Source organism: Stenella coeruleoalba, assembly GCF_951394435.1.
Source record: "Stenella coeruleoalba genome assembly, chromosome: 20".
Classification (NCBI taxonomy): domain Eukaryota; kingdom Metazoa; phylum Chordata; class Mammalia; order Artiodactyla; family Delphinidae; genus Stenella; species Stenella coeruleoalba.
The window spans coordinates 53299222-53443400 of NC_137166.1; the positions used below are offsets into that span (position 1 = coordinate 53299222).

General features: G+C 40.4%; 3 protein-coding genes and 3 long non-coding RNA genes across 12 annotated transcripts in view; 3 read left to right on the forward strand and 3 right to left on the reverse strand.

The window, feature by feature from the left end:
* Window positions 1-11152: 11152 nt before the first annotated feature.
* On the reverse strand, window positions 11153-19274 carry LOC307178548. The gene is made up of 3 exons (XR_013825223.1): window positions 19066-19274; window positions 14465-14622; window positions 11153-12504 (listed from the first exon to the last, which is right to left on the reverse strand). It is a non-coding gene; the product is annotated as an uncharacterized lncRNA (long non-coding RNA).
* Window positions 19275-25769: 6495 nt separating this feature from the next.
* Window positions 25770-47436, reverse strand: ZNF577 (zinc finger protein 577). 3 transcript variants are annotated; one of them, XM_079906756.1, is made up of 5 exons: window positions 47317-47436; window positions 38362-38717; window positions 35292-35418; window positions 34464-34559; window positions 25770-28859 (listed from the first exon to the last, which is right to left on the reverse strand). In XM_079906756.1, exons 2-5 carry the CDS (start codon window positions 38374-38376, stop codon window positions 27502-27504), a joined length of 1596 nt encoding a protein of 531 aa, XP_079762882.1. In that variant the 5' UTR covers window positions 38377-38717; window positions 47317-47436; the 3' UTR covers window positions 25770-27501. The 3 variants fall into 3 exon arrangements, 2 of the variants coding, with proteins under 2 accessions (XP_079762882.1, XP_079762881.1); XM_079906755.1 differs by having other exon boundaries at window positions 38362-41315; window positions 47317-47427; XR_013825216.1 differs by lacking the exons at window positions 25770-28859; window positions 34464-34559; window positions 35292-35418; window positions 38362-38717 and adding an exon at window positions 43399-46704 and having other exon boundaries at window positions 47317-47423.
* A 4514-nt stretch (window positions 47437-51950) lies between these two features.
* On the reverse strand, window positions 51951-72510 carry LOC307178546. 3 transcript variants are annotated; one of them, XR_013825219.1, is made up of 5 exons: window positions 72386-72510; window positions 63579-63777; window positions 61204-61354; window positions 60833-60928; window positions 51951-56075 (listed from the first exon to the last, which is right to left on the reverse strand). It is a non-coding gene; the product is annotated as an uncharacterized lncRNA (long non-coding RNA). The 3 variants fall into 3 exon arrangements; XR_013825220.1 differs by lacking the exon at window positions 51951-56075 and having other exon boundaries at window positions 58102-60928; window positions 61204-61330; XR_013825221.1 differs by lacking the exon at window positions 51951-56075 and having other exon boundaries at window positions 58102-60928.
* Window positions 72511-92536: 20026 nt separating this feature from the next.
* On the forward strand, window positions 92537-108384 carry LOC307178545. 2 transcript variants are annotated; one of them, XR_013825217.1, is made up of 6 exons: window positions 92537-92677; window positions 93699-93811; window positions 95335-95535; window positions 98161-98287; window positions 98567-98659; window positions 105541-108384. It is a non-coding gene; the product is annotated as an uncharacterized lncRNA (long non-coding RNA). The 2 variants fall into 2 exon arrangements; XR_013825218.1 differs by lacking the exon at window positions 92537-92677 and adding an exon at window positions 93043-93233.
* A 12408-nt stretch (window positions 108385-120792) lies between these two features.
* On the forward strand, window positions 120793-135888 carry LOC307178758 (uncharacterized protein). The gene is made up of 5 exons (XM_079907265.1): window positions 120793-121017; window positions 122484-122671; window positions 127689-127815; window positions 129525-129620; window positions 133963-135888. Exons 2-5 carry the CDS (start codon window positions 122657-122659, stop codon window positions 135681-135683), a joined length of 1959 nt encoding a protein of 652 aa, XP_079763391.1. The 5' UTR covers window positions 120793-121017; window positions 122484-122656; the 3' UTR covers window positions 135684-135888.
* Window positions 135889-140873: 4985 nt separating this feature from the next.
* LOC307178792 (uncharacterized protein) overlaps window positions 140874-144179 on the forward strand; it is a 21554-nt gene continuing 18248 nt past the window's right edge. For both annotated transcript variants that reach the window (XM_079907321.1, XM_079907322.1), the window contains exon 1: window positions 140874-141129. The gene's annotated coding sequence lies outside the window, so the exon portion shown is untranslated. The remainder of the gene's footprint in view (window positions 141130-144179) is intronic.

Sequence of the window (144179 nt, forward strand, 5' to 3'; positions counted from 1 at the left end):
GACCTGACCCGGGAGGTAAACCAGTCACAGGCCAGGCCTAAGCAGAATGGCCGCGCCCACTCTCTTTCGGATCCCTTTTTATGCCGCAGGAAAGACGTGGCCGTGTTGGGAAAGTTGGGGCTTCGGGACAGAGAAATGGGGAACGTTTGCAGACAGGATGCCGGTTAAACGTTGGAGAGAATGGGGATTAGGAGGCTGTAGCTGTAGCTGAAGGAGCAGAGGTGTTACGAGGAGAGCACTCGTGGATGTACGTCGTGAGGCGAGACCGTGAGGGGGTGAGGACCGGGGCAGATATGTTTTGTGGAGCAGACACTGGCGACCACAATCCCCGCCAAAAGAGTATCACTTCTGTCTCACGGTACAAGGTGACTCTGTAATAGAGGCGGCGCGGGCGCGCAGCACTTAGCTCCAGGGGTTAGAGGTCCCGCTCTCTCGCAGTGGACCACCCGGAAGAGAGTGCGGTGAGAGGCAGATGAGGACCTCTTCCGAGGGACCCTCGAGGACCCCTGGCCTTGGGCCTGGCGGGTGAGGTGGGGGGCCTGGGGACAGTCTGAGGACTGTGTGCTGCAGAGCTGGAGAGCCCTCGCCACTGCCGCCCACTGGCTGGGCCCGGGCCTTGAAACAGACGGGAACCTCTCCCCCATCCCTGCCTCTGGGACCTAATGGCGGCAGTGGTCTCCATGGGTCGGAGTCTGCAGGACCCTGCCCCTGTTTGCGCTGCCAGAGGAGCCTGACTGGGGCCTGGACACCCGGCTCCCTCAGTGATGACAGCTGGGCAGGGTCTGGAGACCTGGCCCTGAGGGCACCGCCAGCTGAGATCCACGTCTTCAGCCAGGCCTGGGCACTGGCGGGAGCGTCTAGTCTGGGTGCTGGACCAACGCTCCTGGGCAGGGCAACCGGCCTGCGCAGGGAAACCCTCCTCTTAGCCGGGGCCTGGACTTCTGAAAGCTGAGCCTCGGGACCATGCCCTTTCTTGTCAGAACAGAGAATAACATTTGTTTTGGTGGAGGTTTCCAGGAACGTTGTGACCTGACCTCAAGAACAAGGGATCAGACAGCAAGAAGTGTGCAAAAACTAACCACACCCCTCCCTCACCTTTCCTGTAAAGGGGCTTTGCTGAAAGCTTTCTGGGAGTTCAGGGTTTTTATGGCATGAACCACCGGTCTCTTTGCACGGCCCTGCGATAAACCTTTCTCTGCTCCAAACTCCGACGTTTTGGTATTGTTTCGCCTCACTGTGCATGGGGCACATGGACTTGCACTCAGTAACAAATACATTCAAGAAGGATTCTGTGTATCTTGAATAGTCACAACCCGCCCAGTCATTTGTTTTTGTGAATACTGTGATACAGGGATCAACTTTCTTTTTTCCTCTGTATAGATAATTGTCCCAGCAGCTTTATTTAAAGTGAGGCTCTTCTGCACTGTTCAGCAGTTTCGTCTCCATCATAAATCAAGCGTCCATATCTGTATGGCCCTGATTTAGGACGTTGTTCTGTTCCATTGCTCTCTCGTTTATTCCTGGGCCAATACTACTCTGATTTAGCTACGGGATCATTTCTAAGTCTTAGGTCTGATAAAGCAAGGCCGCCTACTGTATTCTTTTTCTACAAGAGTGTCCTTGTTTTCTTGGCCCTTTATATTTTCCCATAAAATTTTACCTCAACTTGTCAACTTCCACAGAAGTTCGAAGTGTCATACTTCCCTTCAGTTCTTCAGAGATGGTTTCTTTTAGGTCCTCAAACATATTTATAATAGCTGATTTAATGTCTTCGTGTAGTAATGACATATGAGACCCCTCAGATAGTGTCTATGGATTGCTTTTTCTCCTGTGTAAAGGCCGTACTTTCCTGTTCTTTGTGTATCACTTTTTTGCCGAAGCTAGACGTTTTAGAAAATACAGTGTTGTTACTTTCGGTATCAGATGCCCCTTCTCCTCAGAATTCGTTGCTATTGCTGCTACTGTTGTTGCAGTTAGTTCAGTGACATTCCTGGTCTGTTTCCCTTGCAGGGTGCAGTCACTGAAGTCTCTGCCTGGTTAGCTTCCTTAGTTGTCCTGAGTCAGTGAGTTCTTCACCTTTTGCCAAGGGTAGTTTGTGCCTTAATGCTCCACTACTTTATTTTTTATTATTATTATTATTATTTTTTTTTTTGCGGTACGCTGGCCTCTCACTGCTGTGGCCTCTCCCGTTGCGGAGCACAGGCTCTGGACGCGCAGGCTCAGAGGCCACGGCTCACGGGCCCAGCCGCTCCGCGGCATGTGGGATCTTCCCGGACCGAGGCACGAACCCGTGTCCCCTGCATCAGCAGGCGGACTCCCAACCACTGTGCCACCAGGGAAGCCCTTTTTTATTATTTTTAAAATTTTAACTATTGTTGATTTACAATATTGTGTTAGTGTCAGGTGTACAGCTTCAGATTCTTTTCCATTATGTTATTACAAGAGATGGAATATAGTTCCCTGTGCTCTACAGTAAATCCTTGTGTTTATCTACTTTCTATATGGTCATGTATATCTGTTAGTCCCATACTCCTAATGTATTCCCCAACCCCTCCCTCTACTACTACTTCGATGCTTAGGCAGTTTACAAGTCTGCCCTAGCCTTCTCTTCCTGCTGCAGGATTTCAAGGTCAGCCAGAGGTGAATTATCAGTGACCTTCAGGTCTTTTCTGGGCATGTACATTTCCCTGTGTAGGTGCGTGGCCTTTTAGATCCTCAGGAATGTGTCATAGTGCTTAACAGCTCCTTGTGAGTATCTCATTCTTGACATTCCTTTTAAAATTTTTGGCCAAGCTAATGTTTTCCCCAACTGGTTTTGCGGCCTTAAGCTACCACAGTGTTAAACAATTGAGACTGTTTTTTGCCAAATGGTTTTCATGGCTACTGTAGCTGTGAGGTTGCTGTTTTTCTAAAGCTAGTACAGAACTGCGGAGGGGGGATGGGAGTAAACAAGGTTAGAACTCCACAAACCCCACTGTTTTTACTGAGGTTCAAAATTTTTTCTTGACTAAAAATGCTCTTCAGGTTGTTTGTACGCCTTTGGTTAATTTCTAGAGTCGTAATAAAGTTGACTTTAATCATTTTTCCAGTATTTTTAAATTTTTTAAAATATCTTTATTGGAGTATAATTGCTTTACAGTGTTGTGTTAGTTTTTGCTGTGCAACAAAGTGAATCAGCTATACATATACATATATCCCCATATCTCCTCCCTCTTGCGTCTCCCTCCCACCCTCCCTATCCCACCCCTCTAGGTGGTCACAAAGCACCGAGCTGATCTCCCTGTGCTATGCAGCTGCTTCCCAGTAGCCATCCATTTTACATTTGGTAGTGTATATACGTCCATGATACTCTCTCACTTCGTCCCAGCTTCCCCTTCCCCCTCTGTGTCCGCGAGTCCGTTCTCTATGTCTGTGTCTTTATTCCTGCCCTGCCACTAGGTTCATCAGTACCGTATTTTTTAGATTTCATATATATGCGTTAGCATTAGCATACGGTATTTGTTTTTCTCTTTCTGACTTACTTCACTCTGTATGACAGAATCTAGGTCCATCCACCTCACTACAAATAACTCAATTTCGTTTCTTTTTATGGCTGAGTAATATTCCATTGTATATATGTGCCACATCTTCTTTATCTATTCATCTGTCGATGGACACTTAGGTTACTTCCATGTCTTGGCTACTGTACATAGAGCTGCATTTTTCCAGTATTTATGTTGCTTTCATGAAACAGTGGGTTTACACAGGTCCTCTGCTATTTTGGAAGTCCTGCCTCCTCACCATTTAGTTTTGCACAATAATCTAATAAGATACAATTTATTAATTTTATAGGTAAATACCCTAAATCTTATAATAAGCTGCTTCCCGTGAGTTATAATTATTGTTGGCACACAAAGCCAGCACTGCTTATCAATATACAATATTGCATCCGATTTAATAATTGCCCTAATAAACCATTAAACTTATGATATATCCCAAAATTATTTCTGTCCAACTTCACTTCCGTCCTTCCATCAATGACTTCAAAGGAAAAACAATCACAAAGCATCAAGATAACACTAACACTTATGCACTATTGTATTTATTTGATTGTTTGTCTGCCTTCTGAGTGAAGCTGGAAGCCTCCACATGGCTTAGTCAGTGTCGTCCAAATCTTTCCATCATCAGTATCTTGGGTGTATGTCTGTCACGTGCTGGACATCCATATATCCTTGTGTGAATGTGTATATACATATATAGACACACAAAAATATATACATATACATTTTTGGGGGGGACTTCCCTGGCGGTTCAGTGGTTAAGACTCCATACTTCCACTGCAGGGGGCAAGGGTTTGATCCCTGGTTGGGAAATTAATATTCTGCATGCTGCATGGTGCAGCCATTTTTTTTTTTTTTTTTTTGGCTGCTTTGGGTCTTTGTTGCTGCGCACGGGCTTTCTCTAGTTGTGGCGAGCAGGCTTCTCATTGCGGTGGCTTCTCTTGTTGCAGAGCACGGGCTCTAGGCACGGGGGCTTCAGTAGTTGCAGCATGCAGGCCCTAGAGTGAGCGGGCTTCAGTATTTGTGGCTCGCAGGCTCTAGAGCGCAGGCTCAGTAGTTGTGACGCACGGGTTTAGTTGCTCCGCAGCATGTGGGATCTTCCCAGACCCGGGATTGAACCTGTGTCCCCTGCATTGACAGGTGGATTCTTAACTACTGCACCACCAGGGAAGTTCAGTGGCCATTTTTTTTTAATGACCACCTACAGAGTTAGTTCATTAAAGAGTGAACAACAGCACCCCATAGCCCTATTGGTCTAAAGAACCAAAGGACAAAGTTCAGGATAACCACAGAGGCTGCAAAGGAAATCTGAAAAAAAAGAGAGCCACAAAGGCAGTACCACAAATTTTAGATACAACATCTATCTTAAGACTCTGGCTGACCCTGAATGTGCATGCATGGGGTAGATACCAAGCAGTCCCCCATAGCCTAAAATAACTGAGATTTCAGAATATGGAGTTTAAGTTTAGGCAAATTGTCTGTTGAAGAAAAAACAATCTATACTCTTTGGGAAAACACAACCAAAATTCAACCTCTACGATGTATCAGTATACAATCCAAAATTACTAAACATACAAAGAAACAAGAAAATGTAACCCAAACTCAAGACAAAAAATCATCAATGGAGACTAAACCCAAGATAACTCAGATGTTGGAATTGGCAAACAATGATTTTAAAGCAGATTTTATAACTATGATCGAGGGAATAAAGAAAAATAGTAACTATATAAGGAACCAAATGAAAATTCCAAACATCCAAAATTTAAAAATCACTGAATATGACAGAAGAGTCATTGGACTTGGAAAGAGATCAATAGAAATGAACCACTTGAAAGAGAGAAGAAAGATGGGGAGGAAAATAGAGTGGAAAGTACCTGTGAGAAAATATTTTTAAAGTATAAAACAAATAAATGGATTTTCCCACAGATAAAGAATTATAAAAAACGGATAAAATATTCAAAAACAACTATTTAGAGGAACCAGAAAGCATCCCCCAACATACAGAAGTTGAAGGACAGTTTACATGTACTTGATAAAGTGCAACCACAAGGATTTATGGCCTGAAGCTAGGGTAGCAGAACCTATATTGATGACAGTGGAACCTACGTCAATGGCAATGGAAAATAGCAGCCCTTACCATCTCAAAGTGCCAGAGAACAGAACTTAGGGACTTTTTTCTTTTTTTTTTTTTTGGCCGCACCCAGCAGCTTGAGGGTCTTAGTTTCCCCACCAGGGATTGAACTCTCACCCCCAGCAGTGAAAGTGCAGAGTCCTAACCACTGGACTACCAGGAATTCCCAGGGATTTTTTTAAAAACCTGGAAATTTATAGGGGAAATCCTGGAAGAGAGAGAATTGAAGAAGGAATAAACACTCAAATCTAAATATGAATTCTTCCCAAACCCCTGACACCAAAACTGCACAGAGGCGGGGGCGATCCCAGAAGGCCTGGGGAACTTCTCTGCAACTTCTAAATAAAAAGGATTTTAAAAAGTGCTTAAAGTTAAATGATACAGAAAATATTCTAAGTCTTAGAATTTCTATTAGAGCTACTCTTAGAGGTAAATTTATATCCTAAATGTTGATATAAGAAGAAAATTAAAACTGAAGAGGGGACTTCTCTGGTGGCTCAGTAGTTAAGAATCCGCCTGCTAATGCAGGAGACACGGGTTCGAGCCCTTGTGCGGAAAGATTCCACATGCTGTGCAGCAACTAAGCCCGAGTGCCACAACTGCTGAGCCTGTGCTCTAGAGCCCACGAGCCACAACTACTGAACCTGCTTGCCACAACTACTGAAGCCCATGCGCCTAGAGCCTGTGCTCCACAATAAGAGAAACCACCACAATGAGAAGCCCACGTACTGCAACTAAGAGTAGCCCCTGCTCGCCGCAACTACAGAAAGCCCACGCACAGCAACAAAGACCCAACACAGCCAAAAATAAATAAATAAAATTAAAAACAAAACAAACCTGAACAGAAAATACCAAACATTTATGTAGTAAAACAAATATTCCCCTCAAAAAAAAAGAAGCAGAAAGAACTTAAAATGGCGCTTTTAATTACTACCATAACTGACCTAGGATAGGCATACCTGGCAGGTCTCTTTTAAGTATTGTTTTCTTTTCAAATTATTTGTGACTTTCTCCTCTAAATGAATTATAGGATCAGTTTAAGTTTTGGTTGAAATTTCTCTAGATTCACAGATAAAGACAGAGCAACTAACATCCATATAATATTGTGAGATATATTTCTTAATTATTTCCCCTTCTTTACTGCTTTTAAGGCAATGATTTTTACTTATTTTCAGCTTGCACTTTTCTTCTTAACCTGTTTTTTTGGGGGGGAGGCTGCATATTGATTTGCTTCTTTTTCTTTTTTGCGGTATGCGGGCCTCTCACTGCTGTGGCCTCTCCCATTGCGGAGTACAGGCTCCGGACGCGCAGGCTCAGCGGCCATGGCTCACGGGCCTAGCCTCTCCGCAGCATGTGGGATCTTCCCGGACCGGGGCACGAACCCGTGTCCTCTGCATCAGCAAGCGGACTTTCAACCACTGCGCCACCAGGGAAGCCCTGATTTGCTTCTTATTTTCTAATTTTTCTTGCTTGTGTACAAGAAAGTTATTGATTATCATCTCTTATCCCTCTAACAGAACAATCCCATTGCTATTCATATTCTTTCCATTGATTCTCTCGGACTGTCCGGCAAGGCTGTTATCAGCAACTAGTGACGATGTTGAATCTTTTCTCCCATTTAAACCTGACTGCACCCTTGCTTCCCTCCCATGCATTCTCCAAAGCAGGCAGACTGGTACATTTCAAACCTGGTTTGTAGCACATCACTCCCCTCGATAAGCTTTGACAGACTTCCCAGTCTATTTAGGATAAAAGACAAAATCCTTCATCCTGTCCCAGCTTTATCTTCCACTGTTCCTCTCCTCACCCAGGACACTTCAGTTACACAGGTGTCTTTTTGATGACTTGAGTTTTCAGGCTCATTCCTACATCAGGGACATCTGACATTCTCTTCTTTCTGCCTGCAGCATTTCCCACAATCTACTGTATATACCGGCATAGTCATTATTTTGGTCTCAGCGAACATCACTCTATCTGAGAGGCCACCTCTAATCCTTCATTCTAAATTAGGTACCACCAGTTATTTTCTCTTAGAGCAAAAATTCTTTAGCTTTCATCCAGGTCTCTTTCTGCTATTTACCTAAGATTTTGTACTTAATTTGCATTTCACCCCTTGAGCTTAAATTTAGTATCAGCAGGAGGCATGTTTGTCCTGGTACCTCTACCCAGCCAGCACTCAGCGGACTATGTGGCCCGCAGGACATGGTCAGCAAATTTTTGTGAAACGATAGTAATAATTGAATTTCATCGGAACCATGCTCAACCACTCTCCCATGTGGCCGTCCATCACATTTCTGGAGGCATCACAGTTACTCATGGCCCCATAGGAGGCAAGGTATATGACTGACTTTTTGACATTTTTTTCCTAGTTAAAATACACACACACACACACAAAGGATTTAAAATAACCCAATAGATGAATTTAATACCATCTTTACCAACAAACAAGAATGGTTTTCAAAAATAGTTAATAAGCAGCAAATTTCTCCAGGATTCTGCTTTTTCCATTTTAATGTCAATACGGTATACCAGGGAACAAAGAAAGGTATATATAAGACTAAGCTCTTACAACAATAAAAAATGATAGTTTTGTTTGAATATCATGAGGGACTCCACATACTAAGGAGAAAGTGTGTCCCCAAAAGCAGCTGGGCCTGAAGAATAAAGGTTGAAGATCTGGGTTAGAGTCTGGGACTATTATATTAGATCTACGTACAAATCAGTTTGATTGCCACCATATCTCTGCCTTTTGTGATCTATTTATGTCTTTTTTCTAATGTTTCTCCTGCAGCACAAATTGTAACAGGACCCACTTGCATGTCTGTCCTGAGGAGACTTTTCTACATATAAAGTAACAATGTTGGCTCCAAAAGAGACCTAAAGACAGTACTGCTGAGCTCCTCCACAGTTCCCTCCCCACTGACCTTAGTCAACATGACCACCCTCGTTTACTCCAGTAATGAGGGGTCCTGCCAGGGTCAAAGGCTCTAAAACATGATAGAGAATGACAGCCTTGTTATGGATCAAATCAGGCCTGGGTGAATTAGTGTTTCCTTCCAAATTAACTCTTAAAATGACACGTGGGCCTGATACATCATATCCTACCATATCCCAGCCCTGCTCTAGGCTCACGATGAAATGTGCACTGTAATCCACGTTTTGTGAGACCAGAAAAATAAGCATACAAAGAGTGACAATGTACTGAGTATTGACCCTGCGCCAGGCACTGCTCTCACAGTTTTTAAATTTTATTTATTTATTGAGGCTGCATTGGGTCTTCGTTGCCGTGCACAGGCTTTCTTTAGTTGCGGCTGGCGGGAGCTACTCTTCATTGTGGTGCGCGGGCTTCTCATTGCGGTGGCTTCTCTTGTTGCTCTAGGCGTACGGGCTCAGTAGTTGTGGCTCCTGGGCTCTAGAGTGCAGGCTCAGTAGTTGTGGTGCATGGGCTTAGTTTACTATAGATGAAAAGTTTCTGCAATAGGACTCAAGATGTCTGCTGAGTTTGCTTTTTCCACCTGGTGCTTGGTGCTTCATGGGTTTCTCTTTATGGAAAAAAAAAAAATTGACAGCAGGGACAAGTGGGAAAACCTTGAGTACTGCAAGTGCCGTAGAGGCAAGCATCAGGCAGAAATAAATATGAAAATGAAAATGGAATTGTAAAGAACAGATCAAGAACTGGTGAGTCAGGCACAGTCAGACTTGCTACTTGGAGCTGGGGGCAGTGATGTTTGAGAGAGTTCCCGGCTGCCAGAGTGCTGGAAACAAACCCTGTATCTTCAAGGAGACTGACTTGAAGACAGTAGAAGAAAAGGCAGGTTGGATTTGGAAGAGACTTATTCACATAAGGGGGAAGTATAAAGACAGATATGACAAGTGGAAGTGATTAGGAAGATAGAAACACAGATAAAGGGGTGAAATTAGAACAGAGCTACCCATTTCTGTATTTCTAATCCATTTTCCAGTAAGCGGCTCACAGTCCGTTCAGAGAAAATACCAGGAGATACAATTTATTGATGAGCTTTCGCATGTAGGGCTACGAACAGGCCCTTCATATAAGTTAATACTGAATGCTCAGTGTAAAAGAATATTCTTGTTCTATATTACATGGATGGAAAATGAGGCAGAGAGATTTTTTTTAACTTTCTCAAGGTCACTAAATTCCAGTAAATGGCAGGCTAGGTCTGATCTGACCCAAGGTATGTAAATACTGTCTGAGTATTAGTTTTAAAATAAATTTAAATCAGACTGGTTTCTCTTTTGTTACTAGATTAAAGGTGACTCAGTATGGAAGTTTCTAATTCAAAGTCAGTCAGTGGATAATTCAAATCCTACTAGCCAATTTTAAGAAAGCAGATTTTTGATAAACAACAAAATCCTACTGTATAGCACAGGGAACTATGTTCAATATCCTGTGATAAACCATAATGGAAAAGAATATGAAAAAGAATGTATACATATATGTATATATACCCACACACACATATGTGTATATATATGTATATGTATAACTGAATAACTTTGCTGTACAGCAGAAATTAACACAACATTGTAAATCACCTACAATAAATAGGAATGCAAGAGATTTCTGTGCATTAATTTTGTATCCTGCTACTTTACCAAATCCATTGATTAGCGCTGGTAGTTTTCTAGTAGCATCTTTAGGATTCTCTATGTATAGTATCATGTCATCTGCAAACAGTGGCAGCTTTACTTCTTCTTTTCCGATTTGGATTCCTTTTATTTCTTTTTCTTCTCTGATTGCTATGGCTAAAACTTCCAAAACTATGTTGAATAAAATTAAAAAAAGAGAGAAAGCAGATTTTTTTCCCCTTTTAAGGTTTAAGGGGCACTGCATCACAAAGCCAAAGCAAAAAAAGAAAAACACGGATCTGTTTAAAGGGGTTATCCTCTGCTATGGAAATCTTTGCTGAGAAGAAATTCCTAAGTACATCTTCGATAGCCTTCTTTGCTGAATAAGAGATAATGTTTGGATGTAATGTCTCATTATTCATAAGTTTTCTTGGGATTAATTCACTGGTATACTGGTAAATGTGGGTGTGGTCTAGATACAGTCTCTCTCTCTGTCTCTCTCTCTCACACACACACACACAAACACACAGAGAGAAGTCATTCAGATTCTTCCCACAAAATGTCCAAACAACACAAGATGGAATTGGGGAATCAATATAGAATTACAGAGAGATAGGGTGAAGTTTGATGATAGTGTGACCAGCTGTGTGTCTGGCTGCAAAATACTCGCTCTAGAATCATGCGGGAGAGACCGTCATGACTACCATTTGCTAGAGACTTGCTGTGGGCCGGCATATCACCCTCTTTAATGTTCATTCACTCTATTCAGTATTCAGAGTGACACTGTTCCTATTCCTGGCTCACAGGTTGGGAAGCTGAGACTCAGGAGCTCCCAATCCCCCAGACTGTAGGAGGCAGAGCCAGGAATTGAAGATAAGCCGCTCTGGCCTCCAGAGGCTGGACTCTTATGCAGGATTGCTTTTAAACTGTGCCTTTCAGTGACAAAGAAAAGCATACAATATTGTAACCCTCTACGTCCCATGCCCATGCGTTTCTCCAGGTCCATCCAGATTCTGGAATCTGTCTGTGAGGGCAATAGTGGAGCAGTGTGAGTCTGAGTGCAAATGTGTGTGCAGAGAACAGGGACCACAGCTGAACAGTCTGAACATTAACCCTGAACTCTAGACATCAAAATTTCTCAACTCTGAGTCTAGTTCTCAGTGGTTTGAGTTGATGGAAAACCTAGTCTCCAATCTTAAAGGGAAAGAGCAGTAGGAAGAAAAGCAACCCTTATCCTCAGGCTGGACTCAGCCTCAGCAATGTCCATTCCCCTTCCAGCGGAGTACCCACGACCATCTACTGCTGCTGTGTGGTCTCCGGTGTTACACCTTCCCCATCCCTCTCTCAGTCCAGGAAAGAGTCCAGCTGAGAAAAAACTGTCCTGAGACCCAAGGGGAAACCTCTGTCCTGTCCATTCCTCAGCTGCTCTCTCCTCTTAGGCACTGTCTCCCAAACCTTGTTCAAGTCCGAGCCATAAGCAAACACTCACCAGGGTTTATCTCTGCTTTGGAAACGGGCAGCAGGACTGTGGCCGTCAGTAAATACGTGCCATGTAAGCCAAAGCGGTTATGTGTCTTGAGATCACGAGTCCATCTCCCCCCAAATCTCTGCAATTACCCTGTCACCTGTGAGGCACCGACATTATCTGCAAAGGGATTGTGGTGTATCTGCAAAGAAGCGGTAAACGTTAGTCCCAAGCCAGCATCTGCAGGTCCTGGGGATTAAGACAGAATTAATTAAGAGCAGGTGCAGCTGAGGGGGAAACTTTCCTGAGTCCACTGCTGTGAACTGTGTGTGTGTGAGGGAGCGTGGGATAGACAGGGCACTCAGCGCTGTGCTGAGACAGCAAAGTGGATCCTCATCTCCAATTCCTGCCCCAAACCCACCCCCAGGGTCATGGGGATGAGATCTGTCATGTTCATACTGGACTCTGAGCTTCAGTGTTATAATAGGGAAGAATAACTGACTCCATATTACATCTGTTTTTTACTTTAACTTTTGTGCTCTGTTGCCTGTGCTTAGTCATGATGGCTCTGAACCTTTTGTTAAAAAAAAAAAAAAAAGAGGGCTTCCCTGGTGGCGCAGTGGTTGAGAGTCCGCCTGCCGATGCAGGGGACACGGGTTCGTGCCCCGGTCCGGGAAGATCCAACATGCCGTGGAGTGGCTGGGCCTGAGCCATGGCCGCTGGGCCTACGCGTCCGGAGCCTGTGCTCCGCAACAGGGGAGGCCACAACAGTGAGAGGCCTGCATACCGCAAAAAAAAAAAAAAAAAAAAGTTCATGCATGTTCTTGGATGTTCAACAATGTTTATTTGCATCTTGGTACTTAAAAGACTTATTTATTGGAGGCGAACCATTATCTTTGTTATACTGAGCCTTCTCATTTAATAGACAATCTACTTCCTTTATTTTGGTCATCTTAAAGGTCTTTCAATAAAGTGATATAAATCTTTCAAATTCTCTCATAATTTTTATTGTGAATAGAGAACTTTTCAAAAGTGTTCTGATTATCGCTAGTGCCTGAAGTTGCAAGCAAGCATCTAGAGAATTCTACTAGATTCCTTTTATTTTTTTTTCTTGAAGTATAGTTGATTTACAATGTTGACTTAATTTCTGCTGTACAGCAAATTGATTCAGTTTTATATATATATATATATATATATATACACATATATATCTACATACATACATATATATACACATTCTTTTTTTATGTTCTTTTCCATTATGGTTTATGACAGGATATTGAATATAGTTCCCTGTGCTATACGGTAGACTCTCATTATTTTACATGGTTGTCTGTGGGTTCTCCTCTTTCCACATAGGCAATCACATCATCTGCAAATAATGACAAGTTTATTTCCTATTTTAAACCCTTTAGTTGTTATTACTGTCATGCTGTGCTGGTTAAGACCTCCAGCAGAGTGTTAAGCAGGAATAGAGGCAGCAGACTTGTACCTCAATGGTGAACAACTAGGGAACGTCTTCAAACTTTCATCATTAAATATGATGTTAGCTATAAAGTTCTGGTAGCTAATATCTATTAAGTTAAAGAAGATATATTTGGGCTTCCCTGGTGGCGCAGTGGTTGAGAGTCTGCCTGCCAATGCAGGGGACACGGGTTCGTGCCCGGGTCCGGGAAGATCCCACATGCCGCGGAGCGGCTGTACCCTTGAGGCATGGCCGCTGAGCCTGCGCGTCTGGAGCCTGTGCTCCGCAATGGGAGAGGCCACAGCAGTGAGAGGTCCGCGTACCGCAAAAAAAAAGAGATATATTTACACCGGTTTTGCTGAGCAGGTTTTTTTTTTGTAAGCAACTTGATTTTTATCTGCATTTTGAGTGCAAAGTTTCTTGCAATGTTATTCTTTTCAAATATACTTTTATTGATGTAAAAATTCACAAAATATAAAATTAACCATTTCAAAGTATACAATTCTGTGACCACTTACTCTATTGACAATGTTATGCAACCACCACCTCTATCTAGTTTCAAAACATTTTCATTATTCTAAAAGAAAACTACATATCCATTAATCATTCAGTCTCAATTTTTCCTTCCCCCCAGGTCCTGGTAACCACCAATTTGCTTTATGTCTCTATAGATTTACCTATTCTGCACATTTCATATAAATAGAAATACAATATGTGATCTCTTGTGTCTGGCTTCTTTCACTCAGTGTACTGTTTTTGAGGCTTATTCATGTTATAATGTATATCGATACTTCACTTGTATAGGTGATTAATATTCCATTATACATATATGTGTATGTATAGGTACATGTATATACACATACCACATTTTGTTTTTCCAATAACCCACTGCTGGGCATCTGAGTTGTTTCCACCTTCTGGCTATTGTGAATAGTGCTGCTATGAATAACGTTATGCAAGTATTTAAGTACCTGTTTTCAATTTCATTGGGTATATACCCAAGAGTGGAATTCCTGGGTCATATAGTAATTCTATATTTAACTTTTTAGAGAGACCACCAACTTTTTTTTCCATAGCAATGGAACCATTTTATATGCCAGCAATGTGCAAGAGTTCCAATTTCTGCAATTATTCTTAATATTAGAATAATACCAGGCATTTTAGGAAATGCTAAGAGGAAAGGAAATGTTTGTAGTGCCCAAGGACATGTTATAATAATGATTCCAAAGTTCCTGTTTGACACAGCAGTGGAAATACAATGCACTTGAACTCACCACACATAACCCTGTCTTCTTCCCTCCTTCAGTCTCATGTGCTGCTTGTTTTTTAGTATTTTATGTACATCTTTTATCATCTTTGGATATTTCAAAAATAAGGCTCTAGAAAAATGTAGGCTTTAAGAAGTGATGTATCATCACAGTTGGCAGAAATACTAAAAAAGACAGTAAAAATAAGGACAACAAACTTATGTGATGTAATTCTTTAGACTTATTAATGAGTCAAATTACATATTAAATTTTGATTTATAAGGAAATAGAACATTTCTATTTATATTAGATTATATTACTCAACATTCTATGCCTATGCTGGAAATTTATTAAACTCTAAAAATTACATTCTTCATGTAATTCCAAAAATAAAAATAAAATTAGATACATAAAGCCCATTTTATGTAGTATATAGTCTACAACATAACTCTTACAAACCTTGGTTGAAATCCAACTGATCCTTATGTTCTATTTTTTTTTTTATATTCAAACAGCATTGTATTTGCAGTGAAAATACCTAATATTTGTAGTAGAATATTCTCTGGAATCCTTTCTAAAACAATTATATTAAACCCTTAGAAAATTATTTCATTCTATAGTTTCCAGATTTTACTTAATTACTCAAATCTAGAATGCCACCAAATGTAGAAAAGCCCTAACAATGAAATGATGACATTCCATCAACTATAACATGCATCACAGTTTAAGATACAGTCAGATGTGAAGAAATAAAACCATGAAATGCAAAAATAAAATATAATTTATCACTGATGCTTTTGCCACATTCATAAAGTCTCTGTGTGGAGCAAATTGTTTCTGTTTTCAAGAGCTCATGGTGCTTAATGATAGCCAATCCTCCATAGGAAGCATTTTCAGTGACTGTAATCACAGTTTTTCTGTAATGTATGAGTTTACTGAAGTAGAAGTTTACTGGAGTAGTATAGAAATATCATTCCTTAAGGATTTTATAACTTCATTGAATCTAGAAATTATCCCCCTGAGAATGGAGTCTTTCTGCTATATGAGTTAGTGGGCAATTAAGGAGCTCTGAATTGTAAATAAAGCATTTTGACAATCACTGCAATTCGCACCCTTTTGTGGCGAAAGGCAGACTTTAACTATATCCACTGGACTCTCTCCTGAATTAAGTAACTGGTGTTTAATATGTCACTTTCAAAAGCTTTCCACATTCCTTGTTTCAAAAAGATTTATCTCTTATATGAATCTGTGGATGATTAGCGAGCTTTGACATCTATATGAAGGATGTACTACATTAACAAGGCTTTCCTCCTATCTGGGTTTGTTGATGTAAGGAAGACATGCATTATCGGAAGATATGCATTAAGACTACCACATTCACTGCACCTACAGGATCTCTCTCCTGTACAAGATGTTCAAAGAGTTTTGAGTTTCTAGGGAATACTGTCATTATCACAACATTCCTGAAATTTCTATTTTTATGTACAATGAGATGTAATTTTTCTTAGCTTGGCTGCATTCACTGCAACTGTAGGGTCCCTCTCCTGAATGAATACCATAATGTCTAACAAATATGACTTGAAAAAGAATAATTTCCCACTTTCCCTGCATCCATAGGTTTTTACCTCCTAAATGCATAGGCTGTGGCTTTCAAATAAAGTCTTTTGACAATTGCTGCCTTTATAATGTTTCTTTTTTGGTGAGATTCCCTATGGTATAATGAGGAGATGTCTTCAGGTGGAAGATGTACAACTTTCATTCCATATATAAGGTTTCTTTCCTACAGGAGTTCCAAAAGGGTCTATATAATCAGAGCGTTCATAGGCATTTCTATTCTGTATGAGTTCTCTGAGTAGATAAGATTAATCAAAAGAGATTTCTCACATTCCCACAGTCATTGCATAGAGGATTTTCCTCTATGCTGAGTTTGCTGATGATTAGCCAGGGCTGATTTCCGAAAGAAGGCTTTCTGACATTCATTGCACCTATAGGGTCTCTCTCCTGTGTGAGTTCTCCGGTGACCAATGAGAGTTGACAAAGTAGCAAACGTTTTCTTACAATTGCAGCATTCATATGGTCTCTCTCCTGTATGAATTCTCTGATGTACAGTAAGATAGGATTTAGCTGCGAAAGCTTTGTCACATACACTACATTTGAATGGTTTCTCACCTGTATGGGTTCTCTGATGTATAATGAGAGTTGACTTACAGGACAGAACCTTCCCACATTCACTGCATCCATACGACTTTACCCCAGAATGACAATTTTGTAGATGGTTAGTGAGACCTGACTTCTGGATGAAAGCTTGTTGACATTCATTACATCCATAAGGCCTCTCTCCTGTGTGAATTCGCTGATGAATCATGAGATGTGCCTTAGTGGAGAAGGCTTTCTCACAATTTACGCATTCATACGGTCTCTCTCCTGTATGAATTCTCTCATGTACAATGAGATGTGCCTTTGATGTGAAGGCTTTATCACATGCACTGCATTTGAAGGGTTTCTCACCTGTATGGCTTCTCCGATGTATAATGAGAGTTGACTTAGAGGACAAAACCTTCCCACATTCACTGCATTCATGGGATTTCCTTACTGCATGATGAGTTTTCTTATGATTACTGAGATCTGACTTCTGGATGAAGGCTTGTGGACATTCACTGCATCCATATGGTCTCTCTCCTGTGTGAATTCGCTGATGAATCAGGAGCTGAGCCTTTTTTGAGAAGGCTTTCTCACAATCTGAGCATTCATATGGTTTCTCTCCTGTGTGAGTTCTCTGATGTACAGTGAGATGTGTCCTAACCATGAAGGCTTTATCACATACTCTGCATCTGAAAGGTCTCTCTCCTGAATGAGTCCTCTGATGTAAAATGAGTTTTGACCTCCAAGGAAAAGCTTTCCCACATTTGTTGCATCCATAGGATTTCCCTTCTCTGTGACGGGTTTTCTGATGATAGATTAGTGCTGACTTTGTAATGAAAGATTTCTGACATTGACTACATCCAAATGGTCTCTCTCCTGTGTGAATTCGCTGATGAATCAGGAGCTGAGCCTTTTTTGAGAAGCCTTTCTCACAATCTGAGCATTCATATTGTTTCTCTCCTGTGTGAGTTCTCTGATGTACAGTGAGATATGTCTTAACCATGAAGGCTTTATCACATACTCTGCATCTGAAAGGTCTCTCTCCTGAATGAGTCCTCTGATGTAAAGTGAGTTGTTTTGACTTCCAAGGGAAAGTTTTCCCACATTTGCTGCATCCATAGGATTTCCCTTCTCTGTGATGGGTCTTCTGATGATAGGTGAGCACTGACTTTGTAATGAAGACTTTCTGACGTTGTTTGCATCCATATGTTTTCTCTCCTGTGTGAGTTTCCTGATGAGTGATTAGCTTTAACTTACTGGGAAAGGCTCTCTTACAATCACAGCGTTCATGGGGTTTCTTTCCTGCATGAGTTCTCCAAGGCATGGTCATGAGTGGTTTACAAGTATTCACTGCACTTTTGTTGCATCCATATAGTTTCTTGCCTAAAGAAGTTGAGTCATAATTAGCAAGCTCTGACGTCTAGATTAAAGCCAGAGTACCCACGGAAGAATGAGCAAGACAGCAAAAGAAGGTTTTTTTTATCATTTACTATAAAAAATATTAGTGAGACAATCAGTAGAATCTGAATAAACTCTGTAGATTGGATAATAGTTCTGTAACAATATTAATATTCTGATTTTGATAACTGTATTGTTTATGTTTTTAAAATGACCTTGTTTCTAGGAAATACACACTTAGGTATTTAGGGGTAAAGAGTTCAGGAAAACAATATGTACCTCTGTGTGTGTGTGTGTGTGTGTGTGTGTGTAATGACAGATAGATAGACTATGATAAAGCAAATGTGGTTAAATTACCACTTAAGGATATCTGCAAAAACAATGTGCATAATATTTGTGTATAATCTTGGGATTTCACATTAAGTCTAAACCATTTAGAAATAAATATTTTCAAAAAAAAATAAAGGAAGACATTTACATAAAACTATATAGAAGGGTTACTCATAAAGGCCTGAATGCAGAATGAGTAAATTATTTTATATTCACACAATGGCATCCGGCACAGTACTCTGGTATTCTTGATCTAAATGCTCATTATACAGTGTGCTGATTGTAAAAATTAACTATGTTATACTTCAAATATTTTTATACAAAGAAGTAAACAAAAATATAGTCAGTAGTCAGGAAATGCTCACGTATAGGAGGACCCTGGAAGGAATTTGGATATTATACTAATAGTAACAGGATGCCATTCAAGGTAATAGTAGGAGACAGATGTACTAGTTTTCACTTTAAAAATGTCATCCATCCTGGACTTCCTTGGTGGTGCAGTGGTTAAGAATCTACCTGCCAATGCAGGGGACACGGGTTTGATCACTGATCCAGGAAGATCCCACATGTGGCGAGCAACTAAGCCTGTGAGCCACAACTACTGAAGCCTGCACACCTAGAGCCTGTTCTCCACAACAAGAGAAGCCACAACAATGAGAAGCCCATAGGCCTCGCTCACCGTAACTAGAGAAAGCCTGTGCACAGCAACAAAGAACCAATGCAGCCAAAATAAATAAATAAATAAAATTAAAATTCACCTTTTAAAAAAAATGTCATCCTTGGGCTTCCATGGTGGTACAGTGGTTGAGAGTCCACCTGCTGATGCAGGGGACACGGGTTCGTGCCCCGGTCCGGGAAGATCCCACATGCCGCGGAGTGGCTGGACCCGTGAGCCATGGCCGCTGAGCCTGCGCGTCCGGAGCCTGTGCTCCTTAACGGGAGAGGCCACAACAGTGAGAGGCCCGTGTACCGCAAAAAAAAAAAAAAAGTCATCCTTTGCGTATCTGTATCACAAGGTTTTAAATCTTGTGACATAAATACTTTTTTAGGTTTGTGGACTGTGGTTGTGAAAATTGGTAATGATCTGCTATGTCATATAGCATTTTTCTTAGATTATACGTTAGATATTTCTCTCTACCCTTCCACTTGAAGACTGTTCTTTCTGTATGATGGTTTATCTTCCCATACCCCTTTTTTTCTTTCCAAGTAACTGTCAAAACCTTATGTCTTTAAAAATCCAGATGTTTCTGAAGTTTATGTTCATGACCTTTGGGGGAGAGTAGCCCGAAACACTGACTTTCCTTACTTACTATTTATAAATAAATAAAAATAGTAAAATTTAAAAAATCATCTGGTTATTACGTGGAGAATAGAGAGAAATAAGATTAAAGAAGTGAGAGTATCTTCAAGTAAACTATAAAAATTTTGGCAAAAAATACTGGATATTGAGGCTTGAGTGAAAACAATAGTTACAGGAAAGAGTGGAGGCCCTCAGGATATAATAAGGAGACAGGAAGGTCAGACTTGGTAATGGATTAAATTTGTGGTGTGAGTGAAAAGAGGAACAAAAAGTGACATGAATTTGAGATAGATATTAGGTCTCCAAGTGCAGAAAGGAAGTATCCAGGTGACTATATGAGGATAAGGGAAGGTTTGGCCTGTAGACAGAAATTTGGGGGTCATCAGCATATAAATAGTATTGTTAAGGCCATGAAATTTAATGAAATTACACTGCTAACAAATAATAGAAATAGACAAAGATGAGGCTTTATGCTTTCCAACTCTGAAGACTTTAGAAGATGCCCAGAGCATGGAGAAAGTCCATCCATCAGACACAACCAATGACTACAAAGGAAAGATGCCAACTAAAGTCTTGAAAAAATATCTGGGGGAAGCAGGTTAAAATAAAGGACCCTCAGCTTCTCACCTCAAGTGTAGTTATCCTATCCTACTGATTCTTTCTTCTCTAATTAATTCTGAAAGCAATAGCCAATGAACCTTCCCAAAGATTCAATATCATACTTAGAGACCACCACTGTGGTCAACATTCCCACCTTCTAGCTTGCTCTGATACATTCTCACATGGCCCACAGAAAGCCACCTGCACAGTGGACCAAATCTCCTTACCCCAGGATAAAAGGTGTTGCTGTATTAACTGGAAGAATTGTTACATTTGACCAGGTAAAAGAAGTGAAAACAAGAGATGTGGAGAAAACAGGAACTGACATTGCCAAAGAGGAAGCAGAAGAAAAGGAGGAAGTCTGGATGCTGCAAAGAAAATAATGTTCTACTGAACACTGAAACAAACCAAAAGAGAGAAAAAGAGGCACATCTTCCTTGAAACAGCAAGCAAGAGAGCCTTGCCAATGATTTAGGTATTTGTAATGACCTTCAGAGTTTTAGCCTTGTTAAACACATATGGAAGGGTCAACACTTCATGGCTAAGCACTTTACTTTCAAGGTCTCCCATCTTGCTGCTCTCTCAGTTGCTCACTCACTTGAAAAGTACTGACACTGCATTTCATCTTCTACTCTCCATGGCTCTTTTCCAGGTTTGAAATTAAGGATTATATGTGCTTTGGTAGCCTGATAGCCTGTTCATGGGCAATGACAAAGACTTGGACACTTACAATTGGACTTGGTGGGGGACGTCTAGGAAGAGTACAGAATGTTTCAGGAATGGACGCACTTTGACCTTGGCATATTAAAAATCTAATGAAGGTGAAAACACGTTAATTTCCACCTGGGAACAGAAGAGGGTCTGAGAATCTATTGTCTATAAACTCAAATTCAGTATCTTGAGGCCCTTTGAAATCTAGGGCAACTGAAAAAGGAAGGGCTATTATTGGCTGTGTGCTCCAAATGATAGGGCAATCATCTTTAACTAGTGTCACAGGTTACTAGAATTCTCCAACAACACATCCTGGTACAGGTTCTTCTGAGCAGAACCTAGTGGCTATCACTCCTCCCAGGTAAAGTCCACAGAAATATACTCAAATGATATTAATTCCTGTAGTTATTACACATTCTTCTTCCAATGTGTGGTGACAATTACTGATGAGAAAAAGACCTACAGGTATATGTTCTGGCTGTTTTCACCGTAAGTTACAAAGGCTATATCTCTGTGTCATAGTTCTCACCAGTCATTATGGAAAGAAGTAAAATGCCATTTTATCTATCTTGCAATTGAACACTTAATTATCAACTAATCCAGTAAATCAGAAGTTTTTGAAAGGCATATTCACTATATCCTGCAGGTAAAATATCCCTAAAACAGTAATCTCTGTAAAATATTTTTAACATATATTTAAAAGGTGGAGAAGAACTAAGTGCTCATATAAACACAGCAAAAATCTGTCCTCAAGGAGCTTTTATCCTGAACACTTTTCAACAGATAGAACAATAGAATCAGGTATGAAATGACTACACATGCAGGAATTATCAGCTCAGAATATTATGAATATTTATTTATTTATTTAGTGGTACACGGGCCTCTCACTGTTGTGGCCTCTCCTGCTGCGGAGCACAGGCTCCGGACGCACAGGCTCAGCGGCCATGGCTCACGGGCCCAGCCATTCCGCGGCACGTGGGATCCTCCCAGACTGGGGCACAAACCCGTGTCCCCTGCATCAGCAGGCAGACTCTCAACCACTGCGCCACCAGGGAAGCCCATGAATGTTTAATATAAAGCTTTAATATATTAAGAAATAAGATATCTAAAATATGGGGAAGGAATAAGATATTATTAAAATGACCATTTAGATATATATAAACCAGCAGAAAAATTTAAAAATAAAATAGTTGATCCTCATTATTCGTGGATTTATTGTGAGTTCACCTACCTGCTAAAATTTCTTTCTGACTCAAAATCAATAATCATGGCACTTTCATGAACATTTGCAGACATGCATAGAATAGTTTGAGCAATGAATAATTTGAGTTGTCCAATGTGTATGTTCCCATTTAAGTCTGAACAAGATGATGTTCTGCCTTCTTATTTCAGCTCTGCTATTGTAAACAAGTGTCCTTTTCGTTGTCTACTTAGTGTCACGTTTTTCACATTTTTAAACTTTTTTTTTGGTAATTTTGTTGTTTAAAATGGCCCCCAGGCACAGTTCTCAAGTACTGTCTAGTGTTTTTAAGTGCAAGAAGGCAGTGATGTACCTTATTGAGCAAATATGTTAGATAAGCTTTGTTCAGGCAAGAGTTATAGTGAGTTTAATGTTAATAAATGAATGATACATATTAAATAAGGTGTCTTTAAGCAGAAACACACATAAAACAAGGTTATCCATTGATTGACTGACACAAATGTAACCAGCGGCTTGCAGAAACCTAGTCCATAATCCCCCTAGGAGCAATGTTCAATATTTGCTAATTCAGTGTTCACAGTGATTTTATAGAATGTAAGTACAGTGAATAACAAGAATCAACTGGATACGGTAACTAAAATTAGAGACCAATTGACAAACTAATAGCCATATAGATACGGCTGAAGAATTAGTATACTCGAATAAAGAATGCAAAGAGATAAAGTATATGAAAGAGAGGGTGAGAAATAATGGAGGTGAGTTCTAAAATTTAAATGGATGTACAAAAGACTTGAATAGCCAGGGCAACCTTGAAGAAGAAAAAAACTGGAGGCCATAACACTACCAGATTTCAGGGACTTATTTCAGTAAAAACCTACTGTAATTAGACAGTGTTGTATTATTAGTACAAGGATAGTAAATACAAGAATGGAACAAAATACAAAGATCCTGGAAAAAGATTCAGTATACACTACCATCTAGTTTATGACACAATGCCAACGTAATTCAGTGGGAATAAAGAACAGTCTTTTCAATAAACTGTACTGTTATCCAGTTCAACTGGATAACAATATGGAGAGAAAAAGAAGGAACTTTCATCCCATGCCTCACACACAGGGAAAAATAAATTCAAAATGGATCACAGATCTAAATATAAATAGTAAAATATTTAAATTTCTAGGGGAAAATTTACATGACTATCATGAGATATGCAAAGATTTCATAAACAAGATGCAAAAAACACTAACTAGGCAGGGAAATATTGACAATATTGGGTTATTAGCGGGCAAGACAGATCTTTACCAATTCTTGCAACCATGGTCCACTTTAAAAACATCATTCTGTGTGTGCTTGTCAGTTATACTGGTAAGATCTTATGTAACATAAATGTAGCCTACCACTGGCTGTAGGCAAAGTTTATCACTTTAATTGCTCGTATTAGAAAAAAGGGAAAGGTGTAAAATCAATAATCTAATTCTCACTTTACAAGGCTGGGGGAAAAAAACAGCTTGAACCTTAAGTAGAATAAAAAAACTTAAACTGCTATATAAGGTTACTAAATTTGGTACATCCATAGCAAGACTGATTAAGAAAAAAGAGAGAAGACAAATTAAAACAAAGTGATGAAAAACTAATCAACACTACAATTCCTAAAGGCATTACAAGGACAACTTGGTTTCTATTTTTTAATGACAAAGCATATTTACACACATCATAGTGAAATTGCTGAAAACCAAAGACAAAAAGTAAATCTTGAAAACAGCTAGAGAAAAAAAAGACACATTAGATACAAGGAAAGAGTAATATGATTGTTGACTTCTAACCAGAAACAATTCTGGGAGGCCAGAAGGTACTAGATTCACACTTTTTAAATGATAGAGAAGCATTGTCAATTTAGAATTCTATCTCCAGGGAAAATATTATCTAAAAATGATTGTGAAATAAAGACATTTTAAAATAAACAAAATCTGAGAGAATTCACTACCAAAAGACCTGCAGAATCCCAGTGAATTATAATTTCTATAATCCACTTGATGCAACCTTCTTGAGCATATGTAATATTTATAATAGCTGTTTTAACATCATTTTCTGCTAATTCTATCACCCGTGTCATTTCTGGGTCTCATTTGTTTCTTATTTATACTTTATTCCTCTTTTAAAATTTTTTTTATTTTTTCATTTTTTATTGGTTTTAAATTTTTTGGTTTTTTTCTTTAAATTTTTTTCCTTTTTTTTTCTGGGTCTCTTTCTATCAACTTTCCTTCAGGTTTGTGGGTGCTATTTTCCTGCTTCTTGGCATACCAGAGTAGGTTCTAATTAGATTTCAGACTTTGTGAATTTTACATTACTGGTTGATGGACTGCTTCCTATTCCTTTTGAATACTATTGGGCTTTGTCCTGAGAAGCAGTAAATTACTTAGAAACAGTTTATTTTTTTTAGTGGTTTGCATTATGCTTTGGTAAGAGAGTTCAGAGGAGCCTTTACTCTAGATCCAATTTGAGCCACCCACTGAGACAATGCTCTTCTGAAGTTCCACTGTGAGTCTCCAAATGTTAAGGAGGTGTTTCCATTCCAGTTGGTGGAAACACAAATTATTCCCAACTTTGTGCAAGCTCCAAGGATGGTTCGGCCTGTTCATTTCCAGTGGTTCTTTCTACAGCCTAGGGAGTTTCTTCACATATATATGCCGATTACAACTTAAAAACTTGTGGAGGAACTCTAGAATTCTGACCTAGAAATTGCCCTCCTACTGCCCCTCCCCTGAGCTACTCAAACAAATAACCTAAAAACAATACTCACCATAGCCGTGCTTCTAATCTCATTATTGGCAATTAGCCTGGCCTATGAACGAACACAAAAAGGACTAGAACGAGGGCTTCCCTGATGGTGCAGTGGTTGAGAGTCCGCCTGCCGATGCAGGGGACATGGGCTTGTGCCCCAGTCTGGGAAGATCCCACATGCCATGGAGCGGCTGGGCCCGTGAGCCATAGCTGCTGAGCCTGTGCGTCCGGAGCCTGTGGTCCACAACGGGAGAGTCCACAACAGTGAGAGGCCCGTGTACCACAAAAAAAAAAAAAAAAAAAAAAAAAGGACTAGAATGAACTGAATATGGTATTTAGTTTAAAACAAATGATTTTGACTCATTAGACTATGACTAAATTCATAATTACCAAGTGCCTTTAGCATATATAATTATTATAGCTTTCACAGTATCTCTTGTAGGACTGCTAGAACTCTGGAACTCTCTCACTCTCTGGGCACAGCTCTCTCCTCTCCTGTCATCTGCCCCATGGATTGATTTCAGCCACACTGAATTCCACTAACTCTAAACTCTGTCTCAATTCAAGGAGACTGAGATCTTTTGGGGCTCCTCCTCCCTATGCTGTAGAATGGAAACTCTCTCCAGGCAGTAGGCTGGGGGGCAATCATAAGGCTTACCTCATTTGTTTTCTTTCTCTCAGAGATAGCTGTTCTGAGCTCCCTATTATCCAACATCTGAAGAAGTCCATTCACGTATTTTGTCTTTTCTTGTTATTTAAGGTGGGACGATATATACATCATACTGTTGAAGAAAAAGGTGTTGTTGGAGTTGGCTGTGAAAAATACTGGTCAGGATTTAGGTTCACTATGATATATGTGGATATATTAATTTGTGCAATTTCAGAATAGATACAAATGTATGTTTGGTAGTATTTCTAGCAGCATAAATCTCATATTCCTTTAGGACATTTAAGAGTTCTTTTCCAGTGCTGAGAATTTGATTTATACATTTCAAGAGCATTCCACAGTGTTCACATCTAACAATCAGTGTAAGATTCTATGATTAAAGAAAAAATGTTAATGTACTTAGATCATAATTACTTTAGATAATTATTTCTCTGGAAACATGTTTTTCCAAATTTACTTAAGGGCTAGGTAGGAATTTATCAAAGTGTAAATTCTCTGAAATCTAATGTTTTTGTGGTAGGCAAAATAATGGTAAATCCCACAGGTGTTCATGTCCTAATTCCTAGAAACTGTAAATATGTTACATTGCATGGTAAAGGGGAATTAAGGTAGAAGATGGAATTAAGTTATTTTAGGACCATATAAATTGTTTCTAGAGTTTTAAAGGTTCACATAGAGAAACCTCAGAATGGATTGTACCCAGAGCCTATCAACACTAGATTTAGAAGATGAAATTTGGCACTCCTGAGCTGATCAGTTTTAGGTTAGGTTTTGGATTCTGGGTTGGTCCTGTAATGGGCTGAGACATCTGGAGATGCTGGGATAGGATGAATCCATTTGCATGCAGGATAGACACGAATCACTGGGCACCAAAGGGTGGCCTCTGGTAGGTAGAATGATGGCCTCCCAAAGATGTCTGCATCCTTATGTCTAGGACCTGTGAACATGTTATATTATAAGGCAAAGGGGACACAAGGTAGTAGATGGAGTTAAAGCTGCTAATTAGCTGACTTTAAGATAGGAGATTATCCTGGATTATCTGGGTGGGCCCAATGTAATCACAAGCATCCTTAAACGTGGAAGGAGGAGACAGAAGAATGAGTGTTGGAGGGATGAAAGAGTTGACCAGCCATTGCTGGCTCTGAGGAAGGAAAGGGGCCGCAAGCCATGGAATTTGGGCAGCTTCTAGAAGCTGGAAAAGCAAAGAAACAGATTCTCCTCTAGAGTCTCCAAGAAGAAATACAACCCTGTGAACAACCTTGCTTTTGGCCCAGAGATGTATTCTGGACTTCAGAGCTCCAGGATAATAAATTGTGCTGTTATGAGACGCTGAGTTTGTGACAACTGGTTACAGCAGCCATAAGAAACTAATATAGCTGTCCTTCTACATTCATTATATTCTTAGGTTTTCACCGCACAATGCAATTCCTGGTGTTCAAGAAGATTTCCTTTATTTACAAAAGTCTTTCCCACTTTCCAAGGTAAAACTGTGATACATGACTTAGTTTGGTGATAGAATTTCCATTTTTTATTGCCTTTGGGGGATTTTTCTTCTCTATGAGTGCTCCCACATTTTACTAAACATGTCTTCCACTTTCAGTGCCTCTAGAGTTGTCTTTCTATGCTCCTCTGACAAGTGATAAGGTACAATTTATCATAAAAAACCATCACACTCTAAGGTTTTGGTCCTGTGGGAATTCTTTGATATCAACTGCAATATCACCTCTAGGAAAAGACTTCCCCACAAGAGCTGCATTTCTGCCCAATGTGATCTCACTGATACTTACTAAGCCTAACTTCTCACAGAGGTGTTCTCCACAACCACCCCATCCACAGCATTTCTGTCCTAAGCAAGCTCTGACACATAATGAATGTGGGGAGAATTCTTGCTCAAGACTTTTTCCCATCTCAGGTATCTGAGGATTTTTTTTTTCCTACACAATATCTGTAACATATAAGACATAATTTATTACTGAAGGGGTTGTCACATTCACTGTATTTGCAAGGCTTAATCCCTGTGTAAATTCCCGATTTTCTACTGAGGCTTGACTTCTTGAAAAAGGCTGGTCCACAATCACTACATTTCTGTCCCCTAGGAACTCGCTGATGTTTAATAAGGGCTGGGTTCCCGTAAAAGACATTTCCACAGGCACTGCATTCATAGGGTTTTGCTCCTGTATGAGTTCACTTATGAATAAAGAGCTATGACTCACTGAGGAAGATTTCTCCAGCTTTGGGGAATCCACAGCTTTCTTTCTTTTATGAGTTTTCTTATGTTTGGTGAGGACTGACATGTGGGCAAAGGCTTTGCCACATTCACTGCAGGCATATGGTCTCTCTCCGGTGTGAGTCCGCTGGTGCTGAATGAGCTCTGACTTGCTTCTGAAGGCTTTTCCACAATCACTGCATTCATATGGTTTCTCTCCTGTATGAATTCTCTGATGCTTGGTAAGGTCTGACTTAAAAAAGAACGTTTTTCCACATTCCCTGCATTCGTAAGGCTTCTCTCCTGTGTGAAGTCTCTGATGTGCAACGGCATATGACTTCTGGGAAAAGGCTTTCCCACACACATTGCAACCGTATAATTTCTCTCCAGTATGAGAGCGCTGATGTCTGTTGAGCCGGCACTTCCGGCTGAAGGCTTTTCCACATTCACTGCATCCGTAGGGTTTCTCTCCTGTATGAGTTCGCTGATGGACCATGAGCTGTGACTTCCTGGAAAAGGCTTTCTCACATTCATTACATTCATGGGGTTTCTCTCCTGTATGAGTTCTCTGATGTTCAGTGAGCTGAATCTTCCTCAAGAATTTTTTCCCACATTCATTGCATCCATGGGGTTTCTCTCCTCTTTCAGTTCTCTGATGTCTAACGAGCTCTGCCTTCCTGGAGAAGGCTTTCCCGCACTCACTGCATATATGTGGTTTCTTTCCTGGATAAATTTTTTGATGGTCATCGAGCTGTGACTTAGTGCTACTGGGTTTCACACAGCCATGGTATTTAATTCTGGTAAGAGTTCTATTATGCTGGAGGTAGAGAGATGATTTCCCATATCCACTGAACTCATCAGAATCCTTTCCTGCATATCTTCTATTCTCAATAACAAAACCTAAAGGTGATTTCAAACTTTTACAATGTGGGCCAAAATTATTGTAACTTTGTGTTAAAGGAACAAGACTTTTGCATAAATCGAAATTATTTCCAAGTGCATAACTTTGCTGACATCTTTCCAAAGTTTTAATCCCGTTTTGGTTTTCTGTGTGCCATTGTATAGGGTGAATCTCCCATACTTCTTCTAGGAAAAAGAACAATGAAAACATCCATGATAATTTTAGGGGGTAAAAAAAGGTACAAAAATGCCATGGTTTGGGCTAGCTCTGATAAGATCCCAGTCTAAGAGAAATGTCCACTATGGAAATGTATCCTATGCTCTGTGAAAAATGACAATATTGCATGCTGCAACTAAGGAGCTGGTGAGCTGCAACTAAGGAACCCGCCTGTTGCATCTAAGATCTGGCGTAACTAACTAACTAACTAACTAAATAAACATATATATATATATATATATATATATACACACATATATATATATTGTGTGTGTGTGTGTGTGTGTGTGTGTGGTCTGCGGGCCTCTCACTGTTGTGGGCTCTCCCGTTGTGGAACACAGGCTCTGGACACACAGGCTCAGCGGCCATGGCTCACGGGCCCAGCCGCTCCACGGCATGTGGGATCTTCCTGGACCAGAGCATGAACCTGTGTCCCCTGCATCGGCAGGCGGACTCTCAACCACTGCACCACCAGGGAAGCCCATAAATAAATATTTTTAAAAAAGAGACAATATTATAAAACAGTAAAAGGAAAAACAGCTATTTTAGAAACAAAGTTGGGCAGTCTACAATGAATAAATATAATGTGGGCTGCTTTCCAAATAGAACCTCGCAAAATGGGGACAGAAGTAGAAATAGAACCACACTGTGACTGGAATACAAAAAAAGAAGATGGAAGGGATGGATCCATCCATCCAACAAACACTGAATGGGTTGGTGTTTGGGAATATACTAGAATATTAGAATAATATATTAGAATATTAGAATTAGTATGTTACTACAGTTTGACTAATATATTCTGTCTCCATGGAGCTGTCATTCTAGTAACAAAAGAGAAAGAGAGCAAGAATCATGAGGTAATCAAAGTAGTAAGAAAATTATAGAACATGAAAAATGGTATGAAGGAGGTGATAGAGTAGTGGAAGGTCAATCTTAGACAAAGTAGTCATCCTCGAGAGAAAAAAAAGTTAAGCTGACATCACAGGACTAGAATGAGCAATGTTATGCAAATAACTACATGAAGACTATTCCAAGAGGAAACAGGCAATGCAAAAACTCAAAGGCAAAAAAAACTTAAGCATGATAGAGAAACATAAGGGAGGCTGGCATACTTGGACTATCCTGAGCTTGAGGGAAGTAGAAATAGATAAGTTTGGAAAGGTCTGTAGAATTGAGAGTGTATAGATCTTGTAAACTGTTAAAAATTGGATTTTATGCTAAGAACAATAGCAGGAAGCAACCAAAAAATTTTTGACAGAAGTACAACAGGTTTTGAATTGATATTTCCAAAAGGTCACATGACTCATAGGAAGAATGAATTGGAGAAATAAAATTGTTGAGAAAACACACAGGAGGCTATGGTAGAGTTCCAGCAAGAGATAACAGTAGCCTCAGCATGGATGACTATCAAGGAGATGAAAAAATGTACAAAAACAAATTATGCATGATGGAAGAGGAAAAGATAAGTATAGAGGAAGGAAAGCTAAGACTCACCATCACAATGAACTCTGGAGGTAGGAAAGGGAAGAATCAAGGACAGGGCCTCAAGATGCGGCTGAAGCATCTGTTTAGGAGCTGGTGCCATTTAATAAGACGAGGAAGAATAAAGACATAGGTTAGGCATCTGTGGGATATCAAGTGCTCCATTTTGAGGTACACATCAGGTTTGAGATGACTAATACACACTCAAGAGAAAATATGATGTACTTGGCTGGATCTATGAGTGTGTAGAAAGTTTTAGACTTAAGATAAGAATTTTAAGTCATGAGTATACAAATATTATTTAAATATCTGGACTGCACAAAACTAAATGAGATAATTTAAGAAGAACGAGTAGAGAAAGGGGAGGGCCCAGGACAAGGGCATTCCTAGTTTTAGAGTTTGGGGAGAGGAATACGCAGAGAACATGAAAAGTCCATCCAGAGACATCAAACCGTATCTATGCTGATCAAACAAATAAGCAACATGGGTTTTAGTAACAAAGGGTTACAACTGGAAAATCAGAAAGTAGGACCTACAGAGTGTGATTCCAAGAGTACTGAGGTAAAATATTCAATAATCGCCTTGTTACTAAATCGTTCCCCTCTCATTCTGACTGCACACCAAAATGAAACTTTTCTAAGATACCAATCACTTATTTAATAGGAATATTGTAGATAATACTCCAATTTTCTATTAGGTATGATACCACCTCACATGATCTAATATATCCAGACACACATATAACCATCTGAAATTTAAAAATAAGTCCTTGGGCCATCTACCCACATCCCATGTACTGACTGGTGGAAATACCACCTTCTTCAATCATAATGTAACTGTATATAGAGCTGCCCCATAAAAATTTCTGCAGTGATGGAAATATTCTGTATCTGTGTTTTCCAATATGGTAGCCACTAGCCATGTATGGCTGTTGAGCACTTGAATGTGGCTAGAGTTGACTACAGAAATAAATTTGTAATTTTACTGAATGTTAATTAAATTTAATTAAATGTTAAATTTAAGTAGCCCACATGCGGCCAGTGCCCAACACACTGGACAGCACAGGTATAGACCATCATATCCTATATTTGCCATTATAATATGTTTAATATACTCATCTCCAAATTTTCTACTTTCCACTAATGCCAGATTCTTCCTTGATCTCTGTTCCTACATCATCTCTGACACCCGCCAATGAAGAGATTCTGAAGAATCATTCCCATCCAGGATGAAGAAAATATTCATCGTCCTTACCTTCCACTCATCCTAGAACTCCAAGCTATATTTTCCCATTGTTACAATTTTACCACCCAGCTATCAAGAAAGACTCTCTAGAACTAGCCAAAAAAGACAAGACAAAACCAAAATCACACTTTCTAAGCCAAATATTAACATAAAACCCAGAGTAATCAGCCATTTCTTTGCAGACAGTCTCCTATAGGCCAATCTATTAAGAATCTCCCACACTGCTTTCCTCATTTCCATCTCCAAAGTCTTCTTTTTACATTATTACTGACCGACAAGGCCTTCTGTCAACATTTTTACTTAAAACCCAGCTCTCTTTCTTGCAGAAATTATTTTATTATGCTTTCAAAAAGAAGCACACTTTATCCTCTCAACAACATTTTATCAAAGCTCAGTTTTCTCTGATTTTGTAAATCAATCCTTGTCTATACCTCATAATAAAATGCTAAAAATTTTAGAATTTTATGCACCTACATCAACCCTTTCCAACAGATTTTTACACTTGTCTTTTATTTCATCTGCATCTCCCTCAGAGCACATTAGAATTGTGGTTCTTCAATGACAGGGATCAAAGCAGAATTGCCTGGCAAGCCTTTCAAATACCTCATAGGCTCTGGTCACTCCCCACACCTAGCAAACCAGAAGCCGAATCTCAAGAGACAGAGCCTGTAGTTGGAAAAGGCTCCCACATAGTTCACACACATCCCTGATGAAAAGCAAAATTAAAACCAAAATGCAACAAAACCAAACCTGTTTTGGGGATTCCATGGTGGTCCAGTGGTTAGGACTCCACGCTTTCACTGCCCAGGGTGCAGGTTCAACCCTTGGTTGGGGACCTAAGATCCGGCAAGCCATGCACCCAGGGGCAGGGTGGGGGACCACCAAACCTGCTTTCATGAAAGATGTGATAAATGGATGCAAGTGATACTGTCAGTGAATTATTCTGTGGTTACGCTAAGTAAGGAAGAATAAGATACAGACCCTTTCCTCTATATGGAAAAAGCCTCATACCAACCAGTAAAACAATACAATAAAATATACGATCAGGACTGAGTTAGTGCGGTGTAGATATGAAAACATATAAGAAGTCAGGAAAGAGGGAGTTTTGAGTGTGCACTTGAACTTCACGGACAGAAAAAGAGAACTCAGAGTGAAAGAAGGCGGCATCTGGATGTAAAAATGCAATATAATCAAATGCGTAGATGCCAGTCTTCGGGTTATTTGACATAATCTGTGGCATTCAGTAAAATAGATCACTTCCTCCTCTTTGGAGTAATTTTGTCACTTGTTTCCAGGACATCTTCTGACCCTGTTTCTACCACAGCCCAATGCTTTTCTTTTTATTTGGCTGGGTTCTTGTCTTCTCAACTTTAAAAAATAAATGTGGACCTCTTGTTTTCTCAACCAACTCTCACTCTTCATGTTTTCTCATCAAGTCCCACTGCTTTCATGCCCCCTATCCACAGAGAAATACAACCAGAACCTCAAAGGGAGCTAAAAGAAAAACTGAAATCAACCTATATATGTAGGAATTGGAACAAAGCAAGTCTATATCATCATGGCCATCAGGGGACCTGAGAGGGTGGAATTTCCAAAATGCATTTTGAAAACAAAATTCAAAAGGAACAGCAGAGACCTTCAGAAACATAGAGCAGAGTAAATAGGAAAGACTCAAGGCAACTCAAAGGTGACCGGGCACCAGCGTGTAGAGCAGTACGGGAGAACCTAAATAAAATGCACATGGAGGAAAAGGATTCACCAGGAGGAAAAATGATCTCATTCCTGAAGGTGAAGGAAAAAGGATTTCACAGGACGGATATCTTGGGTGCAGGCAAAATATAGAATGAGAGGGCAGATCAGACTATAGAAAGAGAGGTGGGAATACCTGTTAGAGTGCAGAGAGGTTAAATCTTCCGTATATACGAATACACACTCTGATGACGAAGACATTATCTGGGAGAAAGGAGGGTTCTGGTTTCACATACAGGAAGTAGAACATCATAGGGCAGAGGCCCTGGTGCCTGGCAACACACAGATGATTAGAGTGCAGGTCATATATTAGCAGGAGTCAATGTGGGACTCTCCAGCAGAGAACAGAAATCTTAGGCCTTAAGAATGAATTAAACTTTTAACAGAAGATTAAAAAAAACTAAAAAAAAACAGAATCTGAAAACTTGGGAAGCAGAGGGTGAATTAGTAGACAGAGGTGCCCTGGGATACGAGGGGTGTGTGGTTTTCAGATGAATGAAGCTGAGGTGGATTGTCACGGAAGGATATTAATCAGCCTTTTCAAAAGGGATGGGGATATTGCAGAGGTAGGGAGCAGCGCTAAGTGCAAAGCAATGTGAACAGGTAGTGAGATGTATCTCATAGCAGGCAAGGTGAAGAACAGGAAGTGAGGCCCCTGCAGACAAAGAAAAGGAGGCGGCATGAGGGGGCATGCTGGGAGGAATGGAATCAGGTTAAGACCTCAAGGTCCTGGATGAGACAAACTGCAGTCAGATCCAGAAAGCTGAAAAAAAAGAAGACATCATCCTTTAGTGGCAGGCAAAGAAGAACAGCCCTGACAAAGAACATGCAGGACTTCCCTGGCGTTCCAGTGGTTGAGACTCCAAGCTTCCACTGCAGGGGGCACGGGCTAGAACCCTGGGAGGGGAACTAAGATCCCACATGCTGTGCAGCATGGCCAAATAAAAAAAGAACATGCAGAAAGGTGTTAGGCTTATGGGCCACCAACTGGTGTAAGGAAAGTTCTCTAGACAGCACTTCAGAAGTATCAACCCTTCACTGACCAACTGGAATTTCCATGTCGTTTCTCCCCATCTTTTTGGTTGCCACTCACTCACCTGGACAAGTTTGACTCTGGCCTGCTCCCTCTACCGTCCATGGGGGTTCTCCTTGTTCCAACTGGAAGAATGAATCTGGTTTGGGAGTCTGATATCCTGTAAATAGGAAATCACGGAACGCTTGGCACCAAGCATTTGAGCCTGGGGAAACTAGAAAACTGGAGACAGTTCTATTTCAAGGACCGCACCCTTCATACTTTGGTAAAGTAAAAACCTTTAACTTGGAAAGGGAAAGAATACACTCTAGAACATATGATGCTTTAGTCCAAACCATGAAATATTCCAGGAACCCTACAGATTTCACTAAATGAGAAAGAAAAGGCAACTGACTATGATGCTGCCTGTTGGGCTGCACCCTGCAGGCCTACAAGACCGTACTTGCCCAGCTTCAAAACTGAAGAAAGAGCCTGGAGTCACCGACAGAGACATCAATGGTTTCATGGATGGGGGAGCTTATGTGTCTGAAGCAAGGTCCTGGAGTGACACCCCACCGTGTGCGGCAGATGGCGGGCAGGACGTGGCGGCAGTCTTCGCTGGGGGTGGGGAGTGGGGGAGTGTTACCAGTTATAGGGGAAATTGACGTCAGGTTGGCTCATTGGTTACCAGGGAAACCAGCAGAAGGGCAGGTTCCTCACCACCCCTATGATAGCCTATCAGAGTAGAGATGTTCTGATCTAAAGCTAGAGAGATCAGTAGCTGGGGCCTGGAGCAAGGATGCATGAAGGTCAGTCACGTGAGTTCAGGAGAAGCAGGCACTGGTCAAGCAGGGGATGGACAGAGAGCAAGAGAACAGCCATCTTGGGCGGCCTGACCATACACTGCCCTTACCTACTGACACTAGGTTGCAGTAGTTCTCCCACATGACATTTCTGTACAGGTCCTTCTGAGATGGGTCCAGTAACTGCCACTCTTCCCAGGTGAAATGCACAGCCACGTCCTCAAATGACAAAGATGCCTGTAATAACAAATTCCAGTGCAATCCGAGGTGGAATAATATGATGTGGAAAATAGGGACAGGAACACGTTCTGCTCATCTTCCCCATGATAAATTATGTGCACTGTGACTGTGACTATTTCACATACCATAGACCATGTGTCTTAGTCCGCCTGAGCTGCTATAACAAAATACCACAGACTGGGTAGCTTATAAAAACAAATTTATTGGGACTTCCCTGGTAGTCCAGTGGTTGAGACTCCACGCTCCCAATGCAGGGGACCTGGGTTTGATTCATGGTCAGGGAACTAGATCCTGCATGCCTCAACTAAGAGCCCACATGCCACACCTAAAGATCCCGCATGCTGCAACTACAGCTCCCGCAGGCCGCACTGAAGATCCTGCACATGGCAACGAGGATCCCACATGCTGCAAATAAGACCCAGCTCAGCCAAATAAATAATAAATAAATATTAAAAAATATGTATTTCTCACAGTAATGGAGGCTGGGAAGTTCTAGATCAAGGTGAATGCATGGCTGCATTCTGGTGAGGGCCTGCTTCCTGGTTTGTAGTGGGCACCTTCTCACTGTGTTCTCACATGGAAGGGCGAGGGATCTCTGTGCATTCTCTTATAAGGACACTAATCCCATTCGTGAAGGCCTCACCCTCATAACCTACACACCTCCCAAAGGTGCCACCTCCTAATACCATCATCTTTGGGGGTTTAAGATTTCAACATATGATTTTGGGGGGAACACAAACATTCAAACCACTGCCCCATGGAATTCTACAAGTTAGTCCTTTCCAGCCTAAAAAAGTACTAAAATAATATTTTCATAGAAATAAAAAAACTGTGCAGTAAGAATGTCTTTGTTTATAAGTATGAAAAATCTATCAATAATTTAGATATCCATCAGAGGCAGACAGGGTACGCTATACCTCCACGCTATGAAATACTATGCAAACATTAAAATCAATGAGGTAGACTTATTTTTCATTTTTATTTTTTAATTTATTTATTCAATTTATTCATTTTTGGCTTGTTGTGCCTTCATTGCTGCACGCAGGCTTTCTCTAGTTGTGGTGAGTGGGGGCTACTCTTCGCTGTGGTGCACGTGCTTCACATTGCAGTTGCTTCTCTTGTTGTGGAGCACGGGCTGTAGGCATGCAGGCTTCAGTAGTTGTGGCACGTGGGCTCAGTAGTTGTGGCACACGGGCTTAGCTGCTCTGCAGCATGTGGGATCTTCCCGGACCAGGGATCAAACCCGTCTCCCCTCCACTGGCAGGTGGATTCTTAACCACTGTGCCACCAGGTAAGTCCTCAATGAGGTAGTTTTAAATATACTGGTATCAATGACCTTCAATGAAAAAAATCAAGTCCCCAAATAGTATATACAGTATGATCCCAGACATGTGAAAAATCTTAATAATATATTCAGCTATATATGTATAAAGACACATTTCAGGCTGCTGCCAGAAATGATGATCTCCCAAGCCTGGAACCTTCTTCTATTACTGAAATGTTCCTTCTTCTTCTTCTATTAATGTAAATGTAAATATAGATATATTTTACCACACATCAATTATAGAAAGACACTGGTGGGAGACCCAAACTATTAATATTTGTTAACCTTTGGGTTGGGAGTTTGGCAAGAAAAGGTAAAACGGGATATTCTCTTTTGGTGCAGATACCTCTGTGTGCTTGAATCTCTTGCATGCAAATGTAGCCATGTATCATTTGAATAATTAAAATACAAAGACCAAACCAAGAATAATTGACTCTGACTTCATTTTTTGAACCTAGGGTTAAGAAGAAATAAAGGGAGAATTTTTGTCAATATCTGTTACACCAAGCTGCTCGCAAAGAATGGAACTGTCAGCTGTCTCCTGCCAAATCAATAACAAAAATCTGGTTGAGAGAATTCTTCTTCATGGAGGACAACTCAAAGGTCAAGCAGCCCATTAATTCTATTGGATAATCCAGGCTTTATTCCTGGGTAAAGCCAGACTATTAGAAGGCTCTATTGTCAAGGCACATTGCTTTAGAAGAATTTTGTCCAATTCAATTCTGCTCTGGCATGCCTAGTCCGAGGAGCACGATTAAGAAAAAGCCAGAGGAAACATCTTAGGCCTTTATTACAAAACTGATAATGAGAATTCTGTCTATCACAAAACGTCTCTGAAGAGCTAGCAAAAGAAATTTCTTAAGATTGAAGAGTGGACTTCGCTGGTGGTGCAGTGGTTAAGAATCCGTCTGTCAATGCAGGGGACACAGGTTTGATCCCTGGTCTGGGAAGATCCCACATGCCATGGAGCAAATAAGCCTGTGCATCACAACTACTGAGCCTGCGCTCTATAGCACATGAGCCACAACTACTGAGCCCACATGCCACAACTACTGAAACCCACACACCTAGAGCCCGTGCTCTGCAACGAGAAGCCACCACAATGAGAAGCCCACGCACCACAATGAAGAGTAGACCCCGCTCGCTGCAACTGGAGAAAGCCTGTGCGTAGCAACAAAGACCCAATGCAGCCAAAAATAAATAAATAAATAAATTTATTTATTAAAAAAAAAAAGATTGAAGAGTGGTGAAATGTGTACTTCCCCTAAAGAACTGGTGTGTCTTCTCCTCACAGACAATGCAAATCATGTAACGTTTCACATTTTTCCTGTTATAATGGCTGCCAAGAAAAGTAGACTCAAGTTCAAAACTAAGGCAACCCGAGGGTCTTACACAGTCACCTACCTATGCTCCAACATTAAGGACTTTGTACAAACCTAGAGCCCTCATATCTTGCTTCTGAACTTGCCTTGATTTTAAGATTACAGGCTAAATTTATTTTCCAACAGATCCTGATTTTTATCAACATATACTGTTCTCATTTCACCAGACTTTTTTAGAGGCATCCACAAGTCCACCGGGAAACAAAGGATAAAAATCAATAAAACAAACCTCACCTGGACATTGATCATCTTCTCCAGTTCTTAAGAAAGGGTGTGTCGGGAATTCCCCGGCAGTCCAGGGGTTAGGACTCTTGCGTTTTCACTGCCGAGGGTGTGAGTTCAATCCCTTGTCGGGGAACTAAGATCCCACAAGCCGAGCAGCTCGGCCAAAAAAAAAAAAAAAAAAAAAAAAGGCATGTAACTCTAGGGTGTGTTCTGGTGTTCTGTCTTCTGTCTCTGTGGGCCTGCCTGGAAGTTGTGGTCAGAGATCTCAGGTCAGGCTGCTGCCAGAAATGATGATCTCCCAAGCCTGGAACCTTCTTCTTCTTCTATTAGTGAAATATTCCTTCTTCTTCTTCTATTACTAGAACCTGTGAACTCAAGAGCAAATTCAATGATTGAGCCTGGGACCACAGCTCTCTCTCCCTTGCTATGTGGACTCACACTAAGAGAAGGCCCCAATATTTCATGTCTCTTTAACCTTCTGAAAGCTTTTACATCATGGGGCTGTGCCTCACAGGAAGATATGGAATGGGCGAGAGGAATGCCTTTTATTTTTGTAAAGTTGGAAGAGAGTGAATGTGGAAGAGGAGATGGGAAACAAAAACCAGCTCATGGTCTTGTCACATAGGTCCATTTCAGAAAAGATAAAGTACAAAAATGGTGGCTCTATAAACAACAAGGTCCTACTGTATAGCACAGGGAAATATATTCAATATCCTATGATAAACCATACTGGAAAAGAATACAAAAAAAAATGGAATGTATATATATGTATGGCTGGATCACTTTGCTGTACAGCTGAAATTAACACAATATTGTAAAACAACTATACTTCAAAAAAAAATTTTAAAAAAAGGTGGCTCTGGAAACTGACTTAAAACCACCTGAGCCCACATACATCTAAATTTTCTGTTTACTGTACTGAGGCAATTATCCCAGTTTAAAGATCAATGTACTTAACAGATCACAAGCCGTATCTTATGTAATCCTCAACACTGTTCTGTAAGGTCTTCATTATTATCTCCAATTTTAAACACCAGTAAGTTGAAGCTTGGTCAGGTGAAGCGTGTTGCCCAAGTTAACACCCTTCCTCAGGAGCAATGTGGGAATCTGCGTTCATATCTGCGCCTCTCCATTATGACACTTCCCTCTTCCAACAGCCTCACAATACAAACTTGTTCTCTTTCTCAGGCACTTTAAGAACTAAACTTCCCTGGTGTATCATACTGTGAGGGGGCCATACAGTCACAGTTGCAAAAACAGGGCCTTTGGAATCAGCTCTTGTCATGTTCCCTGTGCACATCCAGACAGCTCCCTCCACACAAGGAATGCAAAGGAAGCCCCATCCGTGCCTCTGGTTCAATCCTTGGTTGGGGAACTAAGTCCCACATGCAGGAAAAAAAAAAAAAAAAAGAAGGAAAACAAAAGAAACTCACACTCTGAGGACACGAACACCATAAGGTCAATTTGAATTTTGCTTCCATCCCATGAGGCAGCAAATTATTCTTAAAGACTCTCTTGAGCCCTCCTGAATCCTCCACATCCAGAGAGCACGTCTCTGCCCATTCTCTGACCAATTACTGGTAAACATACTGGTGAACATGCACACCACCCCCATCTCCAATCCTGAGACCACTCTGTCCCAGCCCCAGCCCTTCAGTCTAGCGTCCCTGCAGTGCAGCCCAAAAAGAGATGGTACACATCTCAAGTGCAGAACTCCTTATGGATAGGAGAGAGGTAGGAAGAGGTGGTTAGGCTGGAATGGGTTGGAACTGAGATCTCTACTGTGGGAGGATGAAGGACCCAACGATTCCCAGAAGCTCCTTGCCTGACTTTCCCTCACACCCAGCAGATCAGAGCTGCACCAAATGCTCATGCCTGGAACACATCAGTGAAACTGAGAATAGCAATGGAACTACCCCCATTGGTAAGACTAATCTGCATTTCCTACAAAACTGAGGTTAAGGTCAAGTTCCCAGGTGGATGGTTACTGAAATAAAATAGGCATTTTCTTAACAAAGAGGGCAGGGATGTCAGGTTGGCAGCCAAGAGTAGCCAATAAATAATACGTTAGGGGGAAGAAGTCTAAATGGTATTGAAAAAACAGTTCATTAAATTTGGTACTGCTTTTGCTACAAACCCATAATAGGCTTGGAATGGAGTGGCTACTTTCCTTAGACTCGCTGGGGTCCAATAGATAGCCTGGGGAAATATAGCCGGCCTTTGTCCTGGGTTCCTGGCACACAGGTCCTAAAACCCTTGGAATCTCTGCAGTTACAAGAGTATCTTTTGTATGCTAATGAGATTATAGTGGCTGGCGCCCAGAACGACCAAGGCATGATTAAAGGGTTGAAATATTGAGCCCCATCACTGGCCCTCTGGGGAAGGGAGAGGGACTGGAGATCGAGCCTAACCATCAATGGCCAATGATTTAATCAAGCACGCCTATGTAATGGAACCTCCATTAAAATTCTTAAACCACAGGGTTTGGAGAGCTTCTGCGGTGCTGAACATTCTGAGGTGCCTGGAGGGTGGTCAACCCAAGTCCATGGAGCCAGAAGCTCCTATGATCAGGACTCATCTGGACCTTGCCCTGTGTACCTCTTCATCTGGCTGTTCTTCTGTATCCTTTATCTGGTAATATCCTTAACTGGTAATAGTAAAGTGTCTTCCTGAGTTCTGTGAGCTGTTCTGGTAAATTACTGAACTGGAGCGGGAGGCATGGAAACCTCCAACTTATAGCCAGCTGGCCAGAATTACTGGTGGCACCCTGGGACTTGCAACTGACATCTGAAGTGGGGGCGGTCGTGTGGGACTGAACCCTTAACCTGTGGCGGAGGAGGTCTCTGCTGAATCCTGGTAGTGCCAGAACTGAGGTGAACTGTAGGACACCCAGTAGGACATCCAGGGAGTTGGAGAACTGGCCGGTGTGGGGGAAAAGTCAGGCACATTTGGTGTCAGTAACACTGTGAAAAAAAAAAACCAACTCACTGATAAAAAAAAACAATAATGAACAAAATCTCTGGTAAAAGGATATATAAAGTATAACATAACTTATGTAAACTTGTAAAACACACAAAAATATTATATATTGTTTGTATATACACACACACTTAAAAGTCCAAAAATAATCATAATGTAAAATTCCAAGTTAGTGGTTACATCTAGGGAGGAAGAGAAAGGAATGGAGTTGGGACCTGTAGTTGACATTTTAATTGTACATGTAACGCTTTATTTCTTTCCAAACTTAAAGAAGAAAAAAGGAAAAAGATTTAAAGCAAAACAAAAACAAAGCAAACATTAAACACTTTATATGCTCAACTGAGAGCCAGTGACACTTTGTAAGCATTCCTCAGAGGGGGTGCAAGAATCACTGTTTTCATTCATCACTGGTCCGACCATGCTTCCAAATGCAATTAGAAAAAAGAATCAAATAGCAATTGTTAATAGTAGAAAAAAAGAGTTAAATAACCTTCTGCACAATATTACTATAGACCCAGAAAACCCAAGTAATTGAAATGGACAGTAATAAAAAATAAGAGTTTAGTTAGTGCTTGAAACTGACATGAAAAATGATAACACTCCTTTAGATAAATACTGTAAGTATTATATGATAGAATATTACTGGGGGATATTCCCACATTATATACTGAACATTTTCAAAATAAAATCGCTTCTGATCCAACATTCAGTTTTGGGGAATTTATGCAAAGAAAACAGTGGCAAAGTGAGCAAACATATATGTAAGGTTCGCAAACATATGTAAGGTCCACTGAGAGACGATTAATTGAATGAATAGTTACAATCCAACTAATGGAAAACTCTGTAATAATTTAAAATTTTAACATACTTCCCGAAATTAAAAATGTCCACAATATACAACTCAGTGAACAAAGCACATTTCTACCCATTATGTATCATATGATTCTGTATTTCACAAAAGGAAATATAATAATGTTAAAATTATTATGGTAGGGGCTGCCCTGGTGGCTCAGTGGTTAAGAATCTGCCTGCCAATGCAGGGGACATGGGTTTGATCCCTGGTCCGGGAAGATCCCACATGCCACGGAGCAACTAAGCCCGTGTGCCACAACTACTGAGCCTGTGCTCTAGAGCCCGCATGCTACGACTACTGAGCCCGTGCACCACAACTTCTGAAGCCCACAAGCCTTGAGCCCACGCTCCACAACAAGAGAAGCCATCAAACGAGAAGCCTGCGCACCGCAATGAAGAGTAGCTCCCGTTCGCCACAACTAGAGAAAGCCCGCGCGCAGCAACAAAGACCCAACGCAGTCAAAAATAAATAAATGAAATTTTAAAAATTATATAAAAAATTATTATGGTTGGTCCAATAGATCAGGATGTGAATTTTACATCTTTTTCAATGAGCACAAAATATTTTAAATTGAAATAAAAAATTTAAATTTAAAAATTTTAAATTAAAAACATCCCCACTTGAAATAAAAGTAAAGATGTTGCCAAGTCATTATAAATCAATAACCATATATGCTTTGGAAGGAATGGAGGGAAAGCAGAAGGGAACAAGTCATTTGTCCCATAGGATATACTACCCTCTGGATTTGGCTGATTGCTTCCTTATCCTTCCTCACCTCCCCTACTCTCAATTTTTCCTATAAACTGGGTAGTTAATTAGAGGTTTGATTATTTCTATATTTAACTTTTTAGGCAAGAATCCTTCATTAATGATGCTGTATGCTTCTTAGCACAACATATTGAGACATGAGGACAAAATAAAAAATGGAAGAGGGACTGTTATAGAATAAAAGGGATCTAATGGATAAACAACAAGCTCCTACTGTATAGCACAGGGAACTGTATTCAATATCCTGTAATAAAACATAATGGAAAGGAACATGAAAAAGAATATATATACATATAACTGAATCACTTTGCTAGACAGCAGAAATTAACACAACGTTGTAAATCAACTATACTTCAATAAAGTAAGTTTAAAATAAAATAAGATAAAATAAAAGGGACCTAAGAGATATAAGAAGCAAACGTAACACACGTACATTACTTGGATCATGATGCAAATAATCCAATGTTAAATGACAACTTTGAGATGATCATAAAAACACTGAATATGGACTGGATATTGGATGAAATAAAAGAATTGTTATTAACTTTGATACATTTGAAAACAACCTTCTGGTTATAAAATTTTTTAATGACCTTACAAGTTAGAGATGCATACTGGAAGATTTACAAGTTTAAGGACATGAAACCTTGGATTTGCTATGAAACGCTCCAAAGGAAAAACAAAAGTGGTGGCGGCACAGATGAGCATGATTGGCCACGCTGAAGCCGAGTGATGGGTACATATTATACTATTCTCTCTACTGTGAGTTTCCATGAAAAAAAGAAGAAAAAAGTCATTAGGGCTTTATGAGTTCTACCTAATCTGTACAGTACACATGATGCCAATATTATGTAAACTCTCACACATCACAGGAAACGATGAAAAGTTTCTCAACTAATTGTATGAAGCAGGCATTTCAAAATACTAATTGATAGATTAGAAGAAAGAGACCTATAGAGATAGATGTTTATTCATTGATTTTCATCCTTCCTTCTTTTCTAACATATGTATTTGAGGCTATAAATTCCCTCCACTGACTCCTTTAGTTGAATTCAACAAGAACTGACATGTAGGATTATTATTAAAATGCAATTCACACAACTATATCTCAATTTTAAAAATGCAATTTCAGACATTTCCACTGTAATTATTTTTGATTCGTGGATGATTTAGATGGGTTATGGCATACTTGCCAAACAAATGGGGAAATTCTAGGTGTTGTTTTGGTATTGCTTTAGAGCTTAATTCCACTGCAGTTAAAGAAAATATTCTGTATGATTTCAATCCTTTGAAATTTGTTTAGACTTGCTTTATGGCCCACCATACAGTAACTTTTTAGAAATGTTCTATGTGCGTTTGAGAAAAACTGTTGAGTGGAGAGTTTTATATTGGTCAGTTTTTTAATCACGTTATTCTAATCTTTTAGGGGCAGCACTGGTGGGCTGGTGACCTGTTTTTGTAAATAATGTTTTCTTAGAACACAGGCACACCCATTTTTTTATGTATTCTCAAAAGCTCCTTTCATGTTATGGTGGCGGAGTTGCATAGGTACAGACAGAGATCACTGGGCTTGTAGAGCTTAAAATATTTACTGTCTTACAGAGAAAGTTTGCTGGCCCATTCATCTATAGCCTTCTGGATTTTTGTCTCCTTGGTCTCTGTTACTGAGACAGGTATATTAATATGTACCTGTTACGACTGAGCATTTGTCATTTCTCCTTGTATCTAGCATACCTTATACTTCAGGAATTCTACTAAGTACATATCCAACAGCACCAAAATACATGTACAAAAATGTTCACATAAGCATTATTCATAATAGCCACGAGCCAGTAACAAGCCAAATGTCTATGAATAGCAGAGTGGATAAATAAACTGGGGTATAGTCATAGAACGGAATACTATACAGCAATAGAAAGAAACAATCTACTGCTATATGCAATAACTTAGATGAATTTCACAACAAAATACTGAACAAAGGAAGCCAGACACAAAAGAACATGTACTGTAGGATTCTACTCATATAAAGTTAACAATCAGGCTATTTAATATGATGTTTTTAGGATAATAATTGCCTCTGGAGAGGAGGGAGGAGATAAGGATGAGGTGGGGGCTTCTAAGGTGCTGTAATATTCTATTCTTTAATTTTTCTCATTATACTTGAAAAAAACTTTTAAAGGAAAGTACAGATCAGTTTCACCTATAAATTTTCACAAAATTTTTTTTAAATTTCAAGCAAAAGATGGAACAGTATAATTAAACGTCATGTACAAAAAAAAAAAACAAACAAAGAACAGTATAATCAAACTCCACACATCCATCATGTGACTTCAATAATTATCAACTCAAATCTAATTCTTTTTATCTACACCACCACTCACTTCCCCACAACCACTGGATTATTTCCCACCACACACATTATTTTTGAAGCAAATCCAAAACATCTTTTTATTTCTAGATGCAAAAATATTAAATAAAATATTAACAAATAGAATCCAGCCCCATGTTAAAAAAACAAATCATTATGAACAAGTATGGTTTCTTCTAGGAATATAAGATATTGGGAAATCTAGCAACATAAATCAAAGAAAATTTTAAAGAGAAAGAAATTATGAATGAAAATAAAATTAAAAAGCCTTTGAGGAGAATCTAATATACAGCATAGTGATTACAGTTAATAATACTGTATTATATACTTGAAAGTTGTTTTTAAAAAAAGTAGATCCTTAATGTTCTCACCACGAAAAAGAAATGCTAATTATGTGACATGATGCAGATGTTAGCTAACTTATGGTGGTTTGTTTTGCAATATATAAGTGTATCAAATCAACACGTTGTACACCTTTAAACTTATAGAATGTTTTATGTCAATTACATCTCAATAAAGCTGGGGGTGGGGAAGCCCTGGAGAAAGAATAATAACTTGATAAAGTGCAGGTACCATTTATGTATCCAGACTATACCATGTGCCAGGCACTACACTTTGTACTTAAAGAACTTTTGCTCATTTAATCTTTCTAACAGCTATGAAGTGGGAACCATGACAACTTTCTTCACAACAGATGAAGCTTAACTCAGTGATTAACCTACCCAGGTCAGAGGCAGAAGCAGGTTCTTCTTACTCCAGTCCCATCACTTTCTACCTGGCCAACATTATTTGCAGATGACAAAAATGCTCAACTAGAAAAGATGAAGTAATCAATTTGAAGCTCTCAGTAACAACATGAGTGGAATCAGGTGACAAAATCAGCATATCTTTTTAATTTTTTGTAGATTACATAAAAGAAACAAAAAAGAGGGAGCGGGGTCATACGGGGAAAAAATGACACCATTTACAGTTACAACAAAAGTGTAAACTACTTACAAATAAACATAATAAAACATGTCCAAGACACATACAAAAAAAATCACAGCTGGTCAAAGAAAAAACAAAAAAACTTGAGTTAGAGGAAATCCATCACGTGTTCCTGAAAGGGTAGTACCTAGATCTACATCAGTTCTACCTCAACCAAAACACCCAGGTGATGGAACATAACTGGAACAGTTTTTGTTTTTGTTTTTGCGGTACGTGGGCCTCTCACTGTTGTGGCCTCTCCCGTTGCGGAGCACAAGCTCCGGACGCGCAGGCTCAGCGGCCATGGCTCAAGAGCCCAGCCGCTCGTGAACACGTGGGATCCTCCCGGACCGGGGCACGAACCCGTGTCCCCTGAATCGGCAGGCGGACTCTCAACCACTGCGCCACCAGGGAAGCCCTGGAACAGTTTTTTCAAAAGAAAAGAAAGAAGAAAACGTCCAAAGAGTTTGTAATATGGAAATGGTTATGACAGGAAGTTAGATAAAAATATATAAAATTATACCAATACCTACACACCTGATCCCAACGCTAAAAATGAGATATACTAAATTTAAACAAGAGTTGTTTTCTGGAGGCGTATTTAGGAGGATGAGAATGTCATTACTTGGGTCGGGATGAACCCGAAAACCTATTTTCAATAGGAATATACAGTAAACATGGACGCAAGAAGACCAGAAACCCCATTTCTAAATTAAATATGCGATAAGCTCCCCAAACGCTGTCCCCAACACAGATACGACTCCCAATCCCCCCAACCTCAGCCACCCCAAACGCTACTCTCCAAAGAACCTCCTAAGTTCTCGTCGCAACACGGAACCCCGTGACCTCCCTTTCCATGGGGAACTCTCAACACGGATTCCCCGACTGATCCGCTAACACACAACACCCCAGCGAGGATCACCACTCGCTTCCCCCCGAGACCGACCTCTACGTCGTTTGGAACAAAAACAGCAAAACACCCCAACGCGCTCTCCCTGGCCCCGAGACACGCCCAGAACCGGACACTGACCTGATGGATGAACCCCGTCTTCACCGTTGGAGGCAAATCACGATACCGCTGTTCTAAACCCTTTGCCTCAATGTCTGCAGCCCGGCGACCAACCCACGCGGCGGACACGACCCTCTGAAGCTGAAAGGATGGTGGCCGACGAGGTCCAAAAACCGCAGTTCCAGAGACCCCCCGGAATCTGGCTCCTCCTGGTCCTTCTATGACGCAATATTTCCGCGCCGGTTTCGAGGGTCTTTACCGGGAGCCGCCATCTTCCCACGCACTGCCGAACGACGGGGGAGGTCTTCCTTTTCCTGCATTCCGCGGGAAGGTCAAAAACGGTGAGAAGCAGTTGAAAACGACCTATTTCACCCCCTTTCCAGGTCACTTGATCCGTTGGGCCCCGACTTTGCAGCATTCGCCAGGGGCGCTGCACAAAAGCTTAGCTTCTCAGAAAGTCAAGCCTGCCCGGATCTCTGCAGGGAGCGCAGAGATGGTCGCGGACATGAAGGCACTTTTATTTAAAGGATAAAGAGAAGCTAACAAGCGCAACCATCTCAAAGAAATTTAGGGGCGGGGGGAGGGACCCAAGCCAAGCCTAGCAACAATTGAAGGAGAACCGGCTAGTGGAATGCTGGGTGGAGGGGGTGTTGGAGGAAGCTGCATTTAAGGCCATTGTAGGGTTTAGAGAACCGCTGAGGAGGGCATTGGTCTGAGAGTGGGCAAAGCGCAGGATTATACAGCTCTTGTTCTGACTGGTGTGGAGGGAAATGGGGAACACGGCATCAGGGGCTGGCAAAAGGGGCTGAGGCTGCGAAGAAGCGTGGTTCCCCCAACCACGGTGGGAAGAGCCATGGCTTCCACAAAGATGGGAAATACTTTAAAGCAAAAGTTCTGAGAAAGGGACTTCCCTGATGGCGCAGTGGTTAAGAATCCACCTGCCAATGCAGGGGACACCGGTTCGAGCCCTGGTCCAGGAAGAACCCACATGCCGCAGAGCAGCTAAGCCAGTGTGCCACAACTACTGAGCCTGCGCCCGGCAGCCACAACTGCTGAGCCCGTGTGGCACAACTACTGAAGCCTGGGCACCTAGAGCCCGTGCTTTGCAGCAAGAGAAGCCCCCGCACCGCAACGAATAGTACCCCCCCCCGCCGCAATTAGAAAAAACCTGCGCGCAGCAACGAAGATCCAATGCAGCCAAAAATAAAATTAAATAAATAAATTTATTTTTTTTTAAAAAAAGCTCTGACAAAGGGAAGTGATTCTGTTAAGTATTGCAGCCCAACTGATTAACCCCCACTCCCTATAATTGTACAACCTGGCTCAGAGAACCTTCGAAGTAAAAGAGGTTAATCATTCATTTATTGACCCAGCAGATGTTTATAAAATGCGTACTGTGTGGCAAACAGAGGTCTGGGTGCTGGAAATATGAAAGGTATAAAAGCAGACAAAAATAACACTTTTTTTTCGTGGAGCTGTACATTGTACTGTTACAGACCAGGGTTCTTGGACTCTTTAATCAATAGAAATTGGTAACAGGCCAGATAAGAAACTCAGGCAAGGCTTTATTGTGACTGGTGCTGCAGCAGGAGGGAGAGAAAACAAGTAACAGGTTCCCTTTCTTGCTGGGGGTAGGGGGGTGGGGAGTTGGTCCCTTAAATGGGATGAGGGTAGGGCGCAGGTCTAGGGGTGGGGCAGGAGGGTGGTTTAGGTAGTCTGCCCATCCCCTGTAGGGCTGTGTGCAGGGATTAAGCACAGGACCCTGGCTTTTGCTCTCAGTACCTCAGAAGTGGCAGTTGGATTTTGGTCTTGTATCTTGTTCATAATTGGCCCCAACTGTGCATGCACAGCAGTTATTTTTAGTCCCTTCTATTGTAGTTTCATTGTATTCTGTTGCGGGAGGACACTTTTGTCCAGGTGCAAGCACTGCAGCAAAGTGTCCCAGATTCCAGCCTGTCTCACTACTGGTGTGCAGAATGGAAAAGTAAAGTTACTTGGTTTTATTTCCTCATTGTAGCGAGTGTTATGATTCCCACCTACAACTGTGACCTAAAATTCCTGGAGGGTAGAGCATTGAACAAAAGACTTTAGTCTGAAGCCTTAAGATCTAATGGAATTTTTTTCTCTAGGTTTTGGATTTGCGTGGGACATGTCACCCCTTTTTTCCTTACTATTTATCTCTCTTAGAATGGGAATATCTATCCCACCTCTGTCCCACCATTGTATTTTGGAAGCACATAACTTACCTGCTTTCAGGGGTCCAAAGCTGGAGAGGAGTTTTGCCTCACGGTGAATTGTACCTCAAGTCTTACACATATCTGACTTAGATGAGACTTCGGATATAGACTTTTTTTTTTTAACATTGTATTTTATTTTATTTTGGCTGCATTGGGTTTTCGTTGCTCTGTGGGCTTTCTCTAGTTGTGGCAACTGGGGGCTACTCTTTGTTGCAGTGCATGGGTTTCTCATTGCTGTGGTTTCTCTTGTTGCAGAGCATGGGCTCTAGGCGCACGGCTTCAGTAGTTGCGCTGATGGGCTTAGTTGCTCCACGGCATGTGGGATCTTCCCATCCCAGGGATCGAACACATGTCCCCTGCACTGGCAGGCAGATTTCGACCACTGCGCCACCAGAGAAGGCCTGGATATAGATTTTAGAGTTAACGTTGGAATGAGTTAAGACTTTTGGGGCTGTTGGGATGGAATGTATGTATTTTGCATGCAAGAGGGACATGAAATGGAGGGGACAGGGCCAGTGGAGGAATATTATGGACTGAATGTTTGTGTCTCCTCAGATTCACATATTGAAGCCCTAAGACCCAGTGTGGCTTTAATCAGAGATGGGGCTCCTAAGGTAAGTAATTAAGGTTAAATGAGGTTGTAAGTGTGGGGCTCCAGGAAGTTTAGTGTCCTTATTTATAAGAAGAGAAACCAGAAAGCAGTGTCTCACCAGAAACTATATCTGCTGGAACCTAGATCTTGGACTTCTAGCCTCTGGAACTATGAGAAAATTAATTTCTGTTGTTTAAGCCACCTACTCTGGTATTTTGTTATGACAACAAGAGCAGTCTAATACAGTGGTGAATTACATTGTTTATAAAATTAGACAACTTTTAACCGACTTTGCATTCTTTGGATAAACCCAATGTAGTCATGAAGTATTTATCTTTTTAAAATGTTGCTTAATGTGTTCAGTAGAAACCTGGGAAACATTTGTGGGGTCATGGTGGAAGGAATATGATTTTGGATCAAGCAAATTTAATATGGGCTTACTATGAATTGATTCTGGCTTTTATGTGTGAGCTCAGTGAGAATGGCTCTAACAGTTTGCTTGGTTGGTTGACTGAAACTTGACTTAAAGGTGAACTACATTAAAGTTTAAATGCCAGAAATTCCTTGTTCCATATTCTGTAAAGTATCCAAAAGTATATGGAGTTAGGAATGCTAATGTAGATTTATCATGTAAAACCAGCTTACCCATCCCCTAAATACATAACCCAGAAGCATCCAGAAGACAGTCTCTTCAATGAAGCTAATCTGGCTACAGAAAATGGAAGTATACTATTATAAGATTCTGTCACTATACACGAAGAGGTATATATAATAATACTCATACTGACAAGTTAATGATACATGCTGTAAACTAAAGGAACCACTTAAATAACAAAATTATGGGGAATTCCCTGGTGGTCTAGCAGTTAGACTCCGTGCTTCCACTGCTGGGGGCCAGGGTTCAATCTCTGGTCGGGAAACTAAGATCCCACAAGCCGTGCATGGTGCAGCCATAAATAAATAAATAGATAGATAAATAAATAAATAAATAAAATAAGCCAACAAAGAAGATAAATAATCATAAGACATACTCAGTTACTCCAAAAGATGGTAGGAAAAGGGGAGCAAAGAATAGATGGGGGCTTCCCTGGTAGCACAGTGGTTAAGAATCTGCCTGCCAATGCAGGGTACACGGGTTTGAGCCCTGGCCCAGGAAGATCCCACATGCTGCGGAGCAACTAAGCCCGTGCACCACAGCTACTGAGCCTGCGTTTCACAACTACTGAGGCCTGTGTGCCAGGAGCCTGTGCTCTGCAACAGGAGAGGCCACCATAATGAGAAGCCTGTGCACCACAACAAAGAGTAGCCCCCGCTTGCTGCAACTAGAGGAAGCCCACACACAGCAACGAAGACCCAGCACAAGCCAAAAATATAAATTAAAAAAAAAATAGGTGGGGTGAATAGCAAATTGTACATTTTTAGTCTCAACCTAACTACATTCTCACATTAAACATAAATGATTTAAACACCCCAATAAAAAGACATATTGTCAACTCGATAAAAAAACAAGGCCTAACTATATGTTACCTTCTAGAAAACCACTTTAAATATTAAGTGACGAATAGGTTAAAAGTAAACCATGTTAAATAGAGATGTGAAAGATATAAAAAGAAAGTCCCAAGTCAAATTTCTAGAGACTAAAAACTACAATTTGAAAGAAAACATACACTGATGGAATTAATGGCAATTAGACATGGCATAAGAAAAGATTAGTTAACTTGAAGACACAGCAATAGAAACTATCCAAAATGATACAAGGGGCTGTGCTGGGGGGGTCTTAAAAAGCATGAGCAGTTTTTTAACCTATTAGGGTATGCAAAAGAAAAGACCAGTGAAGTTGATGACAAGGCAAAAGAAACTCACGTACAAAGAGAACAAAAGCTAATAAAAGCTTTTATTAAAAAGAGAAAAGCCTTGAGTTCTCAGTCAATGGGGTAAGAGGTATCATTGTGAGGAACACCAGGTGGAAATCTCTCAAACTGCCCTCCACTCTCTTCTCAAGATAGTGAATGAAGAAACAATATTATGGGAGGGCTTATAAAATATGAACATGTAACATATAAAATATTTTTAAACCCCATTACACATTGTTATAATTAACATGTTAATCACTTCTCTGACTTTTTGATCCAATGGAATACAGTTATAAATTTTTATACAGTTATCATACTGTCCTTGTTTGCTCAATCTAGCATCATCAGTTTCCGGTCACTTCTGATTGGTTTTTCTCAATATTAGTCACACTTTCTGGCTTTTATGCATGCTTGGTAATTTTTGGTTGGATGACAAACATTGTTAATTAATGTGTTTGCACTCCTATAAATATTCTTGAGGTTTGTTTTGAGATACATTAAAGGTACTTGGAAACAGTTTGGTCCTTTCTGATCCTACTTTAGATCTCAGTTGAGCAAGACCAGATTGCTTATTGGATGAGACTCAGCCAATTAACAATGAGTGCCTACTCTGTCAGACATTCTAGACATCTGGTAATATAGGGGTTAACAGAAGGTCCCTAAACAGTAGAAGTACTTGTTACTTCTTCATGAAGCTTACAGTCTAAATTTTACAGACTATAACTTACATTCAAGACCTTATATTTGAGCACAAACTCAGGAAGATGATATTTGATATTTGTTATATTTCTGCTTTGTATTGAAACTGATATAGCAATGTTTATACATGATCTAAGATCCTCATATATTCCACATTAAAATCCTTAAGAAAACAATTGAGATGTTCTCTTCAAGTAATTCTAAGTTTTTACATCATGTGTTTTTTAAAAATCATTTACAATGCCATTAAGATACCTCATCTACTTACATGCCTCCACTCCTAGTTTCTCCCTAAGGGACCTGACCTCATGCTCTTCCTCAAATCCCAGTTTTCCAGCAGTAGACTTGGTCTGAACCTTAATGCTACATCAGTTTTATGCCAGTCCCTACTGACATTACTCCTGGCTACAGCTCAGTAATTATAGAGATTCTGAAAGTATTTGCCAGATTGGTTAAAGGCCTATAGTATTCCAGTCTAGAACCAGATTGAGCCCACACTTCCAGAGCTCCTTGACCTATTCCCAATCTGATTCAGTCGATCCAGCTCTGTGAAGTATGATACCAGGCCACAGTTGATTCTATTATGATCTACTTTTCTCTTCCTCATGTGACACTCAAACATGTAAGACTCGAGAGTCCCTTAGTTGAGAGGAAATGGAACCACCCCAACATTCTTCCTGACATCTATATCCATTCCATCAATGAGGCAAAGGGAAGGGTTGGGCAGGGAGCTATCTCCAGAGGGAAGAATGCAGCTGAATAGTTATCCAGTTTAGATTTTCATATTCCCAGGATTCTGAGAATAATTTGGATAGTCAGAGAAGAGAGCTAGGATGGAAGCAAGAAGAGTCATCTTAATTTGTGTTCAAATTGCCCATTTTATTTTCATGTTTTCAGGAAAACTACCAAGAGTTATGTTGGAATGTATTTTGTTAGTTAATTTATAGGTTTAAATTACTAATTGTCCTTGGGCTTTCAGTTCATTTTGCAAACCTGATTTCACTACCTTTTCAAGTCCAGAAAATTTTAAAAATCACATTTATAGTGACCTTTATGGTATAATGCTTAGTCTTATTTATAAATTGAACTTAAGCTCATTCAAGGACATTAAGTTATATTTATGAATTTAATATTCATTTCTGTTGTGAGGGAATTCAGTTGTCTGAAATAATATTTAAATAAATTTAGAGCCTAAGAAATGCAGCAGCTAATCATATATTGGGTGGGCGTTGAAGGTATTTTTTTTTTAAAAAAAGAAAAAGAATCCACAATTAGGAGAAATGAGTATAACATGATAACCTTAACCAGTGATGTGGGGTAGACTGTCTTTCTCCTTAAAATTATGGAATCATAAGCATAGTAACTAGGAATATTGTTCAAGGTTTCCTGTCCAAAAATATACATCAGGTATATTGTGTAATGTATTATGAAGTGGGAATTGGTACATAAAGCTCTCGAATGTTTCTCATTTTCACAGGCTTTGCTTCACAAGAACTTTAGTAAGATATTCCACAATTAGTGTGTTCACAGTGTTTTATTTGTATATGATTTCATCAGCTAATGGATGGGGCAGAAAACCCTGCCACATTCACTGCCTCCCAAATTTCTCTCCAGTATGTAATGACACCTATTGAGGGAAGGACTTTACCACTCTCATATTTTTACACACTATAAGCTCACTGATGACCTTGGTAATCACTGATAATAGGATCTGTCTTCCAAAACACAGCTTTCGTAACCTCTGCCTTCATAGGTTTGCTTTTTATACATAACCATATAATCAGCTATACATTATTGCTCAAGGCTTTTCCAAATAGAATGTACCAGTTTTTTCCTATGTGTTTTTTGTGACATAAAATAAGATATAATTGACCACTGAAGGCATAACCACATTCATTGCATTCATGAAGTTTCTCTCCTGCACAAACTCTCTGTTATCTCCTGAGGGTGCACCTCTGGCCTCTGGCTGTTCCATAAGGACTACATTCCTATCTGCTAGGAGCCCACTGATGTTTAATGATGTCTGAGGGGTTGCAGAAGGCATCTGCACAGTCACCATATTAACAGTGTTTTCCCCCTGCATGAGTTCACTAGTATCTAATAAGCTGTGACCCTTTGTGGAAGGATATTCCACCTTCACTGAATCTAGTTGTTTCTCTCTTGTGTGTGTCCTCTTATGTTTAACCAAGCATGACATGTGGGAGAAAGCTTTCCCACACTCATTGCATCCATAGGGCCTCTCTCCCGTGTGAGTTCTTTGATGGACAATGAGCATTGTCTTTGTAGTGAAGGCTTTCCCACAGTCACTGCATGCATAGGGTTTCTCTCCTGTGTGAATTCTCTGATGTTTAATGAGTCCTGATTTCTGTGAACAAGATTTTCCACAGTCAGTACATACAAAGGGAGTCTTTCCTGTATGAAATCGCTGATGTGCTATGAGGCATGCCTTCTGGCTGAAGGCCTTACCACATTCAGTGCATACATAGGGTTTCTCTCCAGTGTGAGTTCGTTGATGTATAATAAGATTGCCCTTCTGTATGAAACCTTTTCCACATTCACTGCATATATAAGATTTCTCTCCTGTATGAATTTTCTGGTGCAGAATGAGCTGTGATTTTCTGGAGAAAGCTTTCCCACACTCATTGCATACATGGGGTTTTTCTCCTCTTTTGTTTCTCTGATGTATAACGAGCTCTGCCTTCCTAAAGAAGGCTTTGCCACATTCAGGACATTCATAGGGTTTCTCTCCTGTATGAGTTCTCTGGTGTTCAGTTAGCTTGAACTTTCTGTAGAATGCTTTCGCACATACACTGCATACATGGGGTTTATTTCCTGTATGAGTCTTCTGATGTTCAGTAAGCTGAAATTTCCTGAGGAAGGCTTTTCCACATTCACGGCACTCATGGGGTTTCTCTCCTTTGTGAGTTCGCTGATGTTCAGTGAGCTTGAACTTCTTGGAGAAGGTTTTCCCACAGACACTACATCTGTGGGGTTTCTTTCCTGTATGAATTCTCTTATGTTCATTGAGCCGAGACTTCTTGAGGAAGGCTTTCCCACATTCAGTACATTCGTGGGTGTTCTCTATTTTGTGTATGTCCCGATGTTTAATTTCAGTATGAGTTTGCTCATGATCAACATGGAGAAAGGATCTCCCATCTCCATTAAACTCAGCAGACTCTATTTGTTTGCAGCTTGTACTCAGGTTGATTACATCTAAATATGATTTCATAGTTTTCCCATGTAAATCAAATACATCATGATTTGGCCTCAAAGGAAAACAACTTTTGCTCTGATAAATAATATTCTCAAATGCATTCTGTTCATAACATTGTTCCAACATCTTCAGTATACTTTGGTTTTGCCAGTGTGGCTGCATATGATCATCCACTTTATCAATTTCTAGGAAAGAGAACAATTAACCCTTCCATGAGTATCATATGGAATAAAACTGCTTCAAAAATACCTTGGGGGACTTCCCTGGTGGTCCAGTGGTTAAGACTTCACCTTCCAATGCAGAGGGTGCAGGTTCGGTGCCTTTTTGGGGAGCTGGGATCCCGCATGCCTCATGGCCATAAAACCAAAACATAAAACAGAAGCAATATTGCAACAAATTCAATAAACACTTAAAAAAAATACCTTGGAGTGAGCTGGCTCTTTAATGGAAAACCTATGATATCAAATATAAAAGAAATTCCAAGTATAAAAGTACCTTATCTTTTTTTAAAAAAAAAACTTTTCACAATTGTTGTTAAATATATATAAGATAAATTTTACCATTTTTAAATGTATATTTATGTGGCATTAAGTACCATCACATTGTTGTACAACCATCACGACCATTCATCTCTAGTTCTTTTTCATCTTCCCCAACTGAAAAACTCTGTATCCATTAAACACTAACTCCTGTCTCTTGGAAATTGTTAAAAACACAGTAATATAAAACACCAAACAACCCAAAAGATAACAGCCGTCAGGGTAAAAATTCTTTACTTTCACTGAAGCCATATTCTATGGGTGGAAAGGGAAACAATAAACAAATAAGATAAGGAATAAAGTAGGCAGTTCCAAGTGTGACAGTGGTTTGAAGAAGCAAAGGAAATAAGAAGTGGAAGATATCAGGATTTATTTGGAAGGAAGGATAAACAAGACTCACTAATGGATTTGATGTGAGGAGAGGTAACAAAAGAGGGAATCAAAGTGCACGCCTGAGTATTTGGCTTGACCCATTGGGTAGTTGGGTAGTGCCTTTTAACAAGATGAGGAATATCGCCGAACTTCAGAATGTGAGGGAAACCAAGTTCAGAATGTGAGGGAAACCAAGTACATTTTGAAACATATCATTTTTGAGATAATATCCAAGCACAGACACGGAAAAGCCAGTCAGATGATAAGACTTGAGTAAGGTCTTGACTGAAAATAGCAATGTGGAAACATCGGTATGTAAATATTATTTAAGGGGACTTCCCTGGCAGTCCAGTGATTAGGACTTGGCACTTTCACTGCCATGGGCCCAGGTTCAATCCTGGTTGGGGAATTAAGATCCTGCAAGCTGCACGGCGCAGCCAAAAAAAAAAAAAAAAAAAACAAAAAACCCAAAACAAAGAAATATATATTATTTAAGGTCAGAGTATTGTATGAGATCACTTTCTGAGAAACATGAAGACTGAAAAAAGATGAAGGCACAGACGAAAGCTTTAGTCAGTCAACATAGAGTTTTGGGATTCCTAGAGCCCTCTGAAGAGACACTAACATAACCATGCTGGTAGAGAAAGAAGAAGACGTGGGTGTTAGAACATATACATCAAAGAGGCAACTCAGAATGTTGGACATAGAGGTCATGATTTCAAGAAAATTCTAACAGACTCTTGGGTGCTCATCCTGTTGATAAAACTTGCCATTCTTCTTCATTAGGTGGACCATCATCAAATTCACTTTCCCAAAGCACCAATCTCACATTCTAACCTTGCATGGAGCTGTGACACATTCTCATACGTTCCCACAGAAAGGGACATGATGATCCTGATGGACTTTCACAACAGGCTAATGGGGCACAGTCTTTTTTAGAAGCAGATCTGCTGCACCAGACATGGGAATGCTCACCTTCTTCACTATTCTGTACCTGTATGGATGTCATGGTGGAATTTTTCCCATTTCATTGTCCCTGATATACTAATCTCTCAACTTGCCAACAATAGCGTCTTCTTCCTTAATCATACAGTAATGTCTCTGCTGGCATTAATTAAAGGGTCTTATAGGACCACCTTCCTCCTGAATCAAGATGTGACAATTTTATCTTTAGTTTTTCTTAGAACATCTGGCTATACCTTATTATTTCTATAATGCTGCCACTGAGGTTAAAAATAAGACTATCTAGAGTTAGAATAGACAAAACCTAACCTCCACCATGCCTCCTTTATTATTAACACATAAAAGTCACAACAGTAAGCCTGGTGATAAAAGTTTACATTACCATGATGTACCCAGTTTATCGAAGTTTCCACTCCACTAGCTCCCCAACAAATACTTTCAAACATTGGTCTCCACATGGCTGGTTTCAGGCCAATCTTTTGACAGTCCCCACATGGCCTTGCACATTTCCAGTTTCTTGCCATGTTTCCTTGTCATCTTAATTCAAAACTGAGCTATTTCTCTCACCTAAGATACTTTATGATACTATCACTCTTCATTCTCTCTATACCACTTTAGGCTACTTTTCTTCTAAATTTCTGAAATAGTCTCTATATTTACCATTTACTTGAATTTTGTACAGCCTTCAATGATAGCAGAAACATTTCACATGTTAAAAAGCTTAATTTGTAAATATTACATGAAGATTTGTCCTAGCTTTGCTCATAAAATCTTTGCTCTGAAAGACATTTCTTTGTTTCCCACTAAATTTAGTCTCTTCTATCAAAGATACTTAGCATCATCTTCCGTCTGTTTTTTTCCCCTCTCACACTCCATATTGTGGGTTGAATATGTCCCCCAAAGACATGTTTAAACCCTAACCCCTAGTAGCTATGAATGTGACCCTATTTGGAATCAGCATCTTTGCATATGTGATCAAGTTAAGACCAGGTCAAAATGGATTGGAGTGAACCCTAATCCAATGACTGGGGTCCTTCTAAGGAGACAGAGATTTGGCTACAGACACAGAGACATACAGGGAGAAGGTCATGTAATAACAGAGGCAAAGACTGGAATGATGTGTCTACAATCTAAGGAACATCAAAGATTTCTGGCCACTACCAGAAGCGAGGAATAGACAAGAAAGGATTCATTCCTAGATCTTTGAAAGGGAGCATGGCTCTACCAATACCTTGATTTTCAAATTCTAGCATCTAAAACCGTGAGAATACATTTCTGTTGTTTCAAGTCACACAGTTTGTGGTAATTTGTTACCTAGGAAACAAACATACCCCATACCTACTTAAGTGGCAAATTCAGTCTTTATTGTTCCAGAATCTTCTCATACCATCCTCAAGCTGGGTTGAAGTCACCAACAACCAGGTCTCACATCTGGTTTTCTGCTTCAACACCTGCCTATTCCAGTCTATTTTCTACTGATAGCCAAGGTGATACCTCTAAAACATAAATTATATCCCATCACTGCTATACCCTAATCCTTCTAAAGGTTTTCTCATTAGGAGGAAAATCAAGTGTTTGAAATGGATGACAAGGCCCTATGTGACCAAATGACCTATTGCAAACCCCCAGTTATGACCCCATTGACCTCATCTCTAGTCATTTTCCATGCTGATGGTTTGGTGTTTACAGTCGTTTTCACCACCAGACATAGTATCTGTGAATTTTTTCCCATTTATTTTTATTGTGATAAATTACACATAACACAAAATTTACCATCTTAATCATTTCTGAGTGTACAGTTCAGTGTATTAAAATGCATTCACAATGGTGTATAACCATCACCACTATCTCTCTCCATTAAATCTTTTCATCTTATAAAACTGAAACTCTCTTTTTGTTAAATTTCTGCCTCCTCTTTGAGAGTGGGGACTTAGGTGTTTGATAGAAGAGAAATTTCTATGTCATAGTAATATGGTCAACTGGGACTTAATGCCATCAGACTATGAGGAGGAAAAAGATAGATTTAGGGAAAAGAATCCAGCAACATCTAAAGTTTAACTAAGAGAATGATTAATTAACAAATATAAAAAGGAACTACAGTAAGGTGGGCATGAGGTTTTATGATTTCGTTTAGGCTAGGAAATGAGAATGAGAAATTTTAGAAACGTCTTTCCTAATTACACAAAGAACAGGAACAGCAGAGGCATTAAATACAGGAGCCCAGAGGGTAGAGAAGATTCAAGGTAATGCCAGGATTTAAGATGTACAGAAGTACAAGAGAATCTCAATTTTAAAAAGGATGTTGGAAAGGGATTTTCTGGGAGGGAAGATGGTTCTAGTTTCTCACACAAAAAGAGTGAACTCATTGGGAATTGCCATGGAGACAGGTTAAAATATATGGTACCAGCAGGTATATTAGACAGTGTTAAGGGACATGTCAATTGCAAGTCTCCACAAAAAGCTTAACACATTTGAATAAAGTAAGGTTTTATAGCCTATGAGACAGAGCAGAGGGATGACAACAGAACCTTTGAAGAATCTCAGAGGGGGTAAAAAGAAAAGTCAAGCAAGCAGATGAATACACATTAAGAGACCACATTACTACAAGAGTAAGGCACCTGAGGTGCAGTTGGATGTCGTAAAGGGAAATAAATATTTCACAATGGAGCAGAAAGGTGTATGAGTCAGAAGACAATGATGAATTCAAAGTTTTGTCTGAGAAGAGAGACACGGAAGGAGGAATTTCATACCAAGAGATGTGAAAGGAACATAAAATCATACTCTAACAAGTGAAGAATGGGAGGATTTGAAAAACCAAGCAAGAATAATCCTAGGAGGGGGAAAGTTGACATCTAAGAAGAAATAAACAGGGATTCATTCCAAGATGAGATAAAGTGGTATACTTTCCTCTAAGTTCTTGCACAGATAAAGAGCTCTCATATGAGGAAAGGGATACATGGAGGCTGTTTCTGTATCCTCAGACACCCTCACCACTGGGATGCCTTCTCTAAAGGACTAGAAAGTGATTTCCACAGCCTTCCCCCTCTTGCTGGTTCTGTCTCACTTACCTGGATGGGGGTGACTGTGAACTTCATCTTCTAAGGTCCATGGTGGTTCTCCTTGTTCCAACTTGGAGAGTATATCAGGTTTGTTAATTTGATACCCTGTTCGTGGGAAATAACAGAAGACTTAGGCTCATCAAGTGGCACTAGGGATCTGTGATGCTATGAGAATGGTACACTTTAGGGACTGCACGATCTGCATGTTTGGAAATTGAAGGCTTGTCTCTAAAACGCGGAGAGATTATACCTTCTCATCTGGGGCCGGGGGGGAAGAGACTGAAAATCTTCCACTTCAGAGCACCACAGACACAACAACTCTTTCAGAAGGTGAAGAAAGAAAAGTCACCGTCCAAGGGACACAGGGGAGCCGTCCTCACCTACGGACACCAGGTTGCTATAGTTCTCCAGCATCACGTCCCTGTACAGGTCCTTCTGATCAGGGTCCAGGAGCTGCCACTCCTCCCATGTGAAGTCCACGGCCACATCCTTCAGTGTCAGCGATCCCTGTAACAACACAGTCCATGTGCCCTGTAACAACACAGTCCATGTGATAAGAGTGTTTCTCTCATTATTGAAATGGAAGGTGTGAAATAATAGAAAATATATATAATGTTCTATGTCCCTGGTTGCCGGCTTAACACTCCTAAAACCCTTGTAATCTCCTAGGTGATAAAAGCACTAGGAGCATCTTTTGTCCTAACATTTGGTCTTTGAATTCAATCCTAATCTGACACTAACAACTCAGAGTTACCATCAGGCCCCACAGGCTAAAGAGCTCAGTCCCACAAGACTGCCTTCACTTCAGCCACCAGTCCAAAGTCCCAGATTCCAGGTTCCCTGCACTTGTGTCCAACTTAGCTACAAATTCGGGGGTTCTCATAAATTCCCTGCTAAGGTTTGATAATTTGTTAGAACCACTCACAGAACTCAGGAAATTATTATGCTTACTCTTATAGTTTATTATGAAGGACATAAATGAATGGTCACATGAAGAGGCTCATAGAGCCAAATCTAAAATGGTCCTGAGTGCAAGGGCCTCTGTCCCTGTTGAGTTGGGGTAAGTCACCATCCCAGAAAGTGGACTGTTTGCCTACTTGGAAGCTCTCTGAACCCCATTGGGATTTTTATGGACGTTCCATTACATAGGCATGACTGATTAAACCACTGCCTACAAGTGATAGAGCTCAATCTCCAGCCCCTCTCCTGTCTACTGAGATCAGAGGGTAGAGCCAGAAGTTCCAATCAAGGCTTGGTCTTTCTGGGGATTAGCTCCCACCCTGAAGCTCTCTAGGGGCCCATCCTGAGTCACCTAATTAGCACACATATGGCTCAAAGGGGCTTGTTATGGATAAAAAAAGACACTCCTATCTCTGAGGAAATTCCAAAGGTTTTAGGAACTCTGTGGCAGGAACCAGAGACAAAGACTATATATATAAAATTATACCACAACGAGTCATTTGTTTAATTAAAATAAAGGCAATTAAATAAATAAATAAAATAAAGGCAATAAGGAGGTGGGAGGTAACAACTAGATTCTTGGGGGCGTATTCTCTTTCATTTATCAAAATTTTATAAGCAATTGAACTTTTTCTGGTTAAATTTTCCTTATTACTTGATCAATTATTTCATTTTTAATAGCTCTATCAACTTGGGAATTTAAATTTAGTGTCAATACATAATAACCGTCATCACACACAAAAATACTGGTACTTCGTTGAATGGCACAGTAGCAGTACCACGATTAGATGTAATTGCTTTAAACTGACCAAACATCAATTTGATGATTATTATTTTGCTAGTTTCAATATTTAGATGAGTTCTTCTTTTCAATATAGCTCACTAATTTTATTCCAATTAAATATAACAATATCTAGCTCTTTCCTATCTACACAAAATATTTAACTTTTTTGGGCATGAAAAGTACAGTAATAACTAGATTTTGAACACATGGAAGGGCTCTGTATTTTCTGAGATAAGGTAAAGTTCTAAAGCAAACTGTGGATCTCAAAAACCCAAGCCATTACCAAACAAGAATTTATAACTCCCTGTGGCCAAATCTGTACTGAAACACCCATTCTACAACCTGTTCACAGATGTCCTTTGATAACTGTGCAAACCTTACATTTCCCTGGGCACTTTAGGTTTTATTCAAGGATAAAACCAGCCCAAAACAAGTGTGGGTATATAAGTCACCAAGCTGTGGTCTTTTGAAAAACTGTGTGCACTGAATTCTACTTGGTCTAGTCCAGCAGAGGACTCAGAATAATCATATAAGAAACAGCCATACACAACCTGCTTGTATATCTATCAATATTAGAAGAATGCTATGAACACAATGAATGTTATCACCTCTAGAAAGAAACCATCAAAGAAATTTCCCAAGACTTAAGTACCATGAAATAGTGACATCTCCTGAGGAAATTATCTGCCTTCTCCTCAGATTCAATGCATATCAAATAACTTATCATGATTCTCTGGTTGCAGTGGCTGACAGATTACATGCAAGTTGATGGTTTATGCAACCAGGAGGGACCTGCAGAGTCATACATTATATACCAACATTGGTCATGTAGTATGAAATCTACGAACAATATATACCTGATTCTACTTCATCATGATTTTGAAGGTAGTTTATTTCTCCCCAGAGCCCATTTTTTCCCAATTAATACTTTTCATTTAATTGGACTGCTTTTTTTTTCCAGCCTTCTGGAAATCCATGAGGGAATCAAGAATAAAACAAACCAAAAGTCACCTGAGCCTTCATCATTTTCTTGTTTTGGGAAATGCCAAGTAACTAGGATGTTGTTTTTAGTCTCTTCTGGATCTGCCCTAAGTTTCTGTTCCAAAATCTCAGTCTCAGGTAACGGATGTCCCACGAAATGACCATATGCAACTCCAGGAACCTCCTCCTCATCCTTTACTTGATTTCTCTTGCTCCTCGAAGCCAGGACCTGTGGAGTGAAGAGTAAGTTCATTTGGGTGATATATTCCCTCTGGGCCCAGATGCTGTCACTGCTGTTGTTCACCCACCTTAAGTCAAGGCCAGTGCTTCTAACTGTCCCTTTATTTGATGCCCCTGAGGCAGTAAAACATAACAATCTAAATGGAGAGAGGTATGCCTTCTGTGAAGTATAAGTAGCATGAATGAGAAAGGGAATATGGAAAAGGAAAACCAGAACAGCACAAAGCCTGGCAGAAGAATGGCAGAAGACTTCCCACACAGATCAGTTTTGGGAAAGAAGACATATAGAAGTGAGGCTCTGGACATTTTTTCCCCTTAAAATCACGTGTCCACATACTCCTTTGTAGTGGGTTGAATGGTGCCACCCCCCCCCCCCAAAGATATGTTCACATCGTAACCCCATGAACATGTGAATGAGATCTGATTTGGTAAAAGGGTCTTTGCAGATGTAATTATAGGGATCTCAAGATGAGAACATCCAGGATTATCCAGGTAGGCCCTAAAATCCAATGAGTGTCCTTATACCAGACACACTGAGAAGAAACACACAGGGAAGATGAGACCATGTGAAGACAGAGGCAGACATCAGTTATGCTGCCACAAGCCAAGGAATGTCTGGAGAATCTGGCAGAAAAGGAGAAGGAAGTGAATGGACGTTTCGCAGGTGTGCTGGAGGTCCCTAAGATGACGCCCAGATTCAGTGATTCCTTAGGACTCCCAAGATTTAGCACATAACTGATTTATTACCATGAAAGTATACAAGGCAAAATCAGCAAAGGGAAAAGGTGTGGCAAAGTCTGGGGGAAAACGAGGCACAAGTTTCCAAGAGTCCTGTCTCCATGAAGTCACAGAGGATATGCTCACTTCCCCAGCAACAAGTTGTAATAACTCATGTGAAATGTGTTAGCCTATTAGAGACTCAGTGCCCATGGCTTTTATGGGGGGCTATTCCTAGTACATATCCTAGTACATACCAAAATTCCAGAATCCCAGAGGAAAACACGTGTTCAAGACAAACCATATTGTTTGAAAGAAGAGTCTTGGCACAGTGAGCCACTCTCGATAGGGAAGAGTGGGAACCCTCCCAAAATCTAAGTTCCCAGATGCCAGCGGAAGGCATCTTGTCAGCAGGCCTTTCCAAGGAGAACAGTCTCAGGTCAGCTACGTCAATTCTGCACAGCAAGGAACCGAGGGTGTCTGCTACAATATATTAATAGATTAGAAAAGTCACATGATTGCCAAAATCGATGCTGAGAAAAATATTTCATAAAAATCCAACATCTAGGGCTTCCCTGGTGGCGCAGTGCTTGAGAGTCCACCTGCCAATGCAGGGGACATGGGTTCATGCCCCAGTCCGGGAGGATCCCACATGCCATGGAGCGGCTAGGTCCATGAGCCATGGCCGCTGAGCCTGTGCGTCCGGAGCCTGTGCTGCACAACGGGAGAGGCCACAAGAGTGAGAGGCCCATGTACAGCAAAAAAAAAAAAAAAAAAATCCAACATTTATTTCAAATATAAGCCCTGGGTATGTCAGGAATTCATTACTGCCTTAGCATGAAAAAACAAAACACGACCTATAAGTTTTTTTTTTAAATATATACTACCATCTCCATCTGTTTCTAAAACACAAAACAAGAGTATGTGTTGTTTGTGGATACATACACATCTAGTAAAAGTATGAAAATATGCATAATATATAACAAGATAGCAGTTATCCATGGGAAGAGAAGGGGAGAAATAGAAGATGATATGACTTAAGTTGTATCTGTATATCTTTCAAAAAGAAAAAGAACCATAATAAAAAAACAAAACTGAATAAATCCCACATATGTGCAGCTGAAAGCCAGAGATAAAAGCACTCATTAAAAAGACGGGTGGGTTTGTGTGTGTGTGTGTGCGTGTGTTTGCGCATGCATGCACGTGCTAGTGCAACAATACCATTATTTTTCACCACTGTTCTGGAAACACTCCCAATGCAGTCTGATAAAAGAATCAAGTAAGAATTACTAACATTAAAAAAAAAAGTTACTAACAAAAGATGGAGGTCAACTTTAGTGAACACCAAAAATAAGAGTATTAAGTTAACTGACCAGTTATACAATCTATATGTAAAAATTGACAACTTCGTAGAGTGACATTAGCAAAAATGGTGGAGTAGATATCTCCAGGGGATTCCTCAGGAGCACTAAAAAAACTGACAAAAACTGTCAAAATCAACCTTACTGGAACTCTGGAAGACAGTCAATGGTTTACAGAAACAAAGTGAACACCTGACCAGGAGAAAGGTCTCTAAAACAGGAGACTTTTTATGGCATTCTAAATTAGCCTTGCCCCCACAGCCATTGTGGCAGAGCGGCAGCCTGTATTTGTGGTGTGGATGGATACCTGGACCTGTAGGGAGCAAAGTAAATCTTGTCCCCAAGGAATTGTTTGTTTTGACCTATTTGTGGGTTCCCTAAAGGACTGACACAAGAGGCCTGCATACAACAGACACACGGAGAAGAACATGAGCTTTCACCTCTGTCTGGTACTCAGGCTCAGCAGAAGCAGGAAAAGAAGCCTAAGGCACTGTTATAAATGGCCTGGCTAAGTTTGAAGGATTGCCCCAAACGGAGCCAATATGCAAAGAACTTAAAATCACTTTCTTTTCTTTTTTAAACTCAAAGAGTTCTACAGTGAGACACATAAAGTTCAAACTATCAAAAGCCAAAGATAGAGAATCTTCAAAGCAGCAAGAACCAACTGTCATATGCAATGGATATGAAATAAGATGAACAGCTGATTTCTATCAGAAACCACAGAGATCAGAAGGCAGTGCGTTCCTGGGACTTCCCTGGTGGTGCAGTGGTTAAGAATCCACTTGTCAATGCAGGGGACACAGGTTTGAGCCCTGGTCCGGGAAGATTCCACATGCCACAGAGCAACTAAGCCCACGCACCACAACTACTGAGCCTGCCATCTAGAGCCCACATGCCACAACTACTGAGCCTGCATGCCACAACTACTGAAGCCCACGCACCTAGAGCCTGTGTTCCACAACAAGAGAAGCCACTGCAATGAGAAGCCCACATACTGCAATGAAGAGTAGCCTCCTCTTGCCCCAACTAGAGAAAGCCAAAAATAAATAAATAAATTGATAAAAAGAAAAGAAAGAAAAAAAAAGGCAGCGCCTTCTTAAGTCAAAGTGCCAAAAGAAAAACGTAGGAGGTAAAACTATTAAACTCTTAGATGAAAACCTAGGCATAAATCGACCTGACCTCAAATTTGGGCAACAGAGCCTTAGATATGACACCAAAAAATACAAAGAACAAAACAAAATAAGACTTCGTCAAAAAAATCTTTTTAAATTTATTTTATTTATTTATTTTTGGCTGCATTGGGTCTTCGTTGCTGCATGTGGGCTTTCTCTAGTTGTGGCGAGTGGGGGATACTCTGTTTTGGTGCACAGGCTTCTCACTGTGCTGGCTTCTCTTGTTGGGGAGCACGGGCTCTAGGTGCGCAGGCTTCAGTAGTTGTGGCTCGCAGCCTTAGAGCGCAGGCTCAGTAGTTGTGGCACACGGGCTTAGTTGCTCCGCGGCATATGGGATCTTCCTGGACCAGGGCTGAAACCCATGTCCCCTGCATTGGCAGGCGGATTCTTAACCACTGCACCACCAGGGAAGCGCCTAGACTTCATCAAAATTTAAAAGTAGTCTGTATAAGATGCTACCAAGAGAGTGAAAAGGAAACCCACAGAATGGGAGAAAATATTTGCAAATAATATAACTGATTAAGGGTCTAGTGAGCAGAATATATAAAGAATAACAAAAAGACAATTTAAACAGTGGACAAAGAGACTTGAATAGACGTTTCTCCAAAGAACGTATAAAGATGGCACATCATTTGTCATTAGGGAAATAGAAATCAAAACCACAATGAGATACCACTTTACCACTTCTTAACCAAAAGCATGGCCATAAAGATAAATAAAATAATAAGTGTTAGCAAGGATATGGAGAATTAGATTCCTCATACATTGCTGGAGGCAATGTAAAGTGGTGCAGCCTCTGTGGAGTACGGTTTGGCAGTTACCCAAAAAGTTAAATACAGAATTACTATTGACTTAGCAATTCTGCTCTTAGGTATATGCCCAGTAGAACTGAAAACAGGTATTAAAACTTGTACTCAAATTTCGGAGCTGCTCTACTCATGATAGCCAAAAGGTGGAAACAACCCAAATGTCTATCAACAGATGAATGAATAAACAAAATGGGGTGTCTATCGACAGATGAATGAATAAACAAAATCCATAAAGTGAAATATTAGCCATAAAAAGGAATAAAGTACTCAAAGGAGCTACAACATGAACCTTGAAAACAGTATGTTACATGAAAGAAGTCAGAAGTAACAGGCGACATATTATATGATTCCATTAATATGAAATGTCCAGAATAGGCAAATCTATAGAGACAAAAAGGCATTTAGTGCTTGCCAGGAACTGGCGGGGGAGACAGGAATGGGAAGTGAGTACTTAATGGATGCATAGTTTCCATCTGGGATGATAAAACAGTTCTACAACTAGATAGTGATGATGTTTGTACAATGTTGTGACTGTACTTAATGTCACTGAATTATACACTTTAAAATGGTTAAAATGATAAATCTTAAGTGTGTTTTACCACAAAAAGAAATTGATAGAATTATATAAAAGAAAATTGATGTCTGTTACATGGCGGAACATTTTAGTGGAATATTTTAACACTGTATACTGAAAATTTCAAAATAGTTATCATTGGTAATGAAAACTTTTACTTCTAGAAATTTCTGCAAAGGAAATAATGGCATAAGCATGCAAAGATACATATTCCTATAAATGTGTGTATATATATACATAAATGTATACATAATATATTTATATTTATATATTTATACATAAATACTTTATGTATACATAAAGTATTATATAGATGCAATGATAGAGGATTAACTGATTAGTATAAACTTTCAATGGAATACTGTGCAGCTATTTAAAACATTCTATATGTAGTGAAAAAATATGTAACTCAAAGTTATATGTAGCATAAATGTTTTTCTGCCATAATACAAAATGTGTAAAACATGTCTGAAGAAAAACGCACAACCTAAAAGTTGAGAGTTATGTGTTATTCAAAGACCTTACGGGGACTACAGCCTGGGAGGCAACCTCTCAGTAGCTGAGGAACTGCTGAGGTAAGGTAAGGAGGACCCAGGACATATACATAAGTTTTTGCTGAAAAAGAAATATGTAGCTGAATGTGAAAAGATAACTGCTAATCACAAAAAAACCGTATCTCAAGTTAATGATTTTAGTGGTTTTCTATGTATGGGAAGATGCAAGAGTCTGGGCTCGTTGAAATTATTCCTTAGATATGCATCTTAACAATCTAGGGCCAGTATCCTGTTTTTCCCCATCCTGAATTCCCTTCTGGGTGCACCATGGTTGGGGTGGGGGCGTGCTGATGCAGTGGCTGATGGCGGGCAACATTCCTTGTTTACTGGAATGGCAGGTGACATTTTTGTGTGCATATATTTATACAGACATACCAAAAAATACCGATACCAAAAAGTTAATGTGATTATACCTAGATATTATTAGATAGGTCATTTTATTTTCTTAATTATCTTTTCACAAGTATGTAAAATATGTGTAATAGAATATAAAATTATTGTTGCCTAATTATTACTATAAGTTTATCGTCTTTTAAGTTTTCATTACAAAAAAATGAGTAAATGACATGAGTGATAAATTTTACAAAGTATGAAAGTACAAACACAGAAAAATAGCAGCTGTTTATTTCTACCATGTATGTGTCACTAACCGTCACAATTTTATATATTTTAATTCCCTTAATTCTCAGCAAACTTGAGAGAGGGACTAAACTTTTATTTGCACAAATGAAGAACAAGACTCAGGTTCAGTAACTAAATAAGTGTTCTGGACCTGATTCCAAATTGTGGTGGAGGGAAGGGGGTCCCCCCCATACAACGAAGCAATTCTCCTGACACCAGCTGGGCATCCTACTTCAGTTCACTTCTGACACTATCTGCCCAGAGACAGCATCAGATCCCACAGGTTAAGGGTTCAGTCACACAAGACTGCCCTCCCACCCCCCCTTCACCCACCCACCATCACATAAGATGCCATTCTCAAGTCCAGATTATTACCTGTACTTCTGACCAACTGGCTATAAATCACAGGTTCCCAAGATCTTCTCCTCAGGTTCAATTAATTTTCTAGAGTGGCTCAAGAACTCAAATATTTTACATACTAGATTACTGGTTTATTATAAAAGAATATAACTCAGGAACAACAGGATGGAAGAGATGCAGTGGGGAAGGCATGAGGAAAGGGTATGGAGTTTCCATGCCCTCTCCAGGAAAGCCACTCTCCCAGTACCCCCACGAGTTCACCAACCGGAAGCTCTCTGAATCCCTTCCTTTTAGGTTTTTAAAGAGGCTTCATTATATAGGCATGATTGAGTAACTGGCTGGCCATTGGTGGTTGATTCAATCTCCAGCCGTTTCTCCTCTCAAGAAGTCAGGGAGTGGGACTGAAAGTTCCGACCCTCTAATCACATGGTTGGCAGTACAGACAAATAGCCCCATCCTTAGGTGCATTCCAAAAGTCACTCCATTAACATAACAAGAGACACCAAAATCACTCTCAAAACTTTGAAAAGTCCAAAGGTTTTAGGAGCTGTGCCAGAAACGGGACCAAGACGAAATATTTCTTATTGAAAATCACACTATCACAGTTATTCACCCAAGTCATCAGTAAGAGCAAGAATCCAGATTTTTAAAAGCCAGATTCATTTCATTCGCAAATCCATACATTTGTCACTGGGACAATATTATTTGGAAATGCTCAGATCATCATTCACTTGGAAAATATAAAGGAATTAATTAAGCTATTGGAAGAACTGTAGTTGATAGAAATGCTTAAGTATTTAGGGGAAAGTATACTGATGTCTGCAGTTTACTTTGAAATGCACCAAAATTTTTTTTAAAAAAGAAAGAGGGACTTCCCTGGTGGTCCAGTGGGGAAGACTTCGAGCTTCCACTGAAGGGGGCACAGGTTCCATCCCTGGTCCGGGAACTAAGATCCCGCATGCCGCCCGGCGAGGCCAGAAAAATAAATAAATAAAAGTAATCAAAAAAAAAAAAGAAAAACAAGATGAATTAATGAATGGAGGGATGGATAGATAACTGACAGAGCAAATATAGTAAAATGTTAATGGTACAATCTAAGTGGTGGGTATAGTACATGTGCACTGTAAAATTCATTCAACTTTGCTATGTTTGGAATTTTTCATAATAAAATGTTAAGTTCTTAATTTCATAATGAACTGTTGAGTTGGAAAAAGCTATTAGTAATCATAAAAATTCAGTGTAGTAACCAAAAAAGAAAGTATTTAATAATATATTTTTAAATTGTTTTACTATGTTAAAGAAATTGAAAGGAGATAAAAATTAGAAGAAAAAAAAAAGACCCTAATTTCAATTGCAACAAAGGCAAAAAACCAAGAAGGAGATGTGGGTCAGGGAAACAAACCCTCGGGTAAATACCAAATCCTAATGTAATCCTAAAAGTAATAACTAAGAGAATTTGTATTATGGAAATGTTTAAAATATGAAATTAACCTTTTAAAAAGAGGCAAATTACACCTGTTTCCATAGTTTATCTGAATTATGAAAATTAAGAGAAAATAACAAGACAAAAATTGAAATATACTAACATTTGAATAAAAGTTGGGAAACAGAATTTGACGGACCAGAAAGGTTATTTTACTGGTGTCAAAAAGAATCTGAAGGGCTTCCCTGGTGGCGCAGTGGTTGAGGGTCCACCTGCCGATGCAGGGGACACGGGTTCGTGCCCCGGTCCGGGAAGATCCCACATGCCGCGGAGCGGCTGGGCCCGTGAGCCATGGCCACTGGGCCTGTGCTCCGCAACGGGAGAGGTCACAGCAGTGATGGGCCCGCGTACCGCAAAAAAAAAAAAAAAAAAAGAATCTGAAAAGAAATATTCAAGTAAACTCTCAGTAAGGAGGAAAGAAACCTCATCTTAGAAAGTTTACCACTTTAGATTTGCTTAATGCTTGATCTCCCTAAATTTCGTATCCGTGGGGACGAAAGGAGAAGGTGATGTAGCACCCTAAGGAGACTTCCAAAGCAGTCCTTGGAGAGGAAAGTGGGCTTCAAGGACTGAAGGGAATTGTAGCGTTCATCTGGTCTATCTCACCCCTGGCTACTCCGTCACTGAGCGCCAAATTAATTCAAACACCACTTACATTGACAAATACCAACCCCCCTCCCGTTCCCAATGACTGAGCCCTACTAACAAAGTGAACTGCAAAGACCCCAAACTCTGACCTCAGGACTCTGAGTCCTTGATTTCTATGGACCTTTAATGCACGACCACGAGAGCTCCCCCATGCCCGACAGCAAAGACATCCCAACTTCAGACCCATGGTGCCAGACCACCAGCTCTCCCCGCGGACTCTGCGGCTCCTACCTACACGGACGCCCACAGATCCTCTCTCACCCCTTAACCTATCCCACGGAGAGAGTCACACACTGACCTGATTTCCTCTTGATCCCACTCCGATCTCCTAGCGGCTACACTTGTGAATCCTCTCATTTCGGGTTCTCTAAAGCCAGCTTCGGCACCGGACTACGGCGGCCGATGAGGGACTGAAACTTTCCTACGCAGCACGGACAATTGGACTTCCGGCTGCTTCTTAGAGGGTAATGTGTCTGCGCCCTCTGCGCCTCGCCTCCCTGGGGGCAGCCATCTTTGAGTATTTATCATTCAGAACAGAGATAGCTGTTTCTGCGCCACTAATCCGTATGGCTCGAGACCAGTAAAAGGCCCCTGAACTGTTCCCTCACCTGATACTTCATCCCCTGTGTGGCGAGGCTGGAAGAGTTGCGAACAACACTGCACAAGCTACATAGTTTCAAAGGCTCGAGCTTATACAAGGCAAACATGGCGCGGGCGCCGTCCACTTCAGCGGTCAAGAAAGAAACGCCCAATGAGCGCGGCCATGTCAGAGGAATTTCAGGTGTCCGTACAGCGGAGAACACTCCCCCTCTCCCCCCAAAGTGAACAGGAGGATGGCCCGCCAAGCTTGGGTAATAGAAGGGCCCATGACAAGTCCCTGCATCTCAGCTTGTGAGGTTAGACTTAGCAGGTGAGTGCGGGTCAAAGTGTGAATTCATTGTCGAGGTTGTCTTTTGTTTCAGGCCAGTTCGGAAAACACCAAGTGTTGAAATTTGAAATTGTGGTCTATGAATTAAGTGGATACAAAAGCTACTGTGATGTTGTCAGAGCATCAGCAATGCAGTGCCAATATTTTTTGAAGAAATTGCTGTTGAACACAAATTCGTGTGCTAAGCAAACCCAAATGTTGGACTTTGGAGCAGAGAGAGGTTTATTGCAGGGCCAAGAACGGAGAATACGTGGCTCGTGCTTAAAAAACCCGAGCTCCCTGATGGTTTGGGGGGAAGAGTTTTTAAAGGTAAAATTTGGGGTGAGGGCTGCAGGATATGTGACTTTCTTCTGATTGGTGGTGAGGTAATAGGGCGGTGTCCAGGAATCTTGCTCAGCCTGAAGTTACCATCCTCTGCTTGGGTGGGGGCCTTAGTTGCTACAGAACTCAAAGGTATATTGTTATGTGTATCCCTTGAGGAGGAACCAGAACCCTGCTTTACCGCGGCACTATTGTTTCTTGACTGTTTTTCCTTTGTTACTGCGTTCCTTACTTCCCTAATTAGAAGCTATTTGAATGTGCCCTTTGGAACTCATGGAATGTCTAGGAGGCTGAAGACTTTTTCCTACGAACAAGAAAGGGGGGACACAGAAAGGCTTTTATACCCGGGAGGACCCACAGAGTTCTGCTAGGTTTCAAAATTACACACAACCATTCTTTCTGGGACTATGTCATCAAGGTCTTAGCACCTCTGCTTGTATCTGAGATTATTGGGAGACGATTCTGGAGCATCTGTGTTCTGCTTTGTCACTTTTTTATGTCCAGCCCCTTCTCTCTGTTCACCCCTTACGCTATCTCTGCATCTTAGTCCAAGCTCCTTCCAGCTATAGCAGCAGTGAGCTATTGTTGCCGGAGAAGGGGGGAGCAAGAGAATGGTCACATCCCAGGTCTCAAGAGACTCCTTGGCTTCTTGCAGGAAAGAATTCAAGAGCGAGCAATAATAAAGTGAAAGCTAGCTTATACGGAGAAGTACACATTCCATAGGCAGAAGGTGAGAGCTGCCCGAGTAACTTCATAGGCTAACAAGTGGGAGGATTATTGCAGCTGTTTGGGGGAAAGGGCAGGAATTTTCAGGAATTGGGCCACCACCCACTTTTTGGTCCTTCTTGTTCAGGCTTGGAACTGTCATGGCACTGGTGGGTGTGTCATTTAGCATGTTAATGTATTACAGTGAGTGTATAATGAGGTTCAAGGTCTATGGGAAGTCAAATTTTGGGCCTAGCAAGTTCTAACCAGTTTATATCATATCGTCAATGGCTATGTCATTCTTTCAATGGCTGTGCCCTGCCCCCTTCCTTCCTGTTTCACTAAGGCAGAGACAAATCAAGTATTCCTTACAAACTTTTAAGACATATAAGTCGGTCAACGGTAACTTTACAGATATGTCCCCCAAAGCTATTAAAACTATCCTATCAGGTAAGACTTGCTATAATTTTTTTTTTAAGTTGAAAGAAATAAAATCTGAGAACTGACCCTCCACAAATTGGCCTGCTTCCAGTTAAAAGTGAAGTTTAGTGTCTTTTCCTGTTAATTGGCTATTCAGAATCACCTCTTCCATGGATATTTGCCTATTGATTTTTACTCTGTTGTCATTTTCTTATTGATTTTGTTGACTTAAAGACACACAACGTAAGAGTTGTGAGTTGTAAGTTTTATTCAGGTTCTTACTGAGGATCATAGCCTGGGAGGCAGCCACTCAGTTCGTATAGCATATAGGTTAGGGGGTCCTTGGAGACAGAGAACCAGGAATGGCTTTCTTGACATGAGAGGACCCATTTTGGCCTAAGCCATTTTGTCATCTAAGCCTAGCCATAATTCTTGCCCTTGAACAGGTCTCAATAATCAATGATCTTAAGGGAACAAAGGAATGCTGGAACAGAGGAAAGGCAGTCAAACAATAGTGCAGTGATAAAGCAGAGTTCTAGTTCCTCCTCAAGGGATATACATAATAATGTATCTTTGAGTTGCACAGGAACTAAGGCCCTCACTTAGGTAGAGGAGAGAATGATGATCTTGACTCTTCTGACTTCAGTCAACTAAAGTTTGGACACTGTCAACTTTTGCCCCAGTTTTATGCTGAATTCTCCTCTGCTCAAGCCCCTTCTTGAATATGCATGTACCCTTAGCTTAGAACTTCCCCAGTTTTGCTGTTCCGGGGAGACACTGCTTTGGAAAATATCCATGGTGTTCTTCTTACTTACTACAAGTAATAAATCCTTCCTTCTCCCCATCTTTGGCTTGGTTGTGCCTGTTGGCTCGGCAGTCACCAAGAGATGAACCCAGTTTTGTGGTGACATTAGCTCTGAGGAAATCGCTCTGAAGAGGTAGGGGAGAAGCCCTTCTATATATGAGTTTTGGCTAGGAACTACATACAGTCAGGCATACATCTTGGTAAAAGATTTATTGCTAATCATAAAGAAAAACATGTCTCAAGTTAATCTTTTTAGGGCTTATCTCTGTATGGGAAGATGTGAGAATCCAGTGTCATTAAAATTCTTCCTGAGATATTCATCTAACTACCTATGGGGCTTGCCTATTCATGTACATTCTAAGCCCAGAGTGCCTCATTCTGTTTTCTATTTAAATTCCTCTCAGAGTGCACTGTTGATCAGCAACTGCAGTGGATTACAACTTAACCCTTGTCAAACTGGATGTTGAGACTTTGTCTTAGTGATCCTAATTCTTCTGCATCCCCAGATTCATAAGAGCTCTTTTTACAGTCTAAGTTTTCGTCTTTTTCAGTTAAGTGTTGCGATATATGCTTCCAGTCTGCAGCTTGCTCTTACTGTTGTTGATGTCTGTGTTTTATTTTAAAGTAAAATGTTATGCTTGAAAAGGAAACCAAATCTTGTAAAGTTAAAGTCAAGCTCATTGTAACTTGAGTTTAATCCCCATCTCAGAAAAGAATTTGAGACTTTGCAGTTACATTCTAGAAAGGGATTAATAAAAACATATCTAAAGTTTGGCTTATGCTCTTTCAAAAGGAAGTACATCTTGTGCAATATGGGGGAAATAGGAGACCATTTTATTTGACCATAGGAACAAAACACATTATCCAATCAAGCAATACCAGGACTCAAGCTAATATTTAATTTTATCTTCTGATACCGGGGACTTTCGCTCAAACTGTTTAGAACTCAAATGGGGTATAAAACCTGTGAACAGTCATCATCTTCAAACCCTAAATATGTGGCTGGTTTAGAAGAAAGAAAATTATAAAGATGTTGACTTCTGCTGTATTTCATCCAATCTAAGATAACTTCGGTTGTATGATACACTACTATTTTATGTACCAAGTTCAAGTTCTCCATTTAAATATGTCAAGCCCATGTATGTACTGATGTGTATAAAATTGATGACTAATAAGAATCTGCAGTATAAAACAACAAACAAACAAAAAAGAAAAACAACTAACACTAAACTTTCTTTGGGTTATTTGTGTGGAAATATGTTAATATAAATGTTTCAGACATTACATGAAATTTCTAAAAATCTTATATGTTCTGGTATAATGTTATAAGTCACAATTCTAGTTATTACTTTAAAATGTATATCTCAGAAATAACTAAATTTCCTTGTCAGTTGCATGATCATGAACTTTCATCAAATCTTTTTTTTTTTTTTTTTTTTTTTTTTTGTGGTACGCAGGCCTCTCACTGTTGTGGCCTCTCCCATTGTGGAGGACGCGCAGGCTCAGTGGCCATGGCTCACGGGCCCAGCCACTCCGCGGCATGTGGGATCTTCCTGGACTGGGGCACGAACCCGCATCCCCTGCATCGTCAGGTGGACTCTTAACCACTGCGCCACCAGGGAAGTCCTTCATCAAATCTTTAACCATGGTCATTTTTAAGTCTTTTGTCATTTACAAACAGTTCTGGGTGTACTCTGATGCTTTCACAAAAATGTTCCTATAAAGGGGTTTCATCTTCAAGGAATTCATGGAAAAGACTCTGACAAGTACAGGTTTCTGGTAACTGACTATACTGCTGAACTGAATGAATAAGCATTTTCAGAACTCTAATGGAAAACTGATGAATTCATAAAAATGCTAACAAAAGATCAAGATGAAAAATAATTAATTACATGGGACTGAGTGAACTGATGAAGGTGATTATAATTTTCGTGACTTTCTGTTTGAATAAAAAGAAAAATCCCACAAAGACTCAGAGGGAAAAAATATACAAATCAATTTTCACTGCAAAGTAGAGGGGCTGTTACAGTGGAGGATTACTGGACTGAATGTCAATATTATGACATAGTATGAGTGTGTCTCGTGTTTGGTAATTGCAATCATTGTTGCTTTTGTTGTGGTCATCCATTTACAATGCTTGGTGTCAGTTTATTTATCTCTTGTAAAAATAAAATACAGTGTGTGTGTGTGTGTGAGTTGTGGAGAAAAAAAAAGAAATTCAGTTTGGGTTTTTAAAAATATCTTCTATGTTTCTACTTAACTTTTAAAATTTATGGATTACAGTTATAACTCTTTTAATGTCCTTGTCTACTAATGCTAACATTTGTGTCAACTCTGATAGATTTTTCTCCTCAGTTTAGATCATAGTTTCCTGTTTTTTGTAGGCTTGGTAATCTTTATTGGATTCTAGAAATTTTGAATTTTGTGGGTTCTGGGTATGCGGTATGTAATTTGTGGAGGTATACTGGCAAAAGAATCAGTGAAACCATCAAAACTTAAATATCATTTACATGCAGAATTTAGTAACACTTGCGTTCATCAAGAATATGTGTAATTTGCACATGATGGTGATAAGAAGGAAAAATTAGCATATTTTTTCAGCTTAGTTGCCATCAAACATAGTGAACTCTAAAATGTACAAAACTGTGGATAATTACACTGTCAAAAATATGGTTTGGAGTTAAAGTTTTTCATAGCAGTATCTTCTGATGGTTCAACTACAATGACAAAAATATTCTGCAGTAGTTACTCAGATTGTATGAATTTATATATTATATGTACACTTATTTATTTTTCAGATAAACATGTTGATATCACACTGTAAAAAAAAATAGCCAATGGCCAATGATTTAATCAATCATGCCTATGTAACAAAGCCTCCAAATGAATGGGATTTGGAGAGCTTCTGGTTTGGTGATCATGTGGAGGTTCAGGAAGAGTCACATTTTAGGCAGAGCATGGAAGCTCTGCACCCTTTCCCCATACTTTGTCCTATGCCTCTCTTGTATCTGGCTGTTCCTGAGTTATACCCTTTTATAATAGACCAGTAATCCAGTAAGTAAAATGTTTCTGTGGGTTCTGTGAGCCTCTCTAGCAAATTATTGAATCTGTGGAGGGAGTCATCGGAACCTCCAATTTGTAGCCTTTTGGTGAGGAGCACAGGGGACAATCTGGACTTGCTATCCTCTGAAGTGGAGAGGAAGACAGCCATATAAGACTGAACCCTTAACCTATGGAATCTTATGCTATCTCTGGGTAGATAGGTCAGAATTGATTTGAATTGTAGGACAGCCAGGGTCTAAGAATTTCTTAGTGGCATAGGGAAACCTCCTCCCACTCTGCAACACATCAGAATTGGTAACCAGAAAAATAGCAGGTGAGACTTTTGTCCACAAATGACCTTGTATCATTTAGGATCTGGTGTTTCAGAATTGTCCCTCCAGGTTAAGTATTTTCTATTTCTATATATTTCTATAAATATGTTCCTATATATATGCTATAAAATTTAAGATGTGTAAAATATACAAAAATTCCTTAAAGAAACCTAAATAAAATAATGTAATTGTAAAAAAAAAAAAAAAATTAATGTTGCGGCCTCAGCCCCATTCACACCTTGATGTAGTTTATAATAGAAAAAGCAGCAGTAAAATTAAAAATGTTGTTAACTTCCAATAAATAAATATGTCAAGCCATCAACTGTATGCTGTATTTTAACTTCAGAGTTATGAATACGTGGGAAAAATTTTGCATCTTAGAATCAATGAAAGAAAGTTTCACTCAAGAGAGACTCAAAAATTTCCAGGCCCACTTACTAATACCAGCATACAGTGGGGCATGGTAGAGGAGATGAGATATTCAGTGTTAAGATTTTTTTTTTTTTTTTGGCTGAGTTGGGGCTTTGTTGCTGCATGCAGGCTTTCTCTAGTTGGGGCGAGCAGGGGCCGTTGAGGTGCGCAGGCTTCTCATTACAGTGGTTCTCTTGTTGTGGAGCATGGGCTCTAGGTGCGCAGGCTTCAGTAGTTGTGGCACATGGGCTCAGTAGTTCTGGCTTGTGGGCTCTAGAGCTCAGGCTCAGGAGTTGTGGCGCACAGGCTTAGTTGCTCCACGGCATGTGGGATCTTCCCGGCCCAGGGCTTGAACCCATGTCCCTTGCATTGGCAGGTGGATTCTTAACCACTGCACCACCAGGGAAGCCCTTAAGAGTTTTTACTAAAATAATGAACCATGTAGTTCAGTTACAATTTATGTAGCATTGTAATGATACAAAGACTCAGTGCAGATATTCTATGGTAAAGTTTTATGACATTTAAGCTCATGGACTAGGAAGTCACAACTGTTAGGCTAACACACGCAATTCCCAAATACAAACAATCATTTTATAATAAAAATAGGTACAAAACACATATTCTCACATGGTTCTGATATAACTTTTGCTTTGTTTTCTGACTACTGTATTTATTTACATATTTAATACTTTCTATAGTGCTGTTTATTATGTCACAGTTACAGAAAATTAATTCCCTCATAAAATGATACCCATGAAAGCATGATTCCAAGATTCTTTAAAGCATAGACTTTCCCCCTGAATGTCAATTCTCTGATACCAATGTAGCTGAATTTCATAGCAACAACATCCCCACGATTAAAACATATGCAGAAGTTCCTATTTATTCTCTCTGGGCTACATTCAATTGACATTCATCGGGAAAGGTATTTCCTGTCTGGCATTCTATGCAGTACCGCTCTCTGATAAGTAATAAGTTGTGATTCTGAAAAGAAAACAGGTCCACATCTGCTGCAGTCTTAAGGTTTCACTCCTATGTAAACTCTGGAGTGTAAGGAGCTATTTCCTTTCAATGACAACTTCTGGATATCGTTTGGATATTTCTTCACAATTTCTCTCTATGAGTTTTCTGATGTAAAATGAGGCTGAACTTGTGGGAGAAAGTTTTCCAACACTCACTGCATCCATAAGGTTTCTCACCCGTGTGAGTTCTTTGATGTATAATAAGATGTGACCTCTGGGCAAAAGATTTCTGACATTCGCTGCATTCGTGAAGTTTTTCTCCTGTATGTGTTTTCTGATGTAAAACGAGGCTAAACTTGATAGGGAAAGTTTTCCCACATTCACTGCATCCATAGGGTTTCTCTCCTGTATGGATTCTCTTATGAATGATGAGGCTAAACTTGTGACAGAAAGCTTTCCCACATTCATGGCATTCATAAGGTTTCTCTCCTGAGTGAATTCTCTGATGAATAAGGAGATATGACTTCCGGCTGAAAGCTTTGTGGCATTCACTGCACTCATAAGGTTTCTCTCCAGTGTGAGACCTCTGATGAATAGTGAGATGTGACTTTTGGGTGAAAGCTTTCTGACACTGACTGCATTCATAGGGTTTCTCACCTGTATGAGTTCTTTGGTGTAGGATGAGACTAAATTTGATGGAGAATGTTTTTCCACATTCACTGCATCCGTAGGGCTTCTCTCCTGTGTGAGTTCTCAAGTGAGTATTGAGGAGTGACTTTACACTAAAGCCTTTTCCACAGTCACTGCAATTATATGGTTTCTCTCCTGTGTGAGTTCTCTGATGTCTAATGAGCTCAGATCTCTGGATGAAGGCTTTCCCACATTCACTGCATCCATAAGGTTTTTCCCCTGTATGTGTTTTTTGATGTAAAATGAGGCTAAACTTAAGGGGAAATGTTTTCCCACACTCACTGCAACCATAAGGTTTCTCTCCTGTGTGAGATCGCTGATGAATAATGAGCTGTGACTTATTGCTGAAGCTTTTCTGACATTCTTCACATCTGTAGGGTTTCTCTTCTGTGTGAGTTCTTTGATGTAAAGTGAGTTGTGACTTATTGCTGAAGCCTTTCTGACATACATGACACTCAAACCATTTCTCTCTTGTGTGAGTTCTCTGATGTTTATTAAGGCATGACTTATCAGTAAAGGCTTTCCCGCATTTGTTGCACTCATAGGGTTTCTCTCCTGTATGGGTTCTCTGGTGTAAAATGAGATGGGACTTCCGCCTGAAGGCTTTCTGACATCTACTGCATCCAAAGGATTTCTCTCCTGTGTGTGTTCTTTGATGCTTAATGAGGTCCGACTTCTGAGAAAAGGCTTTCCCACAGTCACTGCAGTTATAGTGTTTCTTTGCTGTTTGAGTTTTCCAGTATTTAATAAGCTGTGACTTATGGCTGAAAACTTTCATATGTTGATTATATTCATTGTATTTTTGTCCAGTATGAATTTTCTCATGCTTAGTGTAAAGAAATAATTTGTCATATTGAATAAATTCAACTTCATTTCTTGCATAGCTTTTATTCTGAGTAATACACTCTAGATTAGGTTTCAGATGTTTCCCAAGTATGTCAAGTGTATGAGATCTTTGTGCTAAGGAGATATCAAGGTTTAAGCTCAGAGAAGATATTTTTCCAAATGCATTATCTTTGTGGTAACTCTCCATAGTTTCCAGGTTGCCATGGCTTCCTTTGTGCCAGTCTCTATGATTATCAACTTGCCATGTGTCTTCTAGAAACAGACCAATGAATCCATAATGACCATGTAATAGAAGGAGTAGAATCTCAGCAAAGGCCAAAGAGAGAAGAGGAAAGGAGACTGTGGGTATATACCTAAAGTCTGTGACATTTATAAGTGAAAGGAGATAAAGAAAATGAAAAAGAAAAAAAAAAAGAAGGAATAAACTACAAGAGGCATGAGAGATACACAGAATGGGAAGAAGGGAGAATTTATGAATGCTTGAGTGTATAAGAAAAGAGAGCTATAACCATGGATTAGGGAGGTAGAGACAAGGAGAAGGCAGGTAAACTGAGGATAACAAGGAGAAAGATTATTTAGGAGAGCAAGTTCCAAGATGGACTAGAGAGGGATCTGATCAAAATATCTAAAATAAGGAAATGTGCTTTTTAAAACCAGGCAAAAGAGACCTAATACAGAGAGATTAGAAAATGGAGTCATGGCGTTTTCACTGCCGAGGGCCTGGGTTTGATCTCTGGTCAGGGAACCAAGATCCCGTAAGCTGCACAGTGCAGCCAAAAAAAAAAAAAAAAAAAAGTGGAGTCAATATTAATGTATATGGGAGCTCACGCCAGCTGTTCTGAGTCACATTCAAAGCTTAAAAATTTCAATATTTCTCCAGACATTTCAGAGGTACATCCCTCTTTCTGGCCAACTAGGATTTTAACTTCCTTTTATCCCACAGAGCTATTTTTTCACTCACCTGGGTGAATCTGACTCTGGCTTTCTTCCTCTATTATCCATGGTGTTTCTTGTTCCAACCGGTAGAATGCATCTGTTTTGGTAACTTGATACCCTACTCAAGGGGAATTACAGAGGACCCATGGACCCAAATACAAGCCCTCTGTAAACTAGAAAAGGTTACATTTAAGGGGCTGAACAAATTGCACCTCAGCCAAGTAAAGGACTTTTGCTTTGGAAGTGAGAGAAAAATACTGTTAGAGGCCACAGGGTACTGAAATCTATGATGTATGAAACTCAATTCTAAAAAAGTAAGGCAGTTGTAAGCCTCCACCCCTTTCATCCCTGAGAAAGAAAAGGCAATCCGTTGCCTATATTACCCAGGGAACGCTCTTCTTACCCACTGATACCAAGTTGATATAATTTTCCAACATCACATCTTGATACAGGTTCTTCTGAACACGGTCCAGTAGCTGCCACTCCTCCCAGGTGAAAACCACAGCCACATCCTTGAATGATAGTGAGCCCTGTAATAGAACATTCCTATTCATCCTAAAGGGATCATCATTGGTTCATACTAGGAAGATAAATAGGAAATTCTTATTACTTTTCCCATGGTAAGCTATTTGACTTCTTTCTATGTAACTAGTTTTGCATTATACTTTGTAGGAAAGCCAATTTTTTTTACTTAAAATATCCTATCTTTGTGCTTCCATCCAATCATTCACTGACTCACATGTTCATCCATTCACAAAAAAAGGAGTAGAATAGAGAACATGCTTAAGTCCTTTAATCTAGGAACCCACACAACCTGTGTGTATGCACCTATATGTCAGACAATATATCAAGCATTCCTTTATAAATAAGTCTCACTTCTACCCTGAAGGAACACACTAGCTTGCAAAGAGAGAGATGTAAGTGCACAAGAGAACAATAGATTTATACATGTCAAGTAAGTATATATAAATATATACCCTGTGGGCATCAATGGGGAGGAGAAAAATTGTAAAGGGTAAACTTCACAGAGGTGAATCTGGAACTAATTCTTATGAGATCAAGTCTATGTTTTACGGTGAATTGCAGAGGGAAGAGGTGGCATGGCATTCCAGAAAGAAGTAATATGAATGATAGCACAGTGAAACCATGAGCATTCAAAACACTGAAAATACGTTTCCTCCTCAGTTGTGAAATTAAATGACTGAATTTAGAGCAGGTGGTGTACTCAAAACATTTTCACTTATTATTATTTGTTAGTTATACACTGATAATGGAGAGACTTCCAAATAAGTGGTTAAGTGTATATATGTTAAAAGAAAGTATATAAACTCTAACATTAATTATGACAATGTGTATATTTAGGTACTCTGTAGTAAAGCAGACCTGGGTTGCCCAAACCCTGTACATTCCAAAGAAAGGCCTGTCCTTGATTTGCTCCTGGGAGATAACTTTGAACCCCTGAAATATCCAGCCTGATGAATGTTTTTATATTCCTGAGGTCTTGGGCTACACTATATCAGTGTTCTTTGTTTTTTGTGTTTTGATATATAGTTGATTTACAGTGTTGTGTCAGTTTCAGGTGTACAGCAAAGTAAGTCAGTTAAAAATATATATGTAGGGCTTCCCTGGTGGCGCAGTGGTTGAGAGTCCGCCTGCCGATGCAGGGGATATGGGTTCGTGCCCCGGTCCGGGAAGATCCCACATGCCGCGGAGCAGCTGGGCCCGTAAGCCATGGCCGCTGAGCCTGCACGTCCAGAGCCTGTGCTCCACAACGGGAGAGGCCACAACAGTGAGAGGCCCGTGTACAGCAAAAAACAAAACAAAACAAAACAAAAAATATATATATGTATGTGTGTACATATATACATATATATATTCTTTTTTAGATTCTTTTCCATTATAGGTTATTACAAGATATTGAATATAGTTCTCTGTGGTATAAGTAGGTCCTTGTTGGTTATCTATTTTCTATATAGTAGTGTGTATATTTTAACCCCAAACTCCTAATTTATCCCTGCCCCCCGCCTTTTCCCCTTTGGTAACACTAAATTTGTTTTCTATGTCTGTGAGTCTTTCTGTTTTGTAAGTAAGTTCATTTGTATCGTTTTTTAAAAATTCCAAACCTGGAAGCTCCTGCCTCTGTGTATCTTTTGCCTTTGCTGATTTTAATTTGCATCTTTTCACTTTAATAATCCATAACTGTGAGTATAACTGCTTTCTTGAGTCCAGTGAGTTCTTCTAGAGAATCATTGAGCTTGAGGGTGAGCCAGGGACCTCAACTCAAATTCATATGAATTCACATTTACATATGTAACTAGTGACATGGGAAGTCAGAATAATACACATAAACGTTTTTGGATTATTTATCTTGGTGGTAGAGAAAAAGGACTGATGGAAGACATAAGGGTTTAGCTCTACAAACTTCTAGACTATTTGAAACTTTGACACTGAGAATATTTTAAGCTTCACTAATATTGGATATTTTTAAAAGAAAGAGGTTAAGTATTAACTATGAACTGAGAGTTTACACTACATTTTTGGGTGTGAAGAGATCATGATGGGAATATTCTAAGACTTTGCTAGTAAAGGTAACTTGGAACTGTTTGTTAATTAATATAGACTGGGATTTCTTAACCTTGGCAGTATTGACATTTAGGGGTTGGATAATTCTCTGTTATGGAGACTTTTTTTTTTTTGGAGGCTTTGTGCATTGTAGGATGTTTAGCAGTGTCCCTGGCCTCTATCTACTAGATCCCATTAATATCCCTCCGCAGTCATGACAATCAAAAGTGTCTCCAGATATTCTCAAATGTGCCCTGGGGGGACAAAATTATCCCCAGATGGGAACCACTGATTTAAATAAAAAACTGAATTTTGAGGACTGTTAGTGGAACACCATTTGATAGTCACAGAATCCATCCATTCTTCTTGATAATCTAGGTTTCACCCCAGGCCACCAGGAGGCCATGGATTTGGGCTACTCTGTTTTGAAACCTTGAAGCACTCTGATCACTCTGATTTTGGCTTTGGCAGGACACCACTGGCTTATCTGAGGACTGCTGAGAAATAACCAAACGAAACTTACCACTTTATCAGTGGCTTGCACTGAAGGCACTGAGCACCATATTATCAAAATAATAACCCATCAAAGAAATTTCTTCCTACTTAAGGGACATGAACTATTTCACTTTCCTAGAAGAGATTTCTCCTTAAGGCAAAAAAATCACCAACAATTTTTTCATTATGACCATGTGGTAAATTATATTTCCCAAAGAAGACCACAATAGTTTATCTCCCATTCCAAAAAACCTTCTGCAAACCTTCTTCCACTCCCCATCAAGAGGTGGACCCTATTCCCTTCCCCTTGAATCTAGCTGGTCTTAGTGACTTGCTCTTAACCAATAGAGTGTAACAAAATGAAAATGCTAACTTCCAAGGGTAAGGCAGAAAAGGCAGTGTAGCTTCAGTCTGTTTCTCGCAGGATACAGCATCATACTGTGAGAAGTCCAAGCTACATGGCGAGGCCATGCATAAGTGCTCTGGTCAAAAACCTCAGCTAAGCCTAGCTTTTGAGTCAAGTGATCCTGAAAAACAGACATGGGAATGAAGAAGCCTCCAGATGATTCCAGTCTCCAACTATTTGAGTCTTCCCAGCTGAAGTTCCAGACACCATGGTGTGTAAGACAAGCTGTACAGTAAAGGATTAGCACAGAAAGTCTGTATTGTCCATATCCTGCACATGCCAAAGAAAGGTCTGGCTCTTGCCAGTTTATGGGAAGTAACCTCTAAGCCCTTGAAATATCTTTGTTTACACAGGAGCATTGGGCCACACCAAATAGTCTATTGCTATCAATGTGATTTATGGTGGAGGCCTTGGGCCACACTGTAGCAACTTGACTTCTGAAAGGGCTGGACACTAAGGTCAGCCATTGCCTATGTAATCAACCTCATATAAAAAGCCTAGACACTAATTAGCAATACCCAATATGTGTTGTTACAAATCATTGCTGGGAAAATAAAACAATGTCCACATGACTCCATCTGAGAGGGAACAACTGGAAGCTTCTGCCTGGTGTCTCCTGGACCTGGCCTTGTGCATCTTCCTCTTTTGCTGATTTTAATCTGTATCCTTTTGTTGTAATAATCCATAACTGTGATTATAACTGCATTGCTGAGTACTGTTGAGTTCTTCTTGTAAATCACTGAACCTGAGGATGGTCTTTGTAACCCAAAAACATAAAGCCATCACCATAGGGTCCTGTCTCACTTTCTGACCCACTGAATCCATGAGAATGATCAAAATAAACGTTTACCACTAGACTTTGGGGTGGCTTGTTAGGCAGCAATAGATAACTGGAACAGGGGATACTAGAGACAAGTTTGTGCTTAATTTTATTAAATATTTAGAGCTCACAGGCTATAATCTATGTGTTAACTTTAAACAATTTGTATAAACATACGACTTACATATTCTCATTGTGTCCTTACTGTGAAGTTGATCTTTTGTCTCAGTCCTTTTTCCTGAATTCTGACACTTATCTTTTCATGCTGATCTGGTATAGTGTAGTCTTCGTAAATATTGAATAAACATGTATTTTAAATATATGTATTTAACCTCCTAAAATCCACTAGAAAGCCAAATGGAAAATAAATATACAAAAAAACCCAACTCACCTGGGACTTGGACATTTTCTGGAGCCCTTAGGAACAACCAGCAACTCTAATACCTGCTCTATTGTTGATTTTGGTTTCTTCCCTGAAGCTCCAGTACAGAGTCTCTGGCAAAGGATGTAATGTTGATCTTGGTACCTTCAGTTCCTTCCTTCATTGGAACTACTTCATCCCAGGAAGCCAAGACCTGGGGGATTACAGAAATTCACTGCTGTAATAAACTATAACTGGGAGCATAATATTTTTCTGAGTTGTGTGCGTCCTTGTTTGTATGTGTGTATGTATTTTAGATATGCACACATATAAAAATCTAAAATTTAATTATGTTTTCTTCAGGTGGTTGGTTAATGTGATAAAGAAAAAAAGTAACATGTATTACTTGATGGTTTATTTTACAACAAACAACTATTTTATAATAAAGAAACATCAACAACAAAGCTATCTTCATTAAATTATGTAATTGTGCTAAAATTATTCAAAACTAGATCTACATTTAGAGAAGGACCATTATATAAAGAAATTTGAAAAAAGAAGAAAAATTTAAAACCCTAAAATCCAGAGAAATGGTATATATATACTGGAATACTGCTTGCTAAAACGTGTCTTGGGTACTTACTATGTGCTAGGTACTCTAACTATATGAGTAGTTAGTACTGAGATTTTTTTTAAACAAATGGGAAAAGAATCACAGGTTGAGAAATGCCCAAGTTCACATAGTAAGTAGCAGAATATGGAGAAAAACCTAGGTCTGCCGAAATCCAAAGTCCCTATTCTTTTCTCGGAGTTAAACTTAACTGCAGCTGACTGCTTACCTGGAAAACCTACAAGAATCACTTTAAACACATTAGTAATAATAAGAGTTCAGTAAGGAAATGAAAAAAAATTTTTTTAATCATCTACTTTTATACCTATAAAATAAAAGTAATTCAAAGTTCAAGGAACCTGGTGATCCAGCGGTTAAGACTCCGCGCTCCCAATGCAGGGGGACCGGGTTCAATCTCTGGTGAGGGAACTAGATCCTGCATGCTGCAACTAAGAGCCTGCATGCCGCAACTTAAAAAGATCCCGCATGCCAAAATGAAGATCCCGCACGCCGCAGCTAAGACCTGGCACAGCCAAGTAAATAAATAAATATTTTAAAAAAAAAAGTTAAAGGGAGAGAGAAGCTATTTGTAACGGCAGCAAATATAGATAAGATCTAGGAATAAACTTAACGAGCAATGTCCAGATCTATATGAATATTTTAAAGTCATGTCTATCCAAATTATTGCAAAGATTTAATATAACTTCAGTCAGTATTGCAACGAGATCCACATTATAGAATGCTGTGCAGCTATCAATAAGACTTTGTACCAAAAGTCAGTAATCTGGAACAATTTTATCGTATAAGGTTAACTTTCTTTTTTGAAGGTTAAGTTTCTTTAAAAAGACAAGTTATAAGCCATTTATGCAGTGTTATCTCATCTTTGTAATAAAATGAGTAACAGAAAAGTTTGGAAAAGGAAACATATCAAAATTTTAACAACGTGTATTTCTGGCTATCAAGATTTTGGATGTGGGAATGTCCTCTCATGCATCAGAAGGTCCAAAAAGGGAGGATCCCAGAGACATATGCGGTAAATTTGAAAACTAGAGGGCCAGATACCACATCTTTCGTAAAAGCATTTTACCTTAGATTTTATTTAGATCTTGGTCATTACAAAGCACCGTGGAGACAGTGAGAGGAGGAGGTGATTTAGAGCAGCGGTCCCCAACCTTTTTGGCACGAGGGACCGGTTTCCTGGAAGACAATTTTTCCACGGAAGGGGGGTGTGGTTCAGGCGGTAATGTGAGCGATGGGGAGCGGCCGATGAAGCTTCGCTTGCTTGCCCGCCGCTCATCTCCTGCTGTGCAGCCCCGGGGGTTGGAGACGCTTGATTTAGGGGACAGAGGATGTTGGAAAGCAGGTTTTGAAGAAGGCACTAATGTAGTCTATGAGAAGTCAATGGGCTTTAAAACCCCCAAAGCCGTCTAAAATGCAGAGACTGCTCAAGCTCCAGCTCCCATAAATCTCTCAGGTAACAATGCCTAACTACATGATACCCAAAATATGGGCCACATGGCTACTTCACAGTTCATGACTTCTAACAGATTATCATTAGCCTATCCAGACCCAAACACCCAGATCCCCATGACTCTCAGTGACCACTGGAGACCCTCAAAGACAAGAAACAAAGCTGCCCCAAGCACTAACCTCCCCAAAAGGCCACCCCATTCACTGGCCTTGGGGTGATTTGGGGAAGGATACCCCAATCACCGACCCCCTCCCCTAAGTACATCACAACACTCACTAAGCAAAGGACATCAAACACGTTGAACTGCCAACCAAGTATGTCTCAATCACTGACCTCCCTTCATGGACACTCCCATTAGTGAACCTTCCCAAAGACGTCCCAATCACTGACTTATGTACCAAGGATTCCCCAGTCACTGACCCTCCTGGGATGCTCCAATCGCTGACATCCCTCTAAGGCTGTCCTAAGAACTGATCTTCCCCCAGAAGACCCTTTCAGGCTCTGACACACCCTCAAAGACACCCCAATCCTGACTTCCTTCAAGGGATACCCGATCACTGACCAGTCATTCACCCCCAATCAACCTTTCCCCGAAAGATGCCCCGATCACAGACTTGTCCCCTAAAAGCATCCTAATCACTAGCCCACACCCTAAATCATGCCAAACACTGATTTGCCTCCAAGACCGCCCAGTCACTGACCTCTCCTGTACATGCTAACCCCAAGTCATCCCAATCTTTCTGCATGCTACTCCAATACCCTGAGCATCCCCAGGGCTGCCCCATTTCCTACCATCCTACTCCCTCAATAACGGAATGCATCCCCTGCCCTACAAGGTCTTGCTCCTCCCACAGACTCCCCGTATCCCTCCCCTACCTCCGCAAAGCTCAACCTGATTCTGCTCCCAGAACGCGAAACTGAGATCCCTTAAGAGATCCTTCACGCGCCAGCTGGGTGGGTACAAATAGGGACAGTCCATTACTTTCTTCAGATTCACAAACCCGGCTGTTCCACCTCGCAGGTCAAGTTTATCCTCTGTAGCACCCGGATCTGCAGGCTGCCAACCATCACTCCGGGGCGTCCTTCCACCGGCCAAGAGGCCGTTTAACTTTCGCCTCTTTTAGACAAAGACACTATGACAGAGTATGGCGGCGCCCTGTTAGCTGATTTATGTGGGACCCGCCATCTTGGAAAACCAGCCGTACAACCACTTTTCCTGCCCCACAAAACTTGCCTGCGTTATGTCAATCGCTAGAGTCGCAAAGGGTAATACGCATGCTCTAGCCCATCTCCACCGGATTCAGGTCTCTTCCCGGTAAGGTGCCCCAAGCCCAAAGATGTCTGCCTCCGCTTTGCAACTGGTACCTTACGAAGCTACATAACATCAGAGCGGGCGCAGCCATGCTGAAAAAGGTGCTCAAATCCGTAAGGGAAAAGGAGTCTTCCTTTAGGGAGTTGGGAGCAGGTTGAGCGACTTGCAGGAATGCTTCTGAAGAAAGGTTTAGGGTCTGGAGAAGCCAAGGTGGTAGAGGAAGGTAGCATGCCTCACTGTGGGCACAGAGTAAACAAATTTAGTTGAAGGAAAAGATCTTCTTCAGCCAAAGTTGGTGGTGGAAGTTTGGTGACACCTCCAGAGTGAAAGGTGAGAGGGCTGTAGAGAGGGTGGAGCTAATAGTGAGGGAGGGGTTATGTTTCTGACTGAGGTGGAAGGTGGTGAAATTTCTGGTGGAAGACCAGAAATTGTTGGTAGAAATTTCTGTGCAGGCTTTCTGTCAATTCAAATGTTTTCATATAATTTTTCTCATGAAGAAATTAATAGAATTGGAATTGTTGAGTCAAAGAGAAGGACAATTTTTAATTGGATAGATTTTTCCAGATTGTTGTCCAAACATGTTTTGTTAGTGAATACACTTTACTGGCTGCTATCCAGCTTCTTCCAAGAACTCCAACTGAAAAGTAATAGCTAGTTTTTATTAAGTGTATACACTTTTTTTTGAATAGGGGACATATTCATGCATAATAATTGCATTATCTTGCTTAACATTCTGAAAGCCATTGATGGTGGACATAAATATTACCCTCATTTTATATATGGGGAAAAGGGCTAATTCTATCAGAGTGCCTATTTTCTAACCACCTCATCAACCTTTTAATTTTACCCAACCTAAGGACGACTAAAAATATTATTTTATTTTATTAATTGTTTATTTACTGGTATTATTTTTTTCTGTTTTAGGTTGGTTATCTTTTTCTTAATCATATTGTGGATATTTATAACTATCAATTCAACGTCCATTCTCCCCATGTCTAAGCAACCACTAATTTACTTTCTGTCTCTATAGATTTACCTATTCTGGACATAAGTTCAGCCATATACTATTTAGTCTCTGTAACTGGCTTCTTTCACTTAGCATAATGCTTTCAAGGTTCATCCATGTTGTAGCATGTTTCTGTGCTTCATTCCTTTTTATATCTGAATAATATTCTGTTGTATGGATGCAGCACGTTTTATTTTTCCCTTCATCGGTTGATGGATATTTGAGTTGTCTCCACTTTTGGCTATTATAAATAATGCTGCTGTAAACATTTGTGTACAAGTTTCTGTGTGGACATGTGCTTTTATTTCTCTTGGATATAAACCTGGAGTGAAATTGCTGGATCATATGGTAAATATGTTTACTGTTTGGGGAACTGTAAGACTGTTTTCCAAAGTAGCTGCACAAAAGGAATACCAACTAAAGGAAAACTGTTTCTTCTACCCTAGGGTACTTCTCACAACAAAAGTTTGGTGGAGTTCATCCTACCAACTCCATTTTAAATGAGGTTTCTGTTTATTAATTTTCACGTGATGCTAATGGAGTTTTCATTTGGGGGTACCGTCCGTGGTGTCCTGCAGGATGCTTCAAACACCTCTCCCTACAAACAGAAACAACCCTTTTCACACAAGCATTTCCTTTTTCCCATTCTTCCAATAGAGTTATATCTTAGTTATGGTTGGATCAGATTTAGTGTTTACATTATGATGACTATGTAAATACTACATAGAGTTCAGCCACTAGTATACTATGATTACTTTTCCTTTCTTGTACAACTTTTTTTTCTCCCTGGAGTTGTCTTATTTACTCCTTACAGAATTTCTGGCCTTTTGGTTCTCAGAAAGCTCTGCACTTGTTATTGGCTCCACAGCTGGTAGAAGGGAAGCGGGGTGTCACGTGTGAAAAACTCACCCCACCCCTGGATTCCCTCTTCCCATTGGCTCATGACTACACTCCTCCCCTTCACTGGGCGGTAACCATGTTCCACCCCCAAATGTATGCTAGGTTTCTGCCAGTTGCTCTTTTTTTTTTTTTTTTTACTTTCTTTGACGGCGTTATGCTGTCCCCGTTACCGCGAGTGCTTCTCCAGACTCTTTTCTGTCCTCAAAGTCATCTTATCACCGTCCACACTGAGCCAGAAGCGTCCTCGGGGTATTTGCCTTTCGTCTTATATGTTTTCTCCTTTTCCTTTGGCTGTTTGTTGGTTTTTGTACGGACACCTAACTTCTAAGATGGCTGTGCCCACTGTATCGTTTCCCAATCTTCGTGCAAAGTGGGTTACTTTTCCCCCCAGCCCGCTGAGGCGGACGTATCCTACCCCGTTTCCCTTGTGTGGGCTCGAGTTTCTGAAAATCCGTGCAGTTTGCGGCGCAGGGTTTAAGTGGGGGTACTTTGGATGGCTTTTATCCGTTCCGTGCCTTCCATGGCTACTTGGACCAAAACTGCCACTTCGCTTTCTGTACGGAGAGTCCTGAAAGGTGGCGGCCCCGGGATCCGTGGCGAGATGGGCGCAGACATTATCTCCGTGCCTGCTCCGTACAAACGCTGCATGGCCCTCGTCGGCCGCCGTAGTCCGGCGCGGAGGCTGGGCGAAGGCGCAACAGTACAGGAATTCACGGAAGTGCGGATTCTAGGAGGTAGCGGTGGGATCAGGAGAAAATCGGGACCGTGTGTGGATCTCTGCGTGGAATAGGATGAGGGAAACGAGGTGTCTGTGGGCGTCTGGGTGGGGTGGAGCCGTGGGGTCCGTAGAGGGAGAAGAAGCAAGTGGGAGTCGGTGACTGGGCTATTTATGATTGGGGTGACGGAGTCAGTCCTGAAGGATTCTGGTGTTAGTGATTACAGGCCAGTCGAAATCTAGGATTGAAACTCCGTAATCAGAGTTTTGTGTCTGTCTGCAGTGCTCTGTGATTGAGGACTGCGGTAGGGAATGATTTTTGTCATTGAAAGCGGTGTCTGGTTTGGAGTCGGGATTTAGTAGCGGGCTAAATGACAGGAGTGGGGTGTCTCATGGTCAGCGAACCTGGGCATCTAGTCCAGGTTTAGGGATTATTCCGAGTATATGTGACCAGTGGTTGCCGTGGGTGGTCCAGGTGTGTCAGTCGTTGAGAAGTTTGTGAGAGCTGAAGCTGGTCGGTGGGTGGGTGTTTTCAAACGTGACTTTCTCCTTCAGTTCCTCAAGTCCAAGGCCTCGTTTGCCAATCACCTTTGGCTTTCCACATCTTCTCTCGACCCCGTAGAAATGAAAGCGTTGTTGGAGATCGAGGATTAAGCACACGTAAAGTGGTAAGGTTTCTACTAAAGATGAGGAGTTTGCCCTTCCTGCAAGTTTACTGCGTGTGTGCATACACACACTTGTAAATATTTCCTTTCAGAATTGTTCTAACACAAGTAAAATAACATCTCTATTACCCCAATTCTGTTCTCCAACGATAACGTTTGTTAAATTTTCCTTATAGTTCATTTTAGTCTTCGTTTTTCTATGCTTGATTTTCACAATTCCAATAAACTGCCGAAATTTTAGTATAATTTGCCTCATCATTTAATTTCCTATCATAAACATTACTAATAAATATATCATAAATTTTTTTTCTGTAGGAGTTGTTTTTTAAGAATTTCTACAGATACCAAGAGAAAAACCTGTTCCATTAATGACTGGAATCACTCAATATGTGCATTCATTTAGATAGAATTTAAATGCTTAAATATTCATTTATCACTTCTGAGAACAGGTTATGATTCTGCATTTACATAAGGGTGTGGTTCCCTGTCCCTCATCTCCACCATGATTTTTAATTTTTTTGCCATTGTGAATGGTGTCTTTCTACTTTCGATCTTTTTATTCACTTTTAATTTACTATTACACAGAAGAGTAATTACATTGAAAAGATTTGTTTCTGTTCACCCTACTGATCTCATTATTACAAGCTTTTCCACCTCCCATGATTTTATTATGAAAAATTTCAAACATATAGCAAGGTTTAAAGAACTATACACTTGAGTTCCTGCCTGCTTGCCACGTGGATTTTATCATCATGATTTTATTGAGTTTCCTTTATCGTGTATGTATCCGTATATCACTCCTCTAATCATCATCAATCCACCTTTTTACATTTTTGAGGGTATGTTTTATTGTAAGTTGCAGATATTTATACATTTCCTGTAAATATTTTAGTAAGCATATAATTAGAGTTCTACTCATAGCTTTTTTCTAATAACAGCTTTTTTTATTCATACACCGTACAATTCATCCACTTAAACATACAATTCAGTGGTTTTTTATTGTAATCACATTCCTTGAACTCATTTTATATAATGCATGTTTTTATACTTTTACTAAATGTGTATAGATCCACAAATAGTAATCTTTGTTGTATATGCTTTAATTTTTTCTCTTGGTTTTCCTTTGTTTGTTTCTTTCACATAATGACGATTAGTGAAGATGGTTCAATGACTTTAAACAGGTCCCTGAGCACACATTGTTTCCAAGGAATAGCTGTCCAGGTCCTCACCTTTTATATGTTCTCTTTCCAAAAACTGGTCTGTGATAATTCCCCTGCTGCGGGAGCATCGTGTTGTGCTGGTTCTCCTTTCCCATCTCCCCTTTCACAGTCACCCCACTTCCCCTTCACAGAAGGAAGAAATAGTACCCACACATTCACAATCTTCTGTTTTATTGCTCCAGGGTGTAATAGCCTCTGGGACCCCAAATAAAGGAACAGATGGCTTTGAAATCAGGTGGGTGACAGTGGCAGTGACAACATCTGGGCCCAGAGGAAATTTATACTCAAAGTGAATTTATTTTTCAGCTCACAGGTCGTGGTTCCTGGAGCAAGATACATCACGTGATGTGAGAAGGTTTCACGACCTAGATATCATCATTTGTGGGGACATCACTGCCTGGAGACTAAGATTTCTAACCAGAAATTTAGGGCAGTTCAAGAAGAGGCTCAGGAGACATCCTAGCTTTGGCTGTTTCCCAATAACAGATGAAAATGATCAAGGACCAGGTGATTTTTGGTTTGTCTTATTCTTTCCTTCATTCTGTGATTGATTTCTGGGGGGACTTTAAAATGCAATTGAGTTCAATAGAAATAACAAATTGGAAAACTAGAATTTGTGCAGAAATAAATTTAGATTTAAATTCAACATCAAGGCAAAGTAGCATCAGAAATATATTGTTTGTGGGACCTACACTAAATGACTAATGTTGGAATATCTTCTGTGATTGGACTATCCAGTGGGTTACATGCACTGTCGACTCATGTCTAATAGCTCTGACGGTCATCACAGCCAGAGACTCCTGATGATGGGATAGGCATTGACTCTGAGGAGAAAGCTGACCAGTTCCTCAGAGGATGTCACTGTATATTTCATGGCACTTAGGTCTTGGGACTTTTCAAATGGTTCGTCCTAGAGGTGATATGGCAGACAGTGTCCTTAACTACAACCTTCTCATAAATGAAAAGCTGGTTCTCCAGAGACCCCTTTGGAAATAGACCAAGAAAACTCAGCGGGCACAGTGCTTCATGGGACCATAGCAAGGTGACCCATGGACCCAACCTTGTAGTGGTCAGGGTTAGCTTGGGAGTAAAACCTAGGTGACATAAGAAAATGGAAGGGTTGCATGACTTTCCAAGGTCCCGTATGAACAGGTGATCGAACAGGTGTTTGAGTACAGATTTAGCAGGAGGGAGTTGAAAGTATCTGTGTCTGGTAAAGTTGTTGCGATCTCAGGGTTTGCTTTAGAACTTCCTGCTGTTAAACATAGAAAACAAACTTATGGTTACCAAAGAGGAAAGGGGCAAGGGGAGATAAACTAGGAATTTGGGATTAACAGATACACACTACTATATATAAAATACATGAACAATAAAGACCCACTCTGTAGCACAGGGAACTATATTCAATATCTTATAATAACATATAATGGAAAAGAATCTGCAAAAGAATAGACATATTCAATATGTATATGTATAACTGAATCACTTTGCTGTACATCTGAGACATTGTAAATCAATGATACTTAAATTAAAAAAAAAAAGAACTTCCAGCTATTGAAGGTAGTCCACTTCCCCTCCCTGTGTTCAAAGCCAAGTCCTACTGCCTCATCTTTCATTACCTTTAAAAAATTTCATAATACAAATATGCGTGAATACATTTGTGAAACTCCAGTGATGACAAAGTACATCTAGTGAAAAAGTAAGAGTCCTCTTCATATGCTTCTTTCCTAATCCCCTGGTGTCGCTTAAAAAATGTGCAGGAGTGTGTACTTCCAGTCACTGAGCTGTGTGTACATCTGTGTCTGTATGGATGTTTGCGAGTGGATCTAACTCAGCTCTTAGGTCTTTGGGTAGTGCCTTTCCATTACTGTATTTACTTTTTCATAAACTGAGCTGGGGAATGTGAGACCTCACTTTATCCTCTATATATATTTATCCTCTATATTTATTCTCTCTTTTATATTTTCCATCATTTTGTCCTTGTGCTGCATTTTGAGTAATTTCTTCATATCTACCTTCCTGTTTATTATCTCTTCAATGTATCTGATATGTTGTGAACCTGACTAGAAATGTAAATATAAATAATGTACCTATGTATATATGTACTTGTGTGTTTGTTGAAGGATGCTATTTATTTTCTTACTTTGAATAATGTTCTTTACTAGTCTCTCATTCCTTTAATATGTTTTAAAAAGGTGTTTTTATTCTTCCTAACATATAAAACATACTTAATATGTTGTATCTTATTATTTTTTTTTTCTGCGGTATGCGGGGCCTCTCACTGTTGTGGCCTCTCCCGTTGCGGAGCACAGGCTCTGGACGCACAGGCTCAAGCGGCCATGGCTCACGGGCCCAGCCACTCCGCGGCATGTGGGATCTTCCCGGACCCGGGCACGAACCCGTGTCCCCTGCATCAGCAGACGGACTCTCAACCACTGCGCCACCAGGGAAGCCCCCCGTTGTATCTTTTAATTATAGCGTCTGGAGTTTCTTCATGGTTGATTCTGATAATGGTTATGAAGATTCCTGGTGAATGTAGGAATATGTTTTGTTTGTCCTGATGTCATTAGAATATACTTAATACCTGACAAATATGTACTCGCTACCAAAAAAAAAAAATATATATATATATATATATACACACAGCAAATGTTTTAAATATATATTGTATACACAGCAAATGTTTTAAATATATATTGTATATGTTTCTAGTTTAGCAAGAGGATTAATGACTACTTATCACAGAAACTTGTGATTTGCTGAATGATGGTTCACTGTATAATTACAGAATATTTTGCAATACATAAGTTAGAACATGGATAGATTTTGCTTCTATGACAATGTAGTTTTAAAAAATCAGGGGCATTCCCTGGTGGTCCAGTGGTTAGGACTTGGCACTTTCACTGCCAGGCACCTGGGTTCAACCCCTGATCAGGGAACTAAGATCCCCCAAGCCTCGCAGCACAGCCAAATTTTTTAAAAAATTAAAAAATAAAAATAAATAAAAATCAAAGCACCTCCGTATATAGATGTAGCCTAAATGGTGAAAAAGAGCAGAACAACTTCCTTCACTTGCCTTCCATTTCAGTAACGAGAGAAACACTCATATTAAACAGGACCGTGTTGTTACAGGGATCGCTGACACTGGAGGATGTGGCCGTGGACTTCACGTGGGAGGAGTGGCAGCTCCTGGCCCCTGCTCAGAAGGACCTGTACCGGGACGTGATGCTGGAGAACTATAGCAACCTGCTGTCCGTTGGTGAGAACAGCTCCCCTTGGTCCCTCAGAGTCCCCAGTCAGTGGCCTCTCTTTCTTCAGCTTCTGAAAGTTTTGCAGTGTCCATGGTGCCCTGAAGTGGTAGATGAGTCTCAGTTCCTTCTCTGGTCCCAGACTAGAGTATAACATGCCCTCTCCTGAGAGATGAGCCTTTCCTTTGCTGAGCCGCAAATTGCATAGTTCGTAAAATGTAACATTCTTCCATGTTGGCAGACCACAGTCCAATTCAAGAGTCTGTCTCTCTGTCGTTTCCCACGAACAGGGTATCAAGCCAGCAAGCCGGATGCTCTCTCCAGATTGGAACGAGGAGAACCGTGGCCAGTAGAAGATGAAATCCACAGTCGAATCTGTCCAGGTGAGTAAGAGAACCAGCATTGAGCGGCCAAGGGAGACATATTCTAATCATTCAGAGATGTCACATCTGTGTATGTCTGAGGACATGGAAGCATAGCCTCCACCGAAGAGCTCTTTTTCTTTTAGTGGTGTCGAGGAACATATCTCTTCTTGGATTTGATCCCTATTTATTTCACCTGGGTCTTGATTTTTTTTTTTCCTCTAAGTTTCTTCTTAGAATTCTCAAATCTTCCCATCCTTCTTCCCCCAGCACTGTATCACTACCTGTTCCTTCTACTTGTCTTGCTATGAAATTCAACCTTCCACACCTCTCTCTAAAGAGAGATTTTGTTGTTGTTGTTGTTGTTTTTGTTGTTGTTGTTTTGCGGTACGCGGGCCTCTCACTGTTCTGGCCTCTTCCGTTGCGGAGCACAGGCTCCGGACGCACAGGCTCAGCGGCCATGGCTCACGGGCCCAGCCGCTCCGCGGCATGTGGGATCTTCCCGGACCGGGGCACGAACCCGTGTCCCCTGCATCGGCAGGCGGACTCTCAACCACTGCGCCACCAGGGAAACCCCAAGAGAGATGTTTTGATTTCTGTGCTGTCTTTTGGCAATTGCACCTTCTTGCCCCTTTGGATAATAATTGATTTCCATTCCTAACGTTCATGCCATCTTTGATTGGAGGTTAGGATTTCAACGTATAAATTGTGGGGGAACATAAACGTTCAGTCTCTAGTACCTTCTGTTTCTTTCTTCATATATCCTGGCTGTGCTCGAGAAACCTCAGTCCTCCTCTTGTGTTTCTTCTTTGTTCTCACACCACTGCCACACTCACGGCACTTCTGACACCAGCAATTCTCTGTGACACCAGCTAAGTGTCCTACAGTTTAACTAAATTCTGACACTGTCTGCCTGGAGAAAGCATGAGATCCCACAGGTTAAGGGCTCCATCACACAAGACTTCCCTGACCTCCACTTCAGATGCCAAACACAAGTCCAGGTTGTTACCTGTGCTTCTGACCAACTGGCTGTAGACCGGAGCTTCCCAAGACTCCCTCCTCCTCAGGTCCAATTCATTTGCTAGAGTGGCACACAGAACTCAGAGAAACATTTTACTTACTAGATCACCAGTTTGTTATGAAAGGATTTAAGTCAGGAACAGCCAGGTGGAAGAGATGCACGGGGTACGGGGAAGGAGCATGGAGCTTCCATGGCCTCTCTGGGTGTGATGCTCTCCCAACACCTCCTTCTGTTCAGCCACCTGTAGGCTCTCTGAACCCCGTAATTTTTAAAGGAGACCTTATCGCCCTGGGCATGACTGATCATTAACTTCATTTCCAGCCCTTCCAGCAAATACAGCCATGTGTGGGGGGGCTACGTTGTGCTCTTGACAGCTAGGAATTTAGCTTAGGCCTCCTCATCTTACATCCTTTAGGAAAGGGAATGTCTCTGGTAAGATGTTTTAAAGCAGCTATATCAGCGATGTGGGTAGGTCCCTTGGGTGAATCGCATTCCATGAAGACAAAATAGCAAGGTCAGAAGCCTGAGGCAGGAGCATGTTTTAGGAATCTGGAGGAAGCCTGTATGAGTACAGTGGAGTGAGCGAGAGGGACAGTGGATGGAGAAAATACGGAGATGACGGCAGTAAGGCAGTAGGTGGAGTTTGGAGTAGACAGGTCATGTAGGACCTTTCAGGGCCACTTCAAGGACTTGATTTTTTTGTTTGTTTCTTAAAGATTTTTTTGATGTGGATCATTTTTAAAGTCGTTATTGAATTTGTTACAATATCGCTCCTGTTTTATGTTTTGGTTTTTTGGCCGCGAGGCATCTGTGATGTTAGCTCACCGACCAGGGATTGAACCCACACGCCCTGCATTGGAAGGCGAAGTCTTAAAGCACTGGACTGCCAGGGAAGTCCATGATTTTTTTTTTAATTAATTAATTATTTTGGCTGCACCGTGCAGCTTGCAAGATCTCAGTTCCCCAACCAGGGATTGAACCTGGGCCACAGCAGTGAGAGCCCAGAATCCTAACCAGCAGGCCACCAGGGAACTCCCAAGGACTTCATTTTTTAAAAACAATCAGATGAGAAAACAGTAGGGCATAATATAATTTATATTTTAAATGATCACTTTGTGGGACTTCCCTAGTGGTCCAGTGGTTAAGACTCCATACTTCCACTGCAGGGGGTGCAGGTTCGATCCTTGGTCGGGGAACTAAGATCCCACGTGTTGCGTGGTGCAGCCAAAAAAAAAAAAAAAATGATCACTTCGATATGGGAAAAGAATCTGAAAGAGAATAGATATATATATATATATCTATATAACTGAATCACTTTGCTGTACACCTGAAACTAACACAACATTGTAAATCAAATATACCCGCAATATAAAATAAAAAATTTTAAAAATAAAATAAAATGATCACTTTGACTACTTTGTAGAAGGGAAGTTGAAGCCTGAAATCCAGTCAGTGTAGCCCATTGCTGTAGTATAAGACAGAATGCTTGTCTTCAACCTGGGTAGAGGGGGTGAGGGTTAGTGAGCTTGGAAATATATTTATAAAGGAGAGAAGGCGTTTCCTATTGAAGTAGATAATGGGTTGAAAGAAAAATACAACTGAAGGATGACGCTAAGGTTCTTGGCATGAGTCTGGGGAAGAGTGGAGTCGCCATTTCTGAGATGAAGAAGGTGTATGGAGAAGGAGATGTGGGTTGAGAAATCAGGAGTTTTGTTTTGGACATTGTAATTTAGACATGTTTGTTCACATCACCTTGGATGCAAATGCTCTGTTGTATTTGGATCTACCCAAGGAATTCAGGGAGAGTTTAGGACTAGAGTTAGAAATGTGGACAGATTGAGATCTCCTATGGGATGAGTACAGATTAAGAAGAGACTTGGATTAAAAAAAAAATTGTGGGCACTATACTCAATGTTTTGTAATAACCTATAAGGGAAAATAATCTGAAAAAGAATATGTATATATATAAAAATAAGGAGGATTCATATAGATAAATATATTTATATAAGTAAATTTATATAAATATAACTAAATATGTAACTAAATATATTTACAGAAATGAACTTATATAAATCTATAAATAAATATATTTATAGAAATTATATAAATATGTAAATAAATATATGTATAGAAATAAATATATATAAATATATTTATAGAAGTAAATTTATATAAATATATAAATAAATATATTTATAGAAATCCTATACTAAGGATTTATATATATATATATATATATATATATATATATATATATATATATATATATATAACTGAATCCCTTTGCTGTACACCTGAAACTAGCACAATGTTGGAAATCAACTATACTTCAATACAAAAATAATAAAAAATTAAAATTGAAAAATAAAAACAGATAGTAGAATTGAAAAAACTTGCTATATGTATACAAATATCAAATCATTATGTTGTACACCTGAAACTAATATAATGTCGTATGTCAATTATACCTTGATTTGAAAAAAAAGAAAGGAAGAAAGATTCTTTTGAGTAGAGATTACATACGTGCAAGGTAGAATTAAAAAAAAAAAAAAAAAGAAGAGCCTTGGACCACTAGCAGTCCGGAAGATGAGGATTTGTGAAATGCATGGTTTCTTAATACATGTACTAGGACCTCTTATTTTCAGAGTGTGTATTTTTGGTAGATTTGGGGTGGACTGCCTGGAATAGTCTATACATAATGTTGTAAGCAGGCCCTCTTGAACCTACTTGGTGAACCACAGCCTTAATGTGTGCTAGAGGAGATTAGTGAGAAATAAATCAGTACATTCTAGGAGTAAGATTTTAGTAACAAACAGAGGATAAATCTGCAGGTAATATGTGGAAGTTCCTCTTTTGAATACAGCATCTTTGCTATAGTTCAGGGTTATGTGAACTAAATTGTCTAAATGAACAGTAAAGATGGGGACTACTTTAGAAATGTAGGAGAAACAGAGCTTACAGTGACATAGAATGATAGCGTGATATATAGGAGGCATATCTGGGATTTGAGTAAAGATGAGGAAGGGCAAGTAATGAAGGTGTGAATTTGGAAATGTGCAAGGTCTTGAGGAACTTGGTCAAAAGATTGGCCTGAAGCCTCTTGAAGGCCAGTTTTAGAAGGTATTTGTAGAGGAATGAGTAGAGTGTGGACATGGATAAATGGAGTAAAAGTTGGTAATGTAACTTTTATTTCCAGGCTGTTCTGGACTTTGTTAGTATAGTTGACCCTTGAACAGCATGAGTTTGAACTGCATGGGTCCACTTATATGCGGATTTTTTTCAGTGACTACATACTGTAGTATTGCACAATCCAAGGTTGGTTGAATCCTCAGATGCACAACCTTGGATACAGGGGGCCGACTATAAAGTTATACCTGGATTTTTGACCACATGGAGGGTCTGTACCCCTATCCCCCGCCTTGTTCAACCGTCACCTGTAATTGAGGTATAGTGGTGGCATTGTGAATTTGATCTGTATTATCCTTGGATACGTAGTCTTTCTTTTGAACTGGGTGGCAGCAGTGTGAGCTATAGTTAAGTACATCCAGTAGTTCTAAGACAAATGGCAGGCAAAACTGTCAAGAGTCTTGGTCCAGGATCAGAAGTGTGATCCTTTAGGACCCCTTAAATGGTAGAAACCAAGATGGGTATGCAGACTTTTGAAAGAAAATGCTATTAATGGCAGGATGTGGGTTTAGGGATCACTACAATGAAATGGGAACAATTTAAATGTTCCATATATACAAGTACAAAGGGTGAATGAAAAAGATGCCAGTTCCCTAGTATGATATTGTAATATAAGATATATATGTACTTGGTCTTTGGCCTGGTTTCTGGCATAGAGCTCCGAAAAGTCTTGTAGTTTCCTGAGTATAGGATCACTTATTTCCTTTATTAGTATTGGTATAGTCAATGTTTGGTGCTCCTCCATGGGCTTTTTAAAACCCAAAGTCTTAATGTTATAATAATTGTAAACTTGGTCACACGCCTTCATCTATTGATACTTTCAGTCTACACATTTTCCATCCTGTCCTCTATCCTTATATATATAATATTTATATACAAATGATTCCCACATTGTTATCTCCTTTCCCACATGGTTAAGACCTTTCTCAGGATCTTCATAGCCAATTGAATTCTTCATGTCTGTTTTGGATATCCAAAACCCACCTGGAGGTTGATATGCTTTGAAATGCACACTTGATTTCCCCACATTGTGAACCTCAATAATAGTCCCCATCTCATTAAAAACCACTACTCACCTATCCAGTGGCCTAGGTCACATAATTAGGAATAATACTTGATTCCTTGCATTTAAGGATTTATGCATGTATGAATGTGTCCCACGGCATTTGGAAAAAAATATCCCTCTGTCTTCTGTGGTCTAGTGCTCATAATAACTTGATTTTATTTTACTATCAGCATAATTTATAAGGTTACAATTACAAAGCAGCCAAATCTCTATTTGCTCATTTTGAATGCTCTAACCTCGCTTATGCCCTGTTTTTACCTTTTATTTTCTTTGTTTACATTATTATATTTTACCCTTGTCCACGTGATAACAAACATATATTGGAGTTTCTTTTTTTTTTTTTTAGTTGACGTATAGTTGATTTATATTGTTGTGTTAATTTCTGCTGTACAGCAAAGTGATTCAGATATATATACACACACACACACACGTTCTTTTTCATATTGTTTTCCATTATGGTTTATAACAGCATATTGAATATACTTCCCTGTGCTATACAATAGGACCTTGTTGTTTATCCATCCTATATATAATAGTTTGCATCAACTAATCCCAAACTCCCAATCCATCCCTCTGCCACTCACCTCCCTTTTGGCAACCACAAATCTGTTCTCTATGTCTGTGAGTCTGTTTCTGTTTCATAGATAAGTTCATTTGTGTCATATTTTAGATTCCACATATAAGTTATATCATATGGTATTTGTCTTTCTCTTTCTGACTTACTTCACTTAGTATGGTAATCTCTGGGTCCATCCACGTTGCTGCAAATAGCATTATTTCATTCTTTTTTATGGCTGAGTAGTATTCCATTGTATACATGTACCACATCTTGTTTATTCATTCATCTGTCAATGGACATTTAGGTTGTTTCCATGTCTTGGCTATTCTGAGCAGTGCTGCTATGAACACAGGGTGCATATATCTTTTTGAATTATAGTTTTGTCTGGATATATGCCTGGGAGTGGGATTGCTGGATGATATGGCAACTCTATTTTAAGGAGCCTCCATACTGTTTTCCAGGGTGGCTGCACCAATTTACATTCCCACCAATGGTGTAGGAGCGTTCCCTTTTCTACTTGGAGTTTCTTTAGATATTTTTTTTAATGCTTTTCTATTTTTTAAAATTAATTTATTTTATTTATTTATTTCTGGCTGCACTGGGTCTTTGTTGCTTCACACGGGCTTTCTCTAGTTGTGATGAGCAGGGGATACTCTTTGTTGGGGTGCACAGGCTTCTCCTTGCAGTGGCTTCTTTTGTTGCGGAGCATGGGCTCTAGAGCACAGGCTCAGTAGTTGTGGCACATGGGTTCAGTAGTTGTGGCTCACAGGCTCTAGAGCACAGGCTCAGTAGTTGTGGCTCACGGGCTCTAGTATGCAGGATCAGTAGTTGTGGCACACGGGCTTAGTTGCTCCGTGGCATGTGGGATCTTCCCAGACCAGTGCTCGAACCTGTGTCCCCTGCATTGGCAGGCAGATTCTTAACCACTGCGCCACCAGGGAAGCCTTGGAGTTTCTTTAAACTGAAGTCATAGTGTTGTCCATAAAGGGCCAGCCTACACAAAGGCGTTTGTTAAGTAGTTTCACTCTGTACCAAGCTATGGGAAGATTCATTCTTCTCTTCTTTCCTAGAAATGAGGAAAGATGACTGTCTTCTGCAGGAGGACTTGCAAAATCAAAGATGTCCAAAAAGAATGGAACAATGTCACGAACATAATGCACTTGGAAACATTGTTCATCAGAGCAAAAGTAACTTTCCTTTAAGGCAAAATCATGATATGTTGGACTTTCATGGGAAAACACTGAAATCAAATTTAAGTTTAGTCAACCAGAACAGAAGCTATGGAGTAAAGAACCCTCTTGGAGATGGGGAATCCTTCCTCCATGCAAAGCATGAGCAATTTCATAGTGAAATGAAATTTACTGAATGTGGAAGTTCTATGAACACAAATTCACAGTTCATCAAGCATTTAGGAACTCAGAAGATAAATAAACCCCACTTATGCACTGAATGTGGGAAAGCTTTCATCAAGAAGTCCCGCCTCATCGATCATGAGAGAGTGCACACAGGAGAAAAACCTCATGGATGCAGTATATGTGGGAAAGCCTTCTCCAGAAAGTCCAGGCTCACTGAACACCAGAAAACCCATATAGGAGAGAAACGGTATACATGCACTGAATGTGACAAAGCCTTCCCCAAGAAATCACGGCTGCTTATTCATCAGAAAACTCATACAGGAGAAAAACCCTACGTATGCGAGGAATGTGGAAAAGGCTTCATCAAGAAGTCTCGGCTCATTAATCATCAGAGAGTTCATACAGGAGAGAAACCTCATGGGTGCAGTCTATGCGACAAAGCATTCTCCAGGAAGTCCCGGCTCATCGAACATCAGAGAACTCATACGGGAGAAAAACCATATGAATGCACTGAATGTGACAAAGCCTTCCGCTGGAAATCACAGCTTAATGCACACCAGAAAACTCATACAGGAGAGAAATCATATATATGCAGTGATTGTGGAAAAGGCTTCATTCAGAAGGGCAATCTCATTGTACATCAGCGAACTCACACTGGAGAGAAACCCTATATGTGCAATGAATGTGGAAAAGGCTTCATCCAGAAGGGCAATCTCCTCATACATCAACGAACTCACACTGGAGAGAAACCCTATGTATGCACTGAATGTGGGAAAGGCTTCAGCCAGAAAACATGCCTCATCTCACATCAGAGATTTCACACTGGAAAGACTCCCTTTGTATGTACTGAATGTGGAAAATCGTGTTCACACAAGTCTGGCCTCATTAACCATCAGAGAATTCACACAGGAGAGAAACCCTACGCATGCAGTGACTGTGGGAAAGCCTTCAGGGATAAGTCGTGCCTCAATAGACATCGGAGAACTCATACAGGAGAGAGACCCTATGGATGCACTGACTGTGGGAAAGCCTTCTCCCACTTGTCATGCCTCGTGTACCACAAAGGGATGCTGCATGCAAGAGAGAAACGTGGAGATTCAGTCAAGTTGGAAAATTCTTTCTCAGAGAGTCCCAGCTCATCACGTTCGAGTGATATTGTACAGGGGGAAAACCCTGTTAATGTGGTGAGCGTGCACACACCTTCTGTGGCAGCTGAGACTCCATTCCACAGTGATGGGTTCCTAGCAGATAGGAATGTAGTAGCCCTTGTGGGACAGCCAGGTGCCACAGGTGCAGTGTCAGCAGATAATAGCATTTGCACGGAAGAAAAACCTAATGAATGCAGTGAGTGTGGTAGCACCTTCAGTGATCAATTATGTCATATTTTGCATCACAGAAAACACACAGAAATAAACTGTGATACAGTGAAGGTGGAAAACCCTTGAATAAAACCTTCTAGATCATCCTGTGGCTGGCGAGTGTATACTGAGACAAACAGTATAAACACAGAGACTGGGAAAGCATTTTGTGGAAAGATAGACCCTATCAGGGCTTCATAAGTCACATACTGTCAGTGAGGACAGTTGGTAGAAATGTAATGACCATGGAAAAATCCTTCCCCAGAAATAAGACTTCAGTTGGTATCAGAGAGTTTACACAGGAGAGAAATTGTTGGACCTCTGAAGGCAGTAACTGTGGCAGGGTTGTCAGTGGTACATTCTGCCTCATTGGTTGGCAGGGGAAATCATATAGAAATAAAACTCTGAACACCCCAACTATGGAATGTCTTTGGCAAAATATCAGAAAATTCATGAAGCAAATAAGCCGTATGAAAGTGAATCTTTTAGAGATTTCTGTCACAATCCTAACATAATCATATATAAGATTATATACATAGTGTACATTTTAGGACAGTATACCTTGAATCAAATGCCTAATTGATACGTCAGTAATGCTTTAAATCAAAGGAGGGTGTCTGTGTTGCACATAATTGATTAAAGTTATAATGCAGTTCACCCCCCTCGTTTGGGGGACATGGGTCTTCTTTTCCCACCCAGGATCATTATATGGTTAACTCTTGGATTTCTTCAGTTCTAAATTTATTCAGTTTGTTATTCCAGTCTACCAAAAGTCCTTCAGAAGGAAACTGAATACATTTAATCTGATAATGTAACATAGCATGTTTGGATATGCTTAACTTTATAAATCTCACCTGGAGGAACAAAGCTCAAAATTCATGAATAACCTATTAGCCAAGCTCTTGCCCTAGAAGATAGTTCCCATCCTGTACACACACCACTCAGAAAAACTTTAACAACTGTTTCCTTGACCTGGTCCTGTCCTAGGACCTATAGATGATGTCAGTGATGAACTTAACAGAAAGTCCTTGCCGCCTTTGAGCTGGAAATTTTTTAAAGCTAGGTTTCATGTCTATAGCAATTTTACCCTCTGGCAAAGATAATCAAAGGATGTGTACACCTACATTTGTTGAAAAGGACATATAGTATAAGGAACAAAGTATCCTGATAATTTCCTGTTTAAGGGACATATCAGAGGGGTAAAGGGAAAGGATTTACTTAATTTTACATAGAAAAAGTTATGGATACTTTTTAAAATTTTTCACATCCACCTAGATTATAAATTCCTTGACAGTATATAGATAATTGTATATTCCTCAGCACATAGCAAAATAGGAAATGAATTATACGTAGATTTGAAAAATGAATGAAGGCGAATGAATGACCTCATGGACTAACCAATCAAATTTATTTCTGTCACTGAAGGAAAGGAGCTACTGGCAAGCAATTCTCAGGCTCAGTATTATTCCAAGAAACATTTGTTTCTTGAATAGAGGCTCCTGTCAGACTATAAAAAGGGCAGATCAAAGAAGGACTAGGATCCATAGAATAAGCCCAATTAATGGAAGAAAATAACGTCACTAAAAATGGAGGACTGGGGAGTTCCCTGGCGGCCCCAGTGTTTAGGAATTGGCAGTTTCAACTGTGGTGGACCAGGTTTGACCCCTGGCCGGGGAACTAAGTCCCACAAGCCATGCGGCACGGCCAAAAAATAAAATTAATTAAAATGGAGGTTGGTACATGAGACAGGTGATGGTGAGATCCCTTTGACTGTTTTGGAGAACAAACCTTACATTTGTCCACAGGCTTATCACCTTTTAGAGTTGCCGCCATTTCAAAGATCTAAGCTCCTCTGTAGCTCAACGAATTGAGACGTGATTTAGCCTCATCATTCATTCTCTCCTGGGACTGGGGCCCTTGTCCTCTATTTCTATTCCTAGGGTTCTTTCCCTTGATCCAATAATGATGTATACAGCTTAAAAACAGTCCTGCTTACAAGGAAGAAAAAAAAAAGTGGAAATTTGCCATGGAGTGGCTGTCCCATAATTGAATTTCCAAAATCTGGGTGTGTGAGTAACTCACTACAACAAATATATTTCTGAGCATTGGCACTGTTGTAGACACAGGATATGCTGGTGAACAAAACATGCAAAGTAGTGGCCTTTTCACAGGATGGATTCAGGACAGATGCTCCTCAGTAAAGCATCAGAAATGGATTCTTCTTCAACTCGGAGTGCAGCTCCCTTCCACTTCTTGTGAATTGCACGTCCTATCATGGCAGTCATGGCGTCTTTCCCAGTGAAATCGTCCGTCTGGGTTCCCGAATGGGCTGCCCAAGCCTGTCCTGAGGACCAGGTGCTGAACTCACCTTTCAGAGGTTGGCATTCCAGGTAAATGAAAACGTTAATGGGATAGGGAATTCCTGGTCGCCCTCTTTAAGAAAGCCATACCAGCGTCTATCCTCTACTCCTCTACCCCTCGCATTCATAAAAACTATAGCTAACAGTTATTAAGTGTGCTGTTTGCCAAACAGTCACCGTATCATTTATTTAGCACTCTCCAATGCTCCATCTTTGTGTATTTTAGGCAAACATTTGTATACGTTTGAAGGCTAATTCCTTTCTCCTTAGTACAGGTAACCACCTACTGTACGCAGTTGTACGTGTCTGTCAAATGAGAGTTCCAACATCAGGGTTTGGAGTCTTAGTGGGTTGCTCTACCTTGTGTGTCTCAGTGATGGAGAACTGGGGTCGGTGGTGGTTGTGTTAGTTGGCTGGGGCTGTCATAATAAAGTACCACAGACATTTTTTCCCGCAGTTCTGGAGGCTGGAAGTCTGAGATCACAGTGTCAGCAGGGTTGATTTCTTCCAAGGTCTCTCCTCGGCTTGTAGATGGCCATCTTCTCCCCATGTCTTCACATTATACCAGTTATATTGGATTAGGACCCACTGTAATAACTTCACTTAAACTTAATTACCTCTTTGAAGACCTTATCTTCAAATACAGTCACATTCTGAGGTACTGGAGGTTATGACTTTAACATATGGATTTGGGGGGAACACAGTTAAGCCCGTAACAGTGGTATTTGTCAGTGAATGCCATTCAAGTTTATATTGGGCTAACTGATGGATCTGTCTCATCGTCACTAAATGGTAGTGTCTTTTCCAGGTTTGACAGTTAACAAAGGGTCATATGGTCAGTATCTGGGGAGGCCCATGTGTGTCTGTGTTGAGAAGCTGGAGATTTGGAGGCCCAGGATCCCTGGGCCACTGGGACAGACAATGAATGTTACTTTATCTTCAGTCCTTCAAGTGAGTCCCTCTTTAGGGAAATACATATATACATACACAGACACTATACACACAAACACATGTATTTTCTGTAAAAGTAGTTGCTCCCTTGGGGACAAAGATAAGAAATAGCCACTAGAGGCAAGAGGAGAGATTCCGTTTATGGAAAGTGCTTTAGGCTGAAAAATGAAGTAGAAGCTCTTCAGCTGTTCCTTCCTCAGTGGAGGACCATGGATGCTCGTTGGAAGAGTTGACTTTTGAAGGAATATACCCTGGATGCCTCTAAGAAGCTTCATTCACTCATTTCTGCCCCTGAGTAGCACTGCATTTGGGCTGTGCACATTTTCCTTTAATGGTGTTGCAAAGAGTCAGATATGAAGGTCCTGGGGCCTCAACCTCAAGTCCTGATATTTGAGATACAGGATGGGAGGTGAGGGGCCCTGTGAGCTTGGAGGATGCAGGAAAGTCACAGAAGCTCATCATCAGAGAATAATTTGTGGCCACGTTTGGTGGAAGATGAGATCAAGATGATCCAGGAAGTTGGTGACTTACCCCAGAAATCTTTCACCCAGGCTCCAGGGTTTGGGCTGTAGAAAGCTGTGGAAGTGCTAGCCTCAGATCTGCTGCTCTTGGGGCAGTCATGGAGCCTGAGGTTTGTGTGTTTCTATCTTTAAAAAAGTTTTTTAAATTGAGATATATTTGATGAACAGTATTATGTAAGTTTCAAATGTGCAGCATAGCGATTCACAATTTTTAAAGGTCAACTCCATTTATTGTTATTATAAAATATTGGCTCTATTCCCTGTGTTATACAATATATCCTTGTAGCTTATTTATTTTATACGTAGTAGTTTGTACCTCTTAATCTCCTACCCCTATATTGCCCCTCCCCACTTCCCTCTCCCCACTGGTAACCACTAGTTTAGTCTCTGTATCTGTGAATCTGCTGCTTTTTTGTTATATTCGCTAGTTTTATTTCTTAGATTCCACATATAAGTGATATACAGTATTTGTCTTTCTCTGACTTATTTCACTAAGCATAACACCCTCAAAGTCCATCCATGTTTTTGCAAATGGCAAAATTTCATTCTTTTTTATGGCTGAGTAGTATTCTATCATATATATATATATATATATATATATATATATATATATATATATATATATATATATATATATATATATATACACACCAGATCTTCTTTGTCCATTCATCTATTGATGGACACTTAGTTTCCTTCCATATCTTGGCTATTATAAATAATGCTGCTGTGAACATAGGGGTACATGTATCCTTTTGAATTAGTGAGTTCATTTTTTAGATGTATACCCAGGAATGAAATTGCTGTGTCATATGGTAGTTCTATTATTAGTTTCTTTTTTTTTTAATTGAAGTATAGTTGATTTACAATGTTGTGTTAGTTTCAGATGTACAGCAAAGTGATTCAGTTCCATATAGGAACTTTTCCATTATAGGTTATTACAAGATATTGAATATAGTTCCCTGTGCTATACAGTACGTCCTTGTTGTTTTTCTGTTTTATATGTAGTAGTGTGTATCTGTTAATCCCAAACTCCTAATTTATTCCTTCCTCTCTTCCTGCTGTTTTTAGTTTTTTGAGAAATCTCCATACTGTTTTCCACAGTGGCTGAACCAATTTGTGTGTGTTTCTATCTTTGTGGAAGAAAGTGGTTTCATGTACCACAGTGTTTAAAGGGATGATTTCAGAAGTTCAGGTTTTGCGTCTGTGACTACGTGGCCATCCTCCAAGGGAGCTCTGGGTAGTAAACTCCTTTAAGGAAGTAACAAGGAGAGGGAAGTTTTATTCTGAGGGTATCTGGTAAGGGAATACAACCATTGTTAAGGTCATGTGCTTGGAGAAAGGCAGACCTGGGTGCAGATTGTAGTTCTAACACATAGAGTATGTTCCTGAGCGAGATATTTAATTCCAAAGCCTTAGTGAGAAATATATATATTTGGTCACTGCCTCTGGTTCCTGACACAGAGGTCATGAAATCCTTGTAATTTCCTGAGTGATGGGGGTGATAGGAGCATCTGACACAGAGCTGTTAAATCCCTTGGAATTTCCTGGGTGATAAGAGTGTCTTTTGTTCTAATAAAGTGACCCTGGGTAGGCTCCTGAATGGGGCTGGTCACAAGAAAGGCCAAATCATGATTAGAAGCGTGGAACTCTCCACCCCATCCCTTATACTATGGGGAAGGGAGCGGGACTAGAGATTGAGTTAATAATCAATTATTCATTTAAATTTTATATATATATATATATATATATATATATATATATATGTAGTCATTTATCTATAAAATGTATCCATGAGTCAAGTGGGTCATTTTTTTAAAAGTAAAGGCAGTATATTTTTAATAATATATTTAATTATATATATATATATATGTTTATCAAACGAGGAAGTTCCCTTTTGTTTGGGGGTTCCCCAAGACCCCCCTCTGGTTTGATAATTTGCTAGAAGAACTCACAGAACTCAGAAATCTTGTTATCCTCCAGGTTACATTTATTATAGAAAGGATAGAGACTAAAATCAGCAAGGGAAATAGGAAAAGCCACACCCACAATGTGATTTAAGGTGGAGGCTGTGGATCCCATGGTGTCAGTGGACCTCTGCAGGGACTGGAGACTGAAGTCAAGCACGTGGGTGTCCTACCAGGCTGATGTGACCCAGCCCCAGTTAAGCCTCTGGACATCGGGGCTCAGGGAACTCCCCTGGTTGGTGGTACTCCTTGCCTGCTGTCACACATTTATGCCAAGAAAGTAATGCTCACTACTATATATAAAATAAATAACCCAACAAGGGCCTATGGTAAAGCACAGGGAACTATACTCAATATTTTATAATAACCTATAAGGGAAAAGAATCTGAAAAAGAATATATATATAAATATATGTATATGAATGTATAACTGAATCACTTTGCTGTACACCTGAAACTATGACAACATTGTAAATAAACTATATTTCAATTAAAAAATCAGTAAAGGGGAAAAAAAAAGTCACACTGCCCATGACTCCATTGTGGGAGGGCAGCTGGAAGTTCCATGTTTGCAATTTCCCTGGGCTCTGCCCTTCAAGCCTCTTCCCTTGGCTGATGTTAATCTGTATCCTTTAACTGTAATGAACCCTCACTTTCAGCAGAACAGCTTTCAGTGAGTTCTGAGCCCCTCTTGCAAATTATTGTGGTCTTATGGAATATTGTCCCTAACTGCAGTAGCTCTGTGCTGCCTTTTGGGTAATTTCTAGCTCACTAATTATCCCTTCAAGGCCTATACATAAGCTTTGAACTCGTGTGGACACATGCCACAGGCGTATGTTTCTTTACTTTTTTTCTCAAATCTGACCAATTTTCTCTTTATATTTTCCTGTTCTTTTTTTTTTTCCAAGGATTTTGACTTTATTTTTGGGACTTCCCTGGCGGTCCAGGGGTTAAGACTTCACCTTCCAATGCAGGGGTACAAGTTCAATCCCTGATCAGGGAACTAAGATCCCACATGCCTAGGGGCCGAAAAACCAAAGCATAAAAGAACAGAAGCAATATTATAACAAGTTCAAGGAAGACTTTAAAAATGGTTCACATTAAAAAAAAAGGATTTTAACTTTATTATTAACTGTTGTATCTCTGGGCCAAGAATAGTGCTTGGCACACAGTGGATGCTCCATAAATACTTTTGAATGAATATGCAGTCAATATTTCTATGGGGTTTAGAGGTTTCTTATTTAATTCTTAATTTTCAAGGGAAGGATCATTTTAATCTCTATTTTATAAATGAAGAAAATGAGGTTTAAAAGCATTCATGTGTGTAGGGTTTAAGGCCCCCTATAGTTTCCTGTTCTGTAGACTTTTTTTTTTTTTTTTTTTTTGGCTGTGCTGTGCAACTTGCAGGATCTTAGTTCCCCAACCAAGGATAGAACCTGGGCCCTCTGCAGTGAGAACACAGCATTCTAACCACTGGACCGCCAGGGAATTCCCTAAAATATTTTATTCTTTATAACATTTTAAACACATTTATTAAACATGTCATCTCTTGTAATTCTGGCATCTCTTGTCTCTACATGGTGAATTCTGATCCACCAAGTCAGGGAAGGCCCTTGATGAATGTAATAATATGTTTTACTAATCTTGATATCACCCATATGTATATAGTGTTTGGCAAATAAGTACATATATGTAGAGTTATGTATATATAGTTCTTGGTTAGCAAGAGGATATAATGGCTACGCATTATACAAATTTCTCATTTGTTGAATAAATAGAATTATGAATGTATAATTGCAGAATATCCCAATAGTGTTTTCCTTCTACTACAAGGTGTTTTTTTTAAAAAACTACTTGTATTAATGCAGCCTATTTGGTGAAAATAACAGAATAACTTCCTTTACATGCCTTCTTCCTTACATCAATAGAAGGGAAACACTTTATATTAAACGGGACCGTGTTGTGACAGGAATCCCCGACATATGACGACATGGCTATGAAGTTCACGTGGGAGGAGTGGCAGCTCCTGGACCCCAATCAGAAGGACCCGTACCCAGATGTGATGCTGGAGAACCATAGCAACCTGGTGTCTTGTGGGTGAGGACGTGTCCCCTGTGTCCCTCAGAGAATCTTCAGTCAGTGGCCATTTTTCTCAGCTGCTTAATGTTTCAGTATCTACAATGCTCTCAAGGAGTAGATTCTCAGATCCTTCTCTGCTCCAGACAAGTGTATAATGTTCCCTCTCCTGAGAGAAAAGCCTCTCCTTTGCAGATGTGAAAACTTCCCTCAAAGGTAGCTTTCTCCCATCTTGACATCCCAGCCCAATTTGATGTGTCTAAGTCTTCTGTCATTTCCCGTGGACAGGGTGTCAAGCCTGCAGACCAGATGCATCCTCCAAGTTGGAACGAGGGGAAGAACCGTGGCCAATAGAAGATGAAAACCGCAGTTGAACCTGTTCAGGTGTGTAGCTGATAACCAACAAGGTGGGTGGCCAGGGAAGTCATATTCTAGTCAGTAAGAGAAAGTCCCATGGCTGTGAGAGTGTTTGAGGATGTCTAAACAACTGCACCTTGTATCTATCTTCCCATATGAGAGCTTTTTCTTCACAGGTGTTTAAAGGGAAATAGACCCCCATTTCTTCCTCTGAGATCTGATCCCAGTGGTCCCTGTTTATTTTACATACATCTTGAGTTTCTTTGTTGTTTACCTACTTTTCTTCTTAGGTTTCTTACATCTTCTCCTTTTTTGTCCTCTGTCACAGCATCTCTGCCTATTTCTTCCACCTGCCTTGCTACAAGATTCTACCTTCCTGCTCTTACTCCAAAGATCTTTGAAGGGACCTCCCTGGTGGCGCAGTGGTTAAGAATTCTCCTGCCAGTTCAGGGGACACGGGTTCGAGCCCTGGTCCAGGAAGATCCCACATGCCACAAAGCAACTAAGCCCATGTGCCACAACTGCTGAGCCCACGGCCACAACTACTGAAGCCCGTGCACCTAGAGCCCGTGCTCAGCAACAAGAGAAGGCACCAAAATGAAAGGCCTGTGCACCGCAATGAAGAGTAGCCCCTGCTCGCCGCAACTAGAGAAAGCCTGCACACAGCAATGAAGACCCACTGCAGCCAAAAATAAATAAATTTATTTTTTTAAAAAAAGAAAAGTGATCTTTGAATTCAGCAGTCTTCTAACTAGTGCATCTTCCTGCTTCGTTGGAAAATGGTGATTTCCCTTCCTGACATTTAACCCCACGTTAAATGCTGTACCCACATCATAACCTGATCTCTGTGTGTTTATATGGTTTCTTAGCTTCTTGCTATAGATTAAATGTTGGGGTCCCCCCAATCATGTGTTGAAACCCTAACCACAAGGTGATGGTATTAGGAGGTGGGATCTTTGAGAGGTGATTAGGTCATGAGGACCCAGAGAGAGCTCTTGTCCCTTATCCCATGTGAGGTGGGGGCTAGAAGGCTCTGTCTATGAGGAAGCAGGCCCTCACCAGGCACCAAATCTACTAGCGTCTTGATCATGGACTTCTTAGCCTCTGGAACCATGAGAAGTAAATTTCTGTCCTTTATAAGCCACCCAGTCTATGGTATTTTTTATAGCAGCTCAAATGGACTAAGACTTCTCTTTGCCCCAGTCTGGAATTCTCCAGAGGTTCTGTTTTCTTTATTCCCTCTCCCACAATTTGAACTCATCAGGAAGCCATGTCTCACTCTATCATATATCCTCATTTCCTCCACCTCTCTCCATCACCTTTGCTCCTTCAGACCACTTCTCATAGTTTGTAGCTTCTTCCTTTTTTTCTTTGCTTGATTGTTTTTTAAATTAATTTATTTATGGAAGTATAGTTAATTTACAGTGTTGTGTTACTTTCAAGTGTTCAGCAAAGTGATTCAGTTATATATATATATATATATATATATATATATATATATATATATATATATATATATATATTTCTTTTTCAGGTTCTTTTCCATTATAGGTTATTACAAGATGCTGAGTATAATTCTCTGTGCTGTACGGTAGGTCCTTGTTGTTTATTTTATATATAGTAGTGTGTATATGTTAACCTGAAACTTCTAATTTATCCTCCCCTGGCTTTTCCCTTTGGTAACCATAAGTTTGTTTTCTATGTCTGTGAGTCTATTTGTGTTTTGTAAATAAGTTCATTTGTATCATTTTTTTAGATTCCTCATATAAGTGATATGATATCTGTCTCTGACTTGCTTCACTTAATATGATAATCTATAGGTCTATCCATTTATTATTTATTTATTATTATTTCATTTTTGCTAACCAGGATGTCAACACAGGTGAGAAGAAAGAATATGTTCGTGTGTCCCCAACACCAGCACTATGGCCAGTACATAATAGGCATTTAACAAGGATTTACTGAATGAAAGAAAGCAGCCCCTGTAATTTTTTATTTTAAAATATTTATTTATTTGGCTGTGCCGGGTCTTAGTTGTGGCACATGGGATCTTCATTGCCAAGTGTGCAATCTTTTAGTTGCAGCATGTGGGCTGTTAGTTACGGCATACAGGATGTAGTTCCCTGACCAGAGATCCAACCTTGGCCCCCTGCATTGGGAGCGCAGTGTCTTAATTACTGGACCAACAGGGAGGTCCTAGCCCTTGTAATTTTGGATCAGGTTTTCCTACCACCTCTATTTTCTCTTCTAACAGTGACTTTCTTGTTTTTTTTTTAGTACTTTTGCACATTTTGCAAGGCAGTATTTAGAAAGCAGCCAGATCTATATTTATTCGTTGTGAATTACCTCACCTTGTCTGTACACTTTCTGCTTTTGCGACTTGATTTTTGTGTATTGTGGTTTTCCCAATGTCTAAGAAACAAGGAACATTTTTTTTATTTTATTGAAGTATAGTTGATTTACAATGTTGTGTTAATTTCTGATGTACAGCAAAGTGATTCAGTTATACATATATATATGCATTCTTTTTCATATTCTTTTACATTATGGCTTATCACAGTATTATAAGGAACATTATTAAAGATTCTTTTGTACTGAGATCATGCAACCAACACTAAAGATTTGATCCACACCTAAGCATTCACGTTCTCATCTTTTCTACAAGTCAAGCAAGTTGATGATCAACTGCAGGAACACTTGCATAACCAATGATGCCTAAAGCAGAATGAACAATGCCACGAACATCATGCCTTTGAAAATACTGTTCATCCAGCCCAAAAGCATTTTCCTTTAAGACAAAATCATGGAAATTCTGCAAATTTAAATGTAGTAAAATCAGAACAGAAGCTATGAAATAAAGAACCCTGTGGGGTGTAACAGAGATGGGAAATCCTCTCTTTATAAAGGATGAGCAAATTCATACTAAAACTGCCTGAAATTGGAAAACTCAGCAGCACTAAGGCTCTGTTCATTAAGCATCAGAGAGATCGCAGAGTTGAGAAATCCCATGTATGCAGTGAATATGGGAAATTCTTCATCAGGAAGTCTCGGCTCATTAAACATCAGAGAATTCACCTGGGAGAGAGACCCCCATGGATGCAGCATACGTGGGAAAGCACATACCACAAAGTCCAGGCTCACCGAACACCAGAAAATCCATACAGGAGAGAAACCTTACGTATATGCTAAATGTGGCCAAGCCTTCCTCATTGAATCACGTATCATTTTACCTCAGAAAACTCAGACTGGAGAGAAACCCTCTATATGTAGATTGTGGAAATGGTTTCATCCCGAAGGTCAGTTTCATTGTACATTGGAACAAAGTATAGGAGATGAAAAGTGGTAAGATCCCCTTGGGATGTACTCGAGAAGGAACCTTGTATTTATTTGTTCACAGGCCTATCACCTTTGAGAGTTACCATCTCTTCAAAGATTCCATCCCCCCCCCCAAAAAAAAGATTCCATCCCCTCTGTGACCTGTTCAATTAGACATGTGATTTTCCTTATTTTTTCATTCCTTCTTACTCTTATAAGCGGAGCTCTTATCCCCTCTTCTTATCCAGAGTCTTTCCCTTGATCTATTAAACATATCCTGCTAAAAAAATCTTGAGTCCTGCTTAAAGAACAAGAAATGGAAATTTGCTATGCAGTAGCTGTCCTACATTTCCATCACAAACCCTGGATTATCGGGTAAATTTACTCCAACATAATATTTTTAAACACCTAAACTTGGCCATCTAATATTTATTCAATCCTGTAATGTAGTCATTAGATAATTGAGAACAGGAAAATTTCATGATTGATTTGCATTTTACAAGGATTGCCTTGCCTGTTCTATGAAGATGAGATCATATGGGTCAAGGATATAAGCAGGGACAATTCTAGTATCTCAGGTGAGAGATTAGACCAGCATGGTAATGACGGTCCAGTGAGAGAAAATGAACCTGACTTCCTGCTTTGACCTTTCATTATATGACTTTTATCAGGTGCTTTCTGAGACTTACAAGGTCCTATGGAGTTGAACGTAATTGAAGAAAGTAGGTGAACTTTGCATCTGTGCCACAGCCTGTGTTCTCAAGATCTGTTTCCCCAGGGTGAATGAGCGTTCTAGCTCAGGGCTGGGGTGAGAGGAGGAAGAGAATATGAGCTGGAGCAGGGCTAGAAATGGGTAGCAGGCCTGTAAATGGCTGGCAAAAACTTCTTGGTGACCTGATGAAGACGCATAGGACTGTGGGAAAACCAGTTCTTTGAGGTCATTTTATTTTTTGCACACAAATGTTCATAGAAGTTCCATTGGCAGTATCCAAAAAACTGGAAACAATGCAAAGGTCTACCAACTGGTGAATGATTAAATTTTGGAATATCCAACAATGAATACTAAAGCAACAAAAAAGGAACGAACTATTGATACTTTTAAAATGATGAATTTCAGGACTTCCCTGGTGGCACAGTGGATAAGAATCCGCCCTCCCAATACAAGGGGCCCGCGTTCCATCCCTGGTCAGGGAACTAGATCCCACATGCATGTCACAACTAAGAGTTCACATGCCACAACTAAGGAGCCCGCCTGCCGCAACTAAGGAACCTGTGAGCCACAACCAAATAAATAAATATATTTTTTAAAAATGATGAATTTCAAAACAGTCGTGCTATGTGAAAGAAGCCAGCACAGACACTACTAATTTTATGAAAATAACGCAGACTAATCTGTAGTGACAGAAGGCAGCCCAGTGCTGCCCAGGATGGGCTGGGTAAGGAGCACGGTTGGGAAGAGGCTCACAACGTCCACCGTTTCCGATCACTTTGTGATCGCTGCATCCCCCGTACTGTCACTTTTCCAAACCTTGGTCTTCCCCAAACACTTCCATCTGCCAGTTCCACGCCGAGCTCCGCAGACAGCATTTGCCCCGCAGTACGGACACCGAATCTCCTCTAAGAGGGCGGCGTCCACGGTGCTCCTGCCCAACGGCTCAAACCCGAAATGGCTACAGCGCGCCGCCAGGGTTTTTTTTGCCAAGCACGCTTAAGTTTTCATACGGCCTCTAAATCTTTTCGCAATTAAACCAGTTATCGAGGTGTCCAGAAGCAATTTTAACTTCCCACGCAGCCGAGACGTCACAGCCGCTCAGAATGTACTGCGCCCTTTCGGTCTTGATGGGCTCCGGCCTTTGAAAAATTTGCGCCGTTCACCGTCCACAAGCGGGCCCTGTCCATTCAAATGAATTTACCCCCACGTCATGCTTGCTTTGTATGAGCTCGAGCCTCTTAAAATCTCCCCATTTTCTTTTAAGGGGCTGAGGTACCAGGAAATAGGATAGTTTTCAGCCTTGGTCTCTTAGCGGCCGCCACGCCTTCTGTACGTCAGGTGCGCAAAGATGGCGACCCCAGGGCGCCGAGTCTGTGGTGGCGGCGCGGACGTATTACCTCATAAGGAAAAGCCGGAAACCCCCAATCCGTTCACCATAGAAACGCGGTAGAAACGCCGCTGACCCTTGTCGGTTGGTCTCGGGAGAGGGGGTTGGGCGAGGGGACCAGAAGTAAAAGGAGTTCGGGGAATAAAGTTAGGCCCTGAAGAGGTCGCTGCAGGTTCAGGAGAGAACCAGGTGGGTATGTGGGTCTGGCTGTAGAAAAGGCGGGGATGGGGGCGGTCTGTCGGCCTTTAGGTGGGCTGTGGCTCCTTTGAGTCTGGGAAGGTGGCGCAAGGGTGGATGGTGGTTTGGTTTTGTTTTTGAAGGGAGCATGGAGGAGTCAGTACAATGTCTATGATCGGGGTGTCTTTGGGGTCAATCATGGGGGGCTCTGGTCATCAGCGATTAAAGGTCTGAACAGATCAACTACCGAGAGTCCTGAGGTCAGGGTTTAAGGTCTTCGGGGGTGATTGATAACTGGTGGCGTGGGGTTCGTCAATGAATGCGGAGACTTGTTCGGGTTCTCGGATAATTTGGAGCTCAAAGGTCGAGGAACCGTTAATGGAGGTCAGTGTACGTGTGTATCTGACCTGGTTTGGTATTAATCCGGTGGGGTAATGGTCACTGTCTTTCGTGCAGGGATGTGTGACAGCAGAAGGCTCGGAGGCTCAGGAGCCCTGGTAGGTGCGTGTGTTGAGCCCAGACTTTGGCTGCTGGGACAGACTTGGTGAACGTTAGTTAACGTTCCCTGAAAGCTTCAGGTCCAAGTCCCTGCCCCACCACAAATTTTCTAATCCCCTTTGGCTCCCTACAGCACCCCTTCCTTTTGAACCCAAAGAAATGAAAGTTTGGGGGAAGAACAATTCAGCATATTTCAATTTAGTAATCTTTTAATTTAAGTTTTGTTTTTATCACTCCTCCTGCAGGTTGACTGCATATTTCTTTTCAGGTTCTATATGTGAATATTTAAAGACTGCTCCTTTCCCAGTATTTATATTTTTGAATTGTTTTTTAAATTTGTATTTATGGCTTATATTCCTTTTCTCTCTCTTCTTTTTTTGATGTGTTCATTGTCCCTCATATTAAAATGTGTATGTAAACAGGGGATATGAAGACTTTTTTTTTTTTTTTTTTTTTTTTTTGGTACGCGGGTCTCTCACTGTTGTGGCCTCTCCCGCTGCGGAGCACAGGCTCTGGACGCGCAGACTCAGCGGCCATGGCTCAGGGGCCCAGCCGCTCCGCGGCATGTGGGATCTTCCCGGACCAGGGCACGAACCCATGTCCCCTGCATCGGCAGGCGGACTCTCAACCACTGCGCCACCAGGGAAGGCCCTATATGAAGACTTTTAAAGAGGCTTGAGGGCATCAAAGTTTAAAGGAAAAATTTACAATTTCTCACTGCCTAGATGGCCTCATTTCTATAATTGTCTGAAAATTACCTGCCACTGAAATATAGTACTGTGCTTATTCTCCTTTGCCACTTTCCCTTTCAAATTCATGCTACTTCCATATATTCAGGGAGTTAGGTTTCATTGGCCCAAGGTGTGCAATTATCTGGGGAATCAAATGAAGAGACAGAAATATTGGGGACCACGTGTTAAGGTGAGTGCACAGGAAGAAGGAATACAATTCCAGAAGTAATTTTGCTTTTCAACCCACAGGTGCTAACAAGAGACAAGATATGAATGAAGAAAGAGGAGTTTCCAGGACCTAGATATTGTTATTTCTAGGGATACTTTGGCGACGGTTATATCTAACCAGAAATTTTGGTATATCCAGAAGAGACAAAGACAGAGCCTCTGCATTGCCAGCTATTTTCAGAGAACAGAAGAAAATGATCCAGGCCCAGGTGACTCATGTCTTGTTTTATTCTCTCCTTTATTCCTGAATGGATTTGTAGAGGCCTGTAAAAAAAAAAAAATCAGTTCAGTATCTAGAGAGAAATAAATTTTGTAGATAAACTCCAAAGCCATGGCAAAGTAGGATCAAGAACATAGTGTTTATATGATTCCTAGTAAATGACTAGTGTTGGAACATAATGTGTAACTGTTACTGACTCTGTGTGTGCGCCGTGCCTATTTATAAATGCATGTGGGTTCATGTACATATCTGTGTACATAAATACGTCTGTTATGTTTTGTGCATCTGTGGAATTATACTCTAAAGAACATCCCTTTGGCCTGAGATAGTATAATTTAAGCATCTAATAGAATAATGACTGCAACTGTTTTGTGAATATTAGCTGTATAAAATTCCATTCGTCTACAATTGTACTCAAAGAAATGAGTCAAACTATGCAAAGCATTTAGATGAGTGTCTGTTACCAAAAGTCAGGTCTGGCTGCTTGCTGCTTGAAAGCCAATAACTCGAGAGGCAAGGTTGGTGGAAAGGAAAGTTTGTTTTATTCCAGAGGCTGGCAACTGGGGGAAGAGGGTGTACTCGTGTCCAGAGGCCAACTCCCCACTGCCAGTCAGTGGGCCAGAGCTTTTAAAGGGGAGTTTCAGGGCTGTATAGGCAGAGGGAGGGGGCTACATGCAGAAACAGCATAGTCAACTCTGGCCGCCATCTTGAAATCGGTCATGCCATGGTCTGATCAGCGTCATCTTGATTGTGGTGAGTACAGTTCATCTTTAGTTCCACGGTTGGTTTGTTCCCATTCCTTGAAGCCAGTTCTTAGAATTTTGACAGCTTATGTCATGGCTACAGTCTGGTCGTCATGTAGTTAACTTCTTCCAACTGGTGAGGGTTTCAGTATCTACAAAACAGCTCAAAGGATATGGCTTAGAATATTATCTATAGCCCTGGAAGAGGAACTAAAGGTCCTTGACTTTGTTTAATGACTAAGCTATTATTATTATTATTATTATTATTGGTCTTGTTGGACTGTTTTCCTTTGTGTCTGCATTTTCTCACTTCTCTGATTAAATTTATTCTTTAAAGTTTTTCTGCAGTCAAAAGGCAGGCTGAGGACATGGTGGTGTGTGGTGTGTGTGTGCGTGTGTGTGTATCTATCTCTCCTGGGGAGGCCCCCTAGGGTCCTGCTCCTTTTCATGCCTGCTACATAGTAAGTGATGTGTGAGATCGTCCATGCCTTAAATCTTTGCCAGTACTTAATAATAGGACATTATCAAATTGTATAATTTCATCGATCTGGATGGTCCAGTGTTTATTCTTTTACCTTATTTTGCATTTACCTCATCATAGGTAAGGTTGAAATCCATGTTGTATATTTATTGGCCAGTTGGACTCTTTTTCTCTTGTGACATGCCTGTCCTTATCATTTTTACATTAACAAAATGATTTTTTTTCTTACTGATTAATAGGAGTCATGCCTATCCATTACATATTGATTCTTTCTTTTGTTTATAAAAAATATTTTCCCAGCTTGTCACTTTTCTTTCAGCTTTATCCACGGTAACTTTTCAATGCAGACATTTTAATTTTTCCTCTTATAAAGTTTGCTACTTATTTTCTTTTATGGTTTTTGGTTTGTGACATGAACATAATTCATATTTGTCTCTATTTCTTTCACAGATTCTTTTGTTTTATGGCTAGGAATCTAAACAGGAGACAAACTATTTTTGAGTGTGAAATTAGGTAGGAACCTAAGGTTTTGTTTTTCCAAATGGATCTACATCTCACGTGAAAAAATTCAGAAGGTGGTAAGATCAGCAGTGTTAAGAGTTTGCCGCCTCTTTTAAAAAAGAAAAAGAAAAGAATTTGCTCAACCAAGTAACTCTCTTCTCTATGACGTAATCTCTGCAAGAACACAGAGATAGATTATCCCATCAGATTTCCCCTCATCTGGCAGCTTGGTTGACAAGCAGGTCTCATTTCATTCCCTGGTGGCATTTGGGCCTCGGCTGCATGGCCACAGGATCAGGACATTGAAGACATTCCACACTGCTGAACTGTAGTTATCCAGAACACTTCTAACACCAAATGTGGGGGTATTTTCCTCACACCTCCTAATTCTGTGACTCTCCAGACACCAACTGGGTGTCCTACAATTCAACTCAATCCTGCCACTAACTACCTGGAGTTAGCGTCAGATCCCACAAGGTAAGAGCTCAGTCCCACAAGACTGCCCCCACTTTAGGTGCCTGTCAAGAGTCCCAGGCTGTTACGTAAGCTTCTGATGACGAGCTCTAAATCCGGGGGTACCCACAACCCCCTGCTGAGGTTTGGTAATTCACTAGAATGACTCACAGAACTCAGGAAAGCTCTTTACGTACATTCACTGGTTTATTCTAAAGGCTACAACTCAGGAATAGCCAGATGGAAGAGATGCATAGCACGAGGTATGGGGGAAGGGGCGCGGAAGTTCCTCCCTGGGAGCACAACCCTGCCAGCACCTCTATGTGTTCACCAACCCGGAAGCTCTCTGAACCTGATGTTTTAGGGGTTTTTATGGTGGTTTTCTGATGTAGGCACAAACTGATTAAATCACTGGCTATTGGGGACTGAACTCAACCCCCAATGCCAGTTCCCTCCCTGGAGGCTGGGGGTCTTTCTGGGGACCAGGAACCAGTCATCTCATGAGCACACAAAAGATACTCTTATCATCCTAGAGAGCCCACGGTTTTTTGGAACTGTGTTCCAGGAACCAGGGGCAAAGACCAAATATATATTCATCACAACATTTTTCTAGCTTCTGTTGTTTTCATTTCGTCAATTTTGTCTTTCTTTTGATGGTAATGAGTCTTTTCTTTTCTTTTTCTTTCTTTTTTTAATCCTTTCCTCATCATTTCTTTTTTTAAAATTTATTTATTTTTGGTTACATCAGGTCTTTGTTGCTGCATGCGGGCTTTCTCTAGTTGCGGCGAGTGGGGGCTACTCTTCATTGCGGCATGCGGGCTTCTCATTGCAGTGGCTTCTCTTGTTGTGGAGCACAGGCTCTAGGCGTGCAGGCTTCAGTAGGTGTAGCACGTGGGCTCAGTAGTTGTGGCTCGCGGGCTCTATCGTGCAGGATCAGTAGTTGTGGCACACGGGCTTAGTTGCTCCACAGCATGTGGGATCTTCCTGGACCGGGGTTTGAACCCGTGTCCCCTGCATTGGCAGGCGGATGCTTAACCACTGCGCCACCAGGGAAGCCCGAGTCTTTTCTTTCTAGTTGGTTTCCGAATCTGACTTTTACAAGTGATGTTCTATAGTTTCAGTCTCACTCATCTAGAAGCAGATTTCCTGCTTGGCTTTGCTGGCTGGCTAAGTCTGAGTTACAGGATGTTTAATCAGTTCTAAAATTTTCTTAATTCCTGAGATCTTCATATCACTTCTCTGTCTCTCTATAATCTCTTTCAAAAACTACGTAGAGGCTTATGTTAGACCTCAGTGTATTCTCCATATTTAGTAAACTCTCCTTTATATTTTCTGTCTCTTTCTGCATCTGCTTCATCTTTAGTTATTTTTTCAAATGCATATTCCAGTTCACTCGTTATATTTTCAGTGTATCTAATATGATGTTAGCCTTTTGTGAAATAATAAGAACTATACACATTGGTCTCTGCCCCTAGTTCCTGACATAGAGCTCCTAAAACCCTTAAAAATAGGGGTGCTCTGAGAATCTTCTGGTCTTTGACCCCAATTCCTAGCACAGAGTCCCTAAAATCCTTGTAATTTCCTAAATAATAAGAGTACTACGAGCTCCCATACAACTTCACTTATATGTGGGATCTAAAATATGACACAAGTGAACTTCTCTACAAAACAGAAACAGAATCACAGACATAGAGAACAGACTTATGGTTTCCAAAGGGGACTGGGGGTGATGGAGGGATGGAGTAGGAGTGTGGGATTAGCAGATGAAAACTATTCTATTTAGAATGGATAAACAACAAGGTCCTACTGTGTAGCACAGGGAACTATATTCAGTATCCTGTGATAAACCATAATGGAAAAGAATATGCAAAAGAATATATATATATAACTGAATCACTTTGCTGTATGGCAGAAATTAACATGACATTGTAAATCAACTATATTTCAATAAAATTTTTTAAAAAAGAGTACTAAGAGCATATTTTGTTGTAAAATTTGGTCTTTGATCCTGGTTTCTGATACAGAGTTCCTAAATCCCTTGGAATTTCCTGGGTGATAGAAGTGCCTTTCTTTCTAATGAGGCAACACTTGAAGGGCTCCTGAATGGGACCTGTTTACCAGAAAGACCAAGCCATGATCAGAAGCTTGGAACCTTCCATCTCATTCCCCATTATCCACAGAAGAGGGAGGGGCTAGAAATAGAGTTAATGATCAATCATGCCTACGTGATGAAGCCTCCACAAAAATCCCAAAGGTATGGGGTTTAGAGAGCTTCTGGGCTGGCGAACACATGGAGGTGCTGGAGGGGCACCAGGAGAGGGCACGGAAGCTCCAAGCTCCTTTCCACATACCTTGCCTTGAGCAGCTCTTGCATCTGGATGAAATCTGTATCCTTTATCATATGCTTTTATAATAAACTGGTGAACAGTAAGTAAACACTTTTCCCGAGCTCTCTGGGCTTCTCCAGCAAGTTAATCAAACCCAAGGAGCATTGGACGTTCACTGGAACCTCCAATCTATAGCTGGTTAGTCAGGAGCACAGGTGGCATCCTGGACTTGCATTTGGCATCTGGAGTGGGGTGGTGGTGAGGTCTCGTGGAACTGGGCTCTTACCCTGTGGCATGTGATGCTCTCTTCAGGTCGATCATGTCAGAATTAAATTGTAGGACACACAGCTGGTGTCAGAGAATTGCTTGGTGATGTGTTTAAAGAAACACATCGGAATTGGTGTCAAAATCATGGAAATATGAGCAGGACAGCTTCTTTTATGTTCCTTATGAGTCAGTCAAAGAGAAGCACTCGCATTAAACAGGACTCTGTTATTACAGGAAACCCTGTCATTCAAGGATGTGGCCGTGGACTTCACGTGGGAGGAGTGGCAGCTCCTGGCCCCTCCTCAGAAGGACCTGTACCGGGACGTGATGCTGGAGAACTATAGCAACCTGCTGTCCGTGGGTGAGGACGGCTCCCCTGGGTCCCTCAGTGGGTCTCCAGTCAGTGGCCTTTCCTTCCTCAGCTGCTTACACTTGGAAGTCACTGCAGTGCCCTAATGGCAGATTCTCAGTGCCTCCTCTGGCTCCTGATAAAAGGGTGTATACAATGTGCCATGAGTTGTTTTTACTACCAACACAGCTGACAGCAAACTTGTGGGGTTTTTTCTATCCCCAAAACCAATTCTCCTACTCTCCAGGTATGGACTGGGTGTCCCGAAACTCAATCCATTTCTGACACTAACCACCCAGAGTCAGCCTCAGATCCCACAGGCTTACGGACTCAGTCCCGCAGGACTGCCCTCACTTCAGACACTAGTCGAACGGATTGGGTACCCAGGGTACCCACACTTCTGTCCGACTTGACCTTAAATCGGGCATTCCCACTCTCCATCCCTCAGGTTTGGTAATTTGCTAGAACAGCTCACAGAACTCAGGAAAGCACTTTACTTACCATTACCAGTTTATTATAAAGGATAATAGCCAAATGGAAGAGATGCCCAGGATGAGGTATGGGGGAAGGAGTGTGGGCCTTCCATGCCCGCTCCAAGTGTGTCACCTTTGATGTGATCACCAACCCAGGAGCTCCCCCAACCTGGTTTTTTAGGAGTTTTTGTGGCGATTTCATTGTGTAAGCGTGATTTCTTAATTCATTTGCCATGGGTGATTAACTCAATCTCTAGCCCCTTCCCTCCGCATGGAGGGGTTAGGGAGTTAGAGCTGAAATTTCCAACCTTCTACTCATGCCTTGGTCTTTCTGGCAGCCAGCCTCCACCCTGAAGCTCTCTAGGGACCCCCAGCCACAGTCATCTCATTAGCACACAGAAGACACCCATCACTCTGGACACCAAAGGTGCTAGAAGTTCTTGTGTCAGGAACTGGAACTTAAACCAAATGCTGTAACAGAAGAGGTTCCTGCCAGCCCGTCACATAGGAAATTACAAGGGCTTTATTTTATTTTTATTATTTATTTATTTTAAAATTTTATTTATTTTTGTGCTGGGTCTTTGTTGCTGCATGCGGGCTTTTCTCTAGTTGTGGCAAGCGGGGGCTACTCTTTGTTGCGGTGCCTGGGTTTCTCATTGCGGTGGCTTCTCTTGTTTTGGAGCACGGGCTCTAGGCACGCAGGCTTAGTAGTTGCACGTGGGCTCTAGGGCTCATGGGCTTCAGTAGTTGTGGCTTGCAAGCTCAGTGGTTGTGGTTCATGGGCTCTAGAGGGCAGGCTCAGTAGTTGTGGCACGTGGGCTTAGTTGCTCAACAGCATGTGAGATCTTCCAGGACCAGGGCTCGAACCTGTGTCCCCTGCATTGGCAGGTGGATTCTTAACCACTGTGCCACCAGGGAAGTCCCTATTTTTATTTTTTGGTTGTGCCACGTGCCATCTCAGTTCCCTGACCAGGGATCAAACCCACGCCCCCTGCAGTGGAAGCACAGAGTCTTAACCACTGGACCACCAGGGAAGTCCCCACAAGGGCTTTAGAAGCTCTGTGCCAGGAACTGGGCGCAGAGACCAAATATATATTATTATATCACAATATCCCATGAGTCTCTCCTGAGTGAAAAACCTCCGCTTGGCAGATGTGAAAAACGGTCCCTCAAATGTAACATTCTCCCGTCCCCACAGACCCAGCCCAGTCCAGTGAGTCTCAGTCTTCTATCGTTTCCCATGAACAGGGTATCGGGTCAGCAAACCAGATGCAATGTCCAAGTTGGAACGAGGGGAAGAACCGTGGACAATAGAAGATGAAATCCACAGTCAAACCTGTCCAGGTGAGTGAGGATCAGCTGGGTAACTGCAGACATCATAGTCAGTCAGTGCGAGAAGCCTGGGAGGGCGTCTGAGGATACTGTGCCTCCATGTATCTCTTTCCCCATAAAAGAACTTTTAGGTCTTGAGAGGTAAGTATACCCCTTTTTCTCTTCTGAAATCTGTTCCTTGCTGATTTTATTTTACATCTTGATTTTTGTTTGTTTGCCTCGTTTTCATCTTCCTTGGATTCTGTAACCCTCTTCTTTGAACCCTGTCACAAATCCCTTCCACCTCCCTGGCTATGAAATTCCAGGCCTCGGTCCAAGGAGAGATCTTTGAATTCATCACTGTTTTCTGACTACCGCACTCTCCTGCCCCACTGAGAAAGACAGACTTCCCTTCCTGACATCCAACTGCACCTTGTATTTTGCGCCCTCACAGTAACCTAGTCTATGACTGTGCATCAAGCCAGCTCCTTAGTTTCTCCACCACACTGCCCCCCACCACCATTCTGAGGTTCTTCAAAGGTATTGCTTTCCATTTTCTCAAAATTTTCCTTCAGTCTCATGAATTAAGCTCTATCTGTTTTCTGGCTGAGACTCCAAATTGCTATCTCCCTTACTATTGTCTATACTTTGAGTTCTAGATGTTCTAGGTCTTTTACTGGCCTAAGATTTCTGAGTTCCTGTATGAGGCATAGGAACCATCTTCTCTCCACAAAAAAAAGCCCTTTCCACCATCCTATTTTAATGTTAGATTCTCTTTTAATATTGCACATCTTACCCTGTCCATGCTGGTATTATCTTGAATGTTATTCTCTGCCTATGGAGTTCTCATCTTAGAGATCTCTGCTGTTGACTGTTTTAACTAGAAAAGACTGTTTTACATCTACATCAGTTCTACGTAAGTCGCAGCTTATGTCTCCTTCAGTTTACTTCCTTCATACATTTGCTATTTCTGATTTTCCTTTGGCTCATCTTAGGTGTTAGCACTGTATTCATTTCCCTAAATCATTTGTTTTTTCCATTATATTCTTGTTTTTTTTTAACAGCTTTACTGAGATAATTCACATATGCTACAATTTGCCAACTTAAAGCATACAATTCATTGTTTTGTAGTATATTAAGAGAGTTATGTAACCATTACCAACAGCAGCTTTGGAAGATTTTCATCACTTTATAAAAGTTTCCTCCTAAGCCTTTAGCCCTAGGCGAGCACTAATCTACTTTCTATCTCTGTAGATTTGCCTGTTCTGGATATTTAATATAAATAGAGTCATAAACTATGTGGTCTATTGTGAAAGACTTCTTTCATTTATCATAATGTTTTTGAAATTCTTCCATAGAAGTTCTAACATGTATCTGTAATTCATTCCTTTTTATTGCCAAATAATATTCCATTGTATGGATATACCACATTTTATTTACTCATTTATCTATTGATGGACATTTGGGTGGTATCCACTTTTTGGCTTTTTTGAATTATGCTGCTATGAACATTCATGTACAACTTTTTTGTGAACATATGTTTTCATTTTTCTTTGGTATATATCTAGGAGTGGAATTCTTGGGTCATATGGACTCTTGGAAGGGTCCAAATGTGGTGCTTCCAGACTCATGGTCGGCATTATGTCCTCCCAGCCATGATGTGTGATAATACACAGAGTATTGCCAACCAAAGGCTCAGCCTTTGGTATCCAGAGTTTTCATTGGGATTCAATCACACATTTCCCACATGGAAATATGTCTTTCGCCCCTCCAGAAGTCAGGCTAATACCTATAGTCTCCATTTCCTCCAAAGGTTGTAACTGATATGGTGTGGCCCAAAGCCCATGTCATAAATCACATTGTTAGAGTGTTTGGTGGCCAAAGCCACCAGGCAAACAAAGACACTCCTATCAGGCAGGACATTCCAGGGGCCTAGATATCACCTCCCAGTAGCCAAGGGCAAGGGCCAGACCTCTCTTTGAGTGAGGTTCAGTCTTCACTGAAGGTAACTGTACAAATGAACAATAAAGGGATTCCTTTAGAAAAACAGAGGAAATAGAGCTTATAGTAATACAGTCAGAGTGGGAATGACAGCATGATATGTACAAGGTTTATCTACATTTTAAATTAGGAAGATGATGCCATGAGTTAGGAATAAGGCATGAAATAAGAAATGTGCAAGCCCATGGGATTGACTATCAAAAGAGTGGCCTGAAGTCAGGCAAATGAAAGCCAGTGTTAGAAGGTCTCTTCAGGAGGAGGAGTGGAGTGGAAACATGAATCCATGGAATATTCACGGTGATGTACACTTTTTTTGCCAGGATGACTGTTTGGATTTGCTATGTGAGTAATTGAGGTAGCATAGTGGAGGGTTGGTAGGTTTTGTATTTTTATAGCTCTAGGCTGTCTTACCTTTTACCTGGGTGGCAGTAGGATAGCAATAATAAGGAACAGTCAGATGTTCTTAAAAAAAAAAACCTGAAGGTAAAGCTGACACAACCTGGTCTTAAAGGAGGAAGTTGGTCCTTTAGTACAACCTGTTGCCAACCTAGATGCAAATGTAGAGTTACTGAAGTGGATGCTGCTGGTGGCAAGTGAAGAGTTTATTAGGGACGTTGACATGGGAAAAATTTGGATACGACCTCTCTACTGAATGCAGAAAGTGATTGAAAAGGGCGACAGTTTCCATATTCCATTAGCTTCCAAAGATGACTACATGGTACACGGCCAGTTACAAAATTTCCTAACAGTCATTGTTGCCCTGTTTCACTATGAATGGAACATAGGATAACGTGACACAGATAGACTAAAGGTTAGAGTTTTGATTATACAACTTATCCACTAATATGTTTGATGTTTTTGGAAAGTTAGTTTGATGGTGGTCTACAGAAGCAAATTTAGGAACAGGATTACAATGCAAGAGATTATTTCAGTTTACAGTCCTTTACAGTTACTTGCCAGGTTACAAATACGTTTATTCTATACACCTTAGTATGCATATTTCCCTGATTTCTGTAGTCAGAATTTGGATCCTCTAAGTGGGCTTAAAGAATCCCCAAACTCCTGAGTGTTGGAATGTCTTAAGACGTTGGTTCTGTACCATCATCATCTTTCATTCTACATGTCCTCCCAACACATCCAGTCCTCTTTTCTTGAATAGTATGCACATATTATTTCCACATTGTTTCCTCCACTTATACTTCCACTTGGCTTCTTGATTTCTGTACTACACATCTAATATCATCTCAAAGTTTAGGTTCCACAATGCACACTTTTTTTTCCTACATGTGGATTTCAGTAATCTTCCTCATCACAACTGGAGATGCTTTTACCAAACCATTGGTTCAAGCCATACAGTTAGCAGAGTAATCCTGGGTTCCTCACTTTCAAAGACCACTCTCTGCACTGACCCCATCAGTTAACCTTGCTTTTTCTTTCTTTCTTTCTTTCTTTTTAACATTTAAAAAAATTTTCTGGCTGTGTGCCATGCAGGATCTTAGTTCCCCTACCAGGGATAGAATCCACACCACCTGCAGTGGAAGCACTGGAAGTCTGGAGTCTTAACCACTGGACCACCGGGGAAGCCCCAACCTTGCCTTTTCTTTATGCAAGTATTCAAAATATCCTCATTTCCTCTGCTTGCCACCATCTCCTTTGCTCCTTCAAACCACATTTAGCAATCTCCAACTCCCTACTTTTTTTCTTTTCTTCTTTTTCATTTGGGTTTCCCTAACAGGAATTATGAGAAGTGAAAGTAAGTAAGGCATATTTTATATATCCCAAACACCAACACAGTGCCTTTGTTCACTCCAAATAGTTTTGGAGTGAACAAATGCAAGCCTCATCATTTTGGATCAGTTGTCTCTTGCACCTCTGTGGTCTTGTGTCTTTTCAAGTTCTGTTCCTTCATACCCTCTCATTTGCTGCTAACCGTGACTTGCTTGGCAGTTCCCTGGTGGTCCAGTGGTTAAGACTCCATGCTTTCACTGCTGTGGGCCTGGGTTCAATCCCTACTCAGGGAGCCAAGATCCTGCAAGCCGCACAGTGAGGCCAAAAAAAAAAAAAAAGACTTGCATGTATTTTACTACCTCTGCATGTTTTGCAATTTCCTATTTAGAGAGCAGCCAAGTCTACATAGATTGTCAACTGCCTAACCTTATTGGTACATTAACTGTTTTTTTTCCTTTTGGTTCGTTTATATTACTGTGTTTTTACCATGTGTAAGAAATAAGGAACATTTATACATGGTGTTTCTTTTATACTGTTATCATAGGGTTGCCACTAAAGTGCCATTTTTTTAAAAAACCAAGGAATTTTTAAAACAATTTTATTCCAAACAATAATAAAAAGGGCTCATTGTTCTCTTCTTTCCTAGAAACTGGCAACGTTGGTAATCGTCTTCAGGATGACTGGGAAAATCAAAGAATGCTGAAAGGTATAGAACAATACCAGGAATATAATGCATTTGGAAATCCTGTTCCTCAAAGCAAAAGTCATTTCTCTTTCAGGCAAAATCATGATATGTTTGAGTTCTATATAAAAACTTTGAAATCACATTTAAGTTTAGTCAGCCAGGGCCAAAGCTATGAAATTAAGAACTCTACTAAATGTAATGGAGATGGGAAATCATTTCTGCATGGTAAGCCTGAAGAATTTCATTCTTCAGTTCAATGCCCTGTAAGTGCAAAATCCATCAGTACTAAGTCCCAAGTCATTAAGCACCAAGGAACTCACAATGCAGAGAAAGCCCACATATGCAGTGAATGTGGGAAAGCCTTTGTTAAGAAGTCTCAGCTCACTGACCATCAGAGAGTTCATACAGGGGAGAAACCTTATGGATGCAGTATGTGTGCAAAAGTATTCTCCCGAAAGTCCAGGCTCAATGAACATCAGAGAATTCACAAGAGAGAGAAATCCTTTATATGTGGTGATTGTGGAAAAGTCTTCACCATGAAGAGCCGTCTGATCGAACACCAGCGAACTCACACTGGAGAGAAACCTTACATATGCAGTGACTGTGGAAAAGCCTTCCCAGGGAAGCGTAACCTCATTGTACATCAGCGAAATCATACTGGAGAGAAATGCTACATATGTAATGAATGCGGAAAAGGCTTCACTGGGAAGAGCATGCTTACTATACACCAGCGAACTCATACAGGAGAGAAACCCTACATCTGCAGTGAATGTGGGAAAGGCTTTACCACAAAGCACTATGTCATCATACACCAACGAAACCATACAGGAGAGAAACCCTACATATGCAATGAATGTGGGAAAGGTTTCACCATGAAGAGTCGTCTGATTGAACATCAGCGAACTCATACAGGAGAAAAGCCGTATGTGTGCAATGAATGTGGAAAAGGCTTTCCCAGGAAGAATAATCTGATTGTACATCAGAGAAATCATACAGTAGAGAAATCCTACGTATGTGGTGAATGTGGAAAAGGCTTCACCATGAAGAGCATGCTCATCATACATCAACGAACTCACACTGGAGAGAAACCCTACATCTGCAGTGAATGTGGGAAAGGCTTCCCATTGAAGAGTCGGCTTGTTGTGCATCAGCGAACGCATACGGGTGAGAAACCTTATAGATGCAGCGAATGTGGGAAAGGCTTCATCGTGAATAGCGGACTGATGTTACATCAGCGAACTCACACTGGAGAGAAGCCCTATATATGCAATAAATGTGGAAAAGGGTTTGCCTTTAAGAGCAATCTTGTGGTACATCAGCGAACTCATACTGGAGAGAAACCCTTTACATGCAATGAGTGTGGAAAAGGCTTCACGATGAAACGCTATCTCATCATACACCAGCAAATTCATATGGGAGAGAAGTCCTATATATGCAGTGAATGTGGAAAAGGTTTTGTCATGGAAACAGAGCTCATTTTACATCAACAAATTCATACTGGAGAGAAACCTTATGCCTGCAATGAATGTGGCAGAGGCTTCACTGTGAAAAGTCGTCTAGTCGTTCATCAGCGAACTCATACAGGAGAGAAACCTTTTGTATGCAGCGAATGTGGAAAAGCCTTCTCCTCAAAGAGGAATCTCATTGTACATCAGAGAACTCATAATGGAAACAAATCTTAACAAAGCAATGAATATAGTCACACCTACAGGAAGAAAATATGCCTTGTCCAACATCAGAGGGTTTCACGCAGGATAAACTACCTTTATATGTACTGACTGTGGAAAATCCTATTCATAATTGGTATTGGTCTCATTACCCACCAGAAAATTTACACAGGAGACAAATTGTATGTATGCAATTAATGTGAGAAAGCCTTCAAAACAAATTCAGCACCCGTTGTACATCAGAGAACTCATAAAAGGGAGAGACTCTGTGGATTCAGCAATGGGGGGTAACCTTTCTCTCATTTGTCAAGCCTTGTTAATACACACGAGAAACGTATAGGTCAAGGTACATAATCCTTTGCAGTGACTCTGAATTCATTATATATAAGTGAACTTGTTCAGGGTACAAACCATGATAGTTCAGTGAACTCATTAAACATCAGTGTGCTCTACTTGACTGTGGTCAGTGTAGATTAGCCTGTTGCTAGATTTCACCCTTGGAAAACTATGGAATTTTCATAGGAGTAAAATTTAATGAATGCAGAGAATGTGCTAGTGCCTTCAGTGATAAGTTACCTCACACTATATGTCTAAATTAACATGTAGGAAAAAGCTCTGATACATACAATGCAGAAAAGGCTTCAGGAAACATTTCTAGGTAGTTATATGTCTGAAAAGTATATACTAAGATAAATCTTATGAATGGAGAGACTAGGAAAGCCTTCTGTGGGAATAAAAACCCTATCTCATCAGTGATCATAACAGATCACCAGTGAGCTCATTCATAGTAGCAATATGATGATCGTAGAAATAAAACCTCAATAGTTGCCTCATATGCATGCTGGAGAAAAATTTTCAGATGACAATGAACATGGCAGGATTTCGGTGATACATTCTGCCTCATCACTTCTCATGAATTCATACAGAAATAGAATAGTTTATGAACCCACTAAATGTGGAGTAACTTTAGCAAAATATAGAGAACACTGAAGGAAAAAAGCCTCATGAAAATGACGTATATTTGAGTTTTCTCTCAGAAATCTAAACTTATGGTACACCTGATGTCCATTTTGGGACACAATACCTTGAACCATATTATCAATAATTCCATAATTTTAAAGTGGGCTCTTCTGAACACAAGCCCACCTTGTGTTTAGGGTTTTAATGTTATATACATTAAATTTTAATGTTATATACAATGCAGGAGTGTCCTGTGCCCACCTCATATCATTATATGATTCGCTCTTGCATTTCTTAGGCTCTAAATTCATCTCTTTCAGTCTGTGTATTTCAAAAGGAAAAGGAATATATTCATATATGTAATTCAACATGTTTGGATGTATTTATCCAAGTTTATAAGTAGCATTAAGTAGTTTACAAAAACACCTCAAAATGATTTTTCTAAAATTTGTTTTGAAATAGTTTTAGACTTACAAGAAATTGCAAAATATACAAAGTTCCAGAATACCCTTACTCAGCTTCTTCAGTGATATTATCTTACATAACCATAATACATCATCAAGACCAATAAAATGACATTGGTACAATACTGTTAAGTAAACTATAGACCTTATTTGGATTTCAATAGTTTTTGCATGCACTAATTTTTATGAGTTTTGTTTTGTTTTGTTTTGTTTTTTGATATATAGAGTTCTAAGAAATTTTATCTCATATATAGATTTCTGTAAACACCACCACAATTGGGATGTGGCATTGTGCCAACACAACATCCTCCTGCTACACTCTCCCCCAACCCTGACCCATGCTGACCACTGATCACACTCCATCACTCCAACTTTGCTATTTTAAGAATGCTATTAAAGTGGAATCATACAGTGTGTATCCTTTGAGATAGGCTTTATTTCCCTCAGCAAATTGTCCTTAAGATCCATCCAATTTGTTGGGTGTATAAATAGTTTTACTTTTTGTTACTGACTAGAAATCTTTTGTATGGGTGTACCATGGGTTTGTTTATCTGTTCGCTGTTGACGGATGTCTGGGTTGTTTCCGGTGTTTCACTGTTTTGAATAAAAATCTATGAACATCTGTGTACCCAATTTTATGTGAACATAAGAATTTGTTTCTTTGGGATAAATACCCGGGAGTCATATGTATATGTTACGCTTGTGTTTAACTTTGTAAGAACCTGCCAACTTTTCCAGAGTGGCTGTACTAATTTACATTCCCACCAGCAGTGTATGAATGCTCTGGCTGTTTCATGTCTTTTCTAGCACTTGGCACTGTCATATTTGATTCCAGCCATCCTATCAGGGGTTTGGTAGTATATAATGATGGGCTTACTTTACAATTCCCTAACAGCAAATGATATTCGACACTTATATACAAATTGAGGACCATAGCAGGTAAACTTGTCATGTTTGCTTTCAACCATCCAACATAATTTTTAAAACTCAAAAGGAGAATAGCCTATTATATTTGATGATATATTCACCCTTTCCATTCCTTTTTCTTCATTCCTGATGTCATATGTTTCATATGTTTCCTTCTGTTATTTCTTTTTTGTCAGAGTCTCCTTTATCAATTCTTTTTGAGAAGGTCTACTGGCAACAAATTCTTAGTTTTCCTAGCAGTAGGGCTCTTATTCTCTTGTCTTTATCCAGAGTAATTTCTTTGATATAATAAGCATATTTAGTTCAGTTTACAAATGGTGAGTCCTGCTTTTGGGGAGGGGGGAGAAAAAGGACATCTGCCAGACAGTACTGTGGCAGTATTCAATCTATGTTGAATACTATATCAATTCTATGTTGAGTAATTCATTCCTTTAAAAATATTTTTTGAGCATCTAGACTATGCCAGGCACTGTTTTTGTCACTGGAGACACATCAGTGAGCAAAACAGGCAAAGCCATGGCCTTCATGGAACATACAGTCTAGTGAAAGTGACTGAGTAAAATAAATACACATCAGAATTTCAGTTCTGTTAAATGCTGTGGAGAAATATTAAGCCTAGTATATAGGCTGTAATGGAGGAGCTATTTTAGAAAGGGTTTCCAAGGAAGGCTATTCTGCACAAATGTAATTTGAAACAATACCTAAGTGTACTGAGGGGAGCCAGCCAGCATAATATTTATGAGCCAAGAACACTCCAGACCTGTTTCCAAGTGTTTTCTCTGGGCTTCCTGCCTCACACCACGACCTAAGCTAGAACCTGTGGAACTGGGACCCAGGGCTCTGGGTTTATAAAGTGAGCTTTCTGATCTATATTTATTTATTTACTTGATCTATGTTTAAATTTGAACATCTCTGCCCTAATTCCTGGGTTAGTGCTCCCACCCCCACCCCACACTGTCACAGGATGGATTCTGGGCAGATATTCTACAGCAAAGAATTAGACATGAGGGCCCCAGCAACCAGGCCCTCAGATGCTAGTATCTTGTCCTTCTGTGAACCTACACATGCTGCCATGGCAAGGTCAGAGCAGCTCATTCCTGAAACTGATCAGTCAGGATCCCAGAATGGGCTGCCCAGGCTGCCCTGAGTTTTCTGGACCACATGTGTAACTCTACTTTCAGAGCTTGACATATCAGGTGAATGCGGCTAAAATTTAATCCCTGAAGGGAATGTAATATTATTAAGAAATTATGAAAACAATTCTTAATGTATAGAAATTAGAAAACATATATAAACAATACAGAAATTTTAAATCACCCATATTGTACCTAAGAGCCAAATACTGTTAACAATATATTCTCCAAATTTCAAATGCATGTAAGTATATTTTTACAAAAGAAAAATGAGACTAGTCTCTTTATAGTTACTATATTATGAACATCTACATCATTCAGTATTCTTCTAAAACTTTTCTAAAATCGATATTTTTATAATACTAAAGTAATACATAATTATTATACAAAGATATGTTAACAATGGAGAATTGCAAAAATTGGGAATGTGAAAACTTCTGATATGCTCTACCCATAAGTAAAAACCCTAAAGTAATCCAAGCTAAATATTTTATTTAACTAATCGCAATTTTCAAAAAGACAAACACTTATGGTTTGTTCCCATAAGAGGATCATAATATATGTACTATCCTGCAGATGCGTCTTATCCTCTGAAGAATATTTACCTTTCCTTATTTATACTGACAATCTTTCATTGTTATATACTGTTATGTTGAGTGGATGTTCCATAATTTACCAAAGTATTCATATATCATTGTACATTTAGGTTTTTCTTTTTTATTACAAAAGCCTCTGGTTAATATTAAGAAAACTTTCACCAAATAAATGGGTGGAATACAATTGCTGGGTCAAAGAGAATGAAAAATTTAAATTGGATCCAGGTTGCCTTCTAATAGTCCTCTTTAACTTAAATCCTCTACAATGAAACCTCCCACACCTGCATAAAAACAACATTTTAAAGTGTGCTCTTTTTTTTAAATTTGTGAGCTATGCCAAGTATGATAATTGATTACCTCATAATTCTATATTCTCAAATGTCCCACTGTCACCATTTATTTTTGGAAGGAAAAATGTAGTTCACTCATTTGCACCTTCACTTCATCCCCTTACCCACTAGAGGTTGCTATGTATCGATCCCACGCAGGTATCAGCATTTTTATCGAACTCTGCCTTATTGGCTACGCCTATACAAAGGCTGTCTTAATTTCTTCTAAACTACAAAGGCCTTACCCACTCCACACACAACCGCTCTCTCCACAAACCTAAGATATTAAGTGACGACTGCTTTTGTCAATTCCGTGGCCCCCGCCTCTCCAGCGATGTCTCGACTTCTACCTTTTTTTTTTTTTTTTTTTGCGGTACGCGGGCCCCTCACTGTTTTCGCCTCTCCCGTTGCGGGGCACAGGGTCCGGACGCGCAGGCTCAGCGGCCATGGCTCACGGGCCCAGCCGCTCCGCGGCAAGTGGGATCTTCCCGGACCGGGGCATGAACCCGTGTCCCCTGCATCGGCAAGCGGACTCTCAACCACTGCGACAGCAGGGAAGCCCCAACTTCTACCTTTTTTAATCTTCCCAAGCAACCGCGGGTCTAAGCCCTTTTCGGTCATAGGGACACCTGCCTTCTTCTAAGATGGCCGCGCCCATGGCGCTCCAGAGTAACGAATCAGCTCTAAAGTGCATGAAGGGCGCCGCCATCTTTCTTTGTTCCTCAGCCAGCTGAACGCGCCATGTTGGCCTTGGATAGGCATCGGTCTCTGAAATCTTATGCAGTTAGCACAGCATTGTTGACCATCCCTCGCAACCGGCAGGTATTGATAAAAGCATTGAGGGGGCCAGGAATGATTTTGATGTCTTCCTACAGCCTTTGTGGCCCCCGCCCCTCGGAAATGCCGAGGTGGACGGGGCCATGTTACGTCATAGAGCGGAGCGCGCGGCCGGAATTCGGAAATCCCGCAGCGCTCCAAGGTCCTCGCCAGATTGCCTGGTCCTAGCCGGTCTGCGTCCCTAGGGACCGCTCAGGAGGGCATCCGAATAGCAGGTGGGCTCAACCTTTTGTCGCTGCCAGTGGTGTCTGGAGGGGTTTGGGATCAGGTGAGTCGGGTTGTGGGCTTGGATTCACGGCCTCTTGGGACTGTGAAACGTGAGCGCGTGTGAAGGACCTTAGTTGGGATTTTATTTAGAATCGTTCCCAGAGACGTCTGGACGTTAGTGATGGGGCTCTTGGCAGTCAGTGATTAAGAGTCTGAAGAAATCATCGACCGAAAGTCCGACTCTGTCAGAGTTTGGAGTCCACTTGGATCACTCTGCTTGTGGGACTCAGGGGTTGAGAGCTGTGGTGGAAAGTTTGTATCGGTGAACGCGGTGTCTCGTCCGGGTTCGCGATTTAACCTGGGACTCAGTCTTAGAGAGGCCCGGGTTAGGGAGATGTCCCTGTTGGTTTCTTGGGCATGTTTGGAGTTTAGACTGATATTTAATATAGGACTCAGTCATAGAGACGCCTGGTGGGGGCTCTCAGTATTTGAGGACGTTCAGGGTCAAACCTTGAACGCCAGAAACAGACATGAAGGCTGCATTTCCCCAGTTAATCCAAGCACAGTTCACTCCTTCTAGTCTGTCCTCACGGACCTTACTAACAACTTTGTCTCCCCCCATCACCACTCTTCTCGCTGTCCTCACAAAATTCAATATGGTTCGGAGTGATCTAGTGCTAAGTTTACTATTTTTAATGAAATTTAATGTAGTTTTCGTTCTTCTTATCTCCAAGTTTACTATACTTCTTTTGGATATTTGCATTTAGGGTCATTCTTACTCAAATAAAAGCATTTCCTTTACCCTATATTATGTTCCGCAGTGAGAACTTTTTTTTTAATGCTAGGGTTTTTTTTACATTTTGGATAATCGGCATAAACATAAGGACAGTTAATTGTATCACTTAATTTCTCCGATCGCAACATATTTGCATTTGAGATATTTATACTTTTTAAAAATAGTTTCAGGGACTTCCCTAGTGGCGCAGTGGTTAAGAATCCGCCTGCCAACGCAGGGAACATGGGTTCAAGCCCTGGTCTGGGAAGATCCCATTATGCCGCGGAGAAACTAACCCCCTGCGCCACAACTACTGAGCCTGTGCTCTAGAGCCAGAGAGCTGCAACTACTGAGCCTGCGTGCCACAACTACTGAAGCCCTGGTGCCTAGAGCCCGTACTCTGCAACAAGAGAACCATTGCAATGAGAAGCCCTTGCACCACACCCCGCTCGCTGCAACGAGAGAGAGCCAGCGCTGCAATGAAAACCCAATACAGCCAAAAATTAATTAATTAATTAATTTAAAAAAATTGTTTCAATAGTATCAACACAGGTTGGTGCACCAGTGGTATGGTGTCTGGAATCAAATGTATTCATTAATGTAAGTAGTATTGACATACAGTGCGGCGAGCCGTTTCTGACCGGCAGAATAACGAGCCGCCACACGCAAGATTCTTCTCGTATCACACTTTATTGGAGCACAACTTGGTTGAAGAAAGATGGAAGGAAGACCCCGCAATCCTATAGCAGTCTGCTTATATAGGGATTAAGAACATGTGTCGCTCTGTGATTGGCTTTCGCCGATGGTGCGATTCGTGAGCCAGCATCGGATAGGTCGCTACTTTAAAACCTCATTAGTATACTTAGCGCAAGCGCAGTGGCCACAGGAAGGATGACTCAGCTTATTTCAGCTTCCTGCCGCGTAGCAGTTAGCTGACCGCGCCCTACAATACAGTATTTAAAAGTATTCAGTTATAATTTCAGTAACACATTTTGACTTTCTGATTACTTTCTGATTCTACCACTCCACTTAAAAATTTATGGTACGTTTTTTGTTTTGTCCTAGAGATTTCTGGCTATCTTTATTTCTTGGTAAACTCTTTTCCTTGACCTTTTTTTTGCAATTTCAGTTGGTGGGGTTTTTTGTTTTGTTTTTTCATACTGTAGAAAAGGAAATCTTTTTATTTATTTATTTATTTATGGCTGTGTTGGATCTTCGTTGCTGCACGTGGGCTTTCTCTAGTTGTGGCGGGTGGGGTCCACTCTTCATTGAGGTGCGCCGGCTTCTCATTGTGGTGGCTTCTCCTGTTGTAGAGCACGGGCTCTAGGCGCGTGGGCTTCAGTAGTTGTGGCTCGCAGGCTTAGTTGCTCCTTGACATGTGGGATCTTCCCGGACCAGGGCTCGAACCCATGTCCCCTGCATTGGCAGGCTGACCCCCAATCACTGCGCCACCAGGGAGGTCCAGAAAAGGAAGTCTTTTTTGTTGTATTTTTATTTACTATAAAATTCACCAAGTAATTTTAACTGAGTTTCTAGGGTTGTGCAACCGTCAGCGCAATCCAACTTTAAAACATTTCCATCACCCCAGAAAGTTGTCTTGTTCCTCTGTGCGCTCAGTTTCCACCCCTACCCGGAGCCACACACAACCACTGATCATCTTCCTGCCTCTATTGATTTGCAATTTCTGGACATTTCATAGAAACAGAATCATAAAATACGTAGTCTTCTTGAGCTGTCTTTTTTTCATTTAACATAATGTATTTGAGGTCTATATATATTATAAGTATCAGTAAGTTTTCCTTTTTTTCCCCCAAGTGATCTATTGAGACAAAATTGATAGACAATAAGCTGCACATATTTAAATTGTACAGATTAGTAAGTTTGACATACATACTCATGAAACTATCACCACAATGAAGATAGTGAACATATCCATCACCTAAGAAGTTTCTTTGTGTCCCTTTTTAATCCATCCTTCTTATATTCCCCACACCTCCCCAAGCAACCACAAATCTTTTTTTCATTACTATAGGTTAGTTTATAGTTTTTAAAAGTTTTATGTGAATGGAATCATACAGTGTACACTCATTTTTATTCTGACTTGTTTCACTCAACATTAATATTTTGAGATTCATCCTTCTGTGTATCCATAGTTTCTTTTTATTGCTTTGTATTCCATTGTAGGAACATTAGTTCATTCTATAGAGTTTATTAATTCACCTTTTTAAAAAAATCATTTATTTATTTATTTGGCTGCGCCGGGTCTTAGTTGTGGCACGCGGT

What these genes read in the sequence shown, in the direction of transcription:
- ZNF577 (XM_079906756.1), bottom strand. An exon ending in CTGCAACCTAGTGTCAGTAG is followed by an intron (nt 34,560 to 35,291) that starts GTAAGGGCAGTG and finishes TCCTATTTACAG; the next exon opens with GATATCAGACTCCCAAACCA. An exon ending in CCAGAGTCAAACTTGTCCAG is followed by an intron (nt 28,860 to 34,463) that starts GTGAGTGAGTGG and finishes TCTTTTTCCTAG; the next exon opens with AAGAAGTATGGGAGATTCAC.
- LOC307178758 (XM_079907265.1), top strand. An exon ending in TAGCAACCTGCTGTCCGTGG is followed by an intron (nt 127,816 to 129,524) that starts GTGAGGACGGCT and finishes TCCCATGAACAG; the next exon opens with GGTATCGGGTCAGCAAACCA. An exon ending in CCACAGTCAAACCTGTCCAG is followed by an intron (nt 129,621 to 133,962) that starts GTGAGTGAGGAT and finishes CTTCTTTCCTAG; the next exon opens with AAACTGGCAACGTTGGTAAT.